The sequence below is a fragment of the Astatotilapia calliptera genome, chromosome 1 (genome assembly GCF_900246225.1).
Source record: "Astatotilapia calliptera chromosome 1, fAstCal1.2, whole genome shotgun sequence".
Lineage (NCBI taxonomy): Eukaryota > Metazoa > Chordata > Actinopteri > Cichliformes > Cichlidae > Astatotilapia > Astatotilapia calliptera.
Window position 1 is genome coordinate 10,698,688 of NC_039302.1, and position 136,252 is coordinate 10,834,939.

A 136,252-nucleotide genomic window follows, 5' to 3' on the forward strand; every position below is an offset into this window, starting at 1 on the left:
TTGACATCATGGATGTGTACCTGACAAATATTTGTTTTGCTATCATATTCTGACCAAAACCTCTGAGGAACGTTTCCCGCACCTTCTTGAATCTGTGCCATGAAGAATTAAACGGCAAAAGGGTGTATCTAATAAAGTGGCCGGTGAGTGTATCTGTGCAGCCCAAAATGTAACCTGCCCAGATATTTACCAGACAGAAAACATTCTTAAGATTAAAAATCTATAAGCAGAAGATTCCTACTTTGCTCAAATCCAAGAAGCTTGCGGCATAAGCGCACTTTTTAAACTTCAGTAGAGTTTCAAACCATCTCGCAGCATCAGGAGCATGACCCACAGTGCCCCACACAAACACTGTCTTTGCACTTTTAGTTTGCTTCGACCTGTTCACCCTAAATTTTTCCACACATAGACAGCTGAGAAGTAAAGAATACAAAAGAACACAGCAATAAGACCGTATACTATAAACCAGTCTGTTTTTTTTATTAATAGTACAAATACTGAGGTTTCAGGAACAACTAGTGCATAGAAGCCTCTCAAAAGGTCAACTAAACAAATTTACAGACACTGATCATTGTGATGGCAAAGTTTGATACATTTTTATTCATCCACCATCATAAATTAGCTATACATCATCTGAACGGCAGAAATGCAGTCAGGCAAATTTAGTGCAGACCTATGTGGCTTTAAACAGCATGTCTTGTTTTATAACATTCAACACTAAGAGGGTCCAGGAACAACATATTAATACTTCAACAAATGACACCAAGCGCAGTGATTATCCCAGGCTGTGGTCTGATGGCTACGTGAGTAATTTTCAACAATTCTGTTTGAAGAAGTGCACAAATTGGTGTGCCATCAGACACTGATAGTGGGAAGTACCAGCATTTGATGATTTAGTTAATGTCTTTGGTTTGTGGTCTTCTTGGCAATGTAATCTGGGGTCAATCAAACCAGAGGTTTTGCAAGTTTTAGTCCATGTACTAAGAATTACTTAAGAAGAGAAACATTTTCCAAAGCATCTTTCGGTTTCAAGACGGTTAAACAGATTTTTTTCTTTACGTTTTTTTTCCACTTCTTTCAATTCATATTAGTCACATAGAAAAATTACATCTTGTTCCAAATTTGTTTCCTTATGAAATGGATCTAAAGATGGTGGGTGCTGCCATAGAAATGAAGAAACAAGTCCCAGAGAGTCGCAACTCCAAAACTCAAGCAAGTTCCAGTTATTCTAGTCAGTTTACAGCCATTCCCGTTACTCCTAGAAACCAAAAACGTCTTTGAAGCCATTCTCAGCGTATAACGACTGCAGAAACAGCCATTAAGATAACAGGTGGTAAACTCTGTCTGTGCCACACAAACCTGCCTGCAACAGGAACAACGTACGTTTAAAACAATCATGCTTCAAACGCAGTTAATATTTCAAAGAAAATTTATATCAGTGAGCTCTGCATTAACATTTAACAATAATTTAAAGTAGAATTTGATATTAACTGTCATGGATTACATGTATCAAGCACGTTTCAAGTTGATGTTCATATAATATTTCCCCATTTCATTTGATCTTATAATTTTAAAGTTGTGCACTTTGGAAAATGGCTAGCAGTAACGTGCTTTATAATGATTAAGAAATGTAATAAATAGACTAAAACATGCAAACCTCCGCCCCCTTGCCCCATATTGTCTTTTAATACAGCAGACGCACTTGGGGATCCTACGTTCTTTTAGCAGGTTTGGCGTTGAGCTGCCTTTCTCTCTCCAGTTCCTTCTCCCGCTGCTGCTCCTTCTCCAGCGCCTCCTTCTGCTTTTGTTGCTGCAGCTTCAAAGCTCTTTTCTGAGAGGACACAACATGCAGGACTTTGATTAATTTGCCTCCATTCAGTATTTTGCCCTCCTCTTAAGAGCACGGCCTCCAGTGCCGTCTAAGATAATAGTACCTTTAGTTTAGTTGTCTTTTCATGGAGCATAATCATCTCTTTCCTTATGTTCACCAGTTTATTGTGGTACACCTTCGCCTCTGTAAACTAAGGAAAAGGGCCTTGCTTACAAATCACTCCTGTAGGCTGATGTAGAGTGCACAAACAACAACAACAACAACAACAACAAATTAGATTAGAATTCAGTTCACACATACCAGGGAATTGAGGTCCAATAAGGCATTACATTCTCTGAACTTTGTGACTTCTTGGTCCAGTGTGTCCAACAGCACAAGCTGATTTTGTCTGAAAAACAAGAAAATAAAGTGATTATATAGATGAAAAACATCCCTTTTAAAAGTGTCCACAAGCTTGTGTTTGTTTTTCATGACACATGATCTCACTGGCAGCATCAGAGGAACTGGTCAAACCAACTGTAGTGTGTTTACTGTAGTTAGCGCCTGTGTGTTTTAGGGAGTTGTCTGTGCAAAAGGCAACTCGAAATTACAAAAACCAGATTCTCTAAACAGCTTTTTAGTCTCTACTCCAGGTTCATGGGTGCTTCTTATTAATGCAAATAGTTCAGTGATTACTGACAAGCAAAAAACTCTTGGGCCTTATTCAGATCCACCAATGTGTGCATTTACCTGACTGGACTTAGAACAATTGCAACAGCAGGAGTAATCTCATCCTTGATTGCAGCCTTTGGCACAGACTTGCCCTGACATGTTATTTGATTACCAGATCCTGATCTGGAATGCTCTTGTGTATTTACAGTTCCCCCACTGAAGCAGGCTGGACAAGAACATGCCGAAAACTGGAGAAACTGCAGTAAACGGAGCGAAATGGAGGGAACCTGCTGCTGACTGAAGCTACTTTCTGCTTCTCTCTTATTCACAAGGGGTTGCCAAAGCAAGTACCTCCGAATGCTTGATTTGGTAATTGATTATGATTTTTTAGGCAAATGTGTGAACCCTAACATGATGTCAAGCCCAAGAGTGCGTCCTGAAACAATGACACACGTCAATACTCACGTGAGCTCCTGGAGGGCTCTCTTAGAGTTCTGCAGATCTGGTAGGTAGTGAGTGAGGAATCCCTCTGTGAGTTTGTCCACTGCTTTCTTATCCACATACACGTTTTCCACCGGGGCTGAGCCATCCAGATGCAATGATTCTTGCTGGACCGACTGTAGATCTGTGAAATATTTATGAATATTTATGAAAGAAAAAGAATATCCTTTAAATGTAACGGGCTACCTTTTACTTCATTTATTCTAATTACTGAGATGTTGGCTTTCTTTGTTGTGAGTGTGATCTGGATTAGCTGATGTTTCAATGTCATAAATACAAGCTGAAAGCTTTACTGTTCTCATTCTATAAACATGTGCATTTCAGCTAATTGTTGGACCATCCACAGAATGACAGTTTAATTTAATTATCAAAATTGTATGCATGTTCTTTACTCTTTGAACCTCAAGACCAGAAGTGCCCAGTTGATTTCCCCAAGGTGCCACACGAGAAACCGTGAATGCTGTGGACGGCTGTACCAACAAGCTTCTAAAGACATAAAGTTACCATTAAGCAGAATGGAGCTCAGCCTTTTGGTGTGGCCTTAATAAAAGCTAAATGAAATTCACCTGAAAATCACATCATCCATACTTTATTTTGATTTTATGGATAATATGAATAACAGCTTTTCACAACTGTCCAGTTAAAGCCTCCATTATTCTATTTTTGTTTTAATAAAATAGTTTTTATTCTCATTGTGAATGTTAAAATGGCACTACGCTGTGTAAATGTGTGTCTCTCTGGAGGAGCTTTCTAAAGTATGATAAAGATGTTGTCATTGGGATTATCCTGACATCAGGTTAGAGAAAACATCAGAAAGGTTTCTGAACTACAACTGTTTGTATAGTTGCAGAGCTGGTTGTGTAGGGGTTACATTAAAATGGAAAATTTACTGTGAAGAACAACACACTTTGGCTAATGTGAGAAAAAAGCGTTAGCCTGCTTTTAGGCACCTCTGTGTTTTCAGTTAAGGGGAATATATTACACATTAATTTTTAATACAAATATTACGCTCATATATATATATATATATATACACACACAAAGTCTGTCAACCCTTTGAAACCATAATTCCACATTGTGCTCTTGGTGCAATATGTGTATGAAAGTTCCCAAAGTTCCCACTTGTAGACAGTTTCTGTTTTGGTGGAGTGGCTTTGTGAAACTTCTCACATTTCTATAACACTGCTGAGGTCGTGTGAATGTATTTGTCATGCTGTGTGGATCTATAGTTGGGACCTATATAAACCTTGACTACGTTATGCGTAAAAAAATGCAGAAATACTGGTAACTCCACAAACAGTTCTTTCAGCTGTAGATTAAAAACCTTTTACAACTACTTGAGGATGCCTGAGCTGCCATGTCAGGGCTTGCAGTTAAAGCCAACCGCAAATTCAAGTGTAGGCAGCAGAGGTTTAAACACACACACACTGACACACACCTTCACTGTGAGGAAGTTCACTTTGGGACGAAGATCCTTCATCTTCCATTCCTTCTACCTCCATATGTGACGATTCTACTGACCCAGTGCTTTTCTACCCTACAAAGAGGCACAGAAAAGGCAGACAGTCGGCTTTTACTGTTTTATCTAGAGGCAAATATCAGCTGATCGAGCATCAGGTATGTAAAGGTTGTGAAGAACTAGCTAGCTTGCTCAGCTGCTCCATAATGAGCACAGCGTGATCCACGAGAGGCAGAGCAGCGGCTCGGCAGTCTGTAAACAGCAGTCAGCACCTTACCTGGTTTAATCGGCATGTATCAGTAACTGTAGCCGTGATTAGTACGGCTATGTTAGCAACAAAAAAAGAAGAAAACAGAGCGGAAATATTTTGGATTTGTCACTGCGTCTTAAAAGGGAAAAAAAAAGACCCGTCATGTGATCTGTGTAATCACGTGACTGTGCCTGTGAAACCAAACTTGCTGCTGGGAATGTGTCAACAGCAGTACAGAGGTAGTTCTTTTCCTCGACTCTGACGGTTCAACCACATTTGACATGACCGTTTTTAACGTGGGAACGAAATACGTTTGAACAGTCTGAGGGAACAGTTAGTGGTAAGTCCCGCTCATGTTTCCTCACAGTCTTCCGCGCTTTGGTGACTGTGTGAGAGTCACAAGCCAACACCACAGGGTAGCTAACGTTTACTAGCTAGCTTGCTACTGTTTAGCCAATACTGTTTTTAGGGGGACTGTTGAACTCAAAGTTCATCGGCTCACGTGGAAAAGTGAGCGACTTGAGGTCTTATATTTGAAACGTAAGTTCAGCGTTTTGTCAGTCGTGTAAATGGCTCTTTGAGACCCCGCTGTAGAAATCGGTGAGCTGTGCGAACGTGAAGGGATGCTTTCTGTGTGTTTTTGATATCACTTATTTTTTTTTGTCCTGCAGTTGCTGAGATGGAGTAGACGTACAATCCCACCGTCGAGCACCCGCTAGAAAAGCGTGAATGATTACCCCAGAGAACAGCAGCCTACAGACAGAGCTCACCCTTATCGGTATCAAAGATGTCAGGTGGGAGCCTGTTCGGCAAGGTGCGGTCCGCCTTCAGGAGGGAGCGAAGCGACTGGGACCTGAGCGACACGGCACCTTTCGATTTTTCGGACGAGCTGGCGGACGATGAGGCGCCCAGATTCAACAAGCTGAAGGTCGTGGTGTCTGGAGAGATGTCGGACTATTCCGCCGGAGCTTCGTCCAACGGTGTGGCCGTGAACACGCTGGTGGCAGATGATGATGACTCCCTGCTGGACTCGTCTTCCAGCCTGGGCAGCCCGGGGCTAAACATGGATCCTTGTGACAGCTGCACTAGAAAGCGGGAGGCCATCAAACACAGGAGGGTGATGAAGAAGCTTGGCATTGCAGCTTTGCTGTATTTTCTCTTTATGACGGGTGAAATTATAGGTAAGAGATGGACCTTTGTCGCTGTGTGGTTGATCACAAGAGGAAACTTAATAACAGATCTATGAATGATAAGAGGCGAATGAGATGTCAGTAGCAATAAAAGGCTTCCATGTAAGGCCAGCTTTCTTAAAACAAAAACACCATAAAGCATGAAGATTAGGTAAGTGTGAGCCAGTAGATTTCATTCACATGTCTCAAAGTTTGAGAGTCAGAAAGTGGCAGCATTTTCTTCATTGGTGTTCTGCGTAAGCTGCATGTCGGGATTGCAGGCAGCCTGCAGATCCTATGACTGATTATACACGTCAAACATTAATTTCAGGCATGGGTTAAAACCTCTCCTGTTTATTTCTTGACGCCAGCCATCTCATAGATTAGTGAGTTTACTTAGCCCCGGTTAAAAAATGATTATTCCAGAAAGAAAAAAAGATGGTAGAAAAACACAAACTACAAGTCATGTTTAATCAAGGTTTTATCTGCCGTTCTTGTTTTGAACCCACATGAACTGGACTGCTCGTCTTCTTTATGTCTCAGTTGTCTCTAGTAAAACAGTACTTTTTAATAGTGTATTAGTTACACACAAGTTGTTTGAATATATTTTGTGATTATTATTATGTTTTGCTTTCAGGTGGTTATGTGTCCAACAGTTTAGCCATCATGACCGATGCGTTGCACATCTTAGCCGATGTTGTGGGTATTCTGTTTTCTATGCTGGCCCTCTTTCTTACGACTAAACCACCAACCAAGAGATTCACTTTTGGACTCCATCGTCTAGGTATGTTCTCATTTTTGTTATAATTCCAGGTCTGCCTGGCCGACTAACTCCCAGAACTTTTTCTGTTTTAAAGGTTTATTTCTTACAGTTTAAACCCAAAGAGACGTGCTGAGAAATTGCACCTTTTATTTCTTTTATTAAGATATCTCAGGGATTAGATGTGTAGTTAAACTTCTTTACACTGATGGAAAGGGGACTTTAACTGGTCCGGCCCACTTAAGATAAACTTGGGCAGTATGTGCCCCATGGTGTAAAATCAGTTTGACATCTCTGCCTTACAGCATTAGAGATGCATAATTGTAAAAGTTCTGCCAGAAACTGATAAATGTCATGTTGACTCTATGAATGTTATCTGCTATGAATGTTTATCCTTTGGTTATAAACCACTGTTTCTATTTTATGGCGGTAGAGTTAAAGTAAATATATAAATGTCTTCATGTGTCTCTGGATTTATTACAAAACTCTTGTTGAAGTGCAATCATTCATGTAGATGGCAACTACTTGAACTACAGGACGCATTGTTTTCTAAGTTTTGGAGTCCTTATACAGCAGTTAGTGTGGTCACTCTGTTTGGATCTAAAGGCCCCCGAATCCTAGATTATTTGTTTGTGTTGACTGCCCTTTTCTTCTTCTCTAGCTGAAACTGTGTTAGACCTTTGAAGTAGAATATCAGCTATGGGAGGGAATGTGTCTGAAAATAGTTTGATATTAGAGTGTTTTAGTTTACATTCAGCTAATGCTTTGTGACCTCAGCTAATATTATTCCAGCAGAAGTGTTGTAAAGTTGCAGTCCGTCATAATTTTTATTATCAGTTTATCTTAGAGTTTGTTTAGTTTACTAGGAAAGGCCTAGTTAACACATTCAATTTGCGCTGTTTTGTTTGACCAAAAGTCAGAAACGCCAAAAGTTCATCCTAGCTGGTTCCATTTGTGAAATGTGGAAATCTGTGGTTATTGGAAGACATCTCTGAGGAATCTCTGGGATAATAAAAGACCCAGCAGGGAACCTGACTTACAGTTTTCTTTCTTTTTGTATTTAAATGTAATGTAAACCAGGATAGTTCTGTTTTTTCTTTTGTTTTTTTCTTTTTGCTTTCTTTAATACATTAATTAATTAATACGCACCTCTTTGACACGTGATTGCTTTGGTCTGCTACATTTTATCAGTTCAACACTTATAAATATGACAGAGCAGATTTTTAACACTACAAATTTCTTCATTCTCCCAAGATTTATGTCTTCTTAAACAGCATACTCATTGGCTCAGATAAGACATGGTGAAATAATACAAAGCAAAACATGAGCTTAAGGTGGACTAGAAATAAACTAAAACAGGGAAAAAACTAACACAGGGTATTGGGGAGGAACAATTTGTCAGTAGACAAATAGAAGGGTTTTTCCTACATAGAAGAAAAAGTCTCTCTGAGCCGGGAAAACCCCACATGGTGGTGTCCACTTAAATTAAAATTAAGGTTCACACTAGACTTGTGTTTGAGCCATAAATAGAAATTATATTTGATCAGGAACAGCATATAACTTGGAAAACAAATGTTAGATCAGGGGGTGAAGGTGCAGTAAATTCTGTTTAACTTTCAGTAAAAATTAAACCTGACAGGAAGAAAATGGTCCACAGTGGGCAGAGCGAATGAACTGAGTTATAGTAACTGAGTAAGAATAAGATCATTTCTGCTTTTTGGGGGGTAGTGTCATAGAAGCGTTATATCATGATAGTGTCTTATTCTAAGTTGCCTGATAATACTTAGTAACATTGAATAGAAATGCGAGATTAGATTGGATGGTCTAAAAAAAAAAAACCCTTAATTTCCTAGACTGGTAGATAAAGATAAACTGGTTGTTTCTTCCTTTCTAGAGGTGGTAGCAGCAGTCCTCAGTGTGCTGCTCATCTATATACTGACTGGCATACTGCTCTATGAGGCAGTTCAGAGGACAATAAAACAGGACTTCAGCATAGACGGCGATGTCATGCTCATCACTGCAGCTGTGGGGGTGGCTGTTAACATTATGTAAGTAATATTACACACATCTTCAGTGTGTAATGTTTAACCACAGCTTGTGACTGCAAGTCTTTAAACCCCTGGTGGTAGCAGGGAAAAAAATATACAAAATGACTCAATTACTTCTTGTTTGCTTCCCTGGCTATGATAGAATGGGCTTCTTGTTAAACCAAGATGGTCACCTGCACTCACATAGCCACGGCCACGGCCACAGCCACGGTCAGTCTCCCGCCCCTGCTGGTGCTTCAAGTTCACAGTCGGCTCAGCAGCAGAGGCCACATGGCAGCCTCGCCGTAAGAGCTGCATTCATCCATGCTTTGGGAGATCTCCTCCAGAGTGTCGGAGTGCTCATAGCTGCTTACATTGTCCGGTTCAAGGTATGTGTTTGTTTGCTTTTTTTTTTTTTTTTAACAGCTTATATTTATTTTTAATACTGCAGGTGTATTTGCTTTGCATAAATTTCATTTGAGACACACTTAACTGATTGAAAATGATCTTGAATGTTATTCCACAGCATAAAGTGAAAAAGTTTTGTTTTATTATCTTCCTCAGTGACAAGTTAAAAAGAAGTGTTGATGTCCCTTTGTCCTTATCAAACCTGCATTTAGAACCAATTAAACTAACTAAAATGGAAATGTCACTGAAGTTGCTAAACATGGGAATTTTGCCTTTTGGAAGTAGTAGTTATGGAGCTTTACAACAGTGTAGGTCTGATGTATGATAAATTGTATTTAATAAAATATAAAAAGAAGATTAATTGAGAAGATTCAGGAGGTTTGATGTAGCTTTGTGATTTCACAGCCAGAGTTAAAGTTGGCAGACCCCATCTGCACGTACATCTTCTCCATTCTGGTTCTTTTTACCACATTACGCATCTTACGAGACACAGGAGTCATCGTTTTGGAGGGTAAGTCCCATCTCCTGTTGCAGAATCCCATCAGGGCATTCTGTTTACTTTAAACAGTATAGAGCGGGATGGGCACACTAATTTGTTTGCTGACGTTTTCTCTTGCTGTGTCAGGTGTTCCCAGGCACCTGGACACTCAGCGAATCAGAGAGGACCTCCTTAAGCTGGAGGATGTCCAATCAGTCGATGAGCTGAACGTCTGGGCGCTGACGGCAGACAAGACTGCAGCACTGGTGCATCTCCAGCTGAGTGAGTAGCTGCAATAAGAAATGTGTAATGTGATTGAAAATAAAAACCACAATTTCACGACAGTGCAGAGCAGGTGATTTTTCATCTGGCTAAAGCTTTTGGGGGGATTTCTGTATGCAGGAAAAACCCTGTTCAATTTGGGATTGACGAAACATCTTCTTGAATGTTACCTAGAAACTACTGAAACACTGAAAAACAGAACTTCTTTTCACACAAAAAACAGTTGTCATTGTTTGCACACAGATGATGAACACTTTTTCTTTAGTCGTGTACTTTACAATGGATGTAATACACTCACTGGCCACTTCATTAGGTATACTTTGCCAGTACCAAATTGGATTAAATTTTTCCTTCAGGACGAGCAGAACAATTATCAATAACAAGAATTATTCAGTGAGCTTATACAATGATAACCATGTAGTCAGAATTGACAAAAAAAGTAAAATTTACATTAAGAATTCCTTTAAGTCTAGTTTAAATATATTTTAAAAATCTGTTGGCAGTGACTTCTTTTGTGCAAGATAGAGTTAGTGACGTCATGAACTTTCTGCTGAGGAAGCACATCTGGGCTGTGGTTTAGCAAGCTTCTCTTATTTGTGCCATTTCTTGTACTGATTTGTCTGTGCTTTAAATGTCAGAAGCAAAGGGTCTGTGTAGAGTCTTTGTCCATCTGTATCACAGCCTTCTCTGGAATTTCTTTGTTTTCAGACTTGTTTGTTTTCATAATTCTGGCCCCATCGGACTTGACAGCAGGGAAGATTTGCAGGAAAAGTGCTCATACTGGTTGCTGCGAAATGTAGCGTGCTAGAGTATGTTTGAAAAGTTTGGGCCACACAAATGTTTTTTCCACCATTTTAAAAGTAAAGTGCCAGTTCTTCATTTATTTATTTATCATTGTTAGACAACTATAGACTTTTCTTAATTCAAGCTTTTGCTTTAAAATTAGAAATAAGTGTTTATAAAGCCAATGCAACAAAGTAGTGTATAAAACTGGCTTTCACTGTTTAACTCTGACCCACTTAACTGTATTGAAATGTGGCACACAGAACAGTCCACTCATGCGCTAAGCTGTAGATTGTACACAAGAGGGAGCTGTTCAGTCATTGTTGGAGTTGGAGCGTGAATTTTCACTGCCTACAGAAAAGTCAGTTCAACAATAGTTGCAGATATCAGCCTAAAATTAAATATGATAAAAATATGATTTCTTGATTTCTTTAGCAATGACCAGAATGCCAAACTCACAATGGCCACGTCCACCTTAAGATAATATAAACTTTATGTATTCCGAAGCTTGGACATGCCTGTGTTAAAGCAGCCAAAAATGTAATTATAACAAACATACAACAACTATCTTTAATGGTTATGCAACTCAGTACAATAGTATAAAGAGCGACTTTCATCTGCTCCATTTGACCTTTAGGAAAGGGTCACAATAGTGGGTAGCTCTGCATGTTTGATTTGGCAGAGGTTTTACACCATCCTGACACAACCCCAGAGGGATTCGTGTCCCCTCCTGGGGTCTTTGGCTTCTTATGCAAATATGTAAAGCATTACAATAGAGTTCCACTTCACTTCAATAGAATACAATGTGTAAAATTGTCCGATTTAACGAAGTAAAAACAGAATACAGTTCAGTGCAGTAAAGCAGTTTAGTGTCTGTGTGTGTTATGTGTTGTAGTGTTGTAACTAGAGATGGCACGATACCACTTTTTTATGTCCGATACCGATACCGATATCATAAATTTGGATATCTGCCGATACCGATATGAATCCGATATAGTGTTTTTTAGTCAACAAAACTGTTTTTTAAATATCTTGCTGCATTTTGTATAAGTTCATACTCAAGTTTAAAACAACAACTACACTAAAGCTATTCTGTTATACCTGTATGCAAAAAAAAATATTTCATAGTTCAGCAATACTGATCAATCTAATAAACTTAAACCTACACCATCCTCCCTATTCTGGTATTTTAAAGAGTACTTAGCATAAATATTAAGCAACCTAACTAATAGGGTTCCAACTCCCAGCAACAACAAAAATAAATAAATAAAAAATAGGGAACCACCCCTCACGCTCCACCTCATGATGCTTAATCGCCGTAATCAACCTTAATTTGATGCAGTGTGAAAAAAATGCACAGAAATAAATTATTTTTCAAGAAATATTAAATAGATTCAACATCTTTCTTCAACAGAATTGCAGACTGCACAGATGGTACCTTCCCAAAGGAAAAAGTACTATAGCTTACTAGGGTATATATATTAGACTTAATAGTTACTATATACAATAATGGACTTCTATTCATTTTGCATCAAATTAAAACTTTGGGTGTCAGATAATTATTTATTAAAAGCTAGACATTTTAAATGAGAATAAGAAAGAAAAGTATGTCTTTGTGCCCCCTTTTCCCTGTTCATGCCCTATCGGCCCCCCTGGCTAAACTTTGCTAGATCCGCCCCTGCACAGTTACCAGCCGTCAGCTACATAGAAAAAGATCCTGGTGTAGAAAGTAATATTAAATACATTCTAACAACAGCTGATCAAGCTTAAACGTGCTGCTGTTGTTCAGCCGCTGGTTTCCTCTTTCTGGTGCAAAGTGGGCCAAAAGCAAACTAGAGACACGGACTCGCGACAGAAAAGCCGATCAGCTGATCGTTAAGCAGTTTCATGATTGAAGTAGCAGCAAGAAGAGGCAGTCGCTTGTTAAGCTTAACGCAGGAATGCTTTACAAACATTCAGAGATGGACTTACACACTTGCTTTACTTCTCTCGGGGATAACTTTGTCGGAGATGAAATGCCGGGTTGCTAGCGAAGCTCCACATGCTATCCAGAGCACCGACAGGTCCCGCATGCCACAGCCGCTCTATCACGTGATGCATACTGCTCCGACGTGCTAACTTTCTGAGGTGAGTTACGGCGCGTTGCAAGTTTTGTGAGGTGCTTTCTGATATTTAATGGATCGGATTAAATTTTTTATTTTTCTCCGATATCCGATCCAGTAATTTAGGTCAGTATCGGACCGATACCGATACGTAATATCGGATCGGTCCATCTCTAGTTGTAACGGTGCAGGTTGGAAATCTTTTTACTTGACTAAGTCAGATTCGAAAGACAGACACCCTCTCTACTTTTAAGACTAGGCTTGAAACTTTCTTTTCTTTCTTTCTTTCCTTTTTTCTTTTCTTTTTTTAATTTAATATAAAGTTCATAGTTGTGGCTGGATCAGGTGACCATGAACCCGCCATTAACTAATAAAGTGTTAAGAGTCACGGTGCTTCAATAGCTATAGGCTTCTGGGGGTATTTCTTCTTCACTCACCTCTTTTCACTCTGTGTGTTTATACACCACTCCGCATTCATTCATTATTATTATTAACCTCTCACTCTCCTCCACAGTGTGTCGGCTAACACTTCCTAGATGGCTGCCCCTCCCTGAGCCTGGTTCTGTTAGAGGTTTCTTCCTGTTAAAAGGGAGTTTTTCCTCCCCACTTTCTTTAAGTGGTTGCTCATAGGGAGTTGTTTGATTTTGGGGGATTTCTCTGTATTGTTGTAGGTTCTGAATTAAACTGAATTAAATTACCATAGCACATAACATGGTCAGGAGCAGATTGTGTTCAGAGTTTCAGGTTAAAATCACCTGGAAGTAAACTGAAACTGGAAGTGCCACATTTTCACTGATTCTTTTATTCACGGTATCCTCTTCAGAATGGATTCTCTGCTGCAGGAATACATATAGATGCATCTTGTAGAGGTCAACACAGCCAAAATGTGACCCAGCTGTGGCAACACAAACAGAGCATCACATTGTCACTTTAATTTACATTAACTTCGATGATGGCTCTTTTATTTTTTTCCCTCTGCTGTTGGAATTGCAGCTACTGCAGCACACATTAGAAAACTGATCTGTTACAGTTTTAGGTTATTCATCATCAAAAATTAATTTCACTTTGATATGGTGACACAACAAATCGAGTTCTCTTCTTTATTAGGCTATGGGATAGTGTCAGAGCTGAATGCACCGAGTAACCATTAATGTTTAAGTGCATGCAGTTTAAAAAGAACACATTAGTGTAAATATACTATTACATTTATTCTTCTGCATGTGTTTGTGATCAGATGAATTTAATGTGACGTAAGCATGCCCAGAGCCAGAAGCAGAAAGCCTGGAGTAACAAAGAAAGCTGCTAACTGCTGTTGTCACACCCCTCACCTCTGACTGAGGTTTTTAAGTTTGTCGATCAAAAGCCTGGTCATGTTGGTATACTGCTCAGACAGATGTGTTGCAATGTCTAGACTTACTGTGAGATTTCCTGCATCTGTCCTCACAGCAGCACAGCTGAATGAATCTGAGAGGAGAAAACGCCTCCTGTCCAGTAAGTGGTACAGACGGTGGACAGGATTATCCGTGATGCATAATTTCTCCACCAAAGTTTAAACGGTGTCCAGTGTGCAGCCAATCACAGAGCCAGTCTGTTGGCGTCACCAGCCCTAATTATCATAAGCTGTTTGTTTGTTAGTTGCAAGTTGTTGTTGTTGTTGTTTGTATATGTGTGTGTGTATATATATATAATATATTTAAAGGTCTCTTTGTGTGCACAGCGCCCTCCAGTGCTAACAACTGGGAGGAGGTCCAGGCAAAGGCGCGTCACATGCTGCTTCACACCTACGGCCTCACCAGGTGCACAGTGCAGATCCAGACACACAGGCAGAGGGTGGCACGCAGTTGCACAAACTGCCAGGAGGCTAGCGCCTAAAGAGGGAGGTCAGCAGTTCATCACACAGTGACGGATGGCAGAGAACGCAATATATAGAGAGCCCTGAATGTAACAGCGCTGCTGCAGCTCAATGCCACAGCAGGATCCACAGCACACTGATGTAACTGGAAAAAGAGGGGTGCCAAAGGACAGGCAGAGGAATAACAACAGATCTAATTAAGAGAGATCTACAGCCTCTGGGGGCCTCACGTCTTCACGCTTGCAAAGCTTTTGAAGTGGGAGTTGAATGTTTTACCTGAGTCAAATGACAAAAACTTGCCCTTAATTCACCATCAAGGCCTCTTCTAAACCATGTAACCTTTTATTTTTTGTTTTATAGATTGATTTGTCACCACTGATGCTTTGTTATAAGATGTAAATCTTACCGTTTGTTAGAACTGCACATTATGATTTTTATTACCGTACAAAGCATGTCAGCTGACATACCTCATGTCTAACAAGATATTTGGTCAGAGTGAGGCACTGTACTCTTTACAAGTGGAATAAGTGAGCAAAACCTGCACCACTGCATCCCTTCAGGAGACAGTATAGCTCATTATGTGCTTTGGAGCTTTCATGTTATTTAGCTGATGTCTGTAAAAAGGCAGACTTTAAGAGAATAAATAACCTTAGAAATTCTTAAATTACTAAAATTACCATCACTTAAAGTTAATTGGCTTTTTTTGATACTGACATTTTCTCAATTGTGATGAGAAGGCCACTGACAATCAAATCATGACTTTAACTAAGGGGACGTGCTAAAACAGATAGCTTCAGCATGGTATCATCCATCCTATATACTCCACTTTCTTTTCCATATCATCAACTGACAGTATTTTAACACAGACAGGTGTATGCCCAGTATTTCACAGTTGTGTTGTTTTGATGGAGGAGGTTGCGATTTGCCAGTTATGATCTTTAAAATGTTCTTTCTTTCACTTGTTAAGAGGCTGTGGGGGGGTTGTGCGTAAACCTTTCCATGTCTCTGATATTAATCACCAAGGAAATTCAGGAACGGTATCACTGTTTTTGTTTGTAATAAAATGTTTTAATTTTTTTTGTTTCTGCCATGATTTTCTTGACAAACCAAGCTCACAAGGCAGCATAATAATAGTTAGAACTGCAGTGAGCAGAGGCAAATGTTAACTTTTCTTTATCTCTTTTCTGTTGCTAATTGTGAAATTGTAATATTTTATTCTGAATGATATTACTCATACAAAAAAGAGAGAGAACTGGAAATTTAAGAAGCCTGAATATAGAAGTTGCAAATCTTTGTTAGAAACATTGTAGCTCAATACAGACCTCATTTAGGTGTACACTGACTTCATTAAGTACATCTATTCAACTGCTGGTTGCTAATACTAGCTAATTGGCCAATCACATGTCAGCAACTCTGGGCATGTAGCCATAGTCAAGACTGTGGGTGTCAAACATAAGGCCCAGGGGCAAGAATTGGCCCACTGTACAGCTTTGTAAAATTTGACTGAGAGGATTGATTTTGGACTTTTAACTGTATTTTAAAAACTTTTAAAAAGTTTTCCTATTCATTAAGATCTAACCTGTTGCCATTCATACTACACGAAAGTAACTAACTTATAAAGAATAACATTTAAAATATGAAAAAGTGACTTTTTTCACAACTCAATCTTTAGATTTAGTTTAGATTTAGCCATTTAGAGTAGGTACAATATAATACAATACGATTTTATTTATATAGCACGTTTATGACCAGGGGGGTACACCAAAGTGCTTCACAGTAAAAAATGTTACATTTGAATGCATTTGTACAGCACAGTTCATCAAAACTTCATCAGTCTCACATCCATGACCACTTTAGAGTCACCAGTTAACAGGGAACACCTGCTGGCACGAGGATAACATACAAATTCCATACAGGCTCACCAAAACTGGACAACAGAAAATCGTAAAAAAATGTCTGGTCTGATGAGATTTCTGCTGATACAACTGGATGCCAGGGTCAGAATTAGGATAAATTACATATAACAATGGATTCATCCTGCCTTGGATTAATCGTTTAGGCTACTGGTGGTGTGGGAGATATTTCTTTGGTACACTTTGGACCATTTAAGCACCACAGCTTACCTCAATCTTTTTGTTATCAAGCCGTTTATGACCACAGTGTGCCCATCTTCTGTTGGCTGCTTCCACCATGCTCAAGTCATCTCCAGTTGGTTTCTTGATCATAGCAATGGCTTCACAAGCACCAGATCTCAAGCCAATAGAGTGCCTTTGAGATGTGGTGGAACAGGTAGGTTCTTATCATGGAAGTGTGAAGCAACTGTGTGGTGCTGTCATGCTACTATGTACCAAACTCGTTGAGGAATAATTTGGGCACCTTGTTAAAACTATGCCATGAAGAATTAAGGCTGCTCTGAAGGTTCATCCTGGATGTTGTTCCAAAAAAGGGATTTGAGAATTGAAACTGTAATAAATGACTATGAATAAATGGCCTAAAATCTGTGAAAAAAACAATATGCTAAACATAACTCTCATGATAATATTAAGTCATGTTGAACCAGAAAGAACATTCCTATTATGGGTAGAAGCTGCAATCAGTTTCTGACAAAGTGACTCTTTCATTTTATTTATTTATCCAGGTAAAAAGTCTCATTGACATAAAAAATGTCTTTTTCAAGAGAGATCTGGCCAAGAGGGCAGAATATATAACACATATAACAACAAAAAGTTTTATAAAGATAACTTAAGTGATTGATAAGTTACAAGAACGCAGAGTTGTGAAGATACTTGCAAAATTTTCTTTTTATATACATTCTTCATGAATCCTGTTTATTACAGTATAATATTATACTTTATTTATTTACCAATATAAATAAAGATATTAGACATTTAAAAAACCCCACACAGGAATTCAAAAATTAATTTTTCAGACGATTACTTTTTGACACAACAAGTAGCAAGGTGTACCTAATAAAGTGGCCAGTAAGTGTACACTCACTGTTCAACGCTAGGTGGTGCACTTCTAAAAACAACGAAAGAATATGTTTCCTTGTGGTGAACAGCCCTGTGATGGACTAGAAACCCGTCCGCATTGTGCCACACCTCTTTCACAGTGACATCTGGGATAGGCTCCAGCCCACCCCCACACCCCCCTCCCACAACCCTTAATTGGATGGATGAGCAGATAGGTGGATGGGTGGATGGTGAATCTATTGTTTATACAGCAAAACTTCCTTTACCAGCATGACAGTGCAGAGTGGTGTTGAATGAATGCCTTGTTGTTACACGGAGCCATTATTGTCTTCACAGAATGAAACTGAAAAACTAGAATATAAATAAGTATTATTGAATGGACCCTATAATATGTCAACACACAGTGTGTGCTTGTGAATATCTAGCTTTAAATAGACAAACATACTCCAGATTACTCATAATTATGCAATGGAGCATCAAAAGAGTCATTGTTAGAGGCTTTTATACACAGAGCAAAGTTAATGTTTAAAATGTAGACATATCAGAGGTTAAGTACTGACAATATCAAAAAAATCTAGGAGTGCCCCAGTTTCCAGGCAACAGCTTCTTTATCAAAAACCCCTGAAGCAGTGAACCAAAGGCAGTCTGGCAAAGGAAGAACTGTTTACAGCGTGTACCTGTCTGCCTTACCTTACTTTAGGGGGCCATAAAACGCTGCTGTCGTCTCTCTCCTGTTACAACCAACTACTACAGTCGCAGCATATCACACTCAAGCTCACACACATGCATTTTAAAAAAAATACTAATTCAGAGACAACAAGTGGCAGAAGGTAACTTTTTAAGTCTTAAAGTTGTACCCCTGTTAGCTGAGGAGGAAATTCCATCTCTTATTTTTTTTAACGTGCCCTGCAAACAATACCTGCTTTGCTTGGACGTCACATGATTTGTGGTGTCGTGATGTGTTTCATAGTCACGTACACAAATTCCAACACCACGTACGAGCGCGCACACAAACACACAGAGACACAAAATATCCTTCCTCTTCTGTCATTGTTCCCCTAAATAGGCTTTCAGCTGCGCTCCCCTTACCTGATAAAAGAAGCATGTTGTGACTGTTGTGTGTGACCTCTGCCCCTGTAGTAGCCTATATTTGACATGAGAGCACTTGTAGCCGGCAGCCTCAGTGCAAGTTGGCGCTTGTCCACAGTATGTGTAGTATATATATATATACACCTCTCACGGCACATGTAGCATCAGAGAAACAGAGGAAGGAAATGTTTTTTAAGATGTGCGACATGTGCGTTAATAATTCAACATGTAACTGAAACCAAGCAGAAAATGAACTTCCTGAAAAATAAGCGCAGCCCAGACAGACCAGGAAACAAAACCCACTACTCGTCTGCTTACTTTCTCTTTGTTTAGTGGTTAATAAGTCATAAGACTCATCCTTAAGGACCATCACTGTTTCAGCAGGCTGTGGAAGGGCACGTGGTGCCTTGAAAGGACGGACACTTTCTGGTGTTATCGCTCTTTTATGAGATGCAGTATGGGTGTTAAGAGGATTGTCTGTTATGCTGAAACACAATGGGAGCACTGAATGCCTACTCGGCCATAAAAGGAGCAGATGAGTGGAGATTAGATGGTGAAAAAAACAAAATGGAATCCTAAAAGTTCATCCTAAACAATTCTAAACAGCCGTCTAATGCTGAACTTTAAGTCTGAGCGTCTTGTGCAGCAGATTGTTTACTCAGTTGCTGTGGATTAAAATTGCTCAGATGACAAATGCTTAAAAACCCAAACACACACCTATACAATTGCATGCAAGCTTTGGCAAAGCTTGGCAAACAGTTTAGTTATGAAATCATGTAATATGATCAAAACCTAGACAGTGGCTGCTTGAGGAAATTGAGGGAATCTTCCGTGTCACTGCTGCAAAACGACAGGTGGGTCTAATAACGCCCATAATGGCACCACGCCATGTCCCAAAAAGCTGCTATTGTACCAAGCTGGCATGTTTTTCAGTTATGCTTGAATACAGAGCCACTGACTGTTACTAGTTACACCTGTTCCTTTCATATCCAACTATTTGTGGGGGAGTATTTTTTTTATGACATATTCTTAAGGCTATCCTTTCAGGAAGGATTCACTCATCCAAACAGAGGAAGGGGCTCATGTAGCTGTGTGATAATAAGAAGACCTGTACATTGCTCTTAGTCAGCATCACAGCATTATTTTCACCATACAGAGAAAAAAACCCCCAAATCAACAATTCTTAGTCAAAATATTCCAGCACGTAAATGTTTTTGTTTTTTTTTAAACAGAGTATTATTTCACGCCTGCACACTTTGAAGCTTCGGCTATCATATCTTTAGCTTAGCTTAAAATAAATACAGACATGTCTTCCTGCCCCGTGCTCACAAAGCACTACCATAGGGGCTTGTTTGTTTGACCAACAGCTGCTAAAAGAATGGTACCATGATGCTGGTCACCTCTACATGCTCCATCAGCATGCACCTGGCTCTGTGCTTGTTGGAATTTGGCAAAACTTTTGAAATAAGATGAAATTACCCACATTCAAATTATCTTAAAAGCAACAAGATATAATATATAATATTATATAATATTATATTTATTTTTTATAATATTATACTGTAATATATATATATATATATATCATTGTTTATTTGTTATTTGTTATTATTTTCATAGATATTGAGATTATTAGCCTCTATCTCTATTTACTTTTCTGCTTGAGCATTGTTGGATTTTGTGTATAATGGTCATGTGACACCTGGGAAGCATTGGAATGGAGCTGCAAGGTTAACGGTGGGGATGGAATGGGAAGGGGGGAGGATGGAAAATTGCATACATCACCATTGGGACTCTGTTGCCATCCTTTTTTTCTGTTCTTAATTCATTACACACAGGCCTAAGAGGAGCTTTAAACCCCCCAAATGAATGTTCCTAATATAACCAGTGTGCTGGAAAAAGATAACCAGCTTATGTGAAAGAGGCTGTGTGCAACAGCGATTCGTAGTATCTTAGTAAAGCTTTTAAAAATTCAACAGTGGATTTTGTGGTCCAGCCTGGCTGTCCGGCTAATTTCTTGCTGCCTGTGCAGATCTGCTCCCGTGACCCATTTGCTTGCATCTCTAATTTTATAAATTAGCTAATAGGTTTATTTTTAGCAGTGTGTTTATTTTGGAAAATGTCCCTCATCAGTTAAGAGGGAACTTCCTTTATTTTGATTGCCCTCAATTTCCTATGTTCACTTGAAAAAGTGTAAAGGTGAGTTTTGAACCGTTTTTGGTGTTCTGCCTTTTTAATGAGATATTTTACAGGACGTGTCACAGATAGCATGTGGACATCAGGTGCAAACACATTAGAATAATGAGACTGAATTCCATTCAGCTGCCTTTTAGCCCCGGGGTTCTCGTATTGCTAGTTAAGCTTATTAGTAACACCTGCACCCTTCCTGTTTTGATGAGTTGGCATGTTTGGTGTGAAAAACAGCAGCGTTGATGTCATGAAGCTGCTGTTATAAGAAAAATGCACAAGAGCTTAAAACTAACCATGTGTGGCATCTCTTTTGGCTACATTTAACTTCATAATGGATTTCTAGGTCAAACATACTCTCAGAATTAAATGATGCTTATAGTTTTATAGCAGACAGCACATTTAAATACGTTAGTTTGAATAAAGCACAAAAGCAGCACTGGGACAGAATATTTTTAAAATAATTTATTATCACTGTACAGTACATTACAAAATAAATCAACATTCTGTGTCTTTTCCATTAAAACACTATCGTACATTCACATCTACAGCAAGAACACGTGGACCACCAACCTTGGTAAAATAAATTCAATGATATATACTTCTGTAATAATATATACTGACAGAGACCCAGAGAAAGATAACATTATCATCCTCGGACTCAAAGGCTGCACGGTCGTCAGTTACCATATTTGCCTATTGTGGTGTGATGTGATGGATGTCCTTGAGAAAGGTCAGTACAGAGCAGGGTGAACCCCACCAGTTGAGCAGAAGCATTTCCGCACACTGAGTGTCAAAGCGTCCTAGTTTGTGCAGAAACGATTCTGTTAGACTAATGGGGGGGGAGGGAGCGGAGGCGTGTCGTCAGACTCTCGGGAGAAACCCGGGCTCTTTCACTTTGTGAGGCTCTTCACGATCTCCAGCTCCTCCACGGGCTTCCACTGCTGATTGATGGTGATGAGCTGCAATGAAATGCCAGAAATTTAAAAGAAAAAAAACATGACGAGGCTTCGTCTGACCTATTTATAAGTGTTACACTGAACAGACTTAATGATGTGGCCGCACCGGGGCTGTGCCATTACTTGTGGTAATTTATTTTCTCTCGATGACATTAATGACCGGCGTTAATGATAAAATTCTTTCCTCAATGACTCAGCAGATTGAAGCTGCAGGAGGAGAGTCTGCTTATATTTTGGTGCTGATAAGAACCGGAAGGCTTATTAGCCAGAATATAAACATTATTAAGTGCTCTGCAATGTTATTACATTACCTTCTGGGGCTTTGACGGGTCCAGCCTCTCCCATGGCTCTGGGTTGCTGGTCTTATTCAAACTATAAACAGTAAATTTAAATGCATTCTTAAGTATTTGTACACAACAGAGTTTAAGCAGGTGTGAAAGTAAGATAGAAGTGCAAATGAATCTAAAAAAAACATAAGACAAATGCATTATTTTAATAAAGGAGAAAGAGCTTTGTAACACTCACATAACGTCAGGTTTAGTGAGCAGAAAGTAGATCGATGCAGAGGTGGCTCCTGTTGCAGCAAAAGCCATAAACCCTATCAGAGGGATGAGCTACAGCACAAAAAACAATCCAACAAATTAAAACACACAATGCCCCCCACACAGGATATAACTCAACGCAACAGAGTAATAATAATAATGATGATGATGATCTTACCTCCTTCCTTTTTCTCAACATTTGGAAAAATCCAGACATCTTTCTGATTGGTTTTAAGCACTCAAAGAGGAGTTAAGTGTATTTCCACTCAACTGTGGTTATTCTAAGGCTTCAAGCATCCACTTGCAAAACTGAAGAGGAGCAGTCTCACACGCAGCTATGTTGTGACAGTTTACCTGCTGCTGGGAACTCCTTTTAAGTGCGACACGGTGTGAGCTCATGAGATGGAGGCGGGACAAGAGGTTGTACGAGGTGATAAGCACGTACACAGAGAGAGTTTCCTGTACTGAAATGCACCACTGGAGGTTAACCCATCTATAGATGATGATCAATATATTTTCTAAGTCTGCAGCACCCTCCCATGGCCATGTTGTAAAAGTGAAGGTCAGTAACTGGTGGTTGGGTTTCGAGCCGATCTCAAAAAGGATGTTATTTGAAATGACTAAAAGGGAGAGAGTGTGTCAAATTTTAGAATTTTTTATTTTATTTTAAAACAATATTTGAGTAATGATACAATTTTAAGATCAGTCAAACATTATGTGTGTCATCGGGGAGGAGTTTCATATTTGTGGATCTGCTGTGCAGTCAGAGAGGAGCTCATTTTGCTGAGGGATCGCAGGAAATGCGTGTGTTTGATGTCTGAGGCTTCCATGTTCCCGTCCAGCAATGCCAAAAGAGCAGCCTGAGGAAAAAAACAAAAGCAAAACAAACAGATATTTTCAGTTATTTCAAATCTATCCGCCAAGAAAGGATTTTACATTTTACAAGTCTAAGAATTCATTTCATAAGTTTATGTCACCTCTTTGCAAAGATTTTCCAGGTCAGCTCCAGAGAAAAGCTCGGTCTTTGCTGCGAGATCCTCCAGCCGCACATCGGCACCCACAGGCATACGCTTTGTGCACACCTTCAGGACAGCAAGTCGAGCCTAAATATTAGAAAGTGAGGGTCATTAAACACAGATACGCTGACAGGAGAGGCGCGGTTACTTTATTTTAAATGACCTCTTCGTGTTGTAAGTCTTTCTTACAACATTGCTGGTATATGTAATATATTTTGTCCTGTTTTGAGAAGTCCTTTACCTCATGGTCTGGTGGTGGGACATAAATGATGTGATCAAGTCTGCCGGGCCTGAGGAGGGCGCTGTCTAAACAGTCAGGTCTGTTTGTGGCGGCTACAACCATTACATCTTTGTTGCACACTTCCTGGCAGTCCAACTGTCAAACAGTTAAAGCACATAAAGTGTTGATTAAATTATGAACAGATGGATGGATGGTGTGTCACAATGAACTGCAGGATGGTATTATGTCCTCTTTCATAAAGGATGCTCCAGTGTGTCCTCCGCTAAAAGCTGTAATAAAGGAGCGTTTAGCGCATCTTTGTTACTTCCTTTAGTATCTGAATTCAAAAAGCTCTTATTATGACCGCCACACATCTACCTCACTCATTAAGAAACCGACTGATAGTGTTGACTGATCTTCAGGGCAGTTACTTTGGAAAGCTGTAACAGCAAAAACCATTTATACAGAATCAGCTTTACGAGTTTGCCTCAAAATAGGGTTAAAAATAAATAAATAAACTTTTAAAAATTCAGCTGTTACAAGCAAATGTGGAAATTTTGGGGGCGATAGGAAAAGGGTAAAGCCAAAGATCAATAGATGTCAACCCCAAACATCTGAAGTCTACCCCTGAAAAAATCTGTGCTATTTTTACATTCACCTGTGTGCCACGAAAGCAAAATGAAACAAAACAAATTGGAAATTCAAGAGAAGAACCAGAAGCTGACCTGCTCAGGTGTGAGACTCTCCTCGACTCCCTCTGCCTGGAGGATCTTCTCCGTCCCTCTCCTCTCATGAGTCTTCAGGCCGATCCCATCCATCTCGTTGAGGAGCACAGAGAGAAGACGAGTCTGTACGCTGTTTGGTGTTTGACTGTGTGACCGCGAGCCAATCAGTGAGTCAATCTCATCGAGGAACAGGATGCTTGGAGCGCAGGCCCGGGCCTGATGAAACAGCTGCATGGGGACAGACAGACGCAGGGCTTAGTGGACGAAACACAAGGGAGGACACAATCATTAATGCTCATCTGTTCGAGATTATAAAAAGGAAGAACCTGAGCTAAAGCCTTCTCTGAATCTCCGACGTAGGGAGAGTAGAGGTCAGCGCCACTGACAGACAGGAAGGCACAGTTGGAGGAAGTAGCGGCAGCTTTGACAAGCGTCGTCTTTGCGCATCCCGGAGGCCCGTACAGCAGCACACCTCGAGGTTGACACAGACCTAGACGAACAAAGGCTTCAGGGTGCGCCATCGGCCACTCGATGCTCTTTGACGTGGAGACAATGAGGGAAAACAAACCTCCAGTAATAAGGTTTTTTTCTCCGAATACATAAATGTGCATTTTTGAGCAAAGCCACTCAATTAGCTACCTGTCTTAGTTTGAGTTTGACGTCATCCAGGCCTCCAATTTGCTCCCAGGTCACCGGAGAGAGCTCCGTCCTGCCCATGCTGCTCCTAAGGCAAGAGGGACGCACCGACTTCAAAGCCTCATGAAAGTGCTTCATACTCACCAGCTGCTCCCCTGAACACTGCAGACAGTGACAGAAACAGCAACAGGTTTTTACAGCTGTCATCCACTCAGTCTCCCTATTATTTCCTATGTAATCTTTCACACATCTAAAGAACACATTCACTGTGAGCCTTTTGAGATGAATTTCTAAATGTGATTCTTATTCAGGCTTCAACTTTGACTTTACAATTACAACACAGCTGCACAATTTGCAATAAAGTGAGTCGTTCCTGTAGCAAAAAAGCAAAAACTAGTGTTTTGTTTCGCTGTGACAGGTCGCTGTGGTTACTTTGGAGTCTTCCCGTATAGCGTGCATGGCGGCCTCCCGGCACAGGGCACTGAGGTCTGCTCCCACGTAGCCTGTAGTTGTTTGTGCAAGCGCTGTCAGGTTCACACTGGGACACACAGGCATCCTCTCACACAGGACAGACAAGATGGCCTTTCTCTGCTGCAAGGTTGGAGCTCCGATTATAATCTGTGGGAAAGGCGAACACTCAGAGACTAACGACTCACATACACATATCTGCACCAACTCACCGACCTGGACATTTATTTTATATAAAAGTAAAAAAGGTACATCTTGCCTTATAATCAGAAAAAACAAACAAAAAAAACCCAGCTGAAACCAATTGAAGAATTACAAACGTCATCAAATGTCATCTTTCTCAAGAAAAATTAAAAACACTGGATCCGTGACAGTGAGCGGACACGCACCTCTCTGTCAAATCTTCCTGGCCGGCGCAGTGCTGGGTCTAAGCTGTCGGGCCGGTTGGTGGCTCCGACGATGAGGAAGCGGTCAGACTGATTCATCCCGTCCATGAGTGTGAGAAGCTGAGCAACCAGCCGGTTCTCCGGTGCCGACGAGCTGGTTCTCCTCGGACACAGAGAGTCCAGCTCGTCTAAGAACAGCACACAGGGACCCTCATCTGCTGCCGATCGAGCACGCTCGAACACGGCCCGCAGCGTCTCCTCGCTCTCACCCGGCCGAGCCCCCACCACCTGAAATTATTGTTCAGAATTACTGGTAATGCATTTACATGCAAAATGCTTCGTGTATTACGAGGAACATTAGACGGCATCAACATTATGATGAGGTGTGATTAGTATCGTCTTTTTTACCTCTGGCCCTCTGACCACCACCAAGCTGGCTCCCACCTCACCCACCACTTGGCGGACCAGCAAGGTTTTGCCTACACCTGGAGGCCCCACCAGAAGCACCCCTCTGGGACAGGATACACCGAGAGAGCTCAGTGTGCTTGGATAGAGAAGTGGCAGCTTCAGCATCTCTCTAAGTGATGCAGACACCTAAAATGTTGTAAAAAAAACAAACAAACAAACAAACCAAACAAACAATCAAAAAGCCCACACACATTAGGTGCTGTACAGTGGGAAAGAAAATCCTGTAAGGTGTCATTTAAATTGATTCACCTCCTCCAGCCCCCCCAGCTGCACCGTGTGCCGCTCCTGCAGCTGACTCCTGTAATGTCGGAGTGTCTGGACGCCAGCAATCTCAACAGCAGTCTTCGAGGTGATGAATCCAGCACTATCCGACTCTGGACTTATGCTTTCAATAACAACATATTTGATCTCTGTGTCGAAATCCTCCAGGTTTATTAAAAACCCATCATGGACACAAACACCTTTCAGCGTGTCTTTTACGAGCTCATGAACAAGGCGATGCGGTGTGCGTTTCCTGAAATCGACACTCTGGACTATCACGGTTATCCTGACGCCTTTCAGTTTGGAGCAGACCACAGGTGTGAGCTGAGCGGGGTCCAGGCTCAGGTGCGAGGGGAGCTCAGAGAGAAGACTGGGGGAGAAACATTTCAGGTCCATCTGCAGGAAGCCCTCTGCCAAGTCAGCCCGGGGCCAGGCAGTGCACAGGCAGCTTCCTCCGGAGACAGACACCAGCAGAGGGGAGCCCAGGTGCACACCCAGCGCCGACATCATGCCCGGACCAAGCCTGCATCTCTGAGAGCCCCGGTCTGATGGATCCACGGAAAGCAGCCTCAGAGGCTCCATACTCCACCTGATGGGGAAATAGAGACAGACACGCACGTAACGTTAGTGAAGCAGAGAGACGAAGCAGAAACTCAGAGGCAGCATAAAACTTCACCGAGGCTACATGCTACATGCTAGCCGTTAGAGCTTCTTTTAGCGGCGCTAAATGGACAAAACTCTGATTAAGATGGGTCTAAGCCAAAGAGGTTTAAGTACCGGAAACGGCTGAAACCAGCCGACAGCAGCCAAACAATCAGAAATAAAATGGGTGATAATACCAACTATATACTACACAGAACATATCAACTCCTACTTTACTGTTTACAAAATCCATGTGGCATTAAAATAACAGGGCCAACCAAAACAGCCTCCTGCGTGAGGTGACGCTAATCTTCCGCGTCTATACTTTACTATGTAAAAGTCTTCTGCTAGGAAATACAGTATATAAGACAAAGACAGTTTTTACAATTTTCGTGAACATAAAAGTCAATATTTGGAATGTTTAGGAATCTTTATTCTTCAACACAGTCTGAACTATCTTAGTCAGGTTTTCTTGTGATTTCTTTACGTAGTCTTCAGGAATAGTTCCCCAGGCTTCTAGACAGACATTCAAAGCTCTTCTTTGGATGTTGGCTGCCTTTTGTTCTGCACACTGCTTCAATAATTTAGAGGTCCAAGCAACTGAATGGTCACATGAAACTCTCACGTCCTGTGTGAGGCCTTTGCTGTTTCCCCCCGTTTCTTAAGGACATTATTTTTTAGATATAATTTGTCTGCTGCATTTGTTTTTTTTTTGTTCTTTTTAGGCCTGTCACTTCTTCTGTTGTTCTCCACTTGTCGATCTAATTTTATGCCTGTCAAACTTGTTATCTTTGGCTTTAATTCATAAATTCAACCGAACAAATGAGAACAAATGATGTGTTTTGTGACAGGCTGCTGGTCTAAACTCTCCAAAGAAAAGATTTGAAATCGGTTCTTTGCTAAATTGTCTGTAATGTGTAGGCACAACGCTGGTCCATCTCTTGAGTAAGGTGCCTTTTTATGCTTTTTCTTTTCTCTTTTTGCCTTTTTATGTTTGAATGATTCATAAGTCAGAGTTAGGTTAGCTTAACAAAAAACACTTCTCTGAAAATGGTCAGGTTTAAGGATTGGAATGAAAATAAGTGAAAAAGAATTTGCCATAAACAACAATCATTAGAAAACTATGGATAAGATACTTTAAAAACCCTACCTGCTAAAAAATGACCTATTATTGTGTGAATAAATGTTTGGCTACATGTTTTGTACTGAGGTTATTCCTCAAATATCAAGTAAACATTAAAAAAGAATAATATAATATAATATAATATAACATAATATAATATAATAATGATTTTATTCCCGTAATTACCATTATTATTAATTGTTCCTATCTATCTATCTATCTATCTATCTATCTATCTATCTATAATGCAATTATGGGATTTTATGTAAATATAAATGTAAATATTAATTTATAAACCGATAAGATTGCATTATCACGTGACAGGGACTAACAAAGAGAGGGAGCAGTAATAGTTTTTGCCGTCCAACCATTTACAGGTGGGACAGCGTTCTCTGACTCTCTGGCGTCACCTTGTGTGCAGAAACGAAAATGCTCACTGGCCTAATTAACAACACCGACACCAGGTAGTCCCCAATTACTTGTGCCCAAGATAGACTGAAAGTGTTTGTTCTTACTGATACTGTTTTAACAGCTACTTTATTGCACAGTAAGGACCATAGCCGGTCGGTTCATCCGCTCTAAAATAAAATGACCAGCCAGTGTCTTCCTTCCCGGGCGTCTTAATCCAGCCCTTAATTCTGTGGGAGTGTGGCAGTGTATCAGCCTGCGCAGGGCCTGAAGGAGTTTAGCTGCTTCAGAGGTGGTGATGACTGAAGTCACGTGGGCTTACTATTTATACTCAAATAGTCCGGCAGTGATAAGGAAACTGTGGAAGGTCGTCTGTCTCTCCTTGCAAGCAGACGGGAAGGATTTTGGGGGTATAGGAACCTCGCAGGTGACACTGCTGTGAAACCCGCTCTTTCTGGAAACCTGAAAGGCAAGTGTGAGAACAAGCAAGTCCATCAGCCGGTCTTTGAGTGTGTGACTAGATTACTGGAGAATGAGGAGCAGTGATTTGAGTGTGATTCAGTAAAATGAATGAATGAATGAATGAATGAATGGGAGGGAAGGTAAACAGCAAAACGTTGTTGTGACTCAGAAATCAAAACATCAACCAAAGCATGACAAGTTTCCACAGTCATGTGTTTTGTTTTGTCTTTCTGGTTGTGGCATTATTTGTCTTTATATAAGACAGACCAACATTTGTAAACACCACATTTTTTCCAGTCTTGACTGTATCTGAGCTGTCCCCCCTCCAGCCCCCCCTTTGTTATCTGCACACTGGTTGCTCTTCTCCGGCTCACAACAACCAGGCCACACTTGGCACACTTTCCCCCCTGTGCCGTCATAATTCCAGTTCTCGCGAAGAGAAGCCTGGAGTGTGTAATCAACCCTGTGCTCTGCATGTGTGTGTGCGGCTGAAATGTCACTCTGCTGTTTGTAGGCCTCGCAGCACGCATAGTCTGAGTGTGTGACTTGGGGAAAGGGGGGCCCGGGACTTGCTTTGAGGGTATTTTTAAAAAATTATGTTCTTTTTTATTTGACTGTAGATGTAGTGTCGCCTTATCGCCAACCTCTACTTCTCCTTGTTTGTGTTCGTAATCAAGAGCTTAGAAGGAGCCTCAGGGCGGACGCTCAGCAGCCATGTCGACCCTTCTCCGCTGCATCTGTAGCTCCTCTGTCATTCTGTCCCAGCGAGGGGTCCATCTGAAGTTCCCTGGAAGGAGGCATTTCAGGACTTTCCCTGTGTTATGGGACCAAAAGGCCTCCAGAGGTAGGAAATTTACAAATCTCTCTGCTTCACAGAGGACAGGCTGGGCTTGCGTGCTTTCTCGTGTCTGACTTGAGGAATGAGAGCGTAACGGTTCACTCAAGGACAAGCTCCGGCCGGCCAAAGGAGTGGAAAACTTCCACTGCAGATCACAAACTGTTTGCAGCAGGTTGCTAGAGATGTTCTCAAAATAGGGGAAGCTGCTATAAAGCAGACGGCGGCTTTGCTCGTGAGAGCTGCTAACATGTGAGAGCGGACGAGAGGTCAGTTAAAGGTGACCTGTAAAAACTTGACAGCAGTGCAGCTGATTCTGATGACAGCCTTTTGTGTATGGAGCCTGTGCTGTGTGCGAGGCACACGGCACAGAGTGCTCGTCAAAGTTTTGAGTTGCTGAAATCTTTTAAGTTTGACTTTGGAGTGTGTCTGCATAGGACTGCAGGGCCTCTGTGTGTGTGCTGGCCTGGTGCCAATCACCTGCTAATAATGTCTCCATGGTGGCGAGGTCACTACACCATGTAGGGAGAGAAATGTGTAACCTGACACTGTTTCCAGCAACGCAAATCTCAGCTGTACGCGCATGCCTGCTGCGTTGTTGCGTAAAAGAAGATAAACTTATGTCTTGTGCATATTTTTTTTGTGTGTGACAAGTTCCAAGTTCTTCACTCTCGGCTGCATTGTTTTATTTCCCCCTTTTTCTTTTTGTTTTGTTTTTTTGACCTCAGGTGTGCTCTACAAGGACCTGGTGGTTGGAGTTCCTAAGGAGACGTTACAGAATGAGCGTCGCGTGGCGCTGTCTCCGGCTGGGGTGCAGGCGCTGGTCAAACAGGGCTTCAGGGTGCAGGTGGAAAGCGGCGCCGGGGACGAATCAAAATTCTCCGATCAGCAGTACAGAGATGCTGGAGCCACCATTACTGATGTTAAGGGAGCCCTCGGCTCAGACTTGGTCCTTAAGGTTCGTACCCGGCATGCTTTGGGCCGCAGATCAGACTCTTCTTTGCAGCTTCACAGCTCAGAAACCGTAATCACCAACAATCTTCTTAAGGCCTCATACTATAGACTCATCTCAGTGCAGCATCTGACACCAATGATCACTTTGAGCTTCCTGATATGTTCCAGTCAAAGTAACCACTCTCCTCTGGTTTGAGTAATCTGTATACTTTGTGAAAATGAGCACTGATGTTTTGATTTGCTGCTACATAAGCAAACTAGATCCACATATCTGTCAGTTATATTTAATTGTGAGTGGAAAATAGATTTTTTTTTTTCTTTTTAGGTTCGAGCCCCCAGTTTGAGTGAGGTAGATCTCCTGAAACCCAAATCCACCCTGGTGAGCTTCATCTATCCAGCACAGAACCAGGAGCTGATGAATAAGCTGTCACAGAGGCAGAGCACTGTGCTGGCCATGGATCAGGTGCCCAGAGTTACCATTGCACAAGGCTACGATGCACTCAGTTCCATGGCTAACATTGCTGGGTAAACAAAAATGTATTTTTAAGTCCAGATTTCATCTGTTTGTTTAGTTAATGTAAATGTGACTTGAGTTTTTGTTATGTAGGTACAAGGCTGTGGTTCTGGCTGCCAACCACTTTGGCAGGTTCTTTACTGGTCAGATTACAGCTGCAGGAAAAGTGCCTCCAGCTAAGGTAATAGTCTATGTTTTACTCAACCAAGCATGATCTATTTCGACAGTCAGTACAGCGTTTTCTTTCCTTTCAGTATACTTAAAATTAAAAATGAAGTGTGAAGTGAAATCTTGGTACATTTGGATGTTTCTGTTGTAAACAGGTCCTGGTTATTGGAGGTGGAGTGGCTGGTTTGGCAGCAGCCGGGGCAGCTAAGTCAATGGGAGCCATAGTCAGAGGGTTTGATACCAGGTATAAGGTTGGCAACGCCTCAAACTGCAGGCTTATTAATGATGGACAGAATTTTGCTGATAGGCTGGCTGCTTCTTGACTTTCAGGCCAGCTGCTCTGGAGCAGTTCAAGTCGTTTGGGGCTGAGCCTTTAGAAGTAGACCTCAAAGAGTCTGGCGAGGGTGTTGGCGGTTATGCCAAGGAGATGTCAAAGGAGTTCATCGAGGCTGAGATGGCTCTTTTTGCCAAGCAGTGTAAAGAGGTCGACATTATTGTCAGCACTGCCCTGATTCCCGGTGAGTCACATCGGTACTTTAAGCCACTTTTGCCTTTATCGTTTGGCATCAAAAGTTTCATCACTATTTGCTTTTATTTCATCTTTTCCACAGCAACACTGAACGTCAATTAGAAATAAACATATGAAATATTGCTCTGCAAGTGTGCTGAGAATTTCACTCGCTGTTGGCTTATTTTATTTAATCTAGCAGCTAAGGACTCAGTAGGCTTCGTGGGAGTTGGTCCTAAACATAAGCAACGTATAATTTTATCTGTTGACACTTGAGTAAATTGTCTGCTAGTCTGCCCCTCACTCATCACTTTCAAAAGAGGTGGCGATGGCGAAAAGCCTCCGCTTTGGACTTTGCAACTAGATCTAACTAACCAACGTATGATGGCACAGTGGCCTCGTCCAATTTTTCTATACTGTCTATGGCTTAAGCCCCATCAACCCCATAATGTCGCTTTCATGAGGGTCACTACATCTTTAATACGGATTGACTATCCTCTTTGTTAGACAGCATGATGCTGTTTGATGCATCTCATTCCTTTCTACCTGTGGTCCTATGCTCACTCAGGGAAGCGTGCACCCATACTGATCAAAAAGGAGTTTGTAGAGTCTATGAAGGATGGCTCTGTAGTGGTGGATCTAGCTGCAGAGGCAGGGGGCAACATCGAGACCACAAAGCCCGGACAGCTGCATGTTTACAGGGTATGTTTTGGCCTAGCTTGCACATTTGGATAAACTGGATAATTTTAAGGAATGCAAAAGATGTATTTCTGATTTGGGATATATATGATTTATTTATGTATGAATAATGTACTTTTTTGTTAACTAGGGAGTAACACACATCGGCTACTCAGACCTGCCCAGCCGCATGGCCACCCAAGCCAGCAGTCTATATTCAAACAACATACTGAAGCTTCTGAAGGCCATTAGTCCAGACAAGGAATACTTCCACTATGAGCCCAAAGAAGAATTTGATTATGGAACAATTGACCACGTCATCCGTGGGACTCTTGTTATGAAGGTGGAGTTTTTTTTTTTTTCCATGTGACTGTCTCCTGTCAGCTTCCATCCCCACTGGCATCCCTCCTTCCCTCTCAGCATGCGCTGTCAGATCCTGTCATGCTTGGCTAGAGCGCCAATTGAGTACCAAAACAGAGTCCCAGCTGGGAATAGCTCAAGTTGGATCCCAGCAAGAATGTTATAAACGTTTCAAAATACACTTTTCCAGGAATTTAGCTTTGACACATTGTTTATGGCAGAATAAGCACGCAACCTCAATAGGACATATCAGCTTACCTCTTGTTACACTAAGCATTATTCAGCCCCTTAAAAGAGAATTTATCTTTCAAAACCACTGCTAACTGGTTTGTGATTGCTTTTTTGTTTAGCGTAATCCCCTGTGCCGTCCACGAGTTCGTGTTCGAGAGCTCACCCACTGTGTGAAAGTCTTGATGTCTGTTTCTCACGCAAATCTTTTGTGGACTCCTCTCTCCTCACTCTGGTCTTCTTGTGTGTTTTCTGGTGCATTCAGGAAGGCAAGAACATGTTCCCATCACCCCTTCCAAAAACAGTCCCGCCATCGCCGGTGAAACAGAAAACGGTTGCAGAGTTGGAGGCCGAGAAAGTGGCGTCCGTTTCGCCCTTCAACCGCACCATGACCTCTGCTGGTGTCTACACTGCAGGTTAAACACAAACACAGAAGTATTCAGACTTCTGGGACATTTAGCACTGCTTTATTTGGCTTCACTGAGAGGATTTGTTCTGTGTAAAACATTAATTTGTACTGAAATTAAAGCATGCAAATAATCCAATTAAAGTAAAATATCAATTTTCACTATCTTTTGGTTTAAATCAGGGGTGTCCAACTCCAGTCCTCGAGAGCTACCGTCCTGCAGCTTTTAAGCGCATCCTTGTTCCAACACACCTGAATCAAATACTGGCTTGTTATCAGACCTTTGCCAAAATGGATGGCATGCTGAAAAGAGGTAATCCAACAATCTGATTCAGCTGTGTTAGAGTAGGGACGCATCTAAAACAGGGGTAGACAACTCCAGGCCTCGAGTGCCAGTGTCCTGCAGGTTTTAGATATCACCCTGGGTCAGCACATCTGAATCAAATGATTAGTTCATTCCCAGACCTCTGGAGAACATGGGCTGTATCCCAATTCAGGGTCTGCAGCCTTAAAGTACGCAGCCTCAACGATCCTCAAGGGCCGCATACTTAAAGACCGCTAAGGCCGGAAGTGCGAGGCTTGTGAAATGGGACGGTCTAGCCTCCGTTGCGCTGCCCAGGTTGCCTAGCAACCATGATACTAAATCATACAGCTTTGTTTGACAGAAATGAAGGAGAAAATCTTTTGTTCATTTCTTTGTTTGTTTCTACATGAGCTTTGATCATTCTCTGTAAGATTAAGGTCAGCTATTGAACGGCGTATATTTTAAAGTAAAGGCTTTAAAACCAAGTTAGTACAAACGTCACTAATGTCACATAACTTTGCCGACATGTGGCCAGCAGTAATGTTTTAATGTTCTTCGTTATTAAACATTTGCACATAAATAAGTGACATGATATTCAGTACTTGAAGTTTACTCTTCAGGCAGCCCTCATCCGCCGTTTGTTAGGAGGAAATTTAGCCATTTGAATCAGCTGCGTTGGATCAAGGACACATCTAAAACCTGCAGGACACTGGCACTCGAGGCCTGAAGTTGCCTACCCCTGATCTAAAAGCAGCAGGACAGTAGCTCTCGAGGACTCAAGTTGGACATCCCTAGTTTAAATGGCTTGTGTTAGTGTGACATTAATATTAGACAAAGATAACTTAAGTAAATGCAGAAGTTTTTAAATGATTATTTCATTTATTAAGGAAAAAAGCTACCCAAACCTACCTGGCCTTTCAGGTAAAAGTTAAAACAATCTTTGGAAGATCTGAGTCCAGTTACATCTGGCATACACAGCCTTTAATGAAAAGAACATCATACCAGCAATTAAACATGGTGGTGGTAATGTAATGGTCAGGGGTTGCTTTGCTGTTTCAAGACCTGTACAACTCGCCATAACTGATGGAACAATGAATTCTGGTCTCTACCAGAAAATCCTGAAGGAGAATGTCTGGCCATGAGTTTATAGCCCAAAGCTCAAGCACACTTAGGTTATGCAGAAGGACAGTGATCTGAAAACACACCAGAAAGTCCATCTGTTGATGTCTTAAAAAAACAAAATGAAGGTTTTGGAGTTGTCTAATCAAATTGTGGACTTGAATCAGATTTAGATGCTTGACCTTAACCTCCTAGGACCTGGCATCCACATATGTGGACATCACATTTTGGGTTGTCTAGACCAAAATACTAAACTTTGCTCTACAAGGGCCTGATATCCACTTACGAGGACATCATGCTGCCACTGTTCAATCGAAATTTAATGTGAATGTCCTCATATGTGGCTCTCATTTTTCTCAGAAACAAAAATCAGTTAAAAAAAATAAATTGCGTAACTCTTTGTTGTTACATTCATCAGCTCCCAATCAGCCCAAATGGCAAAGCGAAATTACAAATGCATACCATGAAGTTTGGGTCTTAGGAGGTTAAACAGGTTATTCGTGCTCAAATCCTCCAATGTTGCTGAATTACAATTCTGCAAAGAAGAGTGGGCCAAAATTCCTCCACAGTCACGAGAGACCCATTTCCAGTTTTTGCACATGCTTGATTGCAGTTCTTGCTGCCAAGGGTGGCTCAACCAGTTATTACATTTAGGGGGGAGGTGGTTTTTCACATAGAAGTTTCAGGTAGGTTGGGGTGGCTTTTTCCCCCTTAAAAACCTGTTTACTCAGGTTATCCAATATTAAAATCTGTTTGATCTGAAACATTTGGGTATGGCAAGTATGCCAAAAACTAAGAAATGTAAAGTGGGACTGCTTTTCTACATAATGGATATGTGCTGGAAACCTTTGTATGTGGACAAGAAAAGCAATTTGCAATTTAAGCATGTCTCTTTGGGATTTCATTGTAAGATTCATGAGGGGAAAAATCCTTTACTTTCCAGTCTGACTTTGTAATTTTTCCATTTTTAAAACAAGTCATTGTAACAGATCTTACTGTGACCTTTGGAAGCCCCCCTGTAACTGAGCACAGCGATGAATATATTTTTCAGTAAATTCAAACATTTCGCTTCACTTCTTTCAGAGAAACTATGAATCATAATAGCTGGTAATAAAACGACATGTTTATTTGTCTTATTCAGTTATTCCATTCCTTCAATGGTTAAGAAGGGACTGGAAAGCAAACTTGAAACTACAGCAGCAGGGAAAGCACAAACATGGCAACAGCAACACTGCCTTGCTCTGTCTCTCTCTAGGCCTGTCTACCTGTCTGGCTCTAGGCATCATCTCGCCCAATGCTGCTTTCACTCAGATGGTCACCACCTTTGGTTTGGGTGGGATAGTGGGATACCACACTGTGTGGGGTGTGACCCCCGCTCTGCACTCACCTCTCATGTCCGTCACCAATGCCATCTCAGGTCAGAACTCATTAAAGTCATGAAAATCTGTATAGATGTGGTGATATTTGAGTGATTCCTTTTTATTTGTTAACAAATTCTTTTCTGTCAGGTCTGACTGCAGTGGGAGGCCTGGTGCTGATGGGTGGAGGTCTCACACCTTCTTCCCTGCCCGAGAGTCTTGCTCTGGCTGCTGCCTTCGTTTCCTCCATCAACATTGCTGGTGTGACATTCAACACTGGACACAAAAATGGCTTCAGTGAACATAAATAATTTCCCACCCAAACAAATGAAAACGGCTAATTCATTCATTTATTTCTGCACCTGTGCAGGTGGTTTTCTGATCACCCAGAGGATGCTGGACATGTTTAAACGGCCCACCGACCCTCCTGAGTACAATTACCTGTATTTGCTGCCTGGGGCTACATTTGTTGGAGGATATGGAGCCTCTGTGGCTGCTGGGTACAGCATCGAGCAGGTGAGACGATGCACATCATGTCATCTCACTCAGATTTGTTTCCACTGACAATCCCCTACTTAATGTAATGTGCATTAAGTAGCGTGACAGTGAAATTAATTGTTTGTAGAGCAGCGGTCCCCAACCTTTTTTGTGCCACAGACCAGTTTATGTCTGACAATATTTTCACCGACTGGCCTTTAAGATGTCTTGGATTTGTTGTACTAATCAACAAAATAAAACCTGTACTGGGAGCAAAAAAGTTTTATTCATAAGACACTGGAAAAGACTGAGGGAAACCGAGTTAATGATAAAAACCCTGAAAACCATAAATTTCACACCCGAGCCATAACTCTCGCGGACCTGTACCCAACGACTCATAGACCGGTACCAGTCCGTGGCCCGGGGATTGGGGACCGCTGTTGTAGAGTAGATGGTACTCTGTCTGGTACTTTAGTGTGGTGACCTCTGCTTGCTAGAAAGTGCATCTAATTTCATGTATAAATTTGTATCTTACAAAATGAAGATACCATGAAATGAATGCATAATTTAATTTTTATATTTATTAGACTGAAACTGAAATATTATGTTAACTTTAAATATGGCTTACCATATATGAACATAAATGCAGTTATGTCAGTTTAATAGAAAAGTTAAGCGCGATCAAAAAAGGATTTCAAATACAGAAATGTCCAACTTCTGAAGAGTGTGTTTGTTTTTGCTCTCAGTACTGGATTGTTGCATGAATTACTGCATCAGGTTGCCATGGAGGCAATCCGCTTGTGGATCTGTTGAGTTGTTTCTGAAGCCCATGCTACTTTGATAGCTTGTCTGTATTGGATCAGGTGTTTCTCATCAGGTCAAGTTGTCTGGCCCGTCTTGCACAGTAATAACATGGTCAGCAGGCCATTTGGTACTAGTTTTGGCACGGTGTGAAAGTGACGTGTCCTGCTGGGAAAAGAAAATCAACATCTTCATAAAGCTTGTCAGCAGATGGAAACTTGAAGCTCTCTAAAGCCTCCTTGCAGACAGCTGCACTGACTCTGGAGTTGATAAAACACAGTGGGCCAAACATCAGCAACACTGGCAGATGATGTGGCATCTCAAACCATCAGACTGCAGGAAATTCACTCTGGATTTCAAACACCTCGGCTTGTGTGCCTCTTTGCGCTCCCTCCAGACTCTTGGACCTTGATTTAGAAATAAAAAGTGAAATTTACTTTCATCTGCAAAGAAAGGCTTCGGACCACTGCACAATAGTCCAGTCATTTTTTAGATTGACCCAGGTAAGATGCTTTTGACTTTGTCTCTGATCTTTGTTTGATCTTAGGAAGATCAAACCCCAGCCTCAGTCCACTCGTTCTCCAAAGCTCTTGAATCAACTTCTTTTTTAACAAACCTCTCAAGGCTGCAGGCGTCCCTATTACCTGTGGACACTTTTCTTGTTACTACCACACTTTTCCATTTCAGTCAACTTTCCATTAACGTGTTTTGATGTGCTATATTAATGACCTTCTATGAAAAGAGTCAATGATCCTGCTTGAGGAGAGACTCAGTGATAATCATCTATACAAGTGTCCAGTCAGCAGTCTTCTCCATGATTGTGGTTGTGTGTATTAAGTAGGCTGAATCATTTACAGGTATTTATACTGTTCTTCTAATGACATATTTTTTTGAGTCTACAATATATAAAATTTTCACTTGTTGTAACTAACTGATGGGAAATACTGAACTTCTTTTAAATATTTGAATTTTCTGAGATGCATCTGGTTAGAGACCTCCAAGGTGAAGTGTTTGGGCATGCTGTACTGGGAGGATCTCTCAGCTGGTTTTGGAACGATGCGCCCTAGAGAACCTATTAAGCTTTTTATATATATTTTTTTCTCTCACATAGATTCTGTTACTGCAGTAGTGGATGCGTTTTAAACATGTTTTTTTCCCTTTCTACTCTTGGCTCTGCATGAGTCAGTGAGATGGGGAAACTCTCATTATGGTCATGTCAGGTACACAGTTCTGGCTTGAGCACAGAAACCAACCCACCTGCTATTCAAATCTTTTCTTTGAGGGAGTTCACTGTGGGGCTGTATCAAGGCCTGGTAGAGGCTATATAGGGATTTTCTTTAAGTGTGAGCCATACAAAGATGATAAGTAGAATGTAAGACTATTTAAAAAAACAAAAACAAAAAAAAAAAAACAAACCCTGTAGATTAACAGACTGGGTCCACTTTGATGTCAGGTCTAGATCAGAAGCTTTCATTTAATTGGGATTACCTCTCATCTTTAAACTAATTTTCATCCTGCTTCTCGATTCTTTGATGACTTATTGATCCATTCTCAACATGTAGCTATGATAAAATGCTGATTCTCACTTTTTCTCCTCAGATGATGTACTTAGGCTCAGGTTTGTGCTGTGTCGGGGCGCTGGCCGGCCTGTCTGCCCAGAGCAGCAGTCGCTTGGGGAACGCCCTCGGCATGATGGGAGTGGCAGGGGGCCTTGCTGCCACCCTCGGTGCCCTCAAACCCTCACCGGAGCTGCTGTCTCAGATGTCTCTGGCTATGGCCGGTGGGGGAACCCTGGGTAGGTGGCTCCATGCATTCAACTAAAATGGATATGATATTGTGTTCACTGATATTTCTTTACTTAAACTGCCCCCCAAAAAAACCTCTTGTGCTGCAAAATGCCCACTGTAGCTTCACAGCGCTTCTAATTTCATCTTATAACAACTCAAGCGGTATGCCCTGCTGTTTCATTGGGTCATGTGAAGGAGACTTGCAAATAACGTAGCACCTCAAGGTTTCAGTTTTCAATAAAAAACAAATTGATCAAGTTTCGGCATGACTCCTCTGAAGTCTAGCGGTTTGTTTCGTTATTAGCTCCTCCTAGCTAATTCATAACATGCATCAATCACTCTGTTGTACATGTTAATCGTAATTTAAGAAGCAGGAAGATGAATGGCAGTGTAATCATCCTAAGAATGAGCGCATACACACAGCATTAAGAGCCGCTTAGTTTTCAAGAAAACGCAATTAAATCCTCAACTTTGAACTCCTGGGATTACCTTTTGAAGAACAGGCCCCATAACTAGAAGCAGGTGTCTGCCTTTTAACCATTTTTTCCCCTTTTTTCTTTCTTCTTTTTTTAATTTCATGTTTTTTTTTCAATGCCCTAAATGTTTCTAGCAGTCAGACTCTGCCAATGTGCATGCGAAGTGTAGTTCTGGTGTTTAACTTTTTTTTTTTTTTTTTAAACTTTCTTCATATCTCAACTACAGGTCTGACCATTGCCAAGCGTATTGAAATCTCAGACTTGCCCCAGCTTGTGGCAGCTTTCCACAGCCTTGTGGGCCTGGCGGCTGTTCTCACATGCATTGCCGAGTATATGATTGAGTACCCTCACCTGGATACTCACCCAGCTGCAGGTGTGCTCAAGACTGTGGCTTACCTGGGCACTTACATCGGAGGCGTCACATTCAGTGGATCACTGGTGGCCTATGGCAAGCTTCAAGGTAATCGATCTGACACTAATCTCTCATTTGCACATTGTCAGTCCATATCTGACGAGGTCAGTCCCTGTCAGATCTGACCATAGCTCTTCTTATTACACACAAATCTCTATGAAAACACATCAGGTTGTCTGGCCGGCTGCTGATTGTTCCTTTCATCTACTGAAAGCCAAAGATCCCCTCTTAAATCCAGGAGTTTCTGTGTAAGTGTCAGCACTCTCTAATTTGCGCTTTAGGCCGACCAATCAAGAGGAACACATGAGAAGCTCTCTGGTAATTTGCCATGGGAAGGGCAGGCCAGTGACTGGATGGCTGTGGTTGGTAGAGGGTTGCTGGCTGATTTGTGGATGAGACAGATGCTCAGACAGCTGATTAGAGGCTTTCGCAGATAAGTCTGAGGGTTCAAAGACACCTGACACTGGTTAAAGAAAAGCACGCTCACTTGTTTTGTCTTGTTCCTTTTAAACCCTACAAAAGTGTGAGAACAGTTTCTCTTCCCTCTCTGAAAAATGTGTTTTTTGGTTGTAGGTCTTTTGAGCTCTGCCCCCCTGCTGCTACCTGGACGGCACATGCTGAATGCCAGTCTGATGGCAGCATCTGTTGGAGGCATGGTGCCCTTTATGCTTAGTTCCAGTTATGGTACTGGCATGGGGTGCCTGCTGGGAGTGTCTGGGCTTTCCACTGTCATGGTGAGTTTGTGACCATTATTAAAGCTGCCAACAGGCAGGGGGTGGGGGGGATTGGCAACATCTCTTTCAGTGAATTTACATTTCAGCAGTTGATTTTTAATGTAAGAATTGTTTTAGCTAACTTGGAATATGTTAAAATACTTGTTTGTTTTTCTGATTCAACCTGTCATAGGGTGTAACGCTAACAGCAGCCATCGGAGGTGCTGACATGCCCGTGGTCATTACTGTGCTGAACAGCTACTCAGGATGGGCACTATGTGCCGAAGGCTTCTTGCTTGACAACAATCTCATGACAATTGTTGGAGCGCTGATTGGCTCCTCTGGTGCAATCCTCTCCTACATCATGTGTGTGGTGAGTAGATGCACATTTCCAGCATTATGCATGAAGTAAAAGGATACAAACGTGTCACTGGGCTGCTTCTTCCTCAAGGCTATGAACCGCTCCCTGCCAAACGTGATCCTGGGCGGGTACGGCACCACCTCAACATTGGGTGGTAAGCCCATGGAGATTGTTGGCACTCACACCGAGGTCAATGTGGACCAAACCATTGACATAATCAAAGAAGCCAACAACATCATCATTACTCCAGGTACACACTGTTTTACAGATGTCTCGAAGCACTGTTGAGGAATGTAATTTTCAGCTTTGTCATTGGTAACTTTTTCTAACCAACCAATCTGTGAAACTGATCTTTTATCAGTTTGTTTCGTTTAATGTAGGTACCTATATTACCACAATAGTACCCCACTTGTAAGTGACTGTATTTAGTTATTAGGTTGCACTATCTAGTTTGATTAGCAGTGTATCCGACCATCCAAAAGCAATGGACAGTGCACAAGAGAGGTGAAGAAAAGGGTTCAGGCAGGGTGGAGCAGGTGGAGATTTAGGATAGTGGAAAGACTGAGATGATTTTTGACAGAAAGATAGCAGCAGGAGTGAAAGGAAAGGTTTACAAGATGGTAGAGGGACCTGCTGTAATGTATGGTTTGGAGACTAGGAAATAGGAAGCGTAAATGGAGTTGGCAGAGCTGAAGATGCTAAGATTTTCATTTGGGTACATCAGAGGAACAGAGCAGGCTGATCAGCTTGGAAACAAAGTTGGAGACGCAAAGCTGATATAGTTCAGAGATGGGCAAAAGAGGAATGGTGGATATATTGGACAAAGGATGTTGAAGATGGAGCTACCGGGCAAGAGGAAAAGAGAAAGACCACAGAGAAGATTCATGGATGTAGTGAAGGACATGCAGAGGGTGGGTGTGACAGACGAGGATGCTGGGGAGGGGTGAGATAGAGGCAGATGAATTGCTGTGGCGACCACTAAAGGGAGACGCCGAAAGGAGAAGAGAGAGGGAGAGCGAGAGAAGAAGAATCCTGTGTCGTCATGTTGGATCAAGTGAATGAAGACCCTATTCATAAAAGCCTAGAGGTTAGACAGTGACTTTCTGGCATCTACAGGCTGATAGGGAAAATGTGCTGTTTTATTTTTGTTTGTTTCCCCCCAACCTGCTGGTGATAACCTTGCGCTGCTCTTATAGTTAATGGTGGCAAAATATGGTTGACCACAGCAATCTAGTGACCAAAGCTATTCTAAGGAGGTTTTTGGTGTAACACCCTGTTTGATTGGGGAGGGATTCCAGGTTGCAGCGAATGAAGATACATCATTTCTTTTAATTTTTTTTTAAAATGACGAGTCATTGGGCCATGTCCAATATGGAGAACAACTTGAGCATAATGCACTAAGAAAATGCATAATAAACGTCTACTGTGTATACTATGTAACATGCAGGTAAAATAATGCAATCTTACTCACTGAACTGGATCTTGGATTTTATTTAATTTTTTTTAATTGGCTGTCTCAGAGTGTGCCATATTATTTATCAGATAAGCATTACAAATGCAGGGCTAAAGGAAGGATGTCAAACTCATTTTACATTGTGCCACGTACAGCCTACTTTGACCTTAAGTGGGCTGGACTGGTCGAAATCCCCTTTGTTTATTTAAGAGACTGATAATGTCCTTTTAAAAAAAGATTGTAAAGCATAAAAACGGGAAGTTTCTGTGATCTGCTTATCTATTAATTTACTTTGGTATAATCGATGTGGAAGGTCTTTATTAGTAGGAAAAGCTGTAAATCTTTTCCATAGCTGATTCGGTGGGCTAGCTTGGATTCTTTGGCTGGCCAGTTCTGGCTCCCTGGGTCTCACGTTTGAAGGGTTTCCAGCAAAATGAATTAGCTGAGGTGAAGGCCAGCAGACAGATATATAGCCACCTGTAATGGCATCTATGTGTTAATGAAGCCATGTCTTTAAGCTCAAAGATTGAATTTAAACAGATGAGTTAAAATGGAGACAAAGTGTTTTGGTATGTCTATTTCTTTGTGTTAGCTTCAAATGGCCATTTAAGAAACTGTTTTTGGCACTCCAACATTGGTTTCAGGTGTGTTGTGTTATCAGTTGTTAATTAAGTCTTAAGCAGACATGAAGAGCAGGTAGCAAGTTAGATAACACTGTGCTTCACCCAAAGTTTCCTCATTTTTGAAGTCCTTAGCTATAAGTTGTTTCATCTGGGGATTTTTTTTTTTTTTTTTTTTAGTGCTGCACAAAAAATTATGTAAACTGATATAAACTGTTAGAATTTGGGCTAAAGCCAGCTTGCAATCAGTGCATTGGAAGAATGCTCCACCATGATTTATATTTTTCTTCAAAGGTCAGCTACTTTTGTCATTTGCCACTTTGTCTGTAAGCAAATTTTGGTGGAAGCTTTAAATCTTCTACATAAGTAGAAAAACTTTTTTCCCCCAGTTGTGGGTGGAGACGGTGCTGGAAACAGATGGAGCCCTTTAGAAACGGGTGTAGACAGGTGTAGAAAGAAACTTGGACTAACATAAGAGATTTATATTGGTGCTCCTGTCAGTAGATGGCGTGGAGTCCAAATGTCATTTTTCAGATCATTAGTTTAGATCAGTACCATCATCTATCTCCCACATAACTGCTTTCACCTGACCAAAAAAACCAAGCAAAAAAAGTTGCTCTGTGAGATCAAAAACAGCTCTGGGAAAGCCCAAATGTTTTGCAGAGTACTTGGAAATGGTCAGGCGTCTGATGGTAGCGTTTTCATTAAACTCAGAATGCTGAACTGTAGTGACCACAAGAGGGAGTAGTTTGTTCACAAACTGTCCACGGGGCCTAAATAATGGTGGTTTGGATTTCAGAGTGTGAGATAATGCCCACATCATGATTTATTAAGTAGAAAAGCCAGACTTGTCTGACAAATGAGTAGCTGTTGAACGGCCTGTGCGAGAGGAACCACTCCGTGTAGCTTGGATACCAGGATTGCTGTTTTTTTTCCAATGGCTCCGAATTGGTGCAGAGACAGCTGTGTGGTCGAACATGCTGGTTTGATTAGAGAAACAGTGAAAAATCACAAGGGCTATTCGGTCCAGACTCTCCATGTGCTGTCAACAACAAAGCACGGCAGTGAGGAAACAGAAGGCTCCGGCTGTTTGGGGAATTATAGAAGATACAGGATACAAGTCACTGGCTTGGAAAAACTCGATTAGGGGTAATGCTGAACTCTAGAAGGTACCTGACCACCAGGGTTAAGCAGGGGTTATGCAGACAGAGGGTAACTAGCTCTTTGCACGCAGGGGACCCCAATGCACACCACACATGCAAAAGTTTTCCTTAGAAAAATGTCTCTCAGACTTTTGGCTGCTATGATTTAACACAGAGAGGAGTCTTGTGGTGGTGGAGGACAAAAGAAGGAATGAAGGGTGATGAATATGTGGCTTTACTGTTGTCCTGCAGGACTGCTGTGCCTGTCATTTAGAAATGAACAATAGCTGTGAAATGCTTATCTATGACCAGGCACCCATCCAATAAAAGAAAAGCTGTTTGACAGGAGACTCAAGCAACCTAAAGGGATTATGGAGTATGTAGATAAGATATAACCATTATATTCCTACTAAGTTCAAGAGGCCAATTTGCTCAGCTATTGCAAGTTTCTATATTTATGTTGTTAGGTTGGGGTCTGTGTGCGGCCAAAGCCCAGTATCCTATTGCAGATATGGTGAAGATGCTGAAGGAACAAGGCAAGACTGTGAGGTTAGTTTGTACACACGTGTGTGTATATACACACACAAGGCAGGACATTCTTTTATCAGTGTGTGTGTGTGTGTGTGTGTGTGTGTGTGTGTGTGTGACAAGTTTTCAGTGAAAAATCAGTGATGTGCTGTAACATCTCCAACAGGTTTGGCATCCACCCAGTGGCCGGTCGTATGCCCGGCCAGCTGAACGTACTCTTGGCCGAGGCTGGCGTTCCCTATGACGTGGTCCTGGAGATGGATGAGATCAATGACGACTTCCCAGGCAAGCTCCGTTTTTAAAAATAAATTCTAGAAAGATCTGTTATATTTACCGTTACACGGCTGTCACTTTGGCAGGGAGGTGTTGGATTAAATTACTCGATTGGTGATTTGTAATAAACGCATCCGTTCCTTTTCATCTGCGCTTGAAGTGGCCACATGTTATGTCTGGATACTTGGATGTGCCAAGTTATTAGGACAACACTCATTGTTTTCTTAGCAACCAGGCACGCAGGCTGACACACATGGTTCTGTTTATGGTGGAGGGAGATTAGTGCAGCGCTGGAGTTTGAGTTCATCCGCCTTGTGCGTAAACGTGTAAATGTTTATGACCCACAGAGACAGACTTGACGCTGGTCATCGGTGCCAATGACACGGTGAATTCGGCGGCGCAAGAAGATCCCAACTCTATAATTGCTGGCATGCCGGTCCTGGAGGTGTGGAAGTCCAAACAGGTTGGTCTGCCTTTATTAGATGAAATGTGTTTGAGGATATAGTACCAAAATAAGAAAAATCTAATCATATACCACCTTCTTTTCTTACTATTACCACCAGGTGATAGTGATGAAGCGTACTTTGGGTGTGGGCTACGCTGCAGTAGATAACCCCATTTTCTACAAGCCCAACACATCTATGTTGCTGGGAGATGCCAAGAAAACTTGTGACAGTCTGCAAGCAAAGATCCGAGAGACCTTCTACTAATTACAACTCATTACTGCCGTGTACAATTGTTAAGAACTTAAAAGTTATTACAATTTTTGGCATGTGAGATACCTATTTTACAAAAACAAGTTTATTGGGTCTGCAACAAATGTGATTACAGCAGAACACAAACATCATTGTGCACTAATTTGTAAATTAAAATGTTTAAATGTATCAGAAATTCCTTTCTTTGTACTACTACGGTCACACTGTCCATTCATGCATAAGAAAATGTCATTCGAGTTCAAAAACTAAAAATTATTTTTCTGCATAATCAGAATCTATTAACATAAAACGCTTCAGCTACAGTGTTTGATGTCTTTTAGTCTGTCCTCTTCAGCATTTTCCAGCAGAGGTTTTGGCTTTGTTAACAATTGAGTGCAGGTAGGAGTAGAAGAAGAGAAGGTTGTCGTATTCTCCGCTGTACTCCTCGTCGAGGCAATGCTCGTGGAAGTCCATGAGAAAATAATATATGGCTTCGATAGTAGCTAGATAAGTGTCCGGCTTGCCCTTTTGATGACGCCAGAAACACGTTTTTCTCATCTTCAACTCTACCTGGAGCAAATCTGGGGGAGAAACACGTCAGTCACAACATCGTGAGATCATGGTAAATTCAATTGTGAGTGAATAATCACCAGCAGTCTCGAGTTCTTTGGAAACCCACTCAAATGCAATCTTTCATGATTACCTTGCAGTCTCTCGTCTGTGCTGATCTTATTGGTCTGGTTCCATGTGCTGTCAATGAAGACCACCCTGTGTAGGGGATCCACCTTTGACACTGAGCTTTTTGCTTCATCTGGCGTCCCCGACTCTGAGCTCTCAGACGTGCGTGTGGAACCTTGAACTTGCTCAGTTTTTAACCTCTTTCTGCACGGTTCATCAGCGGAGTCGTGTGACCTGTCATGTAAACACTTCATCATGTCTTGAACTGAGACGGCCCTCGGACCAGGGAATACCAACACCACCTGGAGCGAGCGAAGACGGAGAGGAACGCCATCATGCAAACTGTGCTGGGGCATAAAATGTGTCTCGAACACGTGTTTTTACAGTGGGGTGATTTATAAAAGGCTAAATTTAGGAAGCAGAGAACAGGATGTAAACTGTTTGACAGGTGAGGGATAAAGTTGAAGAAGTGAAAACACTAAATCAATTGATTTAAATAAATGAGAAGACAAGAAAAACAATACAAATGTATGGCTTGTGGACTAAACTCATTCAGCTGAAATAACAATCTGATTGCATAAGTGCTGTGAGCTTTGAACTGAAGAATGGAGCTGCAGCAAATAAATCTAAATCTTTTAGAAATGTTTCACTGGTTGTTTGCAGACTGGGTAAAAATCTAAGATTTTTATGCTGAAAATAAACAACGGTACAAAATGCAAAAGATAAGCATTTACAATTTGACTTTAGTGGAGAGCAACAGTTTCAGAACATACGCTTAAATTAGATTTCTGCACTAAAATAGAAATGAATACAGTTAATTCAACATAGTATCGAGAATTATTGTAAGCAACAATATAAAGAAAAAGACTAATAGATGCCAAAGAAAATGCTAAGTCAGTGATATCAGACATTGGTTCAAAACTAGCAAAAGCCGCTGCATAATAAATACTCAACTACTTCCATTGGTTTTAGTGTAAAGTAAATTCTGAAAGGGAACCATCAGTTTACAAAAGGGGAGTGGCTTAACAAACCAAAAAAACAAAACAAACATTCCTCTTAATAAAATAGTCAGGTATAAAGACTGGACTAAAAACAATGAGTGAAAAAGCAGCCAAAATCCAAAGACAAACTTTGATAGACCTTCAGAAAGCCTGAAGAACTATTGCTCAATAACAAAAAAATTGCTTTCGTCTTGGAAGAAAAAATGGTGAGTGACTCAAGACTGTTGTATAGTGAGCTCAGTGAAACACACGGGCGCAGCTCCTTTGCGCAATCACCTTTCCTCAGTTTGCTATGGTGTGCTTGTGTAATGTTTTTGTCACTGAGAAAGTTTTTAAACTTACAATGATTCCGACCACTGGATCGGATGAAAATAACAGTTCGCACGATCCCTTTTAGTTCTCGAAGCTTTTAAGTCTTTTTGGTACTAAATACACAGAAAAGTCCAAAAACTACATATGCCGCCCCGCTCTTTATATTATACACTCCAACAAGCCATCCAGCAGGCCTGATGGGATCTTTTGAAGCGCTGTTCTGGCCTGTAGGCCATATGTTTGACACACATGGATTAGTAGATGAGAGAAAATCACTTTTGATGATCAATTTAACCTCTGTTTCCAAACAAAACATGCCACATGCTTTTCTGTGTTGTGTCATAGAAAACTGAATATGCTATTTGACTGAGTAGTGAAAACAAGACAAGTGAAGATACAAAAAAGTTTTCTGGGAAGTAATTTCCAGATGAATCAATCATAAACGTAATTGTTAGCTGAAGCCACATAAGGTACAAGGCAGACAGCATGTTTTACAGTTAAATAAACTCCATTCTTTCTTTTAGGATAAAAAACACAACTACAAGGATAAAAAAGAACTAACCTTGTCTTTTTGGTATTCAGGTATGCAGGGGTAAGTATATATTGTGATGTCACTGGGTGCGAGAATCTTGGCGTGGATGGCAGTGCTCTTGCCATCTGTCTCGTTGGGATGCTTGATGATGTCTATCTTCACAGGAAGCTGAGTGTAACACACAGTGTGTAAAGTCAGGTCGAGGGGAGAGTTGGATTTCAGCAACATCATGCCAAAATATTTAACGTTAAATAATTTAAAAAAAAGGCATTTTGCAACCAATTAAGACAATGGTGAAGGCCTCTGTTAAAAGACAAAGCAGGTGAGTCCTAACCTCCTACAAACCTTCACTGTGGGGACATCTTGCAGGCTCATGCCCACTAAGGAGCAGCATGTGTAGCAGAAGAACATCCTCGAGCCTCCACATTTAGAGCACTTTAACCTGCCCCTTTGCTGTGCTTCCTCTAGCACTGCATGTGATGCCAATTTGAGCCCCTGGAGCTGCTGACTGGGAAGCTCACGGGAGTCGGATGAATCAGAGGCCAGTGTTTTTTCCCGGCAACTGGGATGATGACGCTGGTCCTGATCCAGGCCGCTCATTTTTGCTCTGTTGACAGACTTGTCTTGGAGCACAAGTACACTCATAGCTGATGAAGAATAACAGAGCAAATAATGCCAATATTAGCAGACATAAATAATCTAACATTTACAAAGACTTAAACTCAAAGGACACAATAACATGGAAAAAGCTAGTTATAGAGCTAAGAGTTCATTAAAATTGTGCGTGACTGGTAATGATTAGATTGGAAAATTTGTTGCTGTGATAGTACGGTGCAGCTTGAATGCTTTTCATCTAAAAAATTTCATAAAACAGAGCATTGTAACTCTTGGAATGAGTAAATCTTTTAAAAATAATGTTTCATTTAACTATTTTATTGTAGCGTCTTATGATTTTACATTGGCCAGATTAGAAGCTAGTATAAATTAATACGAGTGGCAAGATCATCATGTTAGTTCTGCAGTTCTGGTAACTGAATAAGATCACATTATATGACATTACCCATTTCTGGTTCAAATATGAACACGTCAAATTCCCAAACATCACATTGTGAGCACAGTCACTGAGATAGAAGTTCTTAGAAAACAGAAAACCATAAATCTTGTTAATGGAAATATCTAATTAGTCAATCACATAGCAGTAACATAATCCATTTAGGATAGTAGACATGGTTCCAGAGGACATGAAGAGAAGATGAGATGAAGTTCAAAGCAAGCATCAGAAAGAAGGAGAAACCCATGGCTGTTGATGCCAGATGGGCTAATCTGAGCTACTGGGGTTTAAAGACAATAGGAAGAAAAGTGTCAGTTCTGTAGGTGAAAATGTCTTGTTGCTGCCAGAGGTGAGAGGAGAATGGCCAGATTGCATCAATCTGATCGCAAGGCAAGAGTAATTCATTAACCACTCGTTACAACCAAGGAATGCAGAGAGCATCTCTGAAGAAACATGTTGATGACTACAGTAGCAAAGGACCACATCAGGTGCTGCTCCTGTCTGCTAAGAACAGGAGACTGAGGCAACAACTGGTAAAATTGAAGACTGGAAAAATGTTGCATGGTCTGAGTCTCAATTTTCAAATGGTAGGATCACAATTTGGCAAAAACAGCATGAGAGCATGGATCCATCATGCATTGTATTAACAGTACTGGTATTGGTGTAATGGTGTGGGGAAGATATTCTTGGCAAACTGGCCAATCTGTAGCGACTGTGAATCAAAAGTTTACATCACCTTGATGAATCGATGACACGTAGAATTAACGCACCTCTGAAGATTAAACTAGCAGGGTGTGCCTAATCAAGGGGCCAGTGATTGTATGTACATACTGTTGAATTTCTGATAAACATGGGGGATCGTAAGCATCAGCTAATGGGGAAACGCTGGTGTCCGAGTGTAGCGCGTTTGCTAAATACAGATTAGTAATTAGCACATGGATAAACAACATGAAACGTTGCTCTCTTTAACCTCTCTCTAGCGCAGTGAGATGTGATAGAGCAGAAACCGTACACCTGCAGCTTGCAGTTACTTTTCTTTGAAACCACAGACAGTATAAAAGAGTCAGTATTTTACACTGCCCATGCTTCAACATAGTGGAGCTAGCTTCTGTTAGCAAGCGTCACGTTTCCTCAGCCCCCGCTGCTAGCGTTAACAGACACAAGTCAAAAAGTCTAGTTAAGAGGAGCGAAGATCAAATGAAGACGGATGCACTGTTGTGCACTGTTAGCTCAACTGGGTTCACTAGCTTAGCTACAAAAAGAAGTCCCATTATAAAAGTGCCTACCAATGAAGTGCACAACGGCATGAGCGTCTTCTTCTACGCCGGAAGCACAGCTCCGTGTGAAGGAAATGCTGGGTAGTTACCTGTCGCTAAGCAACGAATGTGCTACTCGGTGCCCTTTGGGGGTGTTATGGCAGGCGATTTATAAATATATATTTATAGATGGTTAATTTTCAAAATGTATCAAAGTAAAGTGAATAAATGAGTGTGCTTTAATCCAGTAAAATAAAATTACGAAGTTAGATTTAAGTTACTCATACTAGCAGCCAATGAACGTCAACTCTCGCTCTTATGTATTTCGGTAAACGTTAGAAAGAAAAAAATTTTTTTTCTTAAAATAAAACACAGTTTATGATCATGTAAACCTCTAGATTTTAAATGTACAAGTTAAATTACAAGTTTAATATTAGACACACACTGTGTATTGTGATGCTTTTTGTTGCATTTAAAAATACAACATTTTAGGCAATTTAAAAAGAGTTGTGCATAGTTCTCAAAAATATTTAAAATAATATATTAAAAATAACCTTAAAGAAAAATCCTTAGAGACTCTGCTTATTCATATGAATCTGGTCCGTGGCAATAATTACAAATTCCAGAAAGCACACATTTTGCTTGGAGCAAAAAATAATTTGCTACCAGGAAATATTCAAAGTATGTTTTCTGTAGAGAACATAGCTGTAATTTAAGGGGTTTTAGCAACTTCAAAACTATATTAATGTGTGTACTACCAGAAAATGTTTTAGTGTTTACGAGTCAAAATCTGGAACAGGTTGAGTGTGGAAGCAATTCAAAAACAGAAATAAAGGTAGAGATTTTCCTGATATAGAAAAAGATATTTGGCTTTTAGTATATATCTGTATATCTCTATTTGTAAACACACAATAATATGGTAATATTTTGGTAAATGGATTGGATCTTTGTAGCACTTTTCAGCTCTATCTGAGCACTCAAAGGACTTTATCCAGCTTGCCTCATTCACCCTTTCATACAAGTACTATTTGTATACATATGCGGTTTCTATCTAATATTTACACATGCTCATACTGAGATTATTTCATCAGAGATGAACTTGGAGTTAGTATCACACCCAAGGGTATTTGGCATGCAAACTGGAGAAGGCAGGAATTGAACCACCAACCTTCTGATAATTAGATGACCTGCCTGACATCCTGAACTACAACTACAGCCGCCTGACCCTTGCATAGTGTACATATTCTGTGTAACAAAAATAGTAACAACAATAATTTATTATAGTTGTTGATGTTAACACAGAAGCTTAATAAATAACTGATGAATTATGATATAAGGAATTGCACAAGTTTTGCCCCTGTACACCACCCTTTAAAACCAAATAATCAAGCTGTGATTGTGCAGGCTGCCAGCTTCAGTTCAAGGGGTTTGACTAAAATCTTTGTATTAACTGTAAAAATTACAGACTTTTTATACACCACCTACTCTCCATTTTCACAGTCTCAAAAGTTTGGACAGCAGAATGATAAGCTGTTTAGAAGCCGCATCCCTCCTCCTTTCATGGCAGTTTACACAGACTGCCCAAACTGCCCTTTCATGGCAGTTTGGGATTGAAGTTGCTTTTAGTAGTTTTTAACTGGAACTCTCAATATGACGTCAAATTAATGTTTATGAAAGCGATGGTGGCTAAATATCTAAAAAAGCAAAGTTTAGGAGTGGCCAAATCAACAATCTGGTGCATTCTTAAAAAGAAGAAATGCACCAAAGAATGCAGAATTCTTTCCTTGGTTAAGAAAAACTCTGTCACAACATCTAACTGAATGAAGACTACTTGGGGAGCTAGGTGTTTCTAGGTGTATAGGCCTACAGATAAGACAGGTTTTCATTAATGTAAATACAGATGATTTACAACTAGGTGCAAACCACTAATTAACCTCAAGGACATGAAGGCCAGATTCGATTTTGCAAGAAGACTGTCATGGTCCTGAGTCTTTGACCCAGGTTTTTGAGTTTGTTTAGGCTTGCTGTTCTTTCTTTGGGAATATTGAGATTTTAATATTCAGTTTTGATAGTCTCTGAGTTTTGTTACTTGTGTGTCTAGTTTTTGCTTCTTGTTTAATTTCATTCTCTTTCGTGTCTGTCTTAGTCTCACCTCTGTGTGTCCTTCCCAGTGTCCCCAGTGTGTAGTCGATGAAGTCTGTTTATGAATGTCAAGTTCGATCTCTGTCCTTCGCTCTCTCTTTGTCTTTCGCTCTGTCTCGCTCCCTCTACCATGACCGCAACATCTAAAAGAGCCGGCGCAGTTCTGGGAAAAATCTTTGGACAGATGAAACCAAGATGAACTTTTATTAGTTATCGTCATGATGGGATGAAAAAAGAATGGAGAGGGAGGGAAATAGCTCATGATCCAAAGCATACCACATCATCTGTCTTTCCTAGATAGATCGACTGAAAGATTGATAGACAGAATTACCTTCATGCTTATGATGAGTGGATGTAAACTTAGGACTGCACATTTATTTAGGGGATTAATTAGAAATATTTCCCAGCACAGTGATGATTTTTGCATTTTAGTAGTTTGTTTTGTTTGGTGGTGTTGTTGTAGGGCACAATAGTTTGAAAACCAGTGGCGCTTTTTACTTCAGTTACATGGTACTAACCCAGTGAATTACTCCTTGGTATGTCAAATACTAATTTATATTGTAATCACTGTGTGGTCTCATTTGGCACCGATTTAATTTACTTCTCAGTAAAAGTGTGATGCTGCAGCGAGTTGCTGGAGGTCCTGATCTTGTTTCATAATAATCTGGTGGTCTGGGGATTCCGTGCAAAGAGCTGCAAATACAGAATTCCCCAGGTTGCATAACAACAGATTTCCTCCAGGGAAACAAAGTTTTACAGCCCTGAGATGTATCAAGTTCAACTGAGTGTTCCCTCTCCCCCTCCTTCAGGGCCTCCCCTTTCTCCCGCAGCCCCAAGTCCACTGCTTCACTTTGTACGAGACTCTCTAATGTCTCTCCCTGTTACTCTTCACTCAAATTAGTAACTTTCCCCCTATTCTTCTTTTCCCTATTGCACTGTTCAAAGCGAGTGTCAGACACTGCAATTGTCTGCATATGGTGCTTGTAATGTGGTGCACATGTTGCTTTCTGTGCATTCACTTTCACAATGATGCTGCTGACTTGAACAACAGTAATTACAGCTAGTTAGTTACCCGTTCTCTGTTTCAGAACTACTGTTATTATCTGGTAATATAGAACTTTGATTTCAGATTTAAGTTTTTAATTTGACTGTAAATTATCACGACTGGGGATGATTGAACAATATTGATGGACAACATATTCGGCTGAATGTCAATTTATTTGCACACATGATATTTATATTTGTATTAATAGTGATGGTAATAATATTACAGGGCACTGCTTTTTTTTAATGGGAAGTGACTTTGTCCTTATGTTCCTTACTTGCAAAACTCTTGCAAGTAAGGATTTCAGTGATTTTTGATTTCAGAAATAAAGAGTCTTGGAACACTGTGTAAGCTGTAAGAATTTATGTCCGATGTGCCTGTGTTGCATCTTTTTTCTTGGACGTCTGCAGCTTCACGTCTGTGACAATCTTCTCTCTTTCTCGTTGGCTTTGGCTTCTCCTCATCCTGCTGGGAATACGCAGCCTTGAGTCTGAAATGTGTTTACATTTTGAGTATGTTACAAATTATCTGCTAAGACTAACTTTGCGTGACTTGGCAGAAGCCTTCACCTTGCTCAGATGTTGTTTGGGTCAAACGTTTTTTTACAGGGTTGCTCTCTCATTTTGACTGTCTTTATCTGACAAGGGTTTTCCAAGCCAGATGTGAACCCAGGAAAAAGTTAAAACTCACTATGCTGATGTCTGTCTGTGGGCCTGCACACATGTGCTCATATGAGTGTATGCATGAACGTGTGGTGTAGGCACCTTGCCAACATGTCCGCAATATTTTTCTCAACTGGGAAGAATTCACCTTTTCATAATACAGCAGAAAACCAGAGGCAATTACCTAAACAATCTGACAACATTAATGTATTTTTAAAAAATCTGCTATTGTATATTAATAGTTCTGTTATATCTTAACCTCCCTTATCAGGTTAACTGATGTTATATTGTGTATCAAGGATTGTCCAAGGACATTCAAAATGTTCCCTTGCAGTGTGTTTGTCTTTAATCTACTTAAAGATATCAACATATTTTATTATGCTACTTAATATCCCCAGGGTACTATAGAAATATTAGAGTCTGAAACTGAGTGCTTCTTGTGCAATGTGTCCTTTCAGGATTGTGCTGTTTTCAGTAAGAACAGACTAGAACAATCCCCAAAGACATTTAAGCTCAAACTCACAGCAAAATGCATTTTCTACAGTTTTATCAGTAATTAAAACAAGGCCTGAGTAACACATATTTAAGAGTTGTGCCTGAAAGCATATATATGTGCTTTCTGACTCAGTCCTCATTTCTTTCTTTTAAGTCACTTAATGTTTCCCTGAGAATCATTCAAGCTTAAAAATGCATGTAATACTTGTAACCCAAAGGTAAAACCAGTATTATGTCAACATTTATTAGAAAACTTAGTAAAGAACCTGTTTTAATCTTTATCTTTTATATCTTTAGGTTCTTTGTTATGAGCAGTCTGTCATACATGAAACATAATTTTTTGTAGTAACAATGTGGTTCCCAAAGAGCTATTAGTTGAGAACATGCCGTATCTTGGTATGGTGTGCCTTAGATGGTTAATTTTCAAAATGTATCACAGTAAAGTGAATAAAAGAGTGTGGGTTAGTCCAGTAAAATAAAATGGCAAAGTTAGGGTTAACTCAAATAAATTTAAGAAAAAAGGTGTTGGACAAAATAGAAGCAAGGGAAACAGGGAGAAAAGGCTGAGTTTTGCCAAATTACACAAGAACTGGACACAAAATCAGTGGCATCAGGTCTGATAGAGTGATCATTAATATGTCTACAGCCATCTGTAAAACACAGTGGAGGCTCTGTCATGGTGTTGGGGGTCTTGTCACAACTAATGAAACTACAAATGCAGAAAAATGCTGTCAAATTTTGACCCACCATGTAAAACCACCTGGACAGTGCTTGATTGTCATTATTTTTCATCATGACAGTGATCAATAACACATTGCCCTTGCAGTAAAAGCACCTGGATAGAAAAAGACACAATGGAGCACTATCAGTCATGAATTGACCTCCCCAGAGCCCGAACCTCAACATTATTGAAGCAATGTGGGATCATCTTGACAGAGAACAGAACAAAAGGCAGCCAACATCAAAGAAGAGCTTCCTATTCCTAACTAACTATTACTGAAGACTACTTAAAGAAAGGACAGAAAAGTAGGCCCAAGAGAGTTCAGGGTGTGTTTGAAGAATACAGGTGGTCATACCAAATATTGACATTCATGCTCCATAGAATTGTACAAACCTTTTTCATCTTATATACTGTATTTATATATATGTTTGCATGCGCTTCGAAAAATACCTGAACCTGTTTCCAATTTTCCTAGCAGGATATAAAGAAATGAGGGTGGGTCGGGACTTTTGCACAGGAGTATAAATAGATAGATATGACATGTAATGAAGGTGTGCTGACAAAAGACAGAATATTAGGCAAGATAACTTTCTGTAAAGTATCTCTGTTTCTATTCTGAATATGTAAGTAGGTCATTGCTTTTTCTCTCTCTCCAAAGTTTACTTCCTGAATTTATTTGACCATTTATACCCCCTGGTGGACAAAAACAAAACAAAACAAACAAAACCTGAATACAGTGTGCAATACTTTATTTCCACTGTTGCACAGTAAAAGATCCAAGTGGGTTACATTGAAAGAAAACGGGACACCTTAACATACAACATATATTTTACGTAAATAAAACAAATAACTTACACCCATAAATAACAAGGTACTGTAGTGATATAGTTAGTACTGAGATATTGCAGTGATATCATGAAGAGAGAGCTGGCCTAGAAGTTAAAAGTTACAACTATTTGACGAGTGTGGTGAAAATAAATACATCTCCTGGTGTATTTCTGTCTTTTTCATGCTTAGTAAAATGGGAATGATCCGTAACCTAAAGATAACATCTGTAAAAATAAATATCATAATCTTTTAGTGTACAGGATTGTTCACTCTGATAGAAAAAGATTACATAACACATGCATTTATTATGGTGTTCACTTTGTGTTTTCATCTGGGTATCTTTTAGCAGCATCAGCAGCAGAATATTTGAGCATTTCAAAGTCACACCCTAAGGCAGAGGGAGTTGGCGAGCATCTACAGTGCATATGGTTGGAACCTGCCAGTCAGTAGCAGCCTTTTTGTGTGGACTTTGCATGTGTTGGATTGGTTTTCGTCTGACATTCCCAAGAAAAAAAACAAAAAAACGAACCAAACAGGAACAAGTGTAAGGTTAATAGGTGACTCTAAATTGGCTTTAGGTGTGAGTATGAATATGTATGCTTCCAGCTCGCTTCACAGGATGGTTGATAAATGGATGCCCTGTGTGGTCTGAGCACCATGAGGGGAAAAGAAAGAAAGAAAGAAAGAAAGAAAAACAAGTCCTGCTTGCTTCAGCACATCATGGTCAAGCTTATTGTGGACTATTCTGGTGATCATACGATTGTCCTCACCTGGCTGAATGTAGCTCATCGCTGAACAAGATACAACACAGGACTGTACTGCATCGTATAATTTATATTTGTATTGTATTGTATAGTTTTACTGTATTATATAGAAACACTTTTATAAAGAAGTATTGTTATTCAATTCAAAACACCAATAATATAGAATAGCTTTCATGATATTTCCAGAATTCCTGTTTCAACTTAGTAAAACTGTAAAAAAAACTGTTTTGGTGCTCAAATTGAACTTTCTGTTTTCTGTTTTAAAAATGAGAACATTTTGTAAAACAGGTCCTGGCTCATCTGCAACTGGAGTGAAAGTGGAGTGTATTCAAGTGTCTGTTAGCACGTATAGCATGACTGAATCCACAGATATTTTGCAGATAAGTTCTTTGATTTTTCAGTCTACTCTCCTCTCCTCTGCCTTGCATTTCATAGGGATGAAATGAGATGCAGTGTGCTCCCTCCTGGTCTTCTTCCCTCTCATGGGCTTTCCCTTTTGTGACAGGGCTATGAACATTTCTTTTTTTGTCCACTTGGCCGAGGAGTAAGCATTGAAGTAGTTTTCTAGGAAAACCTCCTTAAAGTTGCAGTTGTCGTTGTAGATCCTCTGTAATGGAAACACATCAAGCCATTAATATGATTAAGTAAACGCTCTGAACTGTTTGTTTTATTTCTGCATGATTTAAATTAGCTGACAACAGCATATGACTTTCCTCCCTGTGGAAAAATATTACCTTTCCTTGCAGCTGTCCAGCTTTGTTCATAGAAATATAATACTGGCTTTTTACGCCTTTTATAGCCAGTATGCCTCCCTCGGACACTGTCCTGATTTCTAGGATACCTGCCGGACAGTCAGAAAAAGGAGGCATGTTACAGGAGAGATAAGGCGCTGTCATCATCCAGCTTTTACTCTGGCTCCAGCTCCACATACATCTTCATTAGCAAACGAGGTGGAGGTTCCTGTGATTAATCAGTCTGTGGTCTCTCTGACTTTATCCAAGCTTTGTTAAGTGGCCTGGGTGGCTTTTACACAAACCACAACCTATGCCATAGCACATATGGGAAACAGATTAGGGCTCTCTTCCCCAGGGACTGAGAAAACTACCTTCTTGCGTGTGCTTTAGACCTGGCATTTAAAGCCTGCTTTTCAAATCTGTGGGAGGGTAAACACATTTATTCTTCCCAATGTGCCATGTTGAAAGGATGGAATTTTTAAAGTATTTAAACACAGAAAATCAAATGATGTAAACAGCAAATTTCTTTGCCCAGAGTTCCAAAACAGGAGATCTTTCGTGAATATTTGAAATGATTACATTATTGGGTAAAGTGAAGTAGATGTTTAGTTATCTTGTAGGACTTTAGCCGAAAATGTAACTTAAAAAAAAATAAAAATCATGTCATGTCAACAGGCTGCACCAATTATCAGTTCATAAATCAAATATCCATAACATTGACCTTTGGTAAAAACATTGCCATCATATATATGAAAAATCCTTTGCATGCTGTAAACATATGATGTTTCTGTTTAAAAATAGCGAATGGTGAGATGTGGCAGTGGCAGCAAAATTAAAATAAATAGAGAAATGTGCTTTTTACAGACTGGCAATCTGGTTCAGAGCTCGTGTTTTTAGGCAATTCAAAACCTTGTTGATTTTTTACATACTCTAGAAATTCTTTCATTTGATAGGCAGAGGGGAAAGTAGGGGGAAGAGGTCTATTAAAGCTCTTTAGGCTGACACTGAGCATGCCACATTTGAGTGTTTGCTAGATCACAAACAGATGGGATCTCCCAATCTTGGAATGTTGTTTGTGCTTTTCTTGCTCTTGATATCTGACTTAATACTACTGACCTTTAACTGTTTACTCATATTTATTTAACCCCGCTTTTAGGTCCCCCCCGGCTTCTACTTATTTCAGAGGCAATCTCGAAAGTTCAGTTTAACACTATAAAAGCTACAACCTCATTTGTAAACCTGTTTACAGACTCAGAGTCAGCCAAACGTTTGTTTAATCCACATATATTGGTGGGATTTATCGATGCAACTGCATGCTTGTCGTCTGAGAGCATCATCCCCGTAATGTAACGTGCAACAGCTCCAGTCGTTTGGTGTACTGTGGAAAGATGGATCACATTTTTACACGCATATTGTAAACATTTTGGCTCTGATGCAAAAGCCTCACAAGCTGTCCTCAGTTGAAACAGATTTGCCATCACTCGCTGCCACTGGCTAAGTAAACTACTTTGTGGATAATCCCTAAGTCTACTTTCTGAGCACTGTTGGACCTCAGTGTTTACATTCATTGCGAAATGTGCTCCAGACATAACTTTCACGGAATATTGTTAAATGTGGAGTTAGCTTCAGACTAAACACCTTGTAGTTTCACAGAGGTGCAAGTTTAGCAAATTGATTCCATTTAGCTTTCATTTTTGCTGCAAAATACTGCAGGATTTAATCAGGTAATATGTATTTTACTTCGACATTCATCAAATTCGATTTAGAAATGCTTTATTTATCCCCAAAATTGAGCCTTTTCTTCTCTTGAGTTTACTGACCTAAGGTATTTGTCATGTTTTGGCTGCGGTAACACAGTGATTTTCCATCTTTTGGGAAGAAAGCATTTCTAATTCTAATTCTAAATTGCAATGAATTTAGTTGGGTGGCCGTAGAGTATGGTGCAGCCAGTCTACTATGCTACGATTGCTCTGACTCAGCAGAGAACTGTGCCAAAACATATGTCTTTACTTTTATTAGGTTATTTTCCTAGAAGTCCCTGTTTTCCACCTGCTGTTTAGAAATTATTTATTTCCAGCTTGTTGTTTGTCTGACTTTCTGTGAGGGTTAACATACCTTTTATCAGTATGGCCTCATTTTGCTTGAACCACAAAAAAAAATATGATTTTTATCTTTTACTGAAAACAAAAAACAAAACACTACAATGTAATATAATAAATCATAAAAACAAAGATGAATTTACTAAAAGTGACCTGATATTTGTGTTAGAGGTACAAAGCAAACGTTTCTCATTTTGGTCTCCTATTTTTCTTTTCTGTCTTTGTAATAAAAGACTTTTTGCAATCAGCTTTTAAGGATTTCTTGTTTGCTGCAATCAAAAACATAAATCGCGGATTTATTCCATGTACATCTGCACCATGCTGCTTTCATCAAAGAACTTTGTGTGCTTTTAGCGTGCGACTGTCAGCCGCATATGGGCGTATCAGTTTTTCAGTCTTTCATTGCCAGTTGTTGCACAAGCATCTTTTCCATGAGGCATCTCTCTTTCAAGCCAACATTCCAGCCACGGAGGCACTGTCAGATAGGAGGAAATGATAACTACTTAAAACATCCTCACCATGACACAGAGACTCCTCGTACTATCTCACAACCTTTGAGAAAATGTTGGCCCCTGAGCAACAATTCAAACAAGTAGGTGTGTCAAAAAGCACTTATCACGGTTAGCAAATAAAATGTGTCATTAAGTAGTTAGATGGTAATCATTATTTTAAAATATTTGGCTTCTAATTTTAGAAAAGAATAAGTTTGGGCTGGACACAGTGTGGTTGCTGTCTCTGTGTTTGATCTCAGCAGCCAACCACAGATCCATTACAAAATTTGATTTTTCCATTGCTAATATTCTCTCCCACTCTTTTCCCTGATAACTCATTCTGGCGCTCTGAGTACTGAGAGTAAATCAGGCAGAACAAATGTGAATCTGTGTGAGTCTCAGGTCATAAGTCTCCAAGACCCTTCAGTTTACTTCATTACAGCCTGTGCTGTAATTTAACCCATCAAATCTCCCACCTGCTCCATTTTACCTGTCACTTTGGCTGCTCTAACAGAGACACATGACTTATTAACAGAGTAATAGCAGTCAGATTCACATACATTTTGGCAAATGCCTATAGATATATAGTGGGACCTATAATAAACGTTTGGTCTACACAAAAAGAGCGATGCTTACTGTAGCAGTTGGTAGAGTCTTGAGTACCATTGATATTGCCGGAGTCATCAATAGTTAGGAACCACTGCGTGCCACTGAACAGTTGTCGTATGCGCACATCTCCTCCCTCCATATAGTCATAATTCCTGGTGTGGCGCTCATGTTTGGAGCAGTTCATGATGGCGGCAAGTTGTTCTGGGGTGCAGTCACTGTAGACTACACACACACTGCCAAACAGAAAGATTGCATGCAGGTACAGTCCCGGGAACAGATTTTGAAGGTTCCATGTCAGCATCCATTTGCGCATTATAATACAATGCAGTGGGGATCAGTGAACAACATACTGAAATACAAGATAGAGATCTGTGCGTCGTTCCTCAGCTCAGGGATCTTCTGACCCCTCACTTGTGACCTGCTGGTTTTCGTTACTGCAGCACTGCTTCCTGGCGGGGAGGTGAGACAGAGTGGCTGTAGAGGAAGCAGGTTGGCAGAAGTTGGCTGATTGTATCACGAGATTATGCCCCTCTTTTAAACTTCAGTGACGGCGCACATCTACTGCTCCATCTTCTTGTCCCTCAAGGGGCATTGTAGTCCAGTTCAGGAAATATTATGCAGAATATCACTGTAATAAAGAAACAATGCATTTTAATACTTACATACAAGATTACATTTTCAATCAACTTTCAAAATAGCTTCTGGTTTTCTGTGTTTACACAAGTATGTTTTGTACATTCCCAAGCAGTAAATCAAAATTTGGGTGATGCAGATATACATCTCCCTCTCATGGATCCAGAGCATGAAATATTGCATCACTGGTGCTGTCTATAATTCCTGTACATACATACATAATTTGAAACAAGCAAAATATATAGCTTTAATTGTAACAAACAAATCTGTATTGTAATGACTTACATGTGCTCTGAGTGGTGACAGGAGTTGGCAGAGGTGCGCTCCCTTTCAGCAAGAGTTTTAATTTGAAGGCTCTTTAGATCTAAAGCTGCAGTCTCAGTGGTAAACCAGACCCAGTGATGCAGAAAAGTTAAGCACGAACTGGGAGCTTCTGTGAATTCCCATGGATGTTTCTCGGATTCTGGCAGACTGACTCTGTGCATCGTCCACTGTCGTTGTGCACTCTGCTTAGATAAATGCCTCCTGCTGACCTCACTTGAGAGCAATTAAATCCCAACCAGTCAGCTGTCCCTGGCTGATATGCAATGAAGAAACACCCTCTGCCTGCCTCTCACTGTCACTCAACCACCAGACATGAGAGGGAGCTATAAACTCTTGGAAGACTGAAATCACAAGTACTTTAAGAACATTTGCATGCTCACTCACTCTTGCAGACTCACTCTTGTTACAACCCTTCTGTCTTGTCCAAGAAACATCTTGTGCTTAAATAGACTTGCACTGTGCGTGCCACAGATCTCAGACTGACTCACATTTATTTTATTGACGGTTACAATATTCGCTGTAATGACAAACCTCAAAAGAATTTCTTTCCTATTCAATTTAAATGTCATAATTAATTTGCGGTTTTACTCGGCTGCATTGGATCACTGGTAAGGGGTTTACTGATTGAAGTTAAAAAAAATAAAAACTTCAAAGAAGTCCTTTAGTTTTCTTTCTTTTTGAGTCTTAAAGTGGCTAAGGTTATGACTGGCAGGTATCCGTCCAAGCAAGAAAAACAGAAGACGTAACAACTCAGAAGCAGTCGTCTCAGTGTCAAGGGTCATACACTCTTTCACTTTTTAAGTTTGTATTTAAAGCCATAAACTATTGCCTTGCATGCCTGGTGTTTTCCAGGACGCACAACTTCAAAAGTTTATATGGGCCCTAATGATGCGCTCCCCTGGGGAGCTCAGGCCTGCAGCTTGAGAGAGTGGGACCTCTGGTCGCAGCAGGTTTCCTTCTTATCTCTAAACTGGCAGTTGTAAAGACCTCATTCTTTCCTGTTCATCTGTCCTCTCTATCACCTCAGAGACAATTTGAGTTGTGTTTTTTTTTTCAGTACACGAGCCAAGAAAATATTACTTAATCTGTTACAAACACCAGAAAAACAGACATTAAAATAAATGCTAAATGCCCAATCTATATAAATCAACATGAACAGACATATAATTCCACAACATTCTATATATTTTTTCAGGTCATCTGAAGACTGTGAAGTTTACAGGATCCGTGTCTATAAAATCCCAAGGTTCTCATGGTGGGTGGATCTGTGTTGTCTGGGCAGGTAGCACCTGGTACGTCCCCCTGAGGCAGAGTGTGTCCGTGAGAGGAACCAGACAAGGTGTTCCCAAGACTCCTATGAAAAAAATCCCTTCAAAAGAGAGAAATGACCTTACCTGGAATTTTTAACACGAAGTTTAGAAATGTAGTTGGTGAGCCACAAAATACCAAAAAGATCAATTGTACAGTTAATTCTGCCCCAAGTGAAGATATTGCCATGCTCTTTCTTTAGGCCCTGTTCATATCAGGCTGACTGAGCTCTCGACTTACTGGTGTACAGTCTCACCCTACTTACCTACACGTATTCATCAGCTTCAGCTGAAATGCAAGCAGATCACAATGATGCATATATTAATATCATGGACCTGACTTACCCAAAGGAGCTCAGATTTTAGTTGTTTTGCTTTCATTTCCAAAAGGAGCCAGTTGAAGCGAGTGAGCCATCGGATTAGTATGTCTCCCTGCGGAGGCATTATTGGTGTGTCCAATTTATCACAGACCCTGTTTCATATCCAGAACATCCTTCAAGGATAACTTATCCAGTCAGACTTGGAAAGACATGATAATCTCTTAAGAAGAGCTTCGCATGGCTCAAGAAACGGAGATTTAACATCTAATATGGAATTGCATGCACTGGAAAATGGAAGGAATAATAGAACCCTCTGCTACCAAGTATTCATAAATTTTGCTATTTCAGTAGGTAACCTTTTGGACAATGATTTATTCCACTATCCTTCAACCACAGTTTTACCATTTCATAATTTTTGTATTAAGGTAGGAAGAACAGGAAGATGTTGTAAGAATAGACACTATTTCTAGATTATCATTTGCTTAATCAGTGAAGCCTTTTCTCACTTTTGGCGGTATGAGTGGTGTCACAGAGGTGATGCCTCTGGGACTACAAATGTAAAAGTTTGTGTAAATCTTCCAATGCTCCTGGAATGCCTCATTTACAGTTCATAGCACCATTTAAATGTACTCCACTGTAGAGTTTTTCAAAAGTCCAAATTCACAGGTCAACTGCAGCGTCGCTGACCTTATGTGATGTGTTAAGGGGGAGATGGGGAAGTTAATGTCTTGGCACACAGTAACATGTTGTTTTTTTATGCACTTTATTTTTCAGCACTTATGTGGGGGGTTTCCATTTAATCTTTGTCATAAATATATATTAGTTTTTAGAAACTGTTTTTCTGAATTATCACTGCCCAAGTGCTGTAATTATTTCAGTGACTTCAATGACTTAAGTGCTCTGTTCTCCCTGTTGTTGCCTAAAGACTCACTATTATTTAAAGCATATTTGGAGACATCGTTCTCTTTTTAAAAGTGGTAGTAGTTTATTCAAAGTTTATTTAGTAGCATGAGTAAGCTATTAATTTGTGTAACAATCAAATAAAAGTTGGAGCTCTAACCATATAAGTAGTGGGAGTATAACTACTGTTATGGATGTTAATGTAAAAATGCTTTAATAGGTTATTATGGGTTGTTATGGTGATACTGCAAGCTATGTTTTAGTTGACATGATATATTCTACTGTAATCATAAAGGACATGTACTTAAATCTTGTGTCAATGTGTGCAGACATCTGTGCACTTGGATACAGTGTGTGTTTGCAGGTAGTTTGGCTTTATAGACTGAATTGCTGCCTCAAGGATCAAAGGCACTGTTTGAGGTTTACAGTAGCATATGAAGTACAGTATCTGTAAAGCAGACAAACAAGCAGCCTTCATTCCCGTATGTCTGCCTCAATACTTTATTTCACTCTTTTTCTGAGTTACACGCTGTTGTGACGAATAGAGGTCTGTGTTTAGGAATCTTACTAGTCCTTTTAATTGATTCCCATTGCTATGTTAAATGCTATTGAAACCAGCAGGGACTCTGGAAGGATTTAGATGATTGCAGCATAACACGCAATCATGCAAGCTCACCATGAACCCAAATCCCATTCCAAATCCAGACCAACCAGCAGCTCCAGTTTCAAGACCCCAATGTGTGTCATGCTAGACACTCCAGCATGAACTCACAGTGACACTATTGTCAGTTGGTCTCATTGCTTTTAGAGAAATGAGACCAACTTTATACTTTCACCTACACCTTTGCACCATTTATCTCGCAGATGCAAAGATAATTAAAGAAAATACTCTTGCTTTGGCAGATTTGTCTTGTTTAGCTTTAAAAAAATATCCGTCCTAAGGTACAGTGCATTATTTATTTATGCATTATTTTGAGCCAACTCTAGGAAGTATTGATCAAAATTTTACCAGATAAAACGACTTAGTGGCTCCAATGAGTTTTTTTCCACTCCCTCGGACAGGAATATTACTCTCTAATTTATCCCTGTTTGGTTCTTAAGAACCTCTTGGAGTGTTAGCACATGAAGTTAGGTTCATAATTTATGATAGTTTCCACTATTATTGCAGAGACATCTGCCTTCACACACGATCTGCTCTCAACACTCTAAAAGCATTCCTCAAGACAGAAGAGCCTATCTCTGTCGCTCTCTCTGTGCTCTTTCCCCTGTCTTCCAATGATATAACTACATTTATGTTGGAAGATTGGATGATCTCTAAGGTCACTCTATTCTTAGCGCTGTTTTGGACTGTTTGGTTTAGCTTTTGCTTTCTAAATTCCATGGTAATTGGGGGATCTCTTGGGATGGAGCCTCACAACATTAGCTCTGACTATAAATAACTGTAACTTAGAAACACACAGTGTACACTTGTACACGGACACAATTTTACCCAAATAAGAGATGTTTTACAGTAGATATATTGGTAATAGTATATTTATTTCAAGCAAATCAAATGTGTGCAATTTTGCTAACAATTTAAGGTGTGAGAAAAGTAAGCTCAGCATGCATATACAGTGTCACACATTGCACTGTTGCTATTGTGCACATTTGATTATGTTATTAATCTGAAAGAGTATCGATTTAATAACAGTACATAATGGCTGTATGCTGAGGTGGTAAAGATGTGGTAAAATACAAAAAGTGCATATTTGTTTTTCATATAAAAATACTTTGGTTTGGAGGCAGTTACAATGCATTAGTGGTGGTGTAATCAGCCTTGTTGCAGAATGTGAACTGGCGTTGTGCTTCGCTGTCGGGGGAATACTCTGATCCCAGCTAATGCAGGAACAGCTGTTAGGGATCACAGTCTTAACTACTCACCATATCTGCTCATGTATCAGAAAAAGCAGAGCTTTGCTTATAAAAACATGCCCTATCTTAGTAGCTTTGTAGGAGAAAGAGGTTTAAAACGAGCAGGTTTTAGTTCCTGAGTCAAAACAGTGGACAGTTTACATAACCTCTAATTAAGTTCACATTTATAATTTGAAGCATGAATGCATGAAGAAAAGATACCAGCTGTTTTTAGTGTTATAAATATGTCAGTTTTGGACCTTGTAATTTTTTTCAGTAGCTGTTTACTAATTTCCATGTATTTTACGAGAACATGAGCCCTGTTATCTCTCATGCAATGTCATACTCTCATCTCCTGCTTTGCTACTTGTGGCAAAGAGCACTCTCAAGCCACATTTTCCAATATTTAAGCTGAGATTTGCAAAAAACAATAGTAGATGATTCATATAATTTCATTACTGTTCAGTGACCTCTTGTTCCCTAAAGATGGTGACATCGCCATTTTCCTTTAATGTACAGGGTGGGCCATTTATATGGATACACCGTAATAACATGGGAATGGTTGGTGATATTAAAGTCCTGTTTGTGGCACATTAGTATATGTGAGAGGGCAAACTCCTCAAGATGGGTGATGACCATGGTGGCCATTTAGAAGTCGGCCATCTTGGATACAACTTTTGTTTTTTATATAGGAAGAGGGCCATGTGACACATCAAACTTATTGGTAACGTCACAAGAAAAACAATGGTGTGCTTGGTTTCAACGTAACTTTATTCTTTCATGAGTTATTTACAAGTTTCTCTTGGTTCATAGCCATTGACATGTCGAAGAGGTTAACATGTGAGGAGCGGATCGAAATTGTGTTGATATCTAGTGAACGCAGTAACCGGGTCATTGCAGCAGATTTCAATGCAAGACACCCTACGAGACCACCCATCTCCCATGCTCCAACTGCTTGCTAAGTTTCGTGAAACTGGTTCAGTGTTGGATTTGCCAAAATGTGGACGCAAGAAAACTGTCATTAATGAAGAAACATTAGTGGCTGTCCTAGCTTCATTCAGCAAGAGCCCACAGCGTAGTACTCGCCGCATGTCACTGGAGAGTGGCATTAGTCGAACATCCCTTCGGCAGATATTAGCTACTAACAAATGGTACCCTTACAAACTCCAGCTACTGCAGCATCTCAGCGAGGATGACCCAGATCAGTGCACAGAATTTGCAGAATGGACAAAACAAAAATTGGAACAGGATCCTCAGTTCACCCAGAAGATTTTGTTCAGTGATGAGGCAAACTTTTATGTGAATGGTGAAGTTAACAAACAAAACCAGCGCTATTGGTCTGACACTAACCCACATTGGATGGATCCCTCCAAGACTGTTGGAAGAACAAAAGTGATGGTTTGGTGTGGTATATGGGATACAACGATAGTGGGTCCATTCTTCATCAATGGAAACCTCAAGGCCACTGGATATTTGAAATTGCTACATGATGATGTGTTTCCCTCTTTATGGAAGAAAGAAAAAAAAAGAAAAGAAAAACAAACAAAACACCTGGATCACCTGTATGGAGAAAAAAAACAGAAGAGAAAGCAAACAACAAAGAGCAACATAATAAAAAAAACAGCACCATCACAATAAACTAGCTAGCAGTAGATATCAGTAGATACTAAATAATAAACGATATTGTGCAGCACGCAAGATAGACAGCGCACAATGTGCTTTGAGGCAGCAGCCAAGAAAGGTGTAGTCCGCGTCTGTGAACACCCGTGTAAACACCCGTGTGTACACCTGTGTGCACACCTGTGTGCATACCTGTGTGGATCAGCATGCTTGTATTCCAAAGGTTTCTCCATGTAACGATCTGCTAGGGAGTGTGGGGAGCCATAGCCCCGTCCACCAGGGTATGAAGCAGGTATGGAGGAGATCCAGGCCCCAGATATCCAGAGGCCCCAGAGTACAAGGACCCGAGGAGGACCACCAAAGGGGGGGGGGGGAACTGTGCCACCCTCCTGGGAAGAGCTGAGTAGAGCCCCAAAGGAGAGGTCACCCCGCAGCTACGGAGCAGAGGCCAGAGGGGGTTGCAGTGGCGTGCCGGCGGGCTCTGCCGGCAGCCAGCTGTGCCAGAGAGGACCGAGCTTCAGGCCCAGAGGCCAGAGGTCTGAGGGCATCCCACCCCCCGGAAGGAGCCCAGCCGGGCCACAGGCACCCAGCCCCGCCAATAGGCCACCAGGAGTGAGCCGGTACATACATGAGTGCCCAGCCCCAGACGACAAGGACCACCAACACACCAACGTCTGAGGGCATCAGCCACCGGCAGGGAGTGTGGTGAGGGGAGATAGGCCTCCGTACTTTAGAGGGCCTGAGATGTACCCAGAGAGGTTGAGTCTAAGACCCAACCTGACATATAGACACAGACGAACAGGCACACGCGGACACAGACGTGCATTCCCACCCCATATGCACAACCAAATACTCGGCACTCACCCGACGTGTAGACAGACACAAATAGACACTGCACAGACAGTCGCACTCCCCAAACATACCCATATCCCAGGTCCAGGTACCCCCGCCCTTAGAGGGGCAAGCCGCACCTAGACCCAGGAGATGTAACCCTTCTCTCTGGGGTGGAGGCAAGCGGACCACCTCCTTATCTGCAGTAGCAGGGAGGCCCCGCATCCCAGACCCCAGTCTGACGGCCAGCACCTCCTCCCAGCCCCCCAGCCCTGACGGCTAACAGAATCAGGGTGAGTGGAGACCTCAAACGTCCCTACGCCCGCTCATATGTAGTGTTGCTGTGTGCTGTTCTAAAGTGCATTTAAAACTCAGGAGAGCATGGTACTAGCCTCCCGAAAACCCTTAGTGTCTAAATGCATTTAAAATTGAGGGTAGGGCACCAGCGCCAGAGGTGGGTTGGACTACACCGACCATCCTCTGGATGCTGTAAAACGTGCGCACCCCCAAGGCCCTATATGTGTTATGTGAGAGTGTGAGTAATGTGGATGTCTAGGTTGCAGAATAAAATTGAGGCACAGGTGGCCAGAAGGGGACAGAGGGGGAGTCCCTCCCCTGCACCCTGGTGACATACCTGCACCCCAAGCCCTGCGTGTGTCGGTGGGTGTGGTAGAGCAGGAATAGGGAGGCAGCTGAGGATGGGGAGGGAAGAAAGGGAGGGGCAAGCGGCCCCTCCCTGGGACCAGCTCCCCTGCTGACCCCAGTAGGCACCCCCACACTCTGGAACCCACCAGGGCAAGGGGGCCCAGGCCCATCTGGACCGGGACCCGCAGCAGCAGCACCGCCCAGCCCCACAGAGTCCGGGGCAGCCCACCCGACTCCACCCCAGAGAAAACTGCACCCACCCCATCATCCAATCATCTTCCAAACTACACAAGACAATAGACACCCAGGTTGAGTTCATTCTCCACCTCTCCCATATCTCTCCCCCCACCTGCAGAGTGAGCTCCTGTAGTGAGGAGACCACCTGCAAAGATATAACAACCTCCCCACCAGTTAGAGAGCCCCCTAGTAGGGCCGATGCACCAGAGGTCCCCTGCACTTTTTCCAGTTAATGAGGACCATTTTCTTGGCAATGCATAGGGCCGTAAAAACAACGTGGGCTGTTTTTATTTCTGCAGTGACCTCATCCAAGTTGCCCAGCAAGCATACTAAAGGGGAGGCTGGAATGTTACATTTCAGACACTTTGATAAGTCTTCACATATCTCACGCCAAAATTTCTGAACTGGTGGACAGAACCAAAGAGCGTGGATGTAATTGTCCGGTGTATTTGCTGTGCAGTGTGAGCAGTTGTTAGAAGGCGTATAGCCCATCTTGAACATCCTATGACCAGTATAGTGCACTCTGTGTATTATTTTGTATTGTATTAATTGCAAACTGGGATTTCTGATCCATTGAAAGGTTTTTAAGCATATCTGAGACCAAAGGATTGGGTCTAAGTTGATTGATAAATCTGCTTCCCATTTTGTAATAGGAAGGGATATTGATTCATCTATTTTAGAAAGTGTTCTGTATATTTTAGACAATAATTTGGGGGGGTTTAGACTAAAAAATTGTACCACACTTGGTGGTATTTGTAATTCAGCTTCACTGGGATTAAATTTCTTTTTTACTATGGATTTAATTTGTTGATATTCCAAAAATCGTTTCTTGTTGATCCCATATTGTGTAACTAGTCTGTCAAACGAAATAAAGTCTGTTCCTTCCCACATATGTTCCAAGTATTTTCCAATCTGGAAAATTTATCATATTATTGTTTTGTAATATGTCCGGATTGTTCCAGATAGGTGTACGTTTGCATGGGATTAATGAAGACTGTCATTTTTAGAAACTCCCACCATGCTGTCAGAGAAGAGCTAATATTGATGCTTTTAAAGCATTCATGTCGTTTGATGTTTGAGCTGATAAATGGTAGGTCTGAAATTTCTAGGTTATTACATAGTGCCTGTTCTACATCTATCCAAGGTTCATCTAAGAGGGTGTGTTTAAACCATCTAGAGATGAACTGAAGCCTGTTGGCTAAAAAATAGTGATTAAAGTTAGGCAGATCTAATCCTCCTTTATCCTTGGCCCTTTGTAGTGTTTTTAAGCTGATACGTGGGGGTTTATCTTTCCAAAGGAATTTAGAAATATACGAGTCTAGAGATCTGAACCAATCTTGTGATGGCTTATTTGGGATCATTGAAAATAAATAGTTTATTTTTGGCAAGACCATCATTTTTATAGCGCCGACCCTTCCCATGAGTGATATGTCTGAGCATTCCTAGATGAACAGTTTCCTGGAAAGTGGATTGGTCATCGTGGGCCAGTTGAATGGCCCCCAAGGTCTCCCGATCTGACCCCCTTAGACTTTTATCTTTGGGGTCATCTGAAGGCAATTGTCTATGGTGTGAAGATACGAGATGTGCAGCACCTGAAACTACGGATACTGGATGCCTGTGCTGGCATTTCTCCTGCGGTGTTGCTATCAGTGTGTGAAGAGTTGGAGAAGAAGGTTGCATTGACAATCCAACACAATGGGCAGCACATTGAACACATTTTATAAGTGGTCAGAAACTTTTAAATAACTCATGAAAGAATAAAGTTACGTTGAAACCAAGCACACCATTGTTTTTCTTGTGACATTACCAATAAGTTTGATGTGTCACATGGCCCTCTTCCTATATAAAAAACAAAAGTTGTATCCAAGATGGCTGACTTCTAAATGGCCACCATGGTCATCACCCATCTTGAGGAGTTTGCCCCCTCACATATACTAATGTGCCACAAACAGGACTTTAATATCACCAACCATTCCCATGTTATTACGGTGTATCCATATAAATGGCCCACCCTTTAGACTTTTTTTTTAAATTATAGGATAAAACTTGCAGTCTCTGATGGGACAAGTGCACCAAAATGTCTCTCAAAGCATAACAAAGTAACTGTTATTGTATCATATTGATGAAACGTTTCACAGTATACACAGTAGGTTTCTCTGACAACACAATGGGTGGTAAAAGGTAATTTTTTTAACAATACTTTGATCATGTGTTTTTTTCTTTTTGATGCTTTTTTTCTCACCACAGCCAATTCGTGGTAGGTAAAATAGCTGTGTGGTCATGAAGTAACATTGCTTGTAACATTCACGGTACAGTTGTTGCTTAAGTAAATTGTTTATGGGGGAAAAATGCTGAGAAAAAACAACAAACTCTAAAATGCTCAATGGTAAATTCCATGCCATTTTCAAAGAACAAGTCAAAGTCTGACCACTAGATTGTTTTCAGCTTTCAATATCCCTCTCTTGTGACTTGCTTTGATTCCTTTTCTTTTGATTCCTTTTCTTTTTTCCCTTATTGATATATATTTTTTAAAAAAAATTTATGACTAGGAATGAACTTAGAAAATCTACCTGCATTATGTTGTTCTCTCTTTGGCCACCTAGGCCAAGGTAATGTCATGCGGGTAATGTTGGTCATTTTTGTCTCACAGTGGGACAAACTTGAAACTGACCATGCTAACTTAATCTTGGTTAACTAACCTGACCCAAAAAGTGGACGTTTTGGGAGTCTGCTCATCTGGAGCATTCGGTTATGATTATAAAATCCCATAATCATTCCAGGAGTGGACATTCCACAAAATTCACAGCAAGCTCAAGGACCGTGCAGTGCAAGAGCTGCACATCAGAGTTTACAGGCCTAAATTCGCGTTGTAAAATTTTAAAGTTCATTAAATTAGAAAAAGACACAGGACCTGAGCACCTTGTAGTCACTGAGTCAACCATATATACCAGAATACAAGTATTCTAGAGTTGAGCAGATAAAGCTTGGCCTAAACTGAGTCTGCACAACAGGACAATGAAGGGAGCAGCAAATCTAAAACAGAATAACTGAAAAAGAAAAGAATCAAGGTGTTACGATGACCCAGTCAAAGTACACATATCAGCCTAATTAAAATGTTGTGTTGGGGCCTTGAGAGAGCTTTGCATGAATAAATGTGCGCAAACCTCAATGAGCTAAAGCAACATTATACTGAAGCGTGCACCAAAATTCCTCCACAAGGATGTTGGAGACTAATTTAGGCATACAGAATACTATTACTTTAAGTTATTGCTGTTAAAAGTGGTTCAGCTAAAAGCTAAAACACATTAAATCATGGGGTGTACTCGTTTTTTCACAGGACTGTATAGTAAACTTAACTAGAAAATTTAAACCTTTATATAAAGAGATTTGATTTTTTTAAACAGTTTTTAATGAGAAAAATTGACTAACAATCACTGTTAGTAAAACTGTTTTATTTAAACACTTCTTTTACAACTTCATGCTCTTGAGATGTGATTATATATTTAATTTATATGACTTTAACACAATATAAGAACCATATAAGCCATTGCTGTGTCTTAGTTTGTAGATTTATTTCAGAGATATCATGACTTGATGGAAACTGTAGCATTAGAATGAGACTGTCCAAATAAATTATGATGATAATTACTACCAGCAGTCATGTGTTATCAGTGGAGCACCCTAATTAAATAATTATCTGAATTAAGATGTCAGATAACTGTGTGTACTCTAGAAAATTGCTGTCACGACCATTTTAAGAACTACAGTTGCTTTCCTCTTTGACACAAAATGCTTCCACATGATGTTTCATTGTTAATCAGAACCTCTGCTTGTCACAGGCTGGGTCTCTGACCCAGCGCTCTGAGTTCATGTTTGTATTTGTCTCATTTTGTTATGTGATTTAGTTTGTGTTATTTCCTATCTGCCTTTAGTTTAGGCAGTTATTGTTCCTGGGTTTTCTATGTTTTGGGGTTTTGTATTTATTCATCACATATTAGGTCTGTTAAGTTGTGTTGTCATGTTTTAGCATTTCCTGTTTTATTCTGACAATGTCATGTGTTCTTTGTTTATTGTATTTAGCTTTCCTCTCCTGGTCCTGTCATTAGGTTTATGTCTGTCAGCTGTTTTCCCCCATGTGTCGCCACTTCCCCTGATCACCTCATGTCTGTATTTAAGCCTTTTGTTTTCTTCATGCCATTGTCAGGTCGTCTGCTCATCCATGTCTCATCTCCAGGTACCCATGTCAGTTCACTATGGTTAAGGTTTTTCATGTTTTGTTATTAGTTCACCCAGTTTAGGTTATTGTTTAGTTTTCACCGATGCCCTATTATTTTGTACCCTCGTTGCTAACCTCAATAAACGGCTTGTTTTGTTAATCCACACCACATTTTGGTCTGCGTTTGAGTCCTCCTCTGCAACACATACGGTCTGCCCCAGCCAGACCGTGACAGTACGACCTGACCGCTATGGACTCAGCAGACCGCGAGCTTTACGAGCGTCGGGAGGCAGCCTTCGCCCAGCTGGAGGAGGAGCTCCGCTGGAAGCCGTGGCGTACCCCCGACTACGAGCGCATTTTCCACGGGACTTGGCTAGCTCTCGGAGGTCCCAAGAGCTGCCGAAAGTCCCCGCCTGTTGCGCTGCCTGCATCTAAGCCTCGCTCGCTTCAAGTGGGAGTTTTTCGCGTGGCTACAGGCGCTCACGCTCCAGCCTCGTTATTGCCGTGTTGTGCACCGGGGGCTCAGTCGCTCGCTCCGCCGGCTTCCTCCGCTCGAAGGAAGCGGCGCACCCGTCGCCATAAACTGGACAATGCCGAGCACACGGTGGTGAGTGAAAATGACTTTTATTCTCACGTCCCGTCTGACATTAACAACAATCGGCTCACTTCCGATCCATGGGGAATTTCCCTTATGGATGACGACGTGGACTGGGAGGATCCGTTTTGTTTTACTCCCTCTACGCAGGGAGGGATGAAAGACAATTCCCACTCGCTTAAGTCTGCACATGCGGTTAAAGGAAAAACTGTTAACACTTCTACCAGGTCTACAACACTCAGTTCAGGTTTTGTTAAGTCTGGTTCAATCATCCCCAAGTCAGCTCACTCTAAGACCGTTAACCCAAGGACTGCTAATACTAAGACTGCTAAACATGAAGTGGACGGCGGATTCATTTTTGCTAGGTCTGTTTTTGTCGACCCAATACATATTAACCCTAAGCCTGCCGTTTCTAAGACTGTTTTTTCTGAGCCTGCTCCTTTGCCTGTTCGTGTTTCTGCTGCCAGGGCAGCTCGGGCCCAGCGTACCCCTGCACCCGTACCAGTTCCTCGGGTGAGGGAGTCTGAGGCCCAGCTGGTCCCTGCTCTGGTTTCCAGGCCAGCTGAGGCTCTGTCCGTTTCTGCACCCGTACCAGCTCCTCGGGTGGGAAGGGCAGTTGCCCAGCCGTTGCCGGTGCCTGTCCCGGCTTCCGGGGTGAGGGGGGCTGTGAACCAGTCCACCCCTGCACCCATGCCGGTCCCCAGGGTGAGGTCAGCCAGGATACAGCCCGTCTCCGCACCCGTACCTACTCCTCGGGTGGGAGTGGCTAGTGTCCAGCAGGTGCCTGCACCTGTTCCTGTTTCTACTGAAGGCTCAGGAGAATTCAGTCCGCAACCAACACCACCATCACTACTGCATGCTTTTCAGTCTATAGCTCAGTCATTAGCTCTGTTAGCAGCCCAGTCAATAGTTCATTTTCCTGTGTTTCCGTTAGCTCAGCCCTTAGCCCACTGTGCAGCTCAGCCAGCTCCCCATTGTTCAGCTCAGTTATTTGCTCAATCACCTGCTCAGCCTTTTGTTCAGCCAGTAGTCTCGGCACCTACTGGTCCTGCCACTGCTTCTGCTGGAGGGCCCGAGGAGCCCGTCCAGCCTCATGGCACGTCAGCTGGGGGGCCCGAGGAGCCCGTCCAGCCTCATGGCACGTCAGCTGGGGGTTCAGGAGAACCGCACCAGCCTCATGCCACGTCAGCTGGGGGTTCAGGAGAACCGCACCAGCCTCAAGCCACGTCAGCTGGAGGGCCCGAGGAGCCCGTCCAGCCTCAAGCCACGTCAGCTGGAGGGCCCGAGGAGCCCGTCCAGCCTCAAGCCACGTCAGCTGGAGGGCCCGAGGAGCCCGTCCAGCCTCAAGCCACGTCAGCTGGGGGGCCCGAGGAGCCCGTCCAGCCACCTTCAGATTCTGCTTCTGTTTCGCCTGCTGCAGCTCCAGCCTGTGCTTCGCCTGCTGCAGCTCCAGCCTGTGCTTCGCCTGCTGCAGCTCCAGCCTGTGCTTCGCCTGGTGCGGCTCCATCAGAGCCTTCGTCTTCGCCTGGTGCGACTCCATCAGAGCCTTCGTCTTCGCCTGGTGCGGCTCCATCAGAGCCTTCGTCTTCGCCTGGTCTGGCCTCTGCTACGCCTGGTCCAGCCTCTGCTTCAGCGTCGCCTGGTCCTACGGCTGTTATGCCGCCGCCCAAGCCTCGCTCTGCACCTGGGAATCTTCGGCCACCTGCTGGACGTCACCGCCGTCGAGGTCGGCCACCTGAACTGTTTCTACGCCGTTGCCGTCCACACGGTCGGCCCCCTGAACTGTTTCTACGCCGTTGCCGTCCGCACGGTCGGCCCCCTGAACTGTTTCTACGCCGTTGCCGTCCGCACGGTCGGCCCCCTGAACGGTTTCCATGTCGCCACCATTGCCGTCCGCACGGACGGCCCCCGGAACTGTTCGACCATGGACTTCTGTGCCGTCGGCCTCCGGGCCGGCCCCCTGATCACATGAACTATGATTTTCTGGACCGTCACGCTCCGGGTCGGCCCCTTGAGGAGTCATGAACTGTTCCCTGCGCTCCTGTGATTTTGATGGACATTTTGGTTTTTTTGGCCTTGTTTCTGGCCCTCCGTCCTGGACCCCCACCGCCCGCCCTTGGTGGGTTGTTTTTGGTTTTGTTTTTCGAGGTTTTGGGCGTCTGGAATCCGCCCTTGAGGGGGGGGCTCTGTCACAGGCTGGGTCTCTGACCCAGCGCTCTGAGTTCATGTTTGTATTTGTCTCATTTTGTTATGTGATTTAGTTTGTGTTATTTCCTATCTGCCTTTAGTTTAGGCAGTTATTGTTCCTGGGTTTTCTATGTTTTGGGGTTTTGTATTTATTCATCACATATTAGGTCTGTTAAGTTGTGTTGTCATGTTTTAGCATTTCCTGTTTTATTCTGACAATGTCATGTGTTCTTTGTTTATTGTATTTAGCTTTCCTCTCCTGGTCCTGTCATTAGGTTTATGTCTGTCAGCTGTTTTCCCCCATGTGTCGCCACTTCCCCTGATCACCTCATGTCTGTATTTAAGCCTTTTGTTTTCTTCATGCCATTGTCAGGTCGTCTGCTCATCCATGTCTCATCTCCAGGTACCCATGTCAGTTCACTATGGTTAAGGTTTTTCATGTTTTGTTATTAGTTCACCCAGTTTAGGTTATTGTTTAGTTTTCACCGATGCCCTATTATTTTGTACCCTCGTTGCTAACCTCAAACGGCTTGTTTTGTTAATCCACACCACATTTTGGTCTGCGTTTGAGTCCTCCTCTGCAACACATACGGTCTGCCCCAGCCAGACCGTGACAGTGCTTTACTCTAGCTGTCCTCTTTTCCTCACCTCATGGCCATTACCATGGTTCTTTACCATGTATCTGGATGGTTGTGTAGGTTGCTTTACAATAATAATAAAGTGCTAACACCCTTACACAGCCTGTTTTTAAAACAGGATAAATGTGATAATAAAATGCCACGGCTGATTTAGGTAAAGTGCTTTATATGTTAGCCTCATTATAAAATGTATGTGAGGGGTTTCAAACAGCAGGGTGCAGTGATAATAACACTCGAGGTTCAAATACACCACACATATTAACTTTATGAAAACAATCACATGCTTAGAGCTTCCCTTAAACAGTGCACGTAATAGACCTGGCAAGAATCAGGGTTGGTGTACTGGTGCCTTGGTGGGATAGACCTCTTACAGTGTTGTTTTTATAGGGCTCGTTCACCAGGGTTTGCCCGACTCTTATCTGTAACCTATACAGTGTGTGTTTCCCCTCTTGGTTGACTGGAATTAGGTGGACTGATAACTGTTTTTAACATTTAACTTGCAATACAGGGCAAAGTTATTTGGATAGTGTGTTCCTGAGACTTGGCCCATAGACAGTGTCATACAATCACGCAATACTGGTCTTGTCATTAATCTCTACCTGTATATTAATCAGTATTTTTACTGGACAGTTATACAAAGGACTTGAGCCAACCCTCATTTCCTTACATTTTGCTGTAAAATGGGAAACATGTGCAAGGGATTTTTTTGAAACATGTATAAACACGTATAGAAATATAGCATAAAAAGGCAAAAACCGAGCTTGTGAAATTCATACCCACAATCCTGAGAGACAAGTTGGAGTACACAGGTGTTGGCAATCACCTCACCACATGGATCCTAGACTATCTTACCAACTGCCCCCAGTATATGAGGATCCAGAGCTGTGTGTCTGACCGGGTCATCTGCAGTACAGGCCCCACATAGGGAACAGACTGGGCTCCATTTCTATTCACCATAAACACCACAGATTTCTCCTGTAAATCTGCTAACTGCTTCCAAAGTTCTCTGACAACTCAGCAATTGTTGGCCTCATCGCCAATGGGGATGCCAGGGTTAGGGTTAGTCAGAGAACTGACTGAGGACTTCGTCAGGTGGTGCCTGCAGAATCACCTCCAGATCAACAGTGGGAAAACCAAGGAGCTGGTGGTGGACTTTGAAACATCCTCCACCTATACCGGTGAACATCCAGGGAATGGACATTGAGATAGTGGACTCATTTAAGTACCTGGGTGTTCACCTGATCAATAAACTGGACTGGACTAACAATACGAAACAGTATCTGCACTGGGGACAGGAAGAAGCTGAATAGGCTGATCAAGAAGGCCAGCTCTGTTCTGGGACGCCCTCTTAACATAGTGGAGTTAGTCAGTGACAGGAAAATGATGGATAAGCTGTCATCACTGTTAGATAACACCTTTCACCTCATGCAGGTCACCCTGCAGCACTGTGCAGCTCCTTCAGTGACAGGCTGCTGCACCCAAAATGTGAGAAGGAGCGATTTCAGCTGCTGTCAGACTCAACAATGTACAACAGCAGTAATGTACACATGTGAAAACACACCACATGTGTGCACACTGGGGTCTGTACATAGTTTAGGTTGCAATATTTAATACCTGCTGCTCTTAACATCCAACCACTGCACTGTGAAATATTCCATTCTGCTGGTACTAACATTCTGTACTATTGTATCATATATACACACACATGCTTACACATATATGTAGATATAATTATATCTAAATTATCTAGATGATATTTCTTCTAGTTTGTATAGTGTATACTATTTTTTGCATATTATTGTTTTTCTTAGGTATGCTGAATCTATTTCTTTATTCCTTATTTCTTCTTTATTCCTGCCCAGTCTACTTTGCTTTATCTTATCTTATCTTATCTTATCTTATCTTATCTTATTCTAATGAGCTTGAAAGGACTTGGATCAACTCTCAGGTCCTCTGTCAGATGTTGGCATGATTTTTGGCCAAATTTCTGGGGTTCATCTTCTTTAAATGTATTTTAAAGTGCACTGTAATTTTATTGCTTAAGTAAATTCTTCATTGAAAAAAACCCAACTAAAACAAGCAAACAAACAAACTCTAAAATGTTCAAGGGCAAATTCCATGACATATTCAAAGACCAAGTCATAGCCTGACCATGGGGCTTTTTTAATTTGTTTAATAACCCTCTCTCATGCCTTGCTGTGATATCTTTTCTTTCACCCCTACTTACTGAGCATAATAAAAATATTTCTGTTTATGACTAGGGGTGAAATAAAAAAAAAATACTTACGTTATGTTGTTCTCACACCATGCTGAGACATGCCAGGTTTTTGGCTAACAGTTCTTTGGACTGGACTGAAAAGGAGTGAAAAACAGCCAAAGAAGAGAGACCTATAGAGAGCATGGATGGCAAGTAGTAATAGTAAATAGTTTAGGACAGGACAGAGATGACAGATGGTTTGAAAGAGAAGTGAAAGAAGCCATCTATCTCCACTGTGAATGGCCATCTTTGATGGCAGACAGTCATAAGCCATCTATAATCAAGTTTTGAAACCCCTCGCAAACGCCTTAATGCCCACTCACATCCTGGGCCATTTGACCTCAGTAAATCACATGATAGGTGGGGCTAGGTTTCACAATAGCTTCACCTGAAACCTTGGCTGACTGTGACCTACACCCATTTTCACACCTTGGCTCGTGTGATTAGGTAGAGGATCAATAGGGGGCCCATGACCCTCTTGGGGACACTCCCATAGGGACTCTCCACCAGTAGCTCTTAAAACTGAAGAAGCTTCGCGGATGAGAGGTGAAATGTCTTAAAGAAGTCCAGACGGTTTTCTTTCCAAGCTCCTTAGACCACAATGACCTGGATGACTGAAAACCTTCACAGACAATAGTAAATGTTGTTTCAAGACCTTGAAAAGAATGGACTTCTTTAAGTGTTTGAAGATGTTTTAATTCTCATCAAAGAAGCTTCTTCAGTTCTAGCAGAAGTTCTAGGAGAAGAAATGAAAGACGTACTTTGACCTGGATGAGTGAGAACCTACACAGACAGTAGTTGTAGTTGCGAAAATGATACTGTTGTATGTAATGGATTATATGCCAAACAAAACTACAGAATGACCGTTGTTAGCTCATTACCACAAGTAGGGTATAAATATTTGATTGTAGCTACAGTATCATTAAAACCCATCTTTACTGCAGATTTGCTTTACTGCAGAACATTAACTATACTCTACAGTAAATTAAATATATTTACTGCAGAGTTGTTACTGTAAAATGTGACATAAATTGGTTCATCTTCTGCCAATGCAGTGTTCACTGTTTTTTAATTAAAATACTAAATGTAAGTGTGTGCAATCATTAAAAAAAGAGAAAAGTCAAATCCTCTAAATAAAAAAATAAGAATAGTAAGTGAATCACATGTGTTGAGCACATGAGTTATAGTTTGATTTGGAGACAGCTGGAGAGGCCAGCAAGGCAGGCAGTAAAATGAGGACACCTTCAGCTGCCCACAAGACTCACAGGCAACAATCAAGACTCACAGGCAACAATCAAGACTCACAGGCAACAATCAAGACTCACAGGCACCAATCAAGGCTCATGGGCCCTAATCAACTCTCTGTCACTTTTGTATTAGCCTTGGTAATTAGTGAAAATAATAAGCAGACAAAAAGGGCTTATGATCAGAATTAGTCTCCCTTGAGTGAAAGGCCAAATCAAATTCCTTCTGTAGCAGAGCTTGTTTTGGATCCATCTGAAGTCCTCCTTAATCTTCTCATAGCTACCGGCTTTAGTGGGGCCATAACCAAAACACTGAGTCACTCAACTGTTCATTGGCTTCTGAGAGGAATGTCTGTGTCATGTGTTATGACAGAAGTTAATGAGAGTCAGTATTTTGTGTTTTATTTTCATAACCCTCATTACAAAAGGCTCACAAGTTCATCGATCCACGAATGCTTGCACACATGCGCACTCACAAACACACAACTAGGAGTTTACATGCAAGAATTTCTCAAAACATGGAGGGAAACAAATATATTTTTATCGAGTTTACATCTATTGCTTTCAGCACTAAACACAACCTCTGTGGTATCGACACGTTTGTTTGCAAGCTAGTCATCCCTCGTGGATATTTGTCTAACCAGACCATCTGTTCAGAGTGATGCAAGTGAACCTGTGTGTGCATGTCTGTGCGTGTGAGGCTTGTCTATTTTCATGTGACGTATCCATGTGGTTTCATTTTTGACAAGTAAAGCACTGCTGTCTGTGGGTTTATGATAACAGTGCCTCTTCCATTCCCTCTTTGTCTGAGGATGGATGTCTTTTTAATGTTGGAGGTGTGAGAAGCACAGCAGAGCTGGAGAACAGGAGCTGATATTGGATGTAGAACAAACACATTGCCCTATGAATTCCTGATGGAGTGAACTTGCCAGGAAGTTTCTCTGTCTGCCTCAAGCCTGACGTGCCTTGGGTTTGCTACGTGTTTAGGTGATAAACCATTTTATGGCACTGAACTGGCTTTTCCTGTTATTTATATTCACATCTACTTCTTTTTATTTTTTGACTTTGACCTTGCAATGAATGCTAATGGTTATTGCCTGAACTTTTTCTAGCAAGGTTAGAGGTCAGTGTTTCTTAGTGTTTCATTTAAGTCCACCATCACCTGAGAAGTTGAGACTTGCCATGAGGGGAGGAGTGCTGGATCAACATGAGTTATTCGTGTGGAAAGCAGGTGTTGCCTAGGAGAAGAAAGCCTGGTGCGTGTTGTGTTTGTAGATGTGTGTTTGTGTACCCTACAAAGACCCATGTGAGGTTGCACGCATGCAAAAGGCCAGGCAATCGGCCAGAGGAAATAACTTTTGTGAACAGTTATGTTCTGAAGTGGCCTGGTGTATAACCAAAGGTGTGTTGCTGTTGTCTGTGTGAACAAAACAAAACTGAGAAACCTACAAGGGTGACATATGTTTCTGTTTACTTGTGACATCTGTTGTAGGAAATCAGTCGTAAAAAACGCAGTTGAAACATTTTCTAAGCCGCCATTCTGCTTAGTAACAAAGCATCCATACTGAAAACAATTAATGTTTTTTAGCAAAACTTTTAAAAAAAATAAAGCAAATGAACTTTTCAGATGCTGCTTTCTTCCAATTTTTCATACAAACTGCACCTAATACTCAGATAAAGTCAAGTTTTTTAAAGTACTTATTTATGCAAGTTTCAAATTTTTTTACACATTCACTAACAGCGGGACAGAGGAACACAGACAATAAAGACAACAAAAAGAAAGTCAAAACCAAAAAGCAGGAAAAAACCAAACAAACAAATATCTTGATGCATTCTCAATCATCCAGGAAAGTAAATCTCCAAAAGTTGGTTCTGTTCATCTGTAGCGTTTTGTGGGAGAAACGTTTCGTCACTAAGTGACTTCTTCAGTCTCAGCTGACTGCAGTTTTCCCCAATCTTATAAACAGTACATTTGCATAATGACTGAAACCAGCCCACTGAAGGAACAATGGGCTGGGAGGTCAGTTCCTTAATCTTAATTATGCAAATTCTTATGACCATTGATCAACAACCACTGACCAAAACCCACTGATCAAAGACCACTGATCAATGGCCATGAGTACCATTCACAGAGAGTTGGGGAATGGCTGCAATCACAACATTGTAAGATGGCGAAAGATGTACCCTTAGGCCCCCTCCTCGATTCAGAGATGGACTTTCCCTTTTCACGTAAATGGCCTCCTTGACTCCGCGCTCAAACCAGCGTTCCTCCCTGTCCAGGATGTGTACATACTCATCCTTGAAAGAGTGTCCACTGGCCTGTAGGTGTAAATCGTAAATAATGAATAACATAGTGAACTCTGATTAGTGTTTTACATTGTTTTCACTACTGTTTTAATCTATTTATGAACCTGTCTTCTTAAGTGTATTTATTAAACTAGATCTCTTTCAAATAAATGTTTTTCTTAACATATTTCTACAGCATTCACTCTTCATGAACTAAACATAAAGCAATTCACATTTTCTCTTATTGTGCAAAATATATATCTTGTGGCTTTAACCCAAAAATACCTGCACCGAGCTCACAGAGTTTTGGTACAGTCTAATACTTGGATTGGTACAGGCTAACAACTGGACCAACTTGGAAATTAGCTCTCTAGCTTAACATTCGGCACAAACAAGACATTTATCATTAATCGCCACTGCTGTCTGTCACGTTTAGAACCTCTGTTTTATATTATCAACCACCCAGCTTACCTGTAAAAACATAAAAATATAACAATCAGTTCTCTTCGTAGGCTGCCTCTGTAGGCGCAGGCCGTAGGCTGCCTCTTCACACTACTTCTTCTAGTGTAGCGTCAGCTACCGATGCGTACGAGACTGAGCGCCCTCTGTAAACTGACATTGCAGTGGCCTTACTAAAAGAAAGTGTCTCTGAGTATAAAATAAAATGGGGGACTACTATTTTCATGTCTCTGTCTTTAACATAGTGCCACACTCTCCCCCACAAAATTAAATGTCTCCTGACATTTCTGTGTGCATCATCCATTCAACCATAGCTTTAACACACTCCCACAGCCCATGGTCTCCAGAAGCTATTACAGTCAATAACTTGAGCAGTAGTCACTGTACAGTTTCTCTGAACCAAAGTTGGCTGACCTAAAGTGTCATAGCTCAGTACAGTTGGTTGCTGTCTTTGTCTTTGAGGTCGTTGCCTCACAGAGTCAGTCTCACCACCAGTTGCAGCTAGAATGTCAGTCATAGCATCACCACTCAATGGCCTGTCAATGTCAGGGTCAGGGCCTTGGATCTGCCCAGGCACAGTCTCTTCACTTTGTAGTGGCAAATCCTCTTCGCTCTGTAGTGGCACATCCTATTCTTGACAGTGGAGTCTCAGATGAGGCTGGAAGGACTCTGCCAAAGGGTTAAGCGGAGTCTGCCTCTGTCGTCTCCCTGGAACCGGCCTAAGGTACCACTGGTAGGTGCCACTGTCGTCATCATCTGATGTGTTGCCATTCCCTGGCTGCAGCTGTCTACACGAAGGTCTGAACTTTTTCCTTGTCACAGTTGGAGAGCCTTTTATGGGCTGAACAGTCTGTGTTGATGGCTTCTCAAGTGGTAGGAAGTCACAGGGCAGTAGGAGATTTCTGTGCACCACTTTATCTCTGCCTTGGCCATTTTCAGGGTGGATCAGATGCACTGGACTGTCATCTGCTTTCCTCTCCTTCACTTTGTAGACTTGGTTCTCCCAAAAGGACTGGATCTTTGTGGGTCCACCTCGAGGAGTGAGATTTCGGAGGAGCACTCTATCCCCAGGCTGAAGATCTCTCCCTTTAACTTTCTTGTTGTACTATGCTTTGCCTCGAGCAGCTTCCTTGGTAGCAGTTTGAGAAGCCACTGTGTACGCCTCCTGCATTCTCTTTTTCCAGCAGCTAACATATTCATCATAGTCCACATGAGCTTCATCCCTTTTCAGGTCGAAGAGCAAGTCGTGGGGCACGTCTGAAGATGAGGTAATATGGGGCGTAGCCTCATTCTTCGTACAGTTGTACACGTGGACGACTTTAGCTAGCGACTCTTTCCAATTATCCTTCTCCTTGTCCTCCAGGGTCCGCAACATGGAGAGCAGGGTGCGGTTGAATCTCTTCACCTGTCCGTTACCCTGCGGGTGGTAGGGTGTCGTGTGGGAGCCTTGGATACCAGAGAGTTCTTTCAATCTTGCCATGAGTTTGTTTTCAAACTCCTTGCCCATGTTGTGGTGTAGTCTGGTCGGGAAGCCTGAACTTGCGTGCAAAGTCATTGAAGCGCTTGCCAGCGACTGTTTTAGCTGCTTTGTTCTTCGTTGCATATGCTTGGGCAAACCTCGTGAAGTGATCCATGACAACAAGTTTATACTCGTAGCCCTGCTTACACTTTTCCAGGTGAAGGAAGTCTATGGACACCAGCTGGAATGGATAAGTGGACTGGATCGGGGACAGAGGTGCACGGGTCTGCTTACTCGGTTTCTTCTTCTTAAGACACTCACATTCTTCTGTAACAAAGTGTTCAACCTCCTTTGCCATCTGCAGCCAGTAGAACCTGTCTCGAACTAGGTCGAGCGTCCTTTCCACCCCTAAGTGGCCCATGTCTTGGTGGAGTTCTTTAAAAATCAGGGGACGATAGGCTTTAGGGACCAGTAGCTGCTCTCGGCGTGATGTTTGGCGACGCAAGACACCATTTTGGTCGACGTGAAGCTTCAACCACTGCTTGAGTAGTGCAGCTACTGCAGGATGCTCTGACTTCACCTCAGTTCTACTCAGTCTTCTACCCAGCGACTTATACCAGAGCACTCTTGCCAGAACTTCATCTGCTTCCTGGGCTCTGCGAATCTGGTCTGGTGTAAAAGACCGAGTAGTGTCAGAATCTTTGATTAACTTCAGAGCACTCACCTGGATAACTCCAATGCCTTGGCAAGGGTCTCTCTCCTCGACCGTTACAGACTCCATTGATGCGCTTATGGCTTCCTGTCCAACTTCAGCTGTACAGCTCTTCATGTAGCTGTCAATGTCCAGCGGCATTCACAACAGCCCATCAGCATCTGCGTTGGTCTTGCCTGGATGTTAGCGGATGGTGAAGTTGTAGCTGGCCAGCTCCGCGACCCATCTGTGACCTGTGGCATTAAGCTTTGCAGTAGTGAGCACATATGTTAGTGGGTTATTATCAGTGTACACCACGAATGATGGGGCATGGTACAGATAATCCCGGACGTTCACAAATCGCCCACTTCATAGCCAAAAGCTCTAATTTGCCAGAGTGCAGGTGGTACTTTTTCTCTGCTGGACTCAGGGTGCGGGAGCCATATGTTATGACTCTCATCTTGCCTTGCTGCCGCTGATACAAAACAGCACCTAGCCCAACCTGTGATGCATCACAATGTAACACAAAAGGCTCTGTGAAGTCGGGGTACCCGAGAATGGGGGGTCTTGTAAGTGCATCTACAAGCTGGTTCAATGTCTCTTGGTGAGAGGTTGTCCACTCAATGGGTGCCCGTGATGGTATGTGCCCTTTACTTTACTTCACCTCCTTTTTGGACTTGTCGGCTGAGACTAGAGCAGAATTCTCAGAAGATGGAGGGCTACACGGGAGAAGTTGGGGATGAACGGCCTGTAATAAGAGAGGAAACCAAGCATTTCACGTACCTCTCTGACGGTTGCAGGTGTCTTTTCCTTTAAAGCCATCTCTGCCGGGTTCATTGTGTAGCCTTCACCTGTTACCAGCTTTCCCAGAAACTTGACACTTCGCCTGAATAGTTCACATTTCTTTAACACCAGCTTAACACCATGCTCTCTGTAACGCTGGAGGACAAGGCGGATATGTTCCAAGTGTTCATCAAAGCTGCTGCTGTGTACAGGGTTGTCGTCCAGGTGTGGGAGGCAGATAGTATCTCTGAGGCCTGCCATGCAGTGTTCCATGCTCCTCTGGAACTCAGCGGGTGCGGAGCTCAGACCAAAGGGAATGCGTACCCACTGATAGAGCCCCCAGGGTGTGATGAAGGTGGTTAAGGGACGGCTTTCTTCATACAAGAAATCCTGGTGGTACGCCTTACCCTGGTCTAACACGGAAAACCAGGAGCTCCCGCCCAGCGCATCCAACATGTCTTGGATCCTTGGTATTGGATGGTGGTCTGGGACTGACTTGCAATAGAGCTCCCTAAAGTCACAACAAAGGCGGAGGGTGCCGTCTTTCTTGCGGACGCACACCACAGGTGATGAGTAGGGGGACCGTGATGGTGTGATCCAGCCTTTGTTAAGCAGGTCTTGCAAATACTCTTTCACTTCATTGTGCAGGGGTTTTGGGATGGACATGTAAGTCTTTTTCACAGGATTTGTGTCATGGAGGCTTATATGCATCCTCAGGAATGGTAAGCAGCCAACATCGTCACTGTCATATGCAAATGCCTCACATTCCTCTCGCAACATCTTCCTCGCAGCCGCTCGCTGATTTTCATCCAGATGCTGGAGATCCACTGGTGGGTCCCATGACTTTGGTCTCTGTTGGTTCTGACGACTGTGTCGGCGAGGTGGTTTTGCCGCCAGTTTTCATTTACTATGCTGGACTGTGCCCCTGAATCCCATAACACCTTGGCTGGGTGATTGTCCATAAAACAGTTCACAGTACATCTGTTTCCCACCAGGCTTACTAACCGTGACTTTTGTTGAGGAGGTAGATAGTGAACCTCAGTTACCACTGATGGGACACTAGCTGCAGTTTCTTTGGAGGATGTTGGTGGGCTTTGCTGGTCATTATGGGACCATGGGCTTTGGGCTACTGCTGGTCCCGTCTCAGTAGTCCCTCCCCGTTTCCCGATGACAGTCTCAGTGCTCGGCATCCACGGGAGTAGTGGCCCTCTCGCCCACATTTGAAGCACTTGCAGGGAGTTCTCTCCTTTCCCCTCTTCTTTGCACTTTTTACAGCCTTTTTCTCGTTGCTTTGGTGCCATGACTGGTTTCCATAGGAGCCATAAACATTTGTTTCATCTCTTTACGTAGTTCTTCTATAATCTGCTGCGTGTCTGCCTTAGTCTCTTTATTTTTCACTGTTGTCATGGGCACTGTAGTGGGGGATTCTCTGGTTTTTGAGGGGCTCTGAGCAGATGTCAGGGCTGTTTGGTATCGTGTTTGGAGTTCTTGGACCTTGGGAACCTTGGCTGCAGTGGACCTTTTCTGTTTCTCAAATGTTTCATTCTCTAGCTTTGAAGCTTCATTGACTTTCTCAATCAGTTCTTCATCTGTTATGGTTATGTTGTTTAGGTGGGACAGTAGCTGATACTTGATAGAGTGACTGAGCAGCCCAGTTGCAATGGAGCGGAGAAATTTGCGCTGAATGGTGGCTCTGCTATACAGTTCATCTGTCTCCTCATTTGCCGCTTTCCATAACAACTTCTCTTTAAGTTCAATGGCACGAAATACAAAGTTTAAGGCAGTTTCTTTGGGCTCTTGGGAGATACTGAGGAGCTGATGGTAAAGCTCAGTGGGGCTGTCTACCCTATAGTGTCCCTTTAATATGGTGAGCAGTTTGCTAAGTGTTAACCTACGTTTAATCTCCAACATGTCTCTTAGGGGCGTTCCTGGACTAATGGCCCTAATTACTGCTTCCACTATTTCAGTCTCCGAGTGCCCTTTTTCACTTCCATTCTCAATCTGGCGAATCAAGCTGAGATAGGATAGCTTATCCTTCTGCCCATGCTCTCCAATCTGCCCACAGATTTTAAACTCCCTCTTCAGTGTTACCTCTTGAAGAGTTCGCATCGCCTCTGGTCGGGCTCTGGGTGAGTAATCTGCAATATGTGTTGGAGTAGCACATGTGGTGTCCTCAAGATCTTTCTTTTGCATAGACTCTATGCCTTGGGGTTCCCTTTCTGACTGTCTCTCCCCTTTGCTTAGTCTCTGGATGTATACAACAATGTCTTTATAAAACTGTTTTACTTGATCTTCTTCCTCACTTTTCTCCACATCATCAAACATGCCCTCTGCCAACCTGATTAGTGCCCTCTTGGTCTTGCTGTGAGACTCTGCGCTGTCCAGGCCAGAACATTTCAGTCGCCTGCAGACATCCACAAGATGCTCTCTTGGACTTGGATTGAATGTTTTCTTAGTGTAAGAATTGATTACGAGAGAAGATTTTTCAGAGTACTGTAGTTTAGCTTTGCTCCCCTTCACTGAATCCCCCACCCACCCCCCCACAATGATTTCAACCTTGCACCCCTATTAGAAAAGCTTGAATTTCCCTTCTTGCTGGCATGCTTTTTCCATTAGCCAAAGAGGAGATTGTGTCCCAATTTGAGAACATGACTGGCTGAAAGGATGAAAAAAACTGAATAAACAGTCTTGGCCAAATGGAGGGATAGCATGAGTTTACAGATTACTCCTTCCCACAGGGTGGAGGGGAGCCTGTTTCACAATGTGCTTTTACTCAGCCCATATCTTGAGTTGCGTGAGAGATTTCCATATCTCACACACTCTTGTAAATCACAATTGAACAGTAGTAACTCAGAGAATGAACTCCAAACATGTCTGCTTTCAATTTGGACCCAGGGGTCCTGCCAAGGCTGGGGCAGCCTTAGAGACCACCCCTCAGTGGAGATTTACTGGCCTCATCACCTCCTAAGATTGCAAGAGCGCCTGCCCTGCTCTCATCACTATAACACACATCTCACACCTATGTAGCTGGGGTAAGCTGAGGTGCAGGGTGGCGTTTGTGTGGTCGGGAAGTGAGCTTGGGGCGATGTGGTGTGTGGGGGGGGGGATCACACGAGAAACTATTTTTGCAACAAAGACATTACACGGGTGGCAAGCAAGCAGAGAGGGAATCCACTTACTTAACCATGCAGTGCATATTGGTTAACCATGCAGTGCACTCTTTTTTCCTGTTTTTGTTTGTTTTGTTTTTTACAAAATTGCAGATTTTTACATTATATTTATAAGGATTATGTTAGAATACACTTCATAATAACAAATTATGTGCAAGCAAACAGACCCATACTCTGTCTCCAACCCCTTACTTACCAATTTAACACACTATTTCCCATTGTGGGGAGTGAAAACTTCCCAGTTTCCTCTCTCGATACATTATCATAACATGGAATGCATGCATAAACGAGTCTCAGAGGTCATCAATATAGTTTCTGTTGTGTGACTTATATGTGGTCACACCACTCATCTGTACCACAGAGTAGTGTAGCTCAAGGGCCGCAGCAGAGAAGATTACAGGGATGTTTCAACAATCTGCAAAGGTTTAGGAAAGCTGGCTGTTGAGTCCAGTTCACTGTAGTGGTTTGCGTGTGCTTGAAACAGACAGTGTGGCTTGCCATATCCCTGTATGTGGTTGTGCAGTTGTGATCTGCATAAACAGTGCAAACAGTGCTCTGAAAGGGCCTCTTTAAAAAGGGCAGAGTGAAGCTTGAAGAGCAAAATAATGCACGTAGTATAGTATGCTGGTGTACGTTGACGGGATGTGTAAAATCACCTTGACAGGTGGAAAATAACTGAGACTCTTTATTGTGTCAGCAACAAACATTTACCACCAAATCCTCACACTGAACAAAGTGTATTAAATTAATGGTGCCATATTATCATTATCTTTTAGCATTAGCGCTCCACTCTGGTACACTGGCCCTAAGAGGCCAAACAGGCTGCAACTTAAGAAAACACCAGAAATAAGAAAAACCCTGTAAAAGCACACAAAACACAACGGAAATAGGAAAAAAGAAATAGAAAAAAAAGCACAAGTGTAGGGTTTCTGTGGAGACAATAACCTGAAGGACCAGTTGCAGGAACCAAAATATGCTAAGACTTGTGCTTGGAGACACTTAAAAGAAGTGGAGGATCTATTGCTTTTTTGAGAAAAGAGTTGAGTTTGTTAGCCTAACTGTTAGGCTAAAAATCCATCCATCCATTTAATCATGAGATTAAAACACACTTACCTAGAATATCTTGATTTGGCCTTTCAGGGCCACCGTGCTCTGGTGACTACAAGTGCCACTGTCAGCTCAGTCATGATGTATGGTGTGTTAATAATTTCCTCCCACAGTCCCAAGACGTATGTATCTCATTTTGCTCCTTTTTAATAAAAGGTCGTTTTTGCGACCAGGTCTGTGACCACTCACAGTCAGTTCCCTGTTGTGTGAAGAAAGCGATAAAATGGCAATAAGACGGAGGAAGTCTGATATCAATCTACGATTCAGCAGGGTCAAGTTGGCAATTACATGCAATGTGTTTGTGAGAATCAGCAAGGCTGAATCAGATTGATAACAACTTGTTGACAACAACAGTCTGGTTGCATTCATAAATGGGTTGACCAGAAGTTGAGAGTGTTGCTTTCTCAACCACTGGGCAACCAGTTAGTCTCTGCAGTCAGTTTACAACAGCAAAAAACATAAAAAATTACCAAAAGAAAAAAATGCAATCGCCACCCACTGATTGTTTTTTAATATCATATCGGCCATAATTCCATAAAAGTTTCATATCACACATTAAACACAGTATAAATTCATAGAAAATAATCCGTCTACTGTCTGCCCACCAGGACCTCACAGAAACGATGTGTCATTGATCTTATTAAGTCATTGCCAGTTTACATAGAAAATTCCAAAGCAATGAAAGATACGAGCCCGACACTATAATATTTAATTTCACTTTTGTAGTTGTCCAGTAGTAACACTGTGGCAAAACTGTGGATTGCTAAAGAAGTGTTGGGCAGATCAAAAAACCACAACAATTGTAAGACTAGAACAAGGGAGGCCGGTAAAGTAAACATAGCTGTGTGGTCAGGAGGAACCACACACCAAGGCCATGTGGGAAGCTAGGAGGGCTTGTTTAATGTGTGTGAGACTGTGGAGAGCATTGCGTGTACTGACTCACAGACAACCTGCAGCAGCTCATCGTACATATCTGGCTCATACTGTACATGTTGAGGTTTCACAAGCATGTTTGTTTTTCGAGCCATGACCCTTTGCAGGAATCTAATTCGCTGTGCCTTGATATCTGATTGCATTACATAAAGGTGGACAGTAAAAAACAAAAAAACAAACTCACGCTCTGTCTGTGCAGTCACTGAGGGATGTGAGACTCACATGGAAAAGCATGACAGAACCTGAATAATCAGCTTACATTGGAGCTAAGTAGGAACAGAGGGTGGTGGACTTGTGTTTGCTTTCCATTTTCAGCTCTGGCACTAATTCAGGCCACCTTGAAGAATCTGAAAACCATTATCCAGGACAGTTGGTCAAAAGTGCAGACTGTATAGGATATCACAGAGCTGTGCCTCGCTGAGAAAACGAGTGCTGAGGCTGGAGGTGGGAGAGAGGAAAATTAAGGGAGGTATCATGGATGAGCTATCGTGCGAGAAGGGGAGAAATTGAGACTAATAGATGATCGGCACGCCTCCCTGCAAAGACATCTCAAGTACAGGCACCTTGCCATGTCATTCACGAGGATGTGTTTGGTTTCACAGAAACAAAGGCATCCTCCCCAAGTGATGTAATTCAGAGCGGCTGTTTGTCCATCTGAAGTTACCTTCGTGGTTGTCTTATACACCGCCTTTTGCGTGCAACAGGAGATTAGGTATAGACAAAGATGCAGACAGACCTTTCACCCCCATTGTCTCTTCCACACGCATCCACTGAACATGCATAAGGAAAACTTGGGCACATAAAGGCAGCATCAATCGCTCTGTCATATAGCTCTGAGCAAGCTGCTGACTGATGCCCTTTAAAAGGTGCTATTCATAAATATAGGTCTGGTTTGCTCCTTTTATGTGCATTATAAATGGTGTGTGAGGCAAACAGATCAGTGTCACTGAAACTTTGTCAGTCAGCTCAATCACTTTGCTTTTTATAATTTAATATAACATGAAAATGATCACAGTTGTTACAAATGATAATTATGAATTATAGAGATCCATTCTGAGAAAGTATCACTTCTCTGTTCCAGTCATTTTACCTAAAGTGTGATCATGATAAAAAACATGTTGTCACAGATATAATCTATTTTCCTAGAGAAGTACATTTTCTGTGTGGATTAGCAAGGCTAGTTCTGGCCTGCTGTTGGGCTGGGTGGTTAGATCAGGTGATTATTAGTTTATTACTGTTTGAGGAAAAAATATAATAAATAAAAACCTGAGCAAACTGAGATTCATTTATTTGGCAGCAATGTAGTAGCTATAGGATGGTTTCTACAGGCTGAACACAAGACTGAAGTGCTATGTGTTTATTCGTTTTAAGAGTTACACAGCACACAGTTAATACACTGGCAGAGACATAGGCTCTCTCTAAATACTCCAATTTGTGCAGTGCCATCACAGTAGCTGCACTAAAAGGTAGATGGAATCAATCATCGAGTATAAGAGTGATTTCTATAATAAATGTGACACTAGAAGCGTTTTTCAGAAGTGCTGATGTTGTAGGTTTTTCAGTCACTTTTGCCCTTCAATAAAAGTACATGGGAAAAATTAAAAAGGCAACACCTAACTCACATCTGGAGGGAAAGTTTATACATTATTTTTAACAAAAACAAATGTTTTTCTTTGGGCAAGCAATAGGGCCATTTAGGTGGGCTGCACTCAGCCCCGCTTGTAACACTAGTATCTGTCCATTCAAATATAAACTCTCCTGAAAGATAGGACTGAAACTGAGCTCTTCCAAACATTATATATATATATATATATATATATATATATATATATATATATATATATATATATATATATATATATATATATGCATGCCGGCTCGGACGTCGCCCGGATCAACAAGGTCCGCGTCAGGTGTTGAGGAACCAGGGCACCCTGACGAAAAGTGGGCTACTGGAACAAGAAGGCATCGGTGGGCAAGAGACGAAAACAGGGCGACAGAAAGGAATTGGCAAGAATACCAGAGGCGCAAAACACCAGCTACTGGTAGACAGAACAATCAGCCGAGACTGCAAGACCAGACTGACCAACCTGTGCACTGCCTGGATTGATTACAAGAAGGCCTATGACTCAATGCCCCACAGCTGGATACTGGAATGCCTAGAATTGTACAAGATCAATGGGACCCTAAGAGCCTTCATCAGGAACTCAATGGGGATGTGGCGTACAACACTAGAGGCCAACTCCAAGCCCATAGCACAAGTCACCATCAAGTGCGGGATCTACCAAGGAGATGCTCTGTCCCCACTGCTGTTCTGCATAGGCCTGAACCCCCTCAGTGAGATCATTAACAAGACTGGCTACGGATACCGACTACAGAACGGAGCAGTTGTCAGCCACCTCCTGTACATGGATGACATCAAGCTGTATGCCAAGAGTGAACGAGACATCGATTCACTGATCCACACTACCAGGCTATACAGCAATGACATTGGAATGTCGTTCGGACTGGAGAAGTGTAGTCGGATGGTAACAAAGAGAGGGAAGGTAGTCAGAACTGAGGGGATTGAACTACCAGAAGGCAACATTGCAGACATAGAGGACAGTTACAAGTACTTGGGGATCCCACAGGCGAATGGGAACCATGAAGAGGCCGCTAGAAAGGCTGCAACCACCAAGTACCTGCAGAGGGTCAGGCAAGTCCTGAGGAGTCAGCTGAATGGTAAGAACAAGATCCGGGCCATCAACACGTACGCCCTACCCGTGATCAGGTACCCTGCTGGGGTAATAGGCTGGCCAAAGGAGGAGATAGAAGCCACTGACATAAAGACAAGAAAGCTCCTTACCATGCATGGAGGGTTTCACCCCAAGTCCAGCACCCTGAGGCTGTACGCTAAGCGGAAGGAAGGGGGCCGGGGACTGGTGAGTGTCAGCACCACAGTCCAGGATGAGACAAGGAACATCCAAGAATACATTGGGAAGATGGCCCCAACTGACCGAGTGCTCAGTGAATACCTCAGGCAGCAGAAACCCAAGAAAGAGGAGGGAGACGAGGAACCATCATGGAAGGACAGAGCCCTGCACGGTATGTACCACCGGCAGATAGAGGAGGTGGCTGATATCCAGAAATCCTACCAGTGGCTGGACAAAGCTGGACTGAAAGACAGCACAGAGGCACTAATCATGGCAGCACAAGAACAAGCTCTGAGCACAAGATCCATAGAGGCTGGGGTCTATCACACCAGGCAAGACCCCAGGTGCAGGCTGTGTAAAGATGCCCCAGAGACAATCCAGCACATAACAGCAGGGTGCAAGATGCTAGCAGGCAAGGCATACATGGAACGCCATAACCAAGTGGCCGGCATAGTGTACAGGAACATCTGTGCCGAGTATAACCTGGAAGTCCCGAGGTCAAAATGGGAGATGCCCCCAAGGGTGGTGGAGAATGACCGAGCTAAGATCCTGTGGGACTTCCAGATACAGACGGACAAAATGGTGGTGGCTAACCAACCGGACATAGTGGTGGTAGACAAACAGAAGAAGACGGCCGTAGTGATCGATGTAGCGGTTCCGAATGACAGCAATATCAGGAAGAAGGAACACGAGAAGCTGGAGAAATACCAAGGGCTCAGAGAAGAGCTCGAGAGGATGTGGAGGGTGAAGGTAACGGTGGTCCCCGTGGTAATCGGAGCACTAGGTGCGGTGACTCCCAAGCTAGGCGAGTGGCTCCAGCAGATCCCGGGAATAACATCGGAGATCTCTGTCCAGAAGAGCGCAGTCCTGGGAACAGCTAAGATACTGCGCAGGACCCTCAAGCTCCCAGGCCTCTGGTAGAGGACCCGAGCTTGAAGGATAAACCGCCCGCAGGGGCGTGCTGGGTGTTTTTATATATATATATATATATATATATATATATATATACATACATACATACATACATACATACATACATACATACATACATATTAGGGGTGCAGCGATACACAAAATTTCGATACAAAAAAAATGTTCATGCCTTTTTAATTTGCCATTTATTAAAATTATAAATATATATTTTAACTCAAAAGTACAGTTTTAAATTTAACCCTAACCCTTGTGCGTGTTTTTTATTTTGACAGCGAATGCGCACCTGCGGACCACTTATGTGCAGCCCTGGTTATTTAGCTCATCATATTGCAGCCACAGAAATTCTTTTGTCCATGAAACCATAAAGCTGCACTTTCTTTTTGCCTTATAGTCTGATTTGTCATAACTTCTCCGTTTTGTGGTAAGCTTTTCTTTGGCTGTCACTTCTTCACCCTGACCTGTCTTATTTGGCTCAGCAGAACTGAAATATATATACTGCTACTTTTACACACACACTCACATAAGCTCAGCGATTCTCTGCGCGATCAACCTCTCACATATTTAAGCTTGCTGTGGGAGATTTCACTTGTCATGTTTGCATATTAAGCTAACGATTAATAAGACGATGTCAGAGGAATTGGTGCACAAATTATCATCACTCACCAATCAGTGCTGTCGCTCTCTATACACAGTTCGCGCGATAGCAAAGTGAAAGCAAAAAACAAGCGCAAATTCAAACGCGATTTCAATATGTCACATATTGACAGTGGCTCACCGATGCCAATGACATAATTACCCAGCTACATTTCCGAAAGAATGCAAAAGCATTGACATATATTTTCCTACAATAGCCCGACGGGTAGGGCAGAGATAGATTTTGGTAGCCCGACTGGAAAAATCGCTAGCCCCGGGACGTCGGGCTAGCGATATTGCAAGCCCTGTATCTGATTGAGGAATCACTCATCTTTGGAAAAGAGAGTTTATTACAGAGAAATGGCTCTTTCCAAAATAAAAGCTATACTATACGCTTCTTCTGGGCTATATTCTCAGCAGCATATTAAACATATCAGGTCCCCATAAGGAGAATCATGTGCTGTCTAAATGACTCGGGTAAAGTTTGTAGCATGCGTGCTTGTTGTTTTTGTCTGCTTCCACTTGTCTTTGCACTAAGATGATGTCGGAGTAAATGTGCAGTCATATTCGTTGTGTTCCCACTAGTGCTTTCAGGTTAATCTCGTTGAAATGACCTTAACGCCACAACACGGCAAATCTCCGTTAACGAGCTACCGCCGATCGCCCCGTGCATGGGGCTAGACGGCCAACATTTTAACGAGCTAACTTCGCTAACACACTAGTTCCCACCCATGTAATTGAGCATTGCGTGGCACATCCAACATACTGTTTTACTTTAGTCCATGACTCGCTTACCTTCAGGGTCATACGTCACATGAAAACCAAAATAATTCCAAACGCCAGATCTGAATGAGGGTGGGGGAGGTCCATGTTGCAAGGAAAGCTTAACTTCTGTCTCGCTAGCTTGCCCTGCGCTCGACAGTGCAGCCTAGGCGGAGTAGTCGAACGCAGATTCACTGAGCGCTCAACACAGACAGCATCGTCAGAAGGAAAATTGATAAAATAAATTACAAATGTTGTATTGTTCGATACATATGCGTACCGAACCGAAAGCACTGTATCGAACGGTTCAATATCGATACGAATATCGTTGCACCCCTAATACATATATATATATATATATATATATATATATATATATATATATATATATATATATATGTATATGTATATATATATATATATATATATATATATATATATATATATATATATATATATATATATATATATATATATATATATATGTATTCTTCATGTGAAGTGACAGCACTAAGGCACCATTGTGACATCCTGCACCCTTGACTGGCCAAATGTATTAGCCAAACAAATTGATCATATTAGCACAGCTTTTAGCTCTGATAATATTTCTTTTTATATCTAAGACATGGAAAAAACAGTAAAGCAGAATATTTTTGGACAAGGCTGTTATTATAACACAAGACTGTAATCAAAAAGGAAATCTTAGAGTTCAACATAATCACTGCAAATTTCATGTTGTCGCTTTGTTTTAGCCCTGATAATAGATTATTTCACAATGTTTCCAGTTTCAGTTGGTAAAATTCTCTGATCTTCTCTGAAAAACATTTTGATAATATTCGCGCATACTCAGGGGAAAAAGAAATGAGACCAGGTTGATTTTTAGAAGAAACAATCTCCTCATAATAACGAGAGTAGGGCGATATCTTTTAAAATATTAGATCATTAAATGAGATCATCTTAAAGTAATCAACCCTTGATAGCAATCACGACAGATCCTTAGCAGTCTACCTCTGACTCTCACGCTAACATACTGATGTCATTTAAAGCCTCATCTTCACAGAGGCTTGTTGTTTTATAAAGTCACTATTATATTTTTTATCACATTATCCTGCAAAGAGCAAACAGGTATAAAAATAAACAAAATATACTGTGCTATATTGTTTTGGCCATATATATTTTAAAAAAAAACTTTGACAAGTGATAAAAGCAAAAAGCAAGTGCAGAGAATATGTTTTCATTTTTTTCTTCATAGCCTGACCACCTGCAACTTGCATGTGTCATGCTAGTGCCAGTTCAGACATAAACTAAATGAAAGCCAGACTTATGCTTTGGGGTTGTAAGGGGGACGTGTAATGGGAAAGCAGCACACTCCCTCTGCACTATACACAATAGTCATTAGGCAACCCATCTGCTCAGCGCTTGCATGCTAAGCTGTAATTTTCAAGCTTTGGTGTATGCGTCTGTGTTTCTGTGTGTGTGCGTAAGTGTGCGTGAGAGGCCAGTGGTGGCAAGTTCGAAGCAGACGAGATGCTTGTTCTTGTGCATCTGTTGTGTGTGTGTGTGTATGTGTGTGTTTCTGCTATTATCTGGATGTCATCAAAACCACAGAAATCAGGGCCTGATAGCATCTTCCCCACCCCCTGCTTCTATCCCCAGCCAGAGTCACGAGAGCTGAGGGTCTCCTTTGACCACACACACACACACGCACCCCCACTTGTGCGCACGCACACTCACACTCTGAAACTGACACATAAGCACTGCATCATGCTTCCACATTTTGCAAGTAAACATCTCCAGATTGGTGAAGTGGGATGGAATTCCCGCCTGTGCAGGAAATGTGCCCAGAACCATTTGTAAACCCTCTTCTCCGCCGCCTCCTAACTCTTTACAGATTGTAAAACTCTGGGTTTCTATATTAGGCTACACACGGAGGTTCTTGACCCTTCTTTCAGTGGGTCACTTAACTTAACAGTGAAAAAGAAAAGAAAAGAAAACACAGTCAAAGAAATGAAACATATTTATCTTTCTCGGGCTGAAACCTCACAGGTTCAGTCACATGTATTCATTTCCATAATAGTTTGAAAGCAATAGCTTTGCTATAGCCTGTTGCTTCTGTGTAAATATGTGGTTAGCAGACCTCAGCCTAACATAGACAGTTTACATGTAGACAACTATGTGAATGATATCGATTTACTGTATTGCGCTATATACTATGCACAAGTAAACCTGTTTACTCTTGGGGTAAGGTTAAGCACCGGAGTCTACAATCAGGGGAAACACTGACCAGCCTTTGCTCCAGTCATGGCTAAAGCTGAGCCATATGCCCAATTTAAATCAATAAAACAGCGTGATATGTACAATGACATTTGTTTTATTGTACTTAGCACGAATCTTGCTCTCATAAATATGAAACATTTTGGCAACTGAGTCTAAGTTCATAAAAATGTCTGCACGCAAAATATCCTCTGATGCAGCACTGGCCATAACATCCTAAAAAGTACCTCCAGCCTAACGCCCACCCCCTAACACTCAGTACAGCTCCAGCCTTGCGCAAACTTTCGGCTTTTTCTCTGCTTTTCAGGGTCAGCAGGGCTTGTATCACACCAAGAAAAGGGCTCCATGCTGAACTACTATTTGTCTTTATCATTTCCCACCTTATTGGATTGCCTAGCTGTTGTTAACCACACCGTCATCTGTGGTAGCTTATATGCACACTGCCTTCACAGAAGCATAAGAGAAAAACAAATGAGAGTTTGATGTGGCTTTGCTTGCTGTTAAATGTCTCCATTAACAGTAGTCTGTGATGACTGGTATTATTTCTGAGTTAACATTTGCTTGATTCACTGCAGCAGCTCCAGTGTTGACAGCCATGTGTGTCACCTCTGCTGCTGGTTCTTATCTTATGTAAGCAGTGATCTCATCAAGTCTGGGAAATGGAAGATCATAGTGGATCATCCATCTCTGGGGAGGTTGTGCAACACGGCTGACACTATTTACATCAAAACAACAATGTACTAACTAGCAAGTAGGCACTAACAGGCAGTAGCTGTACACAAACATAAATATGAACTGTCCAAACATAAATACCGTTAGAACCTATGAATGGTCATCAATCCACTCTGTTATCAAGGCTGTTTGCTCTTCCATAAATGTCTTCCCCAGAACTGTAATTTGTTGCCATTTAATCCTGAGGACATTCAGACATAGATAAGACCAGGACCCTTTTCCATGCAATGGAAACTTACTGTTTGAAACTGATTGTGGAAAATCTCACTGCCTCCTCAGTAGTAGACCACCAGTCTCAACTCACAATTTGGGCGACTCAGCGGAGAGGTAAACAAAGTTGATCCTAATGGGTGGATGCATGGGCTTTTATCTAATCCAGGAGATGCTCACAGTCTTTCATGGCAGACATAAGAGCCTGCTGGAGTGACAACAGGGCAGACAGATGAAGCCACAGCGAGCTCTGCACCATGCATACAGTGTTTATCAGACCAATATATATCTCCGTTATACTAAACAGAAGTAATTTGTGGCTATTTTTCAACAAAATGTGTGTGAATTTAGTTCTTTGTACATGACCGAGCAGCGAAAGAAACTCAGGCACAGGTTAAAGTCCAAAAAAAGTTGTTGTTTTTTTTATTTAACCCCAAAACACAGTTGGTTAAATCTTACAAAAAGTCAAAATCTTGGGCCCATAAAAGAGGTCAAAATAACAGAATTCTACTCAAAGTTAACAAACAATACTGATAACCCAAACAAACTGACCTACCCAACAAGACAAAGGGGGAACTTAAATAGTGGCTGATCAGCCCACAAAAACACAAACAGGGGTAAAACACACAAAACTTAACTGAAACTAACATAATGAAATCCAATCCCCCACCCATGGTCCCGAGTTATGGAATGAGCCAATTTGCAGTTTTCCATCAAGGCTTGCTCCGCCCCTTTTCCACCTATTGGCTCCTCAATCAGGGGACTGGAGCTGCTATAACTAAGGTAACTCAGAAAACAAAGATTAAATCATAACAGTGTAAACTAAAATGTGCGCACTTATTTTAGAATACAGTGTCATGTGAATATGTGAATTAATTCTAAACCAAACCAGTTATTTATTATCCTGTAAATTAATTCCTATATTTAAAGAAACACAAATGTGAATGCAGTGTTGTGTTTAAGTCTCTACACTGATATTACCACTGTGTGGCTGTAACTGCAGCCATCGCAGTACATTAAAATTAAAACATTTTTATCTCAGAAACCTTGTAGTACAAAGATTTGTGTAAGAAATTACTCAAGAAGCAAAATGATGCAATACTAGTATCGATGTAGTATAGACTTAAACCTAAGTCTATTAGTTCCAGTTGTATGTGAACTATTTGGTAGTTCAAACACAACCAATTAAATGCAAATTGAAACATATTTCACACATTACAGATATTCAACAGCTGAGAGACACTCGTTATAATCAATTTACTTATACAATTGGTGTCCCTTTGTCTTATTTAAAGCATTCATCCTGAAATGGAAAAGACTGCAGAATTACAAACAGGTGAGCACAATCAGAACTGCACTGAAACTGATGTCAGAAAGCGCATCATTCACAGCCTAAGTCCACAAGGAAAGAGTCATTGCTAGATTCTTTAGTACAGACAACATTATAAACCTTGTAAGATAGTTTTTTAATTAAAAAAATAACAGAAAGAACAGAATTGAAGAAAGACTTGTACCTACTTTTTTTTGATTTAGTGTATTTGCACTTTCTACAGTAATAGAAAAAACCCATAAGAACATAGTAATGCACAAAAAGTAGACATGAAAGCTTTCAGAAATCTTTATGCTTAAGTGTGTGGAAGCTCAAAACACATGCAAGACTTTTAAGGACAGGAGTTATATCCAAGCGAATGTTTTATCACTCAACTTTTGACACTTTTTATGAAATTTTCAACAGCTGCGGCTCTTCTGTGCTTGGCTAAAAGCTAAATACATAAATCTCAATACTCTGGCAGGTCAGCTCCATGATGTCAGAAGGTAAGTTTATTGTTGTGGACTCACTCTGTAAAAACTCTGTCACGCCTCTTTGACCGAATGTGGTCATGTATCTTTGCATGAATATAAGGTTGGAAACCACCAATACCCATAACCTCTATAACCTCAGACTGACATCTGAGATACGTAGAAACATACTAAACATTCTAATTTGATTTTCTAGCTTTCTACAGAAATGTGCGTGCCAAAAGGGAGGGAGAAGGCATGAAGTAACACGTAAAGAGAGACAGAAAAGGACAGAGGGATGATGGATATTTCACAGAGTCCCATCCTACATTCTGCATCCTGGATTTGACCTAAAAGCTGGACTGGCTTTTGAGTCACATCTGTTTTTTGTTTTCTCTTACAAAGCAGAATAATAAAAACAGGGCAACTAAGAGCTGTTTCCCTGCCATCCCATTGTCAGGGAGAAGTCACATCAGTAAAGATGGGTGGGATATTCCCATGCTCTGTGCTGTAAGGAAATCTTTAGCTAGATGTTCTGACATATTTACATTTATGAAAATCAAATAGTAAACTCTTTGTCAATTCAGAACTTCAGAATTTTCATTTTCGTGGCACAATTTTGCCTCTTAGGCATCTGTGTCATCAGAATAGTGAATTTTATTCTCAGAATTCTTTGTTCTCAGAACTCCAGGTTTACCCAAGATATATCACTTTGTTCCTCATAATCATTACTTTAGTCTCAGAATTTTGACTCATGGAATTCTCACTTTAATCTGGGAATTCTGATTTTCATCTCACCGTGTTCTCAGAATTCTGGTTTGTACCTCAGATTTTTTACTTTCCTGCCAGAAACTTGCCTGTTAGAGTTCACTCTGTCTCATCAGAATAATGTATTCTCAATTTGTGCTCAGAATTCCAGCTTTTACCAAAGAATTCTCAAAACCTATGAAATTCTCACTTTTATCTCAGATTCTAATGTTCATTTGAGAATTGCCACATGGTTCTCACAATTCTATTCTGTCAATTCTATGTGTCAACATTCCAAGAACAATCTGACGGTTCTGAGAGTAAAGATAGAATTCTTACTGTCTCATCAGAATACTGATTTTTGCCTCTGAATTGTAAGAGGCAAAATTCCGACAGGTAAGTGAAAATTATGGGGTAAAGTCCATAATTCAAAGACCTGGCAAAGAATCTATCTCTCTGCCCGAAATGCTTTCCACTCATGGAATTTAGAATTTAGATGCTGAAATAGAGCCACGTTTCAAACCGTTCATTTCCAAAGGTTTAGTTTCTGTGACGTGGGAGAAGAAGGATAAGGTGCCTGTTATGTTGGACATAACAGGCACTGCCGTTGTCAGATAAAACTGCTTGTGATTCAAATGTGTTGATATGGGGGATTAAGATGAGCATTCTTCGGGTGCCACTACATAAGGTGCATTTGCATTCGCCCGTAACAACGGGGCATGTTAAAGCTCCCAGTTACAGATTAAAGGGGTTTCATTTATTCTGTGAAATGATTTGGCTGGTGGGAAAGTTTTCCCCGCGCCTGAAGTGATCGAAATGCCTGTTACCTCTGTCACTAGTGCTGCCACCCCTATAGCAGGTGTGTTCCGTGTTTGTACCATTACTCGTGTGCAATCGCGCAAATTTGATGATGTTACTGATGTCGCTGACACATTCATGGCTACGTTAGACGGGAAGAAGTTTCCCACCACTAAGAGTGGTAGAATAAAAAGTGGCAATGATGTGACAATACTGATGGCAAGAGCTAAGCTTAAAGTTAAACAGGGATGCATTAATAACTGCTCAGCAAAATGACCCGTCACTGACTCCCTGTTTCAAATCTGCCGTCACTACCAACCCCCCGGGACACCTCGGGGTGAACAAAATTTATCACCAGGTGTTGCACAATTTCTTTTGGCCTTTGCTGAAGGCTGATGTGGTGGCATATTGACATTCACTCACTACATGTCAGCTGGTGGGGAAACCTACTAAACAAATCCCACATGCTCCGCTACATCTTATTTCAGGGGAACCATTTAAAAAAGTAATATTGGATTTCATGGGTCCACTGTGTCTACTAAATCCAGACACCAATACATACTCAGAGTGATGTGTTCAGCGACAAGATTCTCAGAAGCAATTCCATTATGTACATTAACAGCCAAAATGTTGAGAAAAGCACTAAGTAATTTTTTCTCTACATTTTGGCTCCCAAAGATTGTTCAAATTGACCAGACTGTGTGTAGTGTGAATGGAGGACCCAAACAAAGATACAATGAACATGGAACGTAAATGCACACAGGAGGTGATCAGGGGAAGTGGAAACACATGGGGAAACAGCTGATATGAATCTACATAATGACGCCACAGGGGAAGTGAAACTAGACCCACTGAACATGGAAATAGACTCTTCACAATAAAACAGGAAACATAATGAGACGCAGACATGAAACATGACTGATTGAAACAAGCAGACTTAACATGACAAACTGACAAAGGAGACTTAAACACAGGGGGTGATAACACAAAGGGAGTCTAAGAAACAATGAGCTCTAACGGCAACCTAGGCATAATAGAAATGAGCTTAGATAACCTAACGAGCTTAAACATAAAACATTAACATAAAAATATATTAAAACTTAAAACGCTGGGTCAAATGACCCAGGATCATGACAGAGGTAAAGTCCATACTACAAACCGGGTAAGAATTCTATGATGGAATTCAGGGTTTTGAGGTAAAAATGAGAATTCTATGTGGCAACATTCCAAGAACAATGTGAGAATTCTGAGAACAAAGATGGAATGCTTACTGTCTCACTAGAATACTGATTTTTGCCTCAGAATTCCAAGAGGCAAAATTCAGAGAAAAAACTAAAAATTTTGAGGCTAATTGTTCTCACAATTGTACTCTGAGTTTTACCTCATAAGTTTTCTGACTTTTCATTTCATTCTATATTTAACTTAGTTCAAGTCCCAGAAGTTTCCGTTAAACCTCAGAATTCTCATTTGTATCTCTGAATTCTCACCTCATTCTCATAATCCTATTCTGGGTTTAACCTCAAAATTTTCACTTTCTTGTTTGATTTTGCCTTTTAGAATTCTGACTTTTTCATCAGAATGCTTAGTCTTGTCAAAATTCTATTTCTGTTCTCAGAATTCTAACGTTATTCGAATGTAGAATGTCTCCCTTTTACCTCAGAATTCTTATTTTACTTATGCTCATTTCAGAATTCTATCTTTGTTCTCAGAATTCAAGCTTTTAGTTCTGAATTCTCACACTTTCCGTTCAAGGAACAGGGGCTCTCATCGGCTGAAAAAGAATTCTGTACCTGAGACTAAATAGCTCATTCTGCTGGAATCCTATGCCCACCTCCCAACACCCATTCTCACCACCTTCTACAGAGGACTATCGAGAGTGTCTTGAGCAGCTGCATCACTGTCTGATATGGTAAGTGCACTGTATCGGATCGCAAGACCCTAGAGCGGCTAGTGAGAGCAGCTGAAAAGATCATTGGAGCCTTTGTTCCCTCCATCACAGACAATTATTGCACCCGCTGCATCCGCAAAGCCACCAGAATTGTGGACCCCACACACCCCTCACACACACTCTTCACCCTGCTGCCTTCTGGCAAGAGGTATCGGAGCATTCAGGCCCCGACTGCCAGACTGCAAAACAGTTTCTTCCCCCAAGCCATCAGACTCAGCACTCAGTGACTGGACTGACACATGCACACTTTCACACATCAAGTTACTTTTTGCACAATGCTCAGTCTTTTTGCACAACCCACTGTCATTGTTGCACTTTTCTATTGCACTGTGTCCGCACTGCCTTGTGTCTGTATCATTCTGTTCTGTCTAGTGTTGCACTGTTTTTGCACACTTGAACTTTATGTAGTCCTGTGTTGATTGTCTGTAATATGTAGCACCATGGTCTTGGAAGAACGCCATCTAGCTTCACTGTGTAATGACAATAAATTCACTTGACTTGACTTGTTCATGGGGTTTCTGAGTTTCAGAAGCTCTCTGTTTGGTCAACGTCCTGCAATCCCACTTAGTTGATGCTGCCCGATCCTCTGGAAGCTCATGCGAGGCAGAGTGTGGCGTGGTTTGGGGCCAGGCTGCAGGAGAGGTGTGGAGCAGCAGGTTCAGGGGACAGTGTCAGCGCAGAAACAGCTGATGCTGGTCAGACTGATTACTTTGCTCTCCTCATTTTAGTAGCTGCTGGTGCCTGGAGGAGACGGTCTGTTTGAGGCTGAGAGAGTGTCAGGCGGACTGGAGCCGAACGGAGTGGACAGCTCCGACTTATATGTGGACGTTTGTGCATATAAACATATAAATAAAAAGTGAGACAGAGACCGGAAAGCTCTTTCCCGTTGTGTGTGGGTGTGTGTTTTGGGTGTCGTGTCGGGGACGGTGGCAGAGTGCTACACAGACGTATCAGGGTTCTTTTCATTCTGTAAATCTGCAAATTTTGGTAAAGATTTAGACATTTCTGTATCTAAGTGGGCAAAGGAGAGGTCCAAGTTTTCTGTGGGGGAAGTTGTGTTTATTCTGCTTTTGTGTCAACTGGTAACCAGTCTGAGTTTTCTGTCGCTGTGTGTTCTGTTGCTCAGCCAGGGTATCGGGAAAAATATTCTGCTAGGAATTATAGATGTGCTTTGTTTCTGTGTCAGCAACGTCTGTGCCCATGCATTCACCTCCAGGGCCTGAGAACAATAATACTGAGTTGGTTTCTGAGTAACTCAACAATGATGTGGTGTCTCCTGAGCCTATGGAATGTTATGTATGTTATGGAGTCTGAGTGTTTTGATTCATTTTCTGTTTCTGAGCTGGTCAATGCTGAACAAATTTTTTGTGTTCATAAAACTGTCCACTTGGAGACTGTTTGTTGCGGTAGTCAGCCAGCTAAATCTGAGACTGTTTATTGTGCAAGGACACTAACCTCCGCAGAGACTGATTATGCTCCTGAGCCAACACCTCCGTAAACTGTTTGCTGTGTTCCAGAGCAGCCGCTTTTGGAGAATGTTTATGCACCACACCCTGAACTCCTAAAGATTCTTGCTGCGCCTGAAGCCACCCCATCCGTCCCTGCTCCTAGGGTGAGGTCAGGATGGCCCAGCCTGTCCCTGCACTTGCATCAGTTCCTCGGGTAGGGGTGGCTGGTTCCAGCCAGTCAGTATATATTTCAGTCAGTTCCTGCACCCATCCTGGTTCCTAGGGTGAGGACAGCCAGGACCCGGCCTACCTCTGCACCTAAGCCAGAGGGACACCCATCACCTGAGGCGGAACCTGAGCTCAAGTATCGTGGGCACCCAGAGCCTGTACCAGAACCAGAGGCTGAGGGTCCAGGGCTCCGTCATAGTCCTGGGTCAGTTGACCCAGTGTTATAAGTTTGTTGTGGATTTTCTAGAGTTCCTACAGTTGGCTAATGTTTATAATGTTTCATGTACGCTTCCTTGTCCTGTCACTGTGTCCCCCTTTCTCCTGTGTTAATTCCCTTGTATTTATCTTGTCAGTTGGTGTTTCTCAGTCTCTGTCTCTGTGTTTATGCTTCCTGCTGTATTTTGATGGTCTCTCATCTTCTGTGGGTTATGTTTAATTTGCTTCCCTCTGTCTCATTTCCCTGAAGCAGTTCATTTTGGTCTCCTGGTGTATTCTATCTCCAGGTGGTAAAAGTACAGACATTCTTTACTTAAGTAGAAGTACAGAAAATAGTGTTAAAAAATTCTACTTAAGTGCAATAATGAAGTATTTGTACTTCCTGCAAAAAGTCACATGAGTGTTGCCTGCAGAAAGGATCTCCAAATAAGGAGATGCCCAGAAAGCTGCAGAAGAAGAAACATGAGCTGCTATCAGACCTGAGGCCACCCTCACCTCTTTCAACCGATGTTAACATTCAGTTTCTGTGACCCACAATAAGTGTATACTACCTGGGCGTGGCAGCTTTTGTCTCTGAGACAGAGAGAGGAAGTCCATGGAGCCATATAAAGCTAATTTGAAATTCGAAACGTTTTGATAATAAATTGTGAAAACGTAACATTTAAGCATATTTGTCTTCTCTCTCATAGAAAACCCCAACAGTCCTCAGTTTCCCTCTGTTATTTGTCACGTTGTCATCTTACCTGCCCTTATGCTGCTCGAGTGTTTGTTTTGTGTTTTCTATGTCTTCCTCTGAGTTTGCTAGTTTTTTGAGTAATTGTATTTTGAGAACACAGCAATAAAGCTGTTTTTGAGTTCACACCATGCCTCCTGATTCCTGCATTTGGGTCCAACTTCCTGCTTCAGCACAGCCAACACATGACAAAGGCCAATATTAAATGGACTGGTTCTTATATTTTGCTTTTCTGCTTGAGCACTGAAAGCTCTTTATATAACGTGTCTCATTCACCTGTTGATACAAGCAACTTATTTCTATGCATTTTCTAACTAACATTCACACACCAATGGATGCATCAGAGAGCAACAAGGACCCAAGAATACTTTGGCACACACACTGGAGCAGCCAGGATTGAAACTACCAATACTCTAATTAGCAGAAGTTTAAATATTTAGTTTAAATCTTGTGTTGTTTCATGAACTCACCTAACGCAGAATAAAGTGATTAGTGAATAGTATTTTTGAAACCTCTGTAAATTTATATAACACTCCCACATATATATAACCCAACACTTTCAAGCTCACCCATCTCCTATAGGCCACACAAAGCAAATACATAACACACTATGTTAGCGTGTGAAGCATAAGGAGTGTGTGTAGACTTGGCTGCAGTGACTTTGCAGCTCTTTGGAAGTTGGATTTGAAATAACACCCCCAAATGATGGAAGCCGTTGCATAAAATTAAGACACGCTTCTACATACCTTGTAAAAATGAAAACATCTACCAAAAAGTAAAAAGAGAAAAACAAGCAGGCTAGTCACGCATCTTGCTCGAGTTTAAAAGTACGAGCCGCTATGATCGCCTAAGGGTAGACTGCACAAGGTTTGCAACCCTGCATACTGCTGGGGTGTGATTGTTTGTGCATTTGTTTTAATACGTGAGTAATCATCTACAAGGGAGTTGGCATAGGGACAACAATGGCCTAATGTGTTAGGCTCTTCTGTTGGCAAAAGTATATAAAAGAGGCAGCCTGCTGGAGGAGAGAAGGAGTAAAAGAGACAGAAAGGTACATAGGCGTTTGCTGTCACGTGCCATGATGGAGATGTATTAAAGACTTTTCTAATGTTTACTAGACTGTCGTGAATGTGATTAAATTAACTCTGCAAAGGTTATTAGGCTCAACATAAAACACTTTTTGGCATAAAAAAATTAAACGGCTTATGAACTGTAGTGTATACATTGATACCAAGGGAATAATATCATTGTACTAATTTTAACAATTAATCCTAAACAGTTACTGAAAATAAGAAGGGATGCTTATGTGTGTTTATAAGGTTTAATACCACACTTCTGGATTGCTGAATAAGCTTTGCAGATTTGCATGGAAAGGTTAAACATCATGATGAACCGTCTGCCTGACTCAATTAGATAAATAAAGTCTTTGGCATTAGATTAGATTAGATAGAACTTTATTAATCCCTCGGGTGGGTTCCTCTGGGAAATTCGATTTCCAAAAAAGCACAGCACCGACAGAAGTTACAGAGTTACAGAATATTATATATATATATATATATATATATATATATATATATATATATATATATATATATATACACACACACACACACATATATATAAATACAGAGACAATATAAATAAAATATACGAAGGGGATAAATAGAGTAAATGGGAATAAAAATAAAAATACAAGTGAATTGCACATTTCAAGTATTGAGTCTATTGCACCGTTGACTATTTACAAAAGTATTGCACAAAAGGTATTGCACAGTGAGGTGAAGAGGCACTACAGCTTAGTTGTTCCCCCCTCCTTTGTCCTCCTGTTTCCCCTCCCTCTCCCCTCCAGAGAGGAGTTAAACAGTCTGATGGCGTGTGGGACAAAGGAGTTTTTAAGTCTGTTAGTTCTTGTCTTTGGGAGAAGCAACCTGTCACTGAACAGACTCTTCTGGTTGTTAATGGCCGTGTGCAGAGGGTGCCTGGCATCCATTAAGTTGGACCTTGAAGTGTAGTAGAATGAGCTTTGCCCTTCAAATACTATAACATGTCCTCACCACAGCTGGGTCATGCAGTTTTTAGAGACCGTCACTGTGTTACAACATTACTTAGCCTGTGGCCATAACATTGCACTTTAGGTATGTGAAGATGCCATCTAATTTGAGAAGGCGTGTGGGTGACGTGATTACAAAACAGGGCATGTTAGCACCCATGTGTCTTTTATCTCAGACCCACAACTTTTCTGGAATTGTTGATTTGTGCAGAGAAACACTGCTTATTTGTGAAGCTTTTGTGTTGATGCTAACCTAGTGCAATTAATGAAATGATGACAGACAAAAGACACACACACCACTGATGCTGGAATGACGCATTTCATGCATGCAATAAAGAGGTGCACCCAAACTGTATTGCATCAAATGCATACATGTCCATACCAATTAGAATATTTTTCTTTCTATTTAAAAATTTGCAGAATTACATTATATAGAAAATGCAATGACTGCCTTCCATGATAAATGACTGGGGATAGTACCCAACTATAATAATAATAGATTGGATTTATATAGCGCTTTTCAAGGCACCCAAAGCGCTTTACAATACCACTATTCATTCACTCTCACATTCGCACACTGGTGGAGGCAAACTACGGTTGTAGCCACAGCTGCCCTGGGGCAGACTGACAGAAGCGAGGCTGCCATATCGCGCCATCGGCCCCTCTGGCCAACACCAGTAGGCGGTAGGGTAAAGTATCTTGCCCAAGGACACAACGACTAGGATAGAGAGCCCGCGGATCGAACCGGCGACCTTCCGGTTACAGATACGCTTCCCAACCCCCTGAGCCACGGTCGCCCTATGGCACATTAATACACATACATTTGCATATGGAGTATAAATATGAACCTTTTTGATACTTTAAAACTTAGTCAGTCTGTGACTTTAACTTTCTTTCCTCTGGTATTGATGTTAGTGATTCATGTCTGGACATTGTAAATATTATGGCCAACCTGACTGCGCAGGATGATCGACTTTAGTTTTTCACCCACACTCATCAGGATTTTTTTTTTTAAATAAACTTATGACACATAACTTGATGACACAGGAAGATGATTGCGTAAATGTTTGCAACTTGAACTAAATCAGTTCAGAAATAAAATCTTTCACATGGTTCAATGTGGAATGACCCCCAGAGTGAGACAGAGAGGCTAAAGCGGGAAGACATGCTGCCAACGGGCTCTTTGTGTGGCAGCCAAGAGTGTTGAGGAGTCACGAAATCCTGTTGCCGTGAACTTGATTCACAGAGCTAACTGAAATCTAACAAACACAGATAGAATTTAAGTGGATGTTAACTAGCTGAAAAAAAGTACATTATACATTGTACTTATTTGAAAAAAGTACATTTTTTCAAATACTACATTAGTATTAGTACAATGTTAGTGCGCTTAAAGGCCAATTAGATTTTTTTAAATCTAAAATAATAAATTTCATATTCTTAGTGACAAGGTTTGCCTTTGAAATCAAAACACTTCAGTTTAACCATAGTACTTGAGTAAATGTACTCTTCTTCCACTAACAGTAAATCTAGTCAACAAGTCAAAAGCATTGTTATAAAAATTATCTTACTGTCATGTCACGTTATGACGTCCACGTGAAACCTCACGTATCAGTCGTGATCCAACAGCGCCATCTATAGACGGAAGTGTACCCTGCGTCTTACCGCCCCGACCCATCACCTCACTGCTGCAAAACACAGCACAGGCCGGGCTACAGTAGTCTGTCTGTGAATAACAACAAGGAACACCAGCAAGATGTCTGACATGGAAGATGATTTTATGTGCGATGATGAAGAAGATTACGACCTGGTATTTATAAATAAAATTATTCTGCTTGCTTGAATATTGTTAACGTTTGTCCGCTGAGCGCTGACACAAGTCCCGACAGTACATGCTAGCTAATGTTAGCGCTTTAGTTAGCCTGCTGGCTAGCACCAAGTTGACAGCGAATGAATAAAGTTAGCTTCCTAGCTGGCTATCCATAGTTGGTTTTGGCTGATATGCTGCTAACTGATATTAATATACTTTAAACACGTAGTTTAAAGCGTATCCAGCTGTCATTTGGATTTGAACTGCAGTCAGGAAAATCAAGTCAACTGGCTAGCTAGCAAGCATGACAATAGCTAACATTAGCTCATGGTTAATATTAATAGAATATTTTCACAGGCGGTCTGGCATGCTTAGTTTTTGCGTTAACTTGCTGAGAGTTTGTGGTGAACATGTGTTTTATACGTTTGAAGTGACTTTTGCGATCTAAGTTTTTACATTCTTGTATACTTAAACTTAGGAATACTCAGAGGACAGCAATTCAGAGCCAAATGTGGACTTGGAGAACCAGTACTATAACTCCAAAGCCTTGAAGGAAGATGATCCCAAAGCAGCGCTTAGCAGTTTCCAGAAGGTGGAGTCATGCGCCAGAACAATAATTTCTTCTCTGTAGCTCTCTATTTAAGTTACTTAAAAATGGAATTTACTAACGTATGTTGACTTTGGTGTGTTCAGGTGCTGGAACTAGAAGGAGAGAAAGGAGAATGGGGGTTCAAAGCACTTAAACAGATGATCAAAATCAATTTTAAGCTGGTATACTTTGTAAAACCTTTCACCATTTTCTTTTACACTTACCCCACAAATTATTGAGAGGTGGTTTAATGTGTTTCTCAACTCTGTAGACAAACTTTCCAGAGATGATGAACAGGTACAAGCAGCTTCTCACGTACATAAGAAGTGCTGTTACCAGAAACTACTCAGAGAAGTCCATCAACTCCATTCTGGACTACATCTCTACCTCCAAACAGGTGTGGATAGACTGTTTGACATGCATATGTTTTGGGGACTTGAAGCGTTTACCGTGTTCAGTGTTTTCTAAAATCTACTTCTCTTGTCACTAGATGGACTTGCTCCAGGAATTCTATGAAACCACACTGGAGGCTTTGAAGGATGCAAAAAATGACAGACTGTGGTTCAAAACTAATACAAAGGTATACAACGATTTCCCATTGATTCCAGGTAGTCTTAAATAATTCTCTAGTAAAATAAATGTTCAGACTTTATTTTTTAATTCAGTTGGGGAAACTGTACTTGGAAAGAGAAGAATATGGGAAACTGCAAAAGATCCTTAGACAACTACACCAGTCCTGTCAGGTAATTTGTTCTGTTAATCTTTATTTTGCAGAATATGGAATATGTGTCTTTGGTTTTATCACAGCATTGTCTTGTAGATCTAATTAAATGCAACGTGGTTGCCCGGTTACTTCAGGCTGAGATAATATCCATTTCTTAATTAAGAGTTCAAATAAGTCTTTATTCACTACTTTTGTTATCATGAAGCTGCTGGTATGTTAGAAGCGTATGTATATTTCACAATAGTAATTATTTAATAAATGGTTGCTTCTCTCTTTTTTTTTTTTTTTTTATGAACGACAGACAGATGATGGCGAGGATGACCTAAAGAAAGGCACGCAGCTGTTGGAGATCTATGCTCTAGAGATCCAAATGTACACAGCACAGAAAAACAACAAGAAATTGAAAGCCTTGTATGAGCAGTCCCTTCATATTAAATCTGCCATTCCTCATCCACTCATAATGGGAGTTATTAGAGGTATGAAGGCGTAGCTCACAGAGCAGTTGCATAGTTTAATGTGCAACTGCTACACTATATATTGTCAAGCTTTTTGCTGCATAACTTGTGGTTTTTGCTTTTTTGTTTTTGTCGTGGTCCTGGCCAGAGTGTGGTGGGAAGATGCATCTGAGGGAGGGTGAATTTGAGAAAGCTCACACAGACTTCTTTGAGGCCTTTAAAAACTACGACGAGTCTGGAAGCCCACGAAGGACGACATGCCTGAAGTATCTGGTCTTAGCAAACATGCTTATGAAGTCTGGAATTAACCCCTTTGACTCTCAAGAGGTGGGAATTAGTTGTTTTATAATTTTTTGTAAGGTTGCTTTCCGTAAATGGTGATAGAGTGTATCTAGTAATATAAACAACACACAGATTAGCTGGTTGCCATATGTTTTTGCAGGGTTTGTTGTTGTTGTTGTTATTTTGAAAAGGCATCCAGTGGATTTTATTCATTAATTTGTAAGTTGAACTGTTTTTACACGAAAAAAAGTGCACATGCAGAATTACTGAAGCATTCATGAAACGTGCGAACTGCTAATATTGTTATCGGGTTCATTTGTTTGTATGCATGATCTGAGGCAAGGCTAAATTTTTAAATACTGATCGGTCACAGATTTGTGCGTGTAACATTCGTATGCATTGTTAATGAATGAATAATGTTTTATGCTTAAGCTGCAAATAAGTCCTTTTTTTCCCCCCCCCAAAGGCCAAACCATACAAAAATGACCCAGAGATCCTAGCGATGACAAACTTAGTAAGGTAAGCATGCATTCATATTCTATTCACTAATAGTACAGCATGCATCACAAAGTTAGTTAAGCGCACAAATTGTTAAACATAAAAAATAGTGCAGGTGTTGTTTAATCCAAAAAACACCTTTTCCGCTAGTACTTACTCAGATCGACTCAATGCAACTAGACTCTACTCTGTTTTGGTCATTTTCCTTTAGCTGAAAGTCCCTCGATGACATTTGTATGCAACAGGAATACCACAGCAACAGTGATGGTATATATTCTGGTTGGTGTATTGCTTTTTGTCAGACACGGGGACCATGGTGTTGTTTTATTTTTTAGCCTTTTCTCGTGTTGTGGGGTTTCAAAAATGTCTGGTTTGATTTTCATAAACGAGATGCTGTCGCGCCTCATTAAGCGATATCACTGACTAGGCAATCGGTGGCTAGTCTGTTGATGTCGCATCTTTGGATTGCCTCAGATCAGTTGGAACCCTGGCTGAATAGGTTTTTAAAAAAAAAAGTACCTGGTACAGGTACTACCACCTAATGGAAAACCCTAAGTCAGTACTAGTTAACAAGGGCTATAAGTTATTACATACAAGTAATAAGAATAATCTAGTCCTGAACGGGTCTTAAAATGAGTTAAATAGAACATCAGATGAACTACAAAGTATGACATATTATACTGTGTCGTCGTTTATTTAACAAAAAATAGGGCAAAATGCAGAACTTGACAGTTGATATGAGGTGTTTTTCCTGATATGCTGTGTTTGGTTTTCTTAAAAGGTTTTGCTTTCTGCTATGGTCTCCACCTTAGCCTCCTCTAGCCAAAGGATATTGTTCCATAAGTCTTGTGGTTTGCTCAGATTCACTTTTGCAAACCTAAGCTATGCTGTCATGTTCTTTATAAAGAGATGATGTTTTATCCTCGCAGATCTTCCAAACAAGCCATACTTGTTCAGTCTTTTCCTCATTATACTGTCATGAACCTTGACATTTAACGTGTTAACTGAGGCCTGTAGAGTCTGAGATCTAGCTCGTGGATGTTTTTTGCAAAATCTCTGAGCATTCCACAGTCTGACCCTGTTGGGATGTTCACTCTTGAAAACACTTGTCTTGAATTTTTTCCACTTGTGAAAACAGTGGTATGGCAGACTTCATATTGTTTGGAAATTGCCTTAGAAACCTTCCCAATATGATGAGCAGCAACACAAAAGATCATTGATGATGCCTTTCATCCTTGGCATTGTGTTAACACACACCCAAATGCTCCAAACTGCCAAAACATCTGCTTTCATAGAAGTGGTCACACTTGCTAATAATCAGTTAATCAAGCATATTTGATTCACAGCACGTGCTCCTACTTACCTTCTGGATTTCTATGGAAATAGTAAGGATGTATTTAGTTTTTCTCAGAGATTGCTTCTGCATTTTGATTTAGTTTTTGTTAAATAAATAATGACAATGTAGAACGTATTGTTTTGTAGTTCATCTGAGGTGATATTTACCTACCTGATCCTTAGTAGTTGTATTTATCTGCTAAGGGCCAGATTGTTTTTATTACATAATGATCTCTATGATCACTGTGTGGTTGTTGCTTGCACACTGTCTCCAGCTCCATCACTAAACCGTGTCTGTAAGGAGAGAACAAGCTTTAACACAAAAAGAGACTTTTAACTGGCAGAGATTGCCATCAGTCCCAGGCACATCATGTATAAAAATCATTTCTCGGAAATCCCACGTTCTTTTCAGGTTTACTTAGGGTGTGTGGGTTAATAATTTAAGTTGTGCAATTGCATGCTAGTTGTAATCGTTTTTAATAGCCTGAACAGTGATATATTAACAAAATTAGTGGTAGTAGGCTTATTCATAGCAGCTCGCAAAGCAGTAAGAGGATTTTTATAAATGATCAGCCCATATTTTTTTTGTCTTCCTGAAACTTTTACTGGTCTTCTGCTTCCTCTTTTACACTCTTTAGTCTGCATGTTTGCATAAACAACAGGCACAATCTTGTGTTCTACGATTAAATTTAAGACTTATTACATAAACAAGAAGCTCGGAATGCACGCTCAAAACTGCAATAAGAATGGTGTTTACATAAAAATGTAACATTTTCGCAATGTGTTTGACAGCTTTCAGGATGAGAGTTTGTGTGTGGGTCACGGGGACACCATAAATACAGTAAAACAACAGTGACTGTTTTCCCTTTCAGCGCCTACCAGAACAATGACATCACTGAATTTGAGAAAATCCTGAAAACAAATCACAGTAACATAATGGACGACCCTTTCATCAGAGAGCACATAGAGGGTGAGTGGTGAACGTGACTTCAGTCCACGTGCTCAGTGAATGAGTTTGAAAAGTGTATCTGATTATGTGATGTTCTGTTGCAGAACTCCTGCGCAATATTAGAACTCAAGTACTTATTAAACTCATCAAACCGTACACAAGAATACACATCCCTTTCATATCAAAGGTAAGACCAAGGGCAATAAAGTTGTCCCATACATTGACTCTGTCTGTAGTCTTTCCTCTTTAGATAACCATTTATGCTCATTTGAATTTTTTTTAGACCTTAAATGGGTTCTACTGAAAAGCATTCACTTATATTCAAGACCAAAAGGCTGAATGTGGAGTACAGAACAAAGATGGTGTTCAGACAGAATCTCATGTTGAAATGTTGTTGATTCTGGTTATACGTCACATTCTTTATTATCAGTCTAGCAGTCTTCGCTTTCAAAACTGAACACAGTGTATACACTATGGGAAGAAAGGTGTAAATGTGACTCAGGTGTAAAAAAAGCTCCATTACTTTTAGTTTAACATCATTGCCTTGGAATGTGCAGCTGTCATTCCGGCACAGATGAAAGGAGCTGATTTGGTGAGAGGCATACATTTCTGACTGAAAGGAAAATTTGGTTTCCCTTCCCAGTCTGTCACTGTACTTTCAGTCTTTAAAGATTAATGGAATCAAGTATAACAGAAGTAAATAAAATACTGTTTTGGCATCAACATAACTTTATCCTGATGAAATCAGCATATGGAAGTCAACAGGTATATAATCACATTAATGGATCTCCAGAAAGAAGTACTAAAATAGTATGGTTCTGTGGTATAATATGTAAAAATGTGAATTCAAACAAAAAAAAGAACTGAAATGTACATTGTAGGTTTATTTCCCCTGTTTATTTCAACCTTGATTAGCAACGTTTGGTTTAAAACAGAAAAGAGAGCTAAAGTGTCTGATAAACTGATAATCTTCACATAAGTAGGGGAATTATTAATAATTCAGAATGTTTAGGTATACTTGTTGGCGTGCATCTGAGTGGATCGGTCTTCACTTCTTCCTTTGTGTTTCAGGAGCTGAACATTGATGTGTGCGACGTGGAGAGTTTGCTGGTGCAGTGCATCTTGGATAAGTAAGCTTCTCACATGTGTGCTGAGAAATTGAGCAGAAAAAAGATCCTTCCTGTAGATAGATGTACTTCCTCATATTTTGCATCCTTTGGCCAATAAGGGAGTAAGGCGGGTATGAATAGACAGTTTCAGTTAGATCTTCAGTTTAATTTACAGTCTTACTGTAACAGTGACCTTACGTAAATGCTTGTGTAAATGACATGCCAAGATGTGAAAACAACACACAGCGTGTTTTTACTTTTAGTCATTTTCTTGTTGTCATCTGCAAGGTTTTGCTACAAGATTGAAAGTATCAGGAAAAGAAAAACCACAGTTATTATTTTCTTTTCCTAAATATGGTTTCAAAAACTAAAATCTTTATGTTTTGCTTCTTTGTCTTCTCAGTTATTCTGCCTCTGAAAGGAGGGCGTATGTAATCGCTTCCTTCTGCTTGTTCCTCTGTTTGTCTATTTGTTAGTAATCTAGTGTCCACAGTTTGCAAGATATCAGATTTTGGGTGATGTTAGATTCCAATAATGAGCTGATTTAATTTAGGTGGAAATCAAGTTCAATGTGAAAATCAGTAAAAACGTTATATTACTCACAATTAACAACAATATTCTGGGTCTTGGAGGATATTAGTACCTATGTTGGCTTAAGTATTTGAACCTTGACGGACCTTGTTAGCGCCCCAAGGTCATTGTTGACTTTGGAAAGAAAAAAAAATTCAAGAAACCATATAGGGTAGTCATGACAAGGCATGGAGAGGGCTGTACAAAAAACTGTTTTATTTTTTTTCTCATGCGCTACAAAATGTCACAGTGATGCCATAACAGGGTGATGTCATCATATTGTATTAAAAGCAAAAAATTTAGTATAGCCGTTGCTCTTCGTTGGGGAGTTACACTCGCTGATTGGTCTTGTGTTCTGTATTTTCTTATGTGTTTTTATTGTATCACATGGTAATGGTATTTTTAAAAATAAAAATTGCATTTTAGTGCTGCACTTTTTAAAAATCCACTGAACTCCTATATAAAATCAAGTGGAAGTCTTGTAAACACACTGATACTTTTCTTTCCTTTTCCTTCACAGCACAATCCATGGACGAATTGACCAGGTGAACCAACTACTAGAACTGGACTACCAGAAAAGAGGAGGGGCTCGTTACACAGCTTTAGACAAATGGACAAATCAGCTGAACTCCTTGAACCAAGCCATTGTTAGCAAGCTCACATGATGGCCTGTAAAATCAAGAGACAAGGAGAAATGGCATGTTTGAATACATCCATAAAGTTATGCTACTGTGCTCCTTCAAGTTTATCCTCTGAGTCAAGAGGCACAGCACAGGCTTTGAGAATGCGTCAATATCAAGAAGACCTCCAGCACTCTTAAGACAGTGTTCAGAGTGTGTTGTTTTGTGCTGATAAAAGGAAATCACTGGCACTTGTTTTTGTTTTCCGTGTTCCTAATTGGCAAATCCTTTCATGTGCAACACAAAGTTGCTTAAGTTGTGAAACAAAACCTCCAAATGTGTATGAAAACCTGTACACAGTATTTTAATGTATGCTGTTGCCTGTTGGTAATAAAGATTTCTCTCAGCACTAAATGAGTTCAGCTGCCTTTGACTAGCTACAAACTTTGTGCTTTGGGAATTTGATCAAGTAGAATTGAATAAATAAAGGTTTTGAAACTGTTAGCATTGAGATTCATTAGCATTTTCTTTCGTGTTACTTTGACTTCCCCTTTGAAGATTTTTTTGTGCACTCGTGACGTAAAACGGTTTCCAGTCGCTTGAAACTTTTTGGACCTCAGCGGCTTCCGTTCCAGGTGACACCCATTTTCCCCCTGACAGCAGTCCGCTCCTCTACACCAGCTACTCTGCTGAGAGCGCAGCTAGCTGACGCAGCAGCAGCAGTTAACGGTGGGGGTCTGCTTAGAAACTGGGTGTGAGTGACTGTTGGTTATTAATATTTACAATGAAGAAATTAAAAATACTTCAATCCTGACGTCCACACTGTGGTCGATGACGGTCTGGCGCGGCGTCGGTGACTGACATGGACGCGAGTGACAACAAGGTACAGTTTATTTCAAATTGGTGTGGGGTTTTTTTTGGAGTGCTGCTAACGCTTTAGCCTTTAGAAATTGATAAATAACGTTAGTTTATATCGAGGCCCCAAAAATTCGGATCCTTTTTGCATTGCTCTTAAAGCGATAGTGTAATTCAAATGGCTTCGTTGCGTAAATGAGCTTTTTGGTGTCATTATTCGTACTAAAGCTACAATGAGCTTCGGTGTTTTGTCAAGCGACAGCAATAAAAGCACTCCTCTTATTTGGCTAGGAAGCTAATAGTAAAACGGCTAACGGCATTTAAAGCGTTAAGGGCGATTTTTTTTAAGGTAGCACACGGTGTGTTTGTTCTCTATTGTTCCAGCATTTTTGTTTCTGGTCATTTTTTTTTGTCTTGGGAATATATCTGTGGCAGTACTCCAGTGGTTATGGACAGACTTGCTTAAATGTTAGCACGGCTTGCTAACTAAAGCTAACACCTTTGCTGTTCTTTGAGAGTGCTTGTCATTTTAGTCAGAGCGATAGGTGGGCGGTAGCAGTACTTTTTTTTTTTAAATTAACTGTGTAATTGTGATCGTAATTTCTTCGAGACTTCAGAAAAAGGTTTCAGTCAGGTGGGTATGTTTGCATGTTTGCTGTTGTCATCGGAGAGGCGGAGAGGTTTCATGGGTCGTCAGCAGAGGAATGTCTGGTTCTTCTGCATGTCTGTCATTCCTCTGACGCTGTTAGCTATGCAGAAAGTTGACTTTTCTGTTCGGAGGCTTTTGTTGCCAGTCTCTCAAAATAACCTGGCATCAAAATCGCTCCCTCCTGGTGATTTTTCTGGATGAGACAGGTCAAATGCGATCCTTTTTTCTAAGAAAATACATGTGACAATGCTGATGATGTTCTTCTCCTTAATTTATGTGTAACATTCTCGCTGTCCACCCTGGTTTCAGCACACAATCGCATGCTGTTTGCCGGTGTTTGACAGCAGCTGGTGTGAGAATAAATGCTTGCACAAACAAAGGCTTGTGAGATCAGTAGCCCCCCAGTCCATCATCCCCAAGGGATGCACATCTGGGTCTGACCTCATTGCCCTTTTTTCAATCACAGCTGACGCATTAACCATCTCAAAAACGAGGTTAAATCAAGCTATGAATTCTGACCAGCTATGTCTTCCTTCACATTGTTAGCTGGATTCTCTACTACTGTTCAAAATGCAAGATTCACCCAGAGTGCACACAAGGCCTCCATATTGTGGCTTGGCTGATAATTAGCTTATCCTGTCGTACTGTCCCTACTTTATCCTCTCAAACTTAATCCTGTAACATCATCCTGTCAGCCATAGTATGCAACTGCATACATTTAGAACTACTGCTGTAGTTCTCAACTCTGGGGGAAGTATCGTTCTGGTCATGGACATTGCTACCGTTCTCTGGGGGTCTGGGAGTTTCAGAATCTTTCATTTATGGCTGTGTGATCGTCACCAAACTGGCAGAGCAGGCTCCATTTACCATAACGCTCTTTAGATTTAATGAGCTCCATAGGTTACATAAGAAAAGGTGGTAACTGCCCACAGACAATAGCAGTGGGAGACAATAGCTGTCTGTGACATCCCCTGGCTGCACTGATACTCCATTCATGCATCCCGACCACAGTTTCACAGAAGTGAGGGGCCATCTTTGTACTCTGAACTCTGTCACCTCTCTTCATCTTTTGCAAAATGGCAACTTAGACCACGGTCTCAGAGGTGTGTCCGGCTCTTGTAAACAATAAAGGAAAAACTAATGACGCACAAGAGGGGTAGTTATATTTGGTCCGTAGTGCTTTACTTAATATTTTGCATTTTGTTAATATTAATCAAATGTATTTCAAATCAAGTCTTTTTTGGGGGGCCTCAGGGCATTAGTGTTTTGCTTATTTTTCACCAGGACCTCTTGTTTGTTTATTTCGTCAGACAAGCATTTAAGGAGCATGTAATAAGCTGTAAAGCGTCTTTGGTGACATGATATTAAGTAAAGTTTTTGACTTCTACTTTGAATGCAAATTACTTCTAGACAAATGGCAAAGGAAACATTTTGAGGAGAGTTTGGAACTGAACTTTTAACTTATATTTTGCTTAATTTTTTTTAAATTATTGTAACGTTCAAGGCCTCAAACATTATCTTTGAATGTATAATTGCGATTGCCCTAAAAATAAAAATGAATAGAAATTGCTAGTTAGGTAACACCCATTATAAATGACATAAATGTGTCATAAAAATATTCCAAACTCCTCTTGGCTTCAGTCGACCATATAAACGGCAAGTGTTCTGTGTATGTCTCCCTTCCAGTTGGGTGTTAAGTCATATCTGATCTCAATGAAGTTTTATGTCCTTGTGTTAAGGCCCTCCTGTTTGTTTGTTTTGTTTTTTAGCTCTTTAAGACTGTAAACCAACAGAAACTGTATGAGGAAATGTGTGGCATAGTTTATGATTACTACAAAACACATAACACTGGTCAGTCTGCTGGTAGTCAGTGAATTGCACTTTGTCTCTTTTGGATGTTTGCTGCTATAGTATTAATGTTCCTGGGTATAAATTGTCCCCTGTCAGTGTTGTTTTGCAGTGTTTTTAGAATTAAGGTTGTAAAGTGTTTCCATTAGCTAGAATTTTTTTTAACATGAGAGCGATAGCTTATCAATCATCACAAACCTGCCCGGGCAGAGAACATAGAAGGGTTTTCATGATTATATTGTTATGACCTGTTGCTTCATTCTACAGCTATCTCAAGTAGGTGTGGGGTTGCAATAACAGTACAATAATGTTATTCATTGCTCTCTTTAGTTACATGTGTGGAAAATGTGATCAGCTGGCTCAGTGACTAGTTAGAATTTGAAAAATAGATCTTAGGTGGAGATATGTTTCCGTCTTCTCATGGAGCCAAATATTGTCTGCCTTTGTTCAGCATCTGTCATTAATCTTTCTTCATTCATCTCTGTGCAGAATGTGAAGCTTTCACCTGAAGTGGAACCGTTCATCCCACAGAAGAAAGGTCTTGACGGATCACTAGTCAGCATGAGTCTTTCTGGCGAGGCAGGTGGAGGAGGGGGCGGAGGCAGTGGAGGGGTGGAAAGTACTCCCATTCCAAGCTACCTCATCACCTGCTACCCTTTTGTCCAGGAGAACCAACCCAACAGGTAGTGTTACTCTCCCAAAATGAGGGGACATTTGGGTATGGTTGAAACCTTTAAGGCTGAAACCCCAACTCTTGTCTCTGAGCTGATGGGACTGGTGGTTCCAGTTCAGGATAATTATGGATTTTTCCAGTGTTGCTAGTGTTGAAATATCACACCCTGTAGCATTGTGGGAAGTCTGGTGACTTTTGAACTGCATAAGAACAATCTGCTCTCTTCTAAACTGTTCGCCACTACTTCTATTTTTGGAGTAACTCATTTATTCTTTGTCACTAAAGTCATTGAAAAAAACACACATTTCATTCCCAATGTTGTGCTTCACAAAACGAGATGCTGATCAGATCCTTGAAACAATGCGCTGATTCTGAACCATTACATTGCTCTGTAATGTAAGACTGTTTAATTATGAATGGAAACCTCCATAGCTTTAGAGAGTTTATATCGAGGGGTAATCTGTGTTTCCAGTCCCTCTTTCTTTGTCCTGAGTGATCTGTTATATCCTGCGAACATCCGTTCTTTTGTTTCCTTCCCTACAATTTGAATGCAAGGAAATGCCCACTATAGCAGGCTGGCTGTGAAAATGTCAACTGGATCGTTATCACCATTTGTGTATTTTGTGCATGTACCCTCTTACAAACCAGCATTACATATGATAACCTTTCCATTATAGCCCTCTTATTTTGTAGAGGACATATTAATCAGTTGTCCCAGCAGTGCTACATGTTTAAAAAAAAAAACGAAGACACGTTTTAAACACTGGAAACAAATTCCACAAAGTAGAGATGCATTGGTATATAAAAAAATTTCAGTATTTGCCGATATTTAGCTAACATGCAATGTTCTGTGGTGTACTGTATGTTGTTGTTTAGTGTGCTCAGGGAAGGGAGTATTGTTCTGTTTAAGTTGTTACAGAAAATTTTTAGCTGGCTTTAGACAGCTTTCCACAAAAACCCTGTGGTGGAGAAGACATGCTTGATTTTCATGGTTGCGTTTAGTTGAAAGGGTGTAATATTGGTAATAATCCAACATGTCATTTTTCTGCTGCTCCACAGGCAACATCCCATGTATAATGGAGGAGAGCTGCGCTGGCAGCAGCCTAATCCTACCCCTGGTGGTCCATACCTGGCCTACCCAATCTTGTCTTCTCCCCAGCCGCCTGTCTCTAATGACTACGCTTACTACCAAATCATGCCTGCGCCATGCCCACCTGTGATGGGCTTCTACCAGCCCTTCCCTGGCACCTATCCAGGTCCAGTACAAGCTGGAGTGGTCAGTCCTGTGTCTGCAGATGTCAGTGAAAGACCCATGGCACTGGGGCCAGCATATGGAATGACCAGTCAGCGGGGGAGAGGCATGGTCCGGTCTAATGTTCTCCCAAAGGTGCAGAAGATCAACAGCTTTATTTGGATTTTGTTCTACTGATGTTATTCCACACTAAAACGTTTGCCCCCATTTATCTCTATCAACTTTGTGAGAATGCCCTTTCTTTGTTCTACAGCAACATTTGGGTGTGTGCCAGCCTACAAGAGGTCGTCGGCCTCCAACCAGGAGTGTAGCTGTACAGAAGGAGGTGTGCACCTTAGGGCCGGATGGCAGGACTAAAACCGTAATGTTGGTGGATGCAGCACAGCAGACCGGTACGAATACTGTGGCTATAATTAAAGATATGTTTAATTCCTAGCACTCAGGCTGTATGCAGGATTTATGTAACAATAAACAATGTCAAATAAGAAAGACTTTTAAGTCTGAAGACTGAATAATCTGAGTTCAAATATGACTACGGTCAGTCATGTTCCTTTTTGAAGCTTGAAGGAAGCTGAAGTTGAACACATTCCAGACTTTGTTAGAGTTAATTGCTTTACGTAACAACAAGACTCTTTCCTGTCAGCGAGGAAGTAGGACACAATACCAGTAAGAGCTGGGTCTAGTCCTACAGGTTGATGTTGGTGATGTCTGTGCTTCTAAAAAAAATAAAAACAAAAAAAAGTGGAATGCTGATTTTCTAGTTAGAGAGGTTAACCTTTCGCAGACAAGTATGTCAGCAATATTTCTTTTGCTTGAGTGAGCTAACAAGCCTGTTTAAATAGTTTGACTCCACAGATGGGATTTTACAACCATATAATAATAAAATGTCACATTGATGGTCGGAGTAAAGTTGACTGAAGTTTTATTACATTTGACGGTCTAAGTTTCCTCTACCTTGTCCTCAGATTTCCCAGGTGAGGTATCAGGGCGTTGTGCTGCCGAGCGAGTAAGTCCTCTGCTGTGGAAAAACCGAACAAAGAGAAGACGGGCTTCCCATCCAGCTGAAAGCTACAACGAGACTGGTGCAAGTGAAGCCGATATAGACAGTGATAGCGGCTACTGTAGCCCCAAACATAACCAGGGAATCGGGGCGATGCAAAGAACAGCAGAGAACGCAGCAGCACCCATGGTATGTTGCCTACTGACAAAGTCCTCCAAAACCAATAAACTTACCTTTGAAATATATATTTTATCAGCAAAGGATATTTTTAACTCTAATCATGTTAAGGATAAAATAAACAAAGCTGTACAGATGTAAGATGGGAAGAGGAAGTTGAATATTTTTAAAGTCACACCGAAAGGTCAGTTACAGTGTCTCTAGCTTTAGTAATGTGATATCTGTCAAAATATGTTCTGATGTGTACTTAGAGTGGAACTTAAATGATTGCTTTAGAGCAACACACAGCCTAGAAGCTGCATAAGCCTAAGGACTAATGAGCGAAAGTGATAGGTAGCATGTACATTTTTCATCAGATGTAGCTTAAATTAATTTACAATTTTACAGTAAAGGTGCTGAGGGCACTTTGAATCGGAGGATTTGTTTTTGTTATACTTGGAAAAAGTATAATAAAAGTATAATGTAGTATAAAGTGCCACATTTCCAAATTTCTCTTTTAGTCTATTTTTTCTTTTTCATGTTTGCTATTATAGTTATAATAGAGCCAATTTAAGTACATAGCAGAGCTAACACCAATGAGGGAGCTGTACTAAAGTCTTTAAATTTATTTGCCCACGTAGTGAAACACACAAATGGCTCAGCTTTTTTTTTTGTCCTTTTGTCTGTGTGTGTTATAGGGAGTAGAGGCTGGTGTAATGACTGGTAAGTGTGGTCTAAGATATTTTCTGAGCTCAATTTCACTTTGTGTTTTATACTGATATCTATTACGTATCCTGTAGTTATTGTATTAAAAAGGATGGAGGTGCTCCTTTTGTATGAGAAATACTTCCCCCCCCCCCCCTTTATATTTACTAGCAGGTACCTGGGTAAATGTAGCATCTCAGGCTACCTCAAAGTCCTGGGTGGACAGAAACGGTCAGTTTCACAGAGCAGATCAGAGGAAGAATCCCGAGCAGAGAAACTTCTCACAGGTAAAATAGATCCCAGTAGAGCAGAGACAGACTTGTTCAGCATAATGTACTTTAAAGAGAAATAATTGTCATGTTTCAAAATTACATAAATCATTAGCATTCTTTTTTTTGTTGTTGCCATTTTTAGATGCCTTGAAATACTGAGTCAGCTATATGTGTGAATTTGTTTATTTTGCTATTTTTGCTCTGGCCTCCTTTCCCAACAAGTTCCCCTCCTTTGATACTAGCTACACAAATAGACCGGGGTTGAGAAACTTGTTGAATATCAGTGGTACCCTGTCTGACTGGTGTGTTCACTCTCTGTTTCTGCCTTTCAGGATTACCACAGTGGGTGTCAAGGGCGTATGCCACTCAACCAGTCGGAACAAAGACATCCGCCAGTAGCAGTCACAGGCACAGACCTCACTCCAGAGCCCCTCTACTTTGAGGTGAGCGAGTGTTATCTGTGAATATCTCAGTACTGTTACCATGACATGTCTTTTTTTTTAGAGAATTTGAATTTTGTGCCAAATGGATTTCTGTGGATTTGCTAGGATGAAGATGAGTTTCCAGATCTTGCTTCTGGTGGGGCCGCTCAGCGCAGCAACAAACCAGAATCAACTCCAGCTCAGACACATACGCAACCTAAGCTGCCCAAAAACCTGGTAAGGCAAAACCCCTTTTGAACACAGTTTTCTGTGCCATCATTTGAATATAAGGGCTGTGTATGTGTCCTTCTTATACAGGGAGTGCAGAATTATTAGGCAAATGAGTATTTTGTCCACATCATCCTCTTCATGCATGTTGTCTTACTCCAAGCTGTATAGGCTCGAAAGCCTACTACCAATTAAGCATATTAGGTGATGTGCAACTCTGTAATGAGAAGGGGTGTGGTCTAATGACATCAACACCCTATATCAGGTGTGCATAATTATTAGGCAACGTCCTTTCCTTTGGCAAAATGGGTCAAAAGAAGGACTTGACAGGCTCAGAAAAGTCAAAAATAGTGAGATATCTTGCAGAGGGATGCAGCAGTCTCAAAATTGCAAAGCTTCTGAAGCGTGATCATCGAACAATCAAGCGTTTCATTCAAAATAGTCAACAGGGTCGCAAGAAGCGTGTGGAAAAACCAAGGCCCAAAATAACTGCCCATGAACTGAGAAAAGTCAAGCGTGCAGCTGCCAAGATGTCACTTGCCACCAGTTTGGCCATATTTCAGAGCTGCAACATCACTGGAGTGCCCAAAAGCACAAGGTGTGCAATACTCAGAGACATGGCCAAGGTAAGAAGGGCTGAAAGACGACCACCACTGAACAAGACACACAAGCTGAAACGTCAAGACTGGGCCAAGAAATATCTCAAGACTGGTTTTTCTAAGGTTTTATGGACTGATGAAATGAGAGTGAGTCTTGATGGGCCCGTGGCTGGATTGGTAAAGGGCAGAGAGCTCCAGTCCGACTCAGACGCCAGCAAGGTGGAGGTGAAGTACTGGTTTGGGCTGGTATCATCAAAGATGAGCTTGTGGGGCCTTTTCGGGTTGAGGATGGAGTCAAGCTCAACTCCCAGTCCTACTGCCAGTTTCTGGAAGACACCTTCTTCAAGCAGTGGTACAGGAAGAAGTCTGCATCCTTCAAGAAAAACATGATTTTCATGCAGGACAATGCTCCATCACACGCGTCCAAGTACTCCACAGCGTGGCTGGCAAGAAAGGGTATAAAAGAAGAAAAACTAATGACATGGCCTCCTTGTTCACCTGATCTGAACCCCATTGAGAACCTGTGGTCCATCATCAAATGTGAGCTTTACAAGGAGGGAAAACAGTACACCTCTCTGAACAGTGTCTGGGAGGCTGTGGTTTCTGCTGCACGCAATGTTGATGGTGAACACATCAAAACACTGACAGAATCCATGGATGGCAGGCTTTTGAGTGTCCTTGCAAAGAAAGGTGGCTATATTGGTCGCTGATTTGTTTTGTTTTGTTTTTGAATGTCAGAAATATGTATTTGTGAATGTGGAGATGTTATATTGGTTTCACTGGTAAAAATAAATAATTGAAATGGGTATATATTAGTTTTTTGTTAAGTTGTCTAATAATTATGCACAGTAATAGTCACCTGCACACACAGATATCCCCCTAAAATAGCTAAAACTAAAAACAAACTAAAAACTACTTCCAAAAACATTCAGCTTTGATATTAATGAGTTTTTTGGGTTCATTGAGAACATGGTTGTTGTTCAATAATAAAATTATTCCTCAAAAATACAACTTGCCTAATAATTCTGCACTCCCTGTATCAGGCAGTGATACCATCCCTGACATAAAACATGAACAGATGTGCCATTCTATTTTTTCTACATTAATAGTTAAATGTGATTTATATAAGCAATTTATTTTATTTTTTATTTTAAAAAAAAATAGGAAATGCAAACGTTTTGATATAATGGATAACTATTACTTCATACTTTGTGTATATAGCAAAGTGTCCAGCAAGATTTCTTTATCTAACTAGTGTCAGTGCACATCACCTCCTTAAATAAGTACAAACATTTGGAGTGTATCCTCCTACTCACCATCACTCAGTTGTGACACAATTATGTCTTTCAGTGTGTAAATGTAGTTGATAATTGAAGTTGTACATGATTGAGGGGAAATTGAGAGTGCAGTTAAGATGTACCAAATCACACACAGGGTGGAAAAATTGTTTTCTGACAGCTGGATATTTTGTTGTTGTTGTCCCCTGATGGTTGTGTATCAATGCAGCCAAATCACCAAATATTGTATTGGGAAATCTTTGCATCTTTGCTAATGTGTGCATCTACTTTCATAACAGCTGGAAAATCTGCCAGAAAACTCCCCTATCAACATTGTACAGACACCCATCCCCATCACCACTTCTGTTCCCAAGAGGGCCAAAAGCCAGAGGAAAAAGGCTCTTGCTGCTGCCTTGGCCACTGCACAGGAATATTCTGAAATCAGCATGGAGCAGAAGAAACTACAGGTATGAACTCTGCTTATGTTCCCTGGGCTGGAACAGGCTGGAACTCACCACTTCATGGCCTTAAAATATTATATTATTATTTTTAGCACACAAACCTGGTATTCTTCAGTTGTAATTAACCTTTTAAAAATTCTATGTACTTTTTGTCTCTTGTCATCTGACAGGAAGCTTTTATCAAAGCAGCAGGGAAAAAGAGCAAAACCTCTGTGGAGCTTGACCTGGGAGACATGCTGGCAGCTTTGGAGAAGCAACAGCAGGCTATGAAAGCCAGGCAACTCACCAATACCAAGCCACTGTCTTTTACAGGTATCGGGAAAGTTAATCATATGTTAAAAATTAATTATACCCACACGATGGATGTGAACATATGCAGCAAAGCATTCAACAGCTATGAGATCCCTTTTATATCCTGTGACGTTTTGCATACAGCATGGGTTTTGCTACTTTGAAAAAACTAACTGCACGAGAGGAAACGTTTTTCCTAAAGCATTTGTAACTGTTCTTAGTGGACATGGATCTTTGGCATTAATTCTACTGCAGTTTGTCGTGTGTTTTCAGGCAGCTTGCAGGATAAATCTGAAGTACTCCATTTAACAACTATGTAGCAACTGGCTGCTTTGAGTTACAAGCTCTTTGCCTTCTGCTGTGCATAAAGTGCAGGAAACTTCAAGCTGCACACAGTGGGGAGCAGCTGTGATTGGCATGTGGTCGAAGTTAGGCAGCACTTAATTTGCTTTGCATTTTTTTAATTGGCAAAACATGGAATTTAAATGTTGCCCACCTGCTCATGTTCATGTAATTGCAGGAAGCAAAAATCGTGATCAAGATAAAAATTTGATTTGTCATGCAGCCTTGAACCAAACATCACGACCCCTATGTTCACACACATCTACATATACTTAGATTTCATTCTCTTTGTCTGCAGTTGGAACAACTACTCCCTTCCACAGCTCAGGCTTTACCAGTGTGCCGTCTATGTTGAGGGGTCATCAGCAGTCGCACTCGACCCCGCAAAATCCCTTGGACTCCACTGCACCTCGTATAAAGAGAGGGAAGGAGAGAGAGATCCCCAAAGTCAAACGACCAACAGCCCTCAAGAAGGTTAATAATTTAAGAAAGTATATTAAAATTCTCTTTAAGTACCTTTGTGTTAGACATTATTTTTTCTCTTTGTTTATGTAGATTATTTTGAAGGAACGTGAGGGGAAGAAAGGGAAGCCATGTGCAGAACAAGAGTCATCAAGTCATGACGAACATGGGGATGAGTGTCTACATTTTACTGATGATCTTACACAAGAGCCTGCTTCTCAGGAAGGTCAGTGTCATTACCAAGAAGTGAAGTAATTCAGTACCCACGCTTTTCTTTTTTTAATCCGTTATAAAGTTCCTCATTCTTATTTGTGGTCTGTTTTTTGTGATCCAGAAAATGGTCTGAGTGTGCCCAGTGATACATCCCTTTCCCCAGCCAGTCAGAACTCTCCTTACAGCATCACCCCAGTGTCCCAAGGTTCTCCTGCCAGCTCGGGTATCGGAAGTCCCATGGCTTCAAATGCCATCACAAAGATCCACAGCCGACGTTTCAGAGAGTAAGTGCTCACTATTACCCCGCGTGAACTGAATAACTGTGACTATCGAATGGGGCAGACCTTTAGTAAGAAATGCCTGGAATGTCTGCAAAAACCCAGTGTGGTAACAAAACTGGTTAGTAAAGCAAATACTTGCCCCACTCAAAAATCACAGAGCCTCTGCTTGTAAGACGCATACTCTGAATGTTATCGGGTGTTTTTAAGGGTGGATCTGTACAATAAAGAATTGTAGAGTATGGCACAGATGCCGAGCGCATTGTCTTCTCTCGGCAAAAATGTATGCCAGCAGTCACAAATACAGCATTGTCCCTCTCTGGCCCCTGATGTGGGCCTATTGTGCCAACCCACTCGTCTAGAACAGATTTAGCTTTTAAGTCTTCAAAAGGCCTCTGTAGCCACACTCCTCCTCTCAGCTATGACCCCCAGGACACTTGTTCCCCAGACCACACCAGTAGAACTTCCAGTAGCAAAGTATAGTAGCATAAGCATTATGAACAAAGAGGCAAACAAAGCTGTCACGAAGAGCTGCATAAACTTTGAAAGTCATTTAAAGCCTTGTAGGACATAAGTCAGTCCCAAGTAGATATCTCCTAGTCCTTTTTTGTTAGCCATAAGACACTCTTCAATTAACTGTTACAATTAAAAGAATGTTTAGCATTTTATTGTCATTTTCATTTTCTTTCTTTCTCCCTCCCTCTTCTGCAGGTACTGTAACCAAGTGCTGAGCAAAGAGATCGATGAGAGCGTGACTTTGCTGCTACAGGAACTGGTTCGCTTCCAGGAGCGAGTCTACCAGAAGGATCCGACCAAGGCTAAATCCAAGCGTCGCCTGGTCATGGGTCTCAGAGAGGTCACCAAGCACATGAAGCTTCATAAGATTAAGTGTGTCATCATCTCTCCCAACTGTGAGAAGATTCAGGCCAAAGGTGATTATTGCAGTACTACCTCCAGCATCAAGCCATATTGGGTCATATTGTCTAAGGTCTGACCAGCTGAGCTGCCAATAGGTTTGAGTTCATATGATTATTTGTTAATATATTTATGTTGCAATTAGAAATCAGTCACATGTTGCAGCTAACAGAGAAATGTCTGTTTTTAAGGACCATTACAGCAGTTTTCATATTTTAGCTCTCCAGCCTGTTTTAATTCACTGTTTGTGGCCTAATAGAGTCATTTTCAGGAACAACAAAAAAAATAAATGATAAAAAAAAAGCTAAATAAAAAAACTATACTACTTATTTAGCACTAAACAGCTCACACACTGAGCAATGACGAAGCTCAACCAAAAATGGATTCAAGAAGGGGAATGCAGTACCTGTGTTTGCTAGGCCAATGTGGTTATTTTGTTGCCACGAGATATTAGAGGTACTATTGCATTACCACAAGTAATGTGGTAATGTGTGACCATAAGATCAAATGCACATAGCCACATGTTAGTAATGCATGGCCACAAGATATGTCATTTCCTGCTGGCCATACTGGGCAAGCTCTGCAGTTATTATTATATGAAAGCCGGTTTATCTGCTTTAGATTAATTAGATTTTTTGAGATCTAATTAGGGCAGGTTACCATCACTGATTTCTACAACTAATTCAATTCTGATTCACAAGGTCTCGATTTCATTTTATTCTATTCGATTTTGACTCGGACAGTCAGAAAAATCAGAATTATGAGCATTGTGTGTGTGTTGGTTTTTTGTTTTGTTTAGTTTTCTCTTCTTCCCGAGTGTGATACATTTGAGTCACTGATTGTTTTTCTGTGCTGCAGGTGGTTTGGATGAAGCTTTATACAATGTAATTGCGATGGCCAGGGAGCAGGAGATCCCGTTTGTGTTCGCCTTGGGCAGAAAAGCTCTCGGACGCTGTGTCAACAAGCTGGTGCCCGTTAGTGTTGTGGGCATTTTCAACTATTCTGGAGCTGAGGTAGGACACTCATGTCATTTTAAACCTTTATCCACATAATCTGCCCAAGTTGGTGATGATGATGAGCTCTCTGTATCTTTTTGTTTGTTTGTTTGTTTGTTTGTTTGTTTGTTTGTTTGTTGTTGTTTTTTTAAATGCCTTTCTCAGGGACTCTTCAACCATTTAGTTTCTTTAACCGAAGAGGCTAGGAAGGCCTACAAGGACATGGTGTCCGCTCTGGAGCAGGAGCAGGCTGAGGAGGCTCTGAAGAATGACAAGAAGGTCCCTCATCACATGGGGCATTCCCGCAACCACTCTGCTGCTTCAGCCATCTCCTTTTGCTCCATCTTCTCTGAGCCCATCTCAGAGGTTAATGAAAAGGAATATGGTAAGCCCTGTTTCTGTTTCTTTACTATTTGTTTTATGTTATCAGTGTTATCAAAGAACCTCTTTGGCAGTAGTAGCTGGTTGGAGTAGAGTTCTGTTTATCTAAATGTACAGTATATTAGTTGTTACAAACCTAGGTTTAAAGGTCGAACAGAATTTTCTGTGGATAAATCCTGGGGATGGTGAGATAATTAATGGGGAAACAAGGTAGGCAACACTAAGGTTTAGAGAAATATGGTTGTTTTCTTCGACTTTTCATTAATTTAGACTTTTTTTCCTGAATAAAATTCAGATAGTTCTATTTGGAAGTATTAACAACTCAAACATGTGAAAGGTTGGGGACCACTGGTGTAATGTTTTTAAGCTATTGTGTAGTGTGTAGTTTATTGAGTTACTTTCCTCACCTGTAATGTTGGTGATCTGAGAAAATGGACCGTGTGGTTGTATTTTTCCTTCAGAGACCAATTGGAGGAGCATGATGGAGACTTCTGATGCCCCAGAGCCTGTAGACAGCGAGCTGAGTCGCCCTTCACCCTTAACAGGCACCCAGAGAGACAGTCAGGCCCCGCCAGTTACCAACAACACCGCCCCTCTTGGCGCTACCGTTCCCCAGCCCAGGGCTCCGGCTCCAGAGAGAGATGAGGTCCGAGCTGACGACAGGCTGGAGCTGGCCTCTCAGCAGAGCACAGAGACAGGCTCGTTGGATGGAAGCTGCAGGGGGCCGCTGAACTCATCCATCACTTCCACCACTTCCACCCTGGTTCCTGGGATGTTGGAGGAGGCTGAGGAAGAGGAGGATGAGGAGGAGGACTACACTCCTGAACCCATTTCTGTAGAAGTGCCCACTCTGAGCAGCCGCATTGAATCCTGGGTGTCCAAGACCCTGGAAAACCTCCAGCTGGGAAAGAGCCAAGAAAGTACTGAAGAGGAGGAGGAAGAGGATGGAGAAGAGAGGGTACAGAGTGAGGATGATGAGGACCTTGATTCAGCAGAGATCACAAAGACAAAGATGGAAGGCAAAGAACAAGCGGAGGCTAAAAAGCCCACTGGTTGAAATCACTTACACACGTACATTCCCTCCTTCTCACACATCCCTCTTCACAGCAACCAGCAGCCCTCCTCCTTTGTGTCTAGCCCCTGACACAAGTCATAATCTCAGGTATCCACCCAGCTGACCAATGCTCTCTCACTCACTCACTCACTCACTCTCTCACACACACACACACACACACACACACACACACACACACACACACACACACACACACACACACACACACACACACACACATTACAGAGAAACTGACCAATGTAAAACCACACAGAGTCACAGACCAAACAGCTAACAAAGTCTGAGGGTTATAGATTCACACCAAAACTCATCTGATGATTTTAAAAGGATGCCCTCTTTATTTTTCTTTTCATTTTTTTTTTTTTTTGGCCCCATAACCTGCAACACTTGAATATAGGGTGGAGCGTTCCCTCCTCCACAGCTGAACTCTTTCAGAGTCAGGAACATTTGTGGGAGCGAGCGATGAGCGCTCAGTGACGTTGAGCTGGTGTCTGCAGCTCACAGAGGAGGAAGGTTGGAACCTTTCAACTCACATCTTAACTTTATTCAGAGCTCGGAGGGTTTTCAGCTCTGCAAGTATTTGTGTGTTTGCGTGTGCGCTTTGGAGGCACAGTTTGCATTTATTTTGCTCTGTCCTTTGGCTTTAGCTATGTAAATAATGTGTGTGTTTGTGTGTTTAATTTCACCTCGCTGCTCCAGGAGGAAAAGAAAGAGAGAGGGCGTTTCTTTATAACTGCTTAGTTGGCAATTAGCTTTCATCACCGAATATTACAGTGTCAGGGGTTCTGTCTTTGTACCAAAACCTCTCCCGCGCATCAGTTGTCTGTGTTTTTTAATGTTTAAATAAATAAGTGTCTCATTCTGTATTCAGATGATTTAAATTACTTAACTTCTAAGAAGCAAATCAAGCTTTGTGAATATAACCTTGTCTAGGTGGTTCTACTACAATATGTAATGTTTTGTCATATTGATCTTGCCTATTGTCAAATTATTTGGGGTTTGTTTTCCTCTGAATGGAGTCCTAGTTCCTAGATGCTGTCCATGCTTCATAAAAAAAACAAAACAAAGAAAAATGCTCCTGTTTTTTTTCCACTCACTCGTGTTCTCTGATGGCGGGGCTCTC

The 136,252-nt window shown here is 41.3% G+C and overlaps 9 protein-coding genes across 16 annotated transcripts; 4 read left to right on the plus strand and 5 right to left on the minus strand.

The window, feature by feature from the left end:
- Positions 1-456: 456 nt before the first annotated feature.
- bloc1s6 (biogenesis of lysosomal organelles complex-1, subunit 6, pallidin) lies at positions 457-4,786 on the minus strand. The gene is made up of 6 exons (XM_026163435.1): positions 4,720-4,786; positions 4,422-4,520; positions 2,948-3,107; positions 2,132-2,219; positions 1,935-2,021; positions 457-1,831 (listed from the first exon to the last, which is right to left on the minus strand). Exons 2-6 carry the CDS (start codon positions 4,483-4,485, stop codon positions 1,712-1,714), a joined length of 519 nt encoding a protein of 172 aa, XP_026019220.1. The 5' UTR covers positions 4,486-4,520; positions 4,720-4,786; the 3' UTR covers positions 457-1,711.
- Positions 4,539-15,630, plus strand: slc30a4 (solute carrier family 30 member 4). 4 transcript variants are annotated; one of them, XM_026163412.1, is made up of 8 exons: positions 4,539-4,600; positions 5,364-5,873; positions 6,499-6,645; positions 8,516-8,669; positions 8,812-9,037; positions 9,462-9,567; positions 9,682-9,816; positions 14,419-15,630. In XM_026163412.1, exons 2-8 carry the CDS (start codon positions 5,480-5,482, stop codon positions 14,571-14,573), a joined length of 1,317 nt encoding a protein of 438 aa, XP_026019197.1. In that variant the 5' UTR covers positions 4,539-4,600; positions 5,364-5,479; the 3' UTR covers positions 14,574-15,630. The 4 variants fall into 4 exon arrangements, with proteins under 4 accessions (XP_026019197.1, XP_026019201.1, XP_026019189.1 ...); XM_026163416.1 differs by lacking the exon at positions 4,539-4,600 and adding an exon at positions 4,868-4,931; XM_026163404.1 differs by lacking the exon at positions 4,539-4,600 and adding an exon at positions 4,938-5,032.
- Positions 15,631-21,252: 5,622 nt separating this feature from the next.
- Positions 21,253-22,757, minus strand: coxfa4l3 (cytochrome c oxidase associated subunit FA4L3). The gene is made up of 4 exons (XM_026163514.1): positions 22,481-22,757; positions 22,286-22,374; positions 22,072-22,132; positions 21,253-21,763 (listed from the first exon to the last, which is right to left on the minus strand). Exons 1-4 carry the CDS (start codon positions 22,517-22,519, stop codon positions 21,695-21,697), a joined length of 258 nt encoding a protein of 85 aa, XP_026019299.1. The 5' UTR covers positions 22,520-22,757; the 3' UTR covers positions 21,253-21,694.
- Positions 22,758-22,941: 184 nt separating this feature from the next.
- afg2b (AAA ATPase AFG2B) lies at positions 22,942-33,596 on the minus strand. Of its 2 annotated transcripts, none has more exons than XM_026163471.1 (11): positions 33,529-33,596; positions 26,471-27,071; positions 26,162-26,347; positions 25,757-26,041; positions 25,332-25,517; positions 24,903-25,061; positions 24,590-24,799; positions 24,264-24,491; positions 23,560-23,694; positions 23,280-23,405; positions 22,942-23,162 (listed from the first exon to the last, which is right to left on the minus strand). In XM_026163471.1, exons 2-11 carry the CDS (start codon positions 27,062-27,064, stop codon positions 23,025-23,027), a joined length of 2,247 nt encoding a protein of 748 aa, XP_026019256.1. In that variant the 5' UTR covers positions 27,065-27,071; positions 33,529-33,596; the 3' UTR covers positions 22,942-23,024. The 2 variants fall into 2 exon arrangements, with proteins under 2 accessions (XP_026019256.1, XP_026019264.1); XM_026163479.1 differs by lacking the exon at positions 33,529-33,596 and adding an exon at positions 27,260-27,644.
- Positions 28,788-46,476, plus strand: nnt2 (nicotinamide nucleotide transhydrogenase 2). 2 transcript variants are annotated; one of them, XM_026163458.1, is made up of 22 exons: positions 28,788-29,124; positions 29,795-29,961; positions 30,681-30,910; positions 31,232-31,431; positions 31,514-31,601; positions 31,744-31,832; positions 31,919-32,106; positions 32,665-32,798; positions 32,926-33,117; positions 33,628-33,778; positions 36,447-36,608; positions 36,700-36,810; positions 36,920-37,065; positions 39,427-39,622; positions 40,317-40,550; positions 41,076-41,236; positions 41,409-41,588; positions 41,667-41,826; positions 45,259-45,340; positions 45,486-45,604; positions 45,940-46,055; positions 46,156-46,476. In XM_026163458.1, exons 2-22 carry the CDS (start codon positions 29,832-29,834, stop codon positions 46,300-46,302), a joined length of 3,216 nt encoding a protein of 1,071 aa, XP_026019243.1. In that variant the 5' UTR covers positions 28,788-29,124; positions 29,795-29,831; the 3' UTR covers positions 46,303-46,476. The 2 variants fall into 2 exon arrangements, with proteins under 2 accessions (XP_026019243.1, XP_026019234.1); XM_026163449.1 differs by lacking the exon at positions 28,788-29,124 and adding an exon at positions 29,178-29,697.
- Positions 46,372-51,234, minus strand: dtwd1 (DTW motif tRNA-uridine aminocarboxypropyltransferase 1). 2 transcript variants are annotated; one of them, XM_026163492.1, is made up of 5 exons: positions 51,148-51,234; positions 49,156-49,457; positions 48,841-48,978; positions 46,991-47,267; positions 46,372-46,868 (listed from the first exon to the last, which is right to left on the minus strand). In XM_026163492.1, exons 2-5 carry the CDS (start codon positions 49,453-49,455, stop codon positions 46,639-46,641), a joined length of 945 nt encoding a protein of 314 aa, XP_026019277.1. In that variant the 5' UTR covers positions 49,456-49,457; positions 51,148-51,234; the 3' UTR covers positions 46,372-46,638. The 2 variants fall into 2 exon arrangements, with proteins under 2 accessions (XP_026019277.1, XP_026019287.1); XM_026163502.1 differs by lacking the exon at positions 51,148-51,234 and adding an exon at positions 50,598-51,083.
- Positions 51,235-57,295: 6,061 nt separating this feature from the next.
- Positions 57,296-62,876, minus strand: fgf7 (fibroblast growth factor 7). The gene is made up of 4 exons (XM_026163527.1): positions 62,626-62,876; positions 61,735-62,335; positions 58,509-58,615; positions 57,296-58,381 (listed from the first exon to the last, which is right to left on the minus strand). Exons 2-4 carry the CDS (start codon positions 62,018-62,020, stop codon positions 58,172-58,174), a joined length of 603 nt encoding a protein of 200 aa, XP_026019312.1. The 5' UTR covers positions 62,021-62,335; positions 62,626-62,876; the 3' UTR covers positions 57,296-58,171.
- Positions 62,877-112,450: 49,574 nt separating this feature from the next.
- cops2 (COP9 signalosome subunit 2) lies at positions 112,451-120,194 on the plus strand. Its single transcript, XM_026163550.1, has 13 exons — positions 112,451-112,649; positions 113,128-113,241; positions 113,343-113,420; positions 113,510-113,635; positions 113,729-113,818; positions 113,904-113,981; positions 114,264-114,438; positions 114,566-114,744; positions 115,166-115,218; positions 117,405-117,502; positions 117,586-117,668; positions 118,553-118,611; positions 119,681-120,194. The coding sequence occupies exons 1-13, from the start codon at positions 112,596-112,598 to the stop codon at positions 119,823-119,825; spliced, it is 1,332 nt and encodes a 443-aa protein (XP_026019335.1). The 5' UTR covers positions 112,451-112,595; the 3' UTR covers positions 119,826-120,194.
- Positions 120,195-120,259: 65 nt separating this feature from the next.
- On the plus strand, positions 120,260-135,288 carry secisbp2l (SECIS binding protein 2-like). 2 transcript variants are annotated; one of them, XM_026163538.1, is made up of 18 exons: positions 120,260-120,663; positions 123,622-123,815; positions 124,865-125,192; positions 125,311-125,449; positions 126,023-126,246; positions 126,912-126,936; positions 127,090-127,205; positions 127,523-127,633; positions 127,739-127,849; positions 130,016-130,183; positions 130,348-130,489; positions 131,109-131,284; positions 131,366-131,498; positions 131,607-131,769; positions 132,475-132,695; positions 133,537-133,691; positions 133,839-134,058; positions 134,516-135,288. In XM_026163538.1, exons 1-18 carry the CDS (start codon positions 120,643-120,645, stop codon positions 135,109-135,111), a joined length of 3,243 nt encoding a protein of 1,080 aa, XP_026019323.1. In that variant the 5' UTR covers positions 120,260-120,642; the 3' UTR covers positions 135,112-135,288. The 2 variants fall into 2 exon arrangements, with proteins under 2 accessions (XP_026019323.1, XP_026019327.1); XM_026163542.1 differs by having other exon boundaries at positions 127,093-127,205.
- Positions 135,289-136,252: the final 964 nt, after the last annotated feature.

What these genes read in the sequence shown, in the direction of transcription:
- bloc1s6 (XM_026163435.1), bottom strand. Translation starts at nt 4,485, where the DNA reads ATGGAGGTAGAAGGAATGGAAGATGAAGGATCTTCGTCCCAAAGTGAA. An exon ending in TATTGGACCTCAATTCCCTG is followed by an intron (nt 2,022 to 2,131) that starts GTATGTGTGAAC and finishes CCTTTTCCTTAG; the next exon opens with TTTACAGAGGCGAAGGTGTA. An exon ending in AAAAGACAACTAAACTAAAG is followed by an intron (nt 1,832 to 1,934) that starts GTACTATTATCT and finishes GTGTCCTCTCAG; the next exon opens with AAAAGAGCTTTGAAGCTGCA.
- slc30a4 (XM_026163412.1), top strand. Translation starts at nt 5,480, where the DNA reads ATGTCAGGTGGGAGCCTGTTCGGCAAGGTGCGGTCCGCCTTCAGGAGG. An exon ending in GGGGTGGCTGTTAACATTAT is followed by an intron (nt 8,670 to 8,811) that starts GTAAGTAATATT and finishes TGGCTATGATAG; the next exon opens with AATGGGCTTCTTGTTAAACC. An exon ending in ACTGGTGCATCTCCAGCTGA is followed by an intron (nt 9,817 to 14,418) that starts GTGAGTAGCTGC and finishes TTGTGTGCACAG; the next exon opens with CGCCCTCCAGTGCTAACAAC.
- coxfa4l3 (XM_026163514.1), bottom strand. Translation starts at nt 22,519, where the DNA reads ATGTCTGGATTTTTCCAAATGTTGAGAAAAAGGAAGGAG. An exon ending in CTCACTAAACCTGACGTTAT is followed by an intron (nt 22,133 to 22,285) that starts GTGAGTGTTACA and finishes TACTGTTTATAG; the next exon opens with TTTGAATAAGACCAGCAACC. An exon ending in ACCCGTCAAAGCCCCAGAAG is followed by an intron (nt 21,764 to 22,071) that starts GTAATGTAATAA and finishes ATTTCATTGCAG; the next exon opens with CTCATCACCATCAATCAGCA.
- afg2b (XM_026163471.1), bottom strand. Translation starts at nt 27,064, where the DNA reads ATGGAGCCTCTGAGGCTGCTTTCCGTGGATCCATCAGACCGGGGCTCT. An exon ending in TCCCACCACCAGACCATGAG is followed by an intron (nt 23,406 to 23,559) that starts GTAAAGGACTTC and finishes TCTAATATTTAG; the next exon opens with GCTCGACTTGCTGTCCTGAA. An exon ending in TGGAAAATCTTTGCAAAGAG is followed by an intron (nt 23,163 to 23,279) that starts GTGACATAAACT and finishes TTTTTTCCTCAG; the next exon opens with GCTGCTCTTTTGGCATTGCT.
- nnt2 (XM_026163458.1), top strand. Translation starts at nt 29,832, where the DNA reads ATGTCGACCCTTCTCCGCTGCATCTGTAGCTCCTCTGTCATTCTGTCC. An exon ending in TGCTGGTGTCTACACTGCAG is followed by an intron (nt 33,779 to 36,446) that starts GTTAAACACAAA and finishes GTCTCTCTCTAG; the next exon opens with GCCTGTCTACCTGTCTGGCT. An exon ending in GAACAAGGCAAGACTGTGAG is followed by an intron (nt 45,341 to 45,485) that starts GTTAGTTTGTAC and finishes CATCTCCAACAG; the next exon opens with GTTTGGCATCCACCCAGTGG.
- dtwd1 (XM_026163492.1), bottom strand. Translation starts at nt 49,455, where the DNA reads ATGAGTGTACTTGTGCTCCAAGACAAGTCTGTCAACAGAGCAAAAATG. An exon ending in AAGATGTCCCCACAGTGAAG is followed by an intron (nt 48,979 to 49,155) that starts GTTTGTAGGAGG and finishes TGTTACACTCAG; the next exon opens with CTTCCTGTGAAGATAGACAT. An exon ending in CACAGACGAGAGACTGCAAG is followed by an intron (nt 46,869 to 46,990) that starts GTAATCATGAAA and finishes TTTCTCCCCCAG; the next exon opens with ATTTGCTCCAGGTAGAGTTG.
- fgf7 (XM_026163527.1), bottom strand. Translation starts at nt 62,020, where the DNA reads ATGCGCAAATGGATGCTGACATGGAACCTTCAAAATCTGTTCCCGGGA. An exon ending in AGACTCTACCAACTGCTACA is followed by an intron (nt 58,616 to 61,734) that starts GTAAGCATCGCT and finishes ACTGTCCGGCAG; the next exon opens with GTATCCTAGAAATCAGGACA. An exon ending in CTGGACAGCTGCAAGGAAAG is followed by an intron (nt 58,382 to 58,508) that starts GTAATATTTTTC and finishes TTTCCATTACAG; the next exon opens with AGGATCTACAACGACAACTG.
- cops2 (XM_026163550.1), top strand. Translation starts at nt 112,596, where the DNA reads ATGTCTGACATGGAAGATGATTTTATGTGCGATGATGAAGAAGATTAC. An exon ending in ACATCTCTACCTCCAAACAG is followed by an intron (nt 113,636 to 113,728) that starts GTGTGGATAGAC and finishes TCTTGTCACTAG; the next exon opens with ATGGACTTGCTCCAGGAATT. An exon ending in GTGCAGTGCATCTTGGATAA is followed by an intron (nt 118,612 to 119,680) that starts GTAAGCTTCTCA and finishes TTTCCTTCACAG; the next exon opens with CACAATCCATGGACGAATTG.
- secisbp2l (XM_026163538.1), top strand. Translation starts at nt 120,643, where the DNA reads ATGGACGCGAGTGACAACAAG. An exon ending in CAGGAGAACCAACCCAACAG is followed by an intron (nt 123,816 to 124,864) that starts GTAGTGTTACTC and finishes GCTGCTCCACAG; the next exon opens with GCAACATCCCATGTATAATG. An exon ending in TGGAGCAGAAGAAACTACAG is followed by an intron (nt 130,184 to 130,347) that starts GTATGAACTCTG and finishes GTCATCTGACAG; the next exon opens with GAAGCTTTTATCAAAGCAGC.